Raw genomic sequence first — 139,773 nt, forward strand, 5'->3', positions numbered from 1 at the left:
ATTGATGAAGCAACCGGGCTAGTTGATTAGCTATTGGAAATTAAATACACTAAGAATAATTTTTTGGGGTCTAGGAGTTTGATTAATTGAGCAATTGATTTAATTGGTTAGAACAATCTTTTGAAAGTTAAGTGCACAAAACTGCTTTCCCAATCAATCAAGCTTAAATGACTTACTCGATTTCTCCATACCTTAGTCTATTGCTTTGAAAGACTAATTTTATGATTGAATCAAGGTTAAGAAACCTTAAGAAGACTTCCAACATTCCTGACAAACCCCTTAAACATGTGTTTGAAATAATTTAAGTATGGGTTTAGAGAAAAATAAGAAATCATCAAATTTTGAAAAAAAAAAAAAAAAAAACTCAAATAAAAGCATGAAAGGATGATTTTTAAAAACTTTAAGGGTACAAAAACCATAAAACACCCAAAGTCCACTAAGAATCCAATCTTACAACAATTCTTAGGTTTTCAACATGATCAAGTCTTCAATAAATAAGATCGTCCATTGACTTATACTCGATCTTGTCTTAATTTATTGAAAACGTGAAATAATGAACTTGATTGAACCATTAGTACTATTAATATTATCTCGACCAAATTTTTTTTTTTATTTTCCCTAAATGATCCAATAGAACTTAAAATTTTGAAAAAAACTAACTCAACATCTTTTTTTTTCTAGATGATTAATTTATAAATTGTTTTCCCACATTTATCATAAATAGATCCAAACATTGTACGATTTTTTTTCCTAGAATAACTAAATGTTAACCATGTCTCAAGTCAATTAAATATGCTTTTTCATTTTTTTTCCCATTTTTTAATTGATGTAGAATTATTGCAAAGCAATGAAAGCACTTTAGAACCAAAGAATTGAGTGGTCTAAGCTCCATCAAGGTGCCTAAAGAAAAGAGATTCTTCAATTATATGCCATGCTTTAGCGTGAAGCTTTCTTCCTTCTCACCGCTCAACTAAAGAAATTGAAAGAATTTTCTATTGGACAATAAAGGTTGCAATTCAAAGATTCCAATTTGGGCCAATTACTTGTTTGATCGAGAGAATAATTAATTAATTTCTCTCATATTTAATTAGGTTTTTTTGTCTCTTGATGGTACTTTGGTTTACTATTGATCTTTGGAGATAACTTGTACGATTATTTTAAAAAATGATACTTTTAAAAAAAAATTATTAAAATGTGATTGTTACAAAAATATTTTCAAATTTACGTTTCTTTTTATCACTTTAAAAGATGCTTATTGAAGAGACGCATTTCATATTTTTCATATCAATCATACATGTTAAAAAAAAAAAAAAAATTTACGCTAAAAGAGATACCTTTTTTGATTTCATAAAATTGAATTTATACTAAATATATCTCTTCAAAAGATATTTTTCTATAATTTTTTTATTAGTTGTATACGAGAAAAAAAATTGAATTTACACTAAAAAAATATATATTTTTCACAATACCATAAAATCAAATTTATATTAAAGGTGTCTCTTCAAAAGACATCTTCGATAATTTTCATGTCAGTCACACAGTGAAAATCAAATTTATATTAAAGGTGTCTCTTCAAAAGACATCTTCGATAATTTTCATGTCAATCACACAGTGAAAAAAATTTGAATTTACATTGAAGGCGTCTCTACGATTCCACAAAATTGAATTTATACTAAATGTGTCTTTTGAATAAATACTTTTCACAATTTTTATATTAGTCACCTGTCGAAAAAATTAAATTCATACTAAAAGTGTCTCTTGAAGGAAAATATTTCAATATAAATTTAATTTTATGGAATTATGAAATATGTCTTTTGAAAATACACTTTTATATAAATTCAATTATTTTCAATTGATGACTGATATAAGAATTGTTGAAGGTGTTTCTCCAAGAAGTAAATTTAATTTTGTGAAATTGTAGAAAATGTGTTTTAAGAAGATATCTTTAATATAAATTCAATTTCTTTACTATGCAACTAATATGAAAATTGAAGTCTCTTTAAAAAACACTTTTAATATAAATTCGATTTTGTAGAATTGTAAAAAGTTTATCTTGAATAAACACTTTTAATATAAATTCAAATTTGTTTAACGTGTGTTATTGATATAAAAATTGTGGAAGGTGTCTTTTCAATGTAAATTCAGTTTTTTTAACATGTATTATTGATATAAAAATAATGGAAGGTGTATTTTTAAGAGGCACCTTTTTAAGTGGCAAAAAGTGTTTTGAAAATATTTTTGACTCTATTATATTTTAAAAAATTAATTTTAAATCCACGGTACAATTATAAAAAATCCCACATATGGCCCACATCCCAATTTGTATTTTTCTTTTGGTCACTTTTTATGGTGTTTTTTTTAAATAATTTAATCATGAGTTATTTTAACAAAAATAATAAAAATTATTTAGAATATATCAAATATTGAATCGAAAAAGTTATTAGTTAACGGTTCATTGATATCATAAATATATAATTTATATTTTATTAAAATTAAAAATAATTATAAGAAATTAATATATAATAATAATAATAATAATAATAATTTGTTTAATAATATTTTAATTTTTATATTTGATATGTAAAACTAAATGATAAAGATAAATATGAATGTGTTAATAGTATTTATCGAGTTCCAACAAGTAATTATAATTTTGAGGGCAGTCCAAATAGCCCTCGAAGCTATTTAAACTAACCTTTAATAAATTATAAAAATATTACTTTTCCATACCATATGTTTAGTTATTTCTTTTAATAAAAAATTTATTATATTAAGATAGTTATTTTTACTTAAATTTTATTAAGACTTTGGAAAATCATTCATTTTTTTCCCACAAATTATAAAAACATCAACTATAATTTTTAAAAGAATTTAGTGGGTGTTTGGTAAATCAATTTAACAACTTAAAGTGTCTTAATAACTTATGGTATGACTTTAAAAATAAATTTAATTAATAAGTAAAAATAATTAATTTATTATTAAATTCATTTTACATTTTATCCTTATTTATCATAATTATCTTGATTTATTTTACTATTCCATGATCTTTATTTTACTCAACCTTATTTGTCCTAATTATCATTTATGAGGATAAATATATCAATTTAATATTTTAAAATATATTTTAAATTAATTTTATCAAACAACTTTAATACTTAGAGTAATGATTAAATAGTACGTTTTAAATTAGCAACTTAAATATAATTTAATTTAAAATCAACTTAAGTTATCAAGTAATAAGAAATAAATTTTACCAAACACTCTCTAACCCTCAAGATTAAGAAAATACATTTAGGAAATGTCCGTTCGTATATATTTATCAAACATCTTATATTTTTTTTAAAAATACTTTTTAAATTAAAAACGTTTTCTAAAATTACTATCAAACGAACTCTTACTATACCGAGTGTCAAATTCTTTTTAATTGGATGAACTATCTCTTCTCATCCCACTCTTAATATTTTATTTTCATTTTCCCCTTATTTTCACTAATAAATTAATACATTTTTGATAAATACAATTTAAAATTTTGAGTTATCTTTAATGCAAATAACTAATAATTTAAAAAATAATGACTAATTATAAAGTGCAAATTAACAATACCCTTAAAATAATAAAATTTAAGTTTTATTTAATAAAATATTATCAAACTCTAAAAACCATATTTGAAATTTAAAATAAAATTTAATTAATAATTTTTTTCCTCAATATAAAGTTATAAACATATTTTAATTTAATTAAAATAAATTTTAAAATATATTAATTAATTTATTTATACAACGCGCTTCCATTGATTTGAATTTTTATCATATGTCCTTTTATGTAATTTTTATATAAGGAAGGAAGGAAGGTATTTAATGAATTTTCAAACCCCACTCGAGAGGTAAGCAAAAATTTTCAACATATAGAATGACTGAAACGACGAATGACGAATATACCCTTGGATTGCACATAGGTAGCGCTATTTAGACGCATTGTTATATAGAGGCTTCATGATTCCATCCGTGCTTGCCGATTCCCAGTGTTCTTCCATCTCCCCCAAAGCTTTCTATCTCTAAAATCCCTCTCTCCCTCTTCAAACCCTAGATCTCAACTTTCCAAAATCCCAGGTAATATCAATATGTTTCCAACTGTCAATCTCTGAATTTCATGCTCAATTTGCCTTAGATCTTAGATTTTGTTTTTTGGTTTTTTTGGTGATTATTTTGGATTTGCTTTTTTAGTTAATCGAACCTGCGTTTGATTGCAGAGAAAGTGGGGGAAAGTTTTAATTTTGAATAGATTGAGTTTTTGTTCGTGCAGAAAATTGAGGATTTATTGGTGATGTAATTGATCCAATCCTTGAAGCTTGGTGCTGGTTGTCGTGTAGGTTTTGGATTTATTTTGCTGCTTGGATTTGGATTTTGTTCGTCGCTCTGTTTGGTTGCTGAGAATATTTGAGAAGAGTTGAGATTGCGATAGTAAGGTTTATGCTGTATGAGTGTTAGTTTAGTTCAGGTTTTAGTTCTCAGGAGTTCGAAATAATGAAAGATGGGATTCAAAATTTTGATTTCTTTTCCCTTAAAGTTTTCCCAGCAACCAAAAAGAGGAGAAAGACTCATTTGTTCAGTAACTCATCCAATTCGCTAAGTTTTGTAATTATCTGGGTTTTCATTTTATTCACCTGCCATTTGTTTGCTCAGAAAATTTAGGAACCAAACTGATTGTGAAGTTTCCTGGTCAGATAATCAATACGATAATTTTTTGTTTTCATGCTCATCTTGGTATGCATCCTGTTTAAGTTGTTTTGCTTCTGTTTGGTTGTTGAGAAGAAAAAGAGATGGAAAGAAAAATATAACAGTTCAAATTTGTATTATATGTTTTATTTTTTAAGTTTCCTGCAGTTGAAATCTCAACTCAACCGAGCCAAAATGTTGATTAGATTAGTTGAGTGGAGTTTTTGGTTTTTCTTCACCCCAAATGATAGAAAAATCCAATGTCAATTCTAATTTCTTGTTTGTTACTAGTGTGTTATGAGCTACTAAACGGAGTATATGGAAATTATTGATGCTGTTTTACAGACTAGCTTATTGAAATTCATTTGAAATGGTTGATGACAATAACTCTCCTGGGTCACCTGACAAAAACCGAAGCCCTAACCCTGATGGAAATGCATCTCCTGAGAGTGATGCTGCAATTGATGTATTAGCACGAAAGGTTCAGGAATCTCTTGTTCTTGGGAAGACACACAAGTTTTGGGAAACCCAACCAGTTGGGCAATTCAAGGATATTGGAAACGCGAGCTTGGCTGAAGGCCCTATTGAACAACCAGCACCTTTGTCTGAAGTCAAACAAGAGCCTTACAATCTTCCAAACCTCTATGAATGGATCACTTGTGATATTGACTCCGAAGAGACGTGCATGGAGGTTTATAACCTCCTCACTAACAACTATGTTGAGGATGATGAGAACATGTTCAGGTTCAACTACTCGAAGGAGTTCCTTAGATGGGCCCTTCGCCCACCAGGTTATTTCAAGAGCTGGCACATTGGTGTTTGTGTCAAAAGCTCAAAAAAGTTGGTAGCTTTTATTACTGGTGTTCCAGCTAGAATCCGGGTTCGTGATGACATTGTTACCATGGCGGAGATTAATTTCTTGTGTGTTCATAAGAAGCTCAGATCAAAAAGACTTGCTCCAGTCATGATTAAAGAGGTAACCAGGAGGGTTCACTTGGAGAATATCTGGCAAGCGGCTTATACTGCAGGAGTGGTTCTCCCTACTCCTATATCAACTTGCCAGTATTGGCATAGGTCTTTGAATCCAAAGAAACTTATTGATGTTGGGTTTTCTAGGCTTGGGGCAAGGATGACAATGAGCCGCACCATAAAGCTTTACAAGTTACCAGATTCAACAGTCACACCTGGGTTCAGGCAAATGGAGCTCCATGATGTTCCTGCAGTTACACGACTTCTTCGGAACTATTTAAGCCAGTTTGCTGTTGCCGTTGATCTAGATGAAAATGATGTAGAGCACTGGCTTCTCCCCACTGAGAATGTTGTGGACAGTTATCTGGTTGAGAGCCCTGAGACTCATGAGATCACTGATTTCTGCAGTTTTTATACTCTTCCTTCAACTATCCTTGGCAATCAGAATTATTCGACTTTGAAGGCAGCTTATTCTTACTATAATGTGTCCACAAAGACCCCATTGCTTCAGCTGATGAATGATGCGCTTATTGTTGCCAAACGGAAGGACTATGATGTTTTCAATGCATTGGATGTCATGCAGAACGAGACTTTCCTAAAGGAACTGAAGTTTGGACCTGGTGATGGAAAACTTCACTACTATCTTTACAACTATCGCTTAAGAAATCCATTGAAACCATCAGAGCTTGGGCTTGTACTCTTATAGTTTTGAGCTCCAAATTTACATTGCGGCGCGGACCGTTTGGTAGCATTTTTGGTACTGTTTCTCTGATTATTTCAATGATAAGGTTGCGTTAATTATCTTGTTATACTTCGTTCGGCAATCTTTATTAGGTTTATATTATGTTTTTCTTTTGAAAGAACAGATCTTGTTAACTTTTTTAGACTGAGATTGATCGGCAATCATTCAAAGTTAAGCTTGTCCGGTGTCAGTAGAACTGAAAGATGATTGGAACATCAAAACCCTTGTTGTGTTCATCCTTTTATGTGTCTTTAACATCTTATTTGCACAACTCTATATCTCATGCTCTCAATATATATGCCTCAAGCTTATGTGATTGTTTGAGTTGAAGAAATTCACACGAGTAGCATGGAATTTGAAATTTCATGGTTTGATTGGGAATGATGCTTTTCTAACATTTCAGTTTGTTTTCCTGTTCATTGCAGTTATTTTCTGTGATTTACTTCTAGTTGTATGTTCTATGCTCATAATGTGACTCCAATCACTAGAACTACTAATTGTTGCTTGGTATTGTGACTGTTATTGTAAACTATAGAAAGCTATTTACTCATTTTTGTGCTGATTGTTTCAAATATAGGAGTCCTCTATCTGGAATGGTGCTTATGAGAATGTTTAAGTCATGCCAGAAATTGATTGACATTAGCATGATGACTTTTGAAATTTCATGCTTCTACTGGGAAGTAGGGCTTCTAGCATGTTGGTTTGCATTTCCTAGTTGCTTCTAGTTGTGTTTTGTTGCTTGTGATGCTAAATGGTAGCTTGTAATGCAGACTCTTATAGTAAACACCACTCAATCGTATCCTAGAGATGAAACCATAACATCACAACTTTCATAGAAGAGCCTATCAAATGAGTTTATTTCCTTGCATATGCTACTTATGTATTCAGGTACATGTTTGGTATGTGGGAATGGACATTTCATTCATTTCGCATCCATTCTTATATTTGGTTATACTAAATGATAATAAGAATGAAATAAAAAATGGTTCCAATAGAAATCAAGTCTCATTCATAAGTGGGATTTCAATTGATTTTCAATGGGTATTTTGTATTTGGATTCCCTATGTGTAAGGGTATTGTTGTTAACTTGTTTCTTTTCATTTCTCATTCCAATTATTACCAAACATTGAAATGCAAACAAAAAACTCATTCTTATTCCCATTGTTACAAACATTGAAATGAAAAAATAAAATAAAAAATCATTTTAACCTTACATTCCTAGGTGCTTCCTACACAAGAATTGGAATTACCAAATTCACTAAACTAAAACCGAAATATTCATTCCCATTTTCCACTCTAATAATCAAACATGGCCCCAAGGTTGTGTATAATAAACAGAAGGGTGAAATATCATTGCATTGCATGTTCTTGTATGGTAATGGAGGGGCAAACTATCATTGTATTGCATGGAATCAAGTTTAACACATGTTGCATGAGATTATTAAATACCAATAGGCCATGTTTGGAACACTGGAATAAAGAATAAGAATGAAAAATCATTTTTCATTCCTATTCATTAACATGTTTGGATTGTTTTTTAAAATAGGAATAAGAATAATAAAAAAAAAAAATCATCATTATGGAAATCAAATCCCACTCTTACTAGGATTTTGATTCCTCACGTCTATATGGTATTATGATTCGCCTCCATTCCCATATATTTCCATCCCGTACCAAATACATCTATGAGGTCCCCCAACTATCAATTAATGTAAAGAAGTAGTATTTCTGAAATGACCATTTCCTAGTTACTGTCATTAATGCAGTCAAGCTTATACTTAGTAACAGAAGGTCAGGGTATCAACTATCAATTAGGGTAATAGATATTTATGAACCTAAAATGCTACCATATTAAAGGTAAGTTCCTTAGAAAGCACAATCCTAAAGTCTTAAGCTTTGTTAGAAAGAGCTTAAACTCTGAAAGCAATCGAAGGTTGAAAGAATGTGTGTGTTTGTATAGAACTTTGAAACATGGGTGTCTTACTAGTAATAGCAATTACTTCTACTTCTCTATACCAAAGAGGCCCTTGGTTCATGTCATGGTAGCCAGAACTGCTCGTCTCTAAACACCCACTCATCCGTTCTCAGAGCAATCAACATTCTTATTTGGTCTTAAGAGTTAAAGAAGAGCCTGTAGTGGAGTAAACCAAGAGGGAGGAGAAGGGATGCTTTAAGATATGTCATTATTCCAGAAAAAAAACAAGTAGTTAAGAAATCTTTTTTCTTTGGATCTTACTTTGTTCATGGATTTCCTTCGCCAGCTCCAGCATTGCGCATTAGGTCCTCTGTCATCTTCAGAATTGCCTCACTTTCTTCTACCATCCTTTCGACTCTCTCTAACTCCTCAACCGCCTCAGCTGCCAGAATTTCCTTGTGTTCTGCTTCAGCAATTAACCTGGCCGCCTCCGCCGCAGCTTCTTCCAATGTCTGATTATGTGACTCTGACTGACTTGAACCCAAAACCTTCTTTATCTTGAAGCAGTTTTGGTCCTGTAATTCGCGATGATGATAGAGAAAGTAAGGTAGCGTTTGTTTTTAAATAGGTCTAAATTCGTCTGAAATCCAAATAGAAGCAATGTTTGGCTTTAAACAGGTCTAAGTTTGTCTCAAATCTAAATAGAAATATATCATTGTAAGTAAGGTGGCGTTTGTTTTTTGAATATGTCTAAATTTGTCTGAAATCTGAATAGAAATGAAAAATCATTAAGGGATAAGGAGAATTAGGAGACTCACTCACCATGTCAAGCTTCTCCATCGAAACAAGGTCTGTCAATTTTGAGTTCAACGACTCCCTGAAATTCTCAGGCACCATATGCCTTTTCTGCAGAATGCGAACAAGAAAAAATTATTATGGAATAAGTAAAGAATCATAGACCCTGACTTCAATCAACCAAGCATTGATGCTTGTTTGAAATTTGAGGTGTTTTCAAGAAACCAATGAAAATATGCATCATACCATTTTGAAAATCAAAGTCTAAAAAATTGTTTTTGATATTAGAGTCCTGAACAAAATTTGTTTCTCAAAATAATTGTTTTGGAGAAAGTTGTCACGGCTAAGTAAAGGATTTTGAAAGTTTCTGTACGTGTTTTTGAGATTAGGAATCAAGAAATCAAGAAAACTGTTTTCGTTCTTAAAAACAACTGTGTTTGAAAATGTTGCAAATCCAAGGAAGGGTTTTCGAAGTTTCTCTCTTATGACTCAAATACCGACTCGTCCATGGTAAATTCCCGATAGAAGTAGAGAGGAAACTCCATCTGACCTCGATAGAATTCGCGATTTCACTGATACTGCATCCCGCCGAATTGTTCATGGTCGATAGAGCTTCAAAAATCATGGTAGTGTACCTGGTAAATGAATCAGAAGATCAAGCACCTGAAAGAAACTCCATGTACAAGTTTCAGAAACTGAAGGAAAGACGAACCAGGCTTTCTCATTTACGGAGCCATCGGGATCATCAACGTCCATGATGATTGCCGGTGATGCAGTACTGGCATGTGGCGTCACAGAAGCTGAAGCTTGAGGATTAAGGAGCGCAGGAGGAGGAGGAGAAGGATTAGGGAGCGTAGGAGGAGCTGCGGTAGAAGGGTCGGCACTAGTCGTAGCGTGAGCTATTTTTTAGTAATTGTTGCTGTTTAATCTCTTAAGTTGTTGAGTCTGTTAAGTTATAAATTTCCTTGTTCTTAGGGGGAGAGGGAGGGGACGGGATCGTGCCATTAACTTAGAACGTGACAGAGTGGTATCAGAGCCGGTTATGGCTGACGATCAACGACTCCAAAGGCTTGAAAATCAGGTTGAGAAGCTGAGTTCAGGTTAAGAAAGGCTCCTTAAGCAGATGGAAGAACTAGTGGGGGCAATGAACTCCCGATTAGACTTGCCGGAAGAAGGGTCCGTCAATAGGAATCGGGGACCACATGGACAGGGTGGTGCTGGGTACGCAGGTGGACTAGAGGCTCCTAAGCTTGCAAAGCTTGATTTTCCTTGCTATGATGGCTCGGAAGATCCAACTCTGGATTTGCCGCGACATCATTGGGCGACGCAAAAATCAAGGTCACTTGGTTACTTGGGATGGAATGAAGGCGGGATTGCTAGAGAGATTTCCTGCAACTGAATATGAAGATTTCTTTGGAGACTTATGCAAGCTTAAGCAGACGGGAACTGTTTCCGACTATCAAACTCGGTTTGAAAGGCTTCTAGCACCGGCCGACACTTTGACAGATAAACAAGAAGCTGAGTGTTTTATTAGTGGATTGAAGGATGGGCTAAGGGCTGATGTAAGAGTCCAAAACCCTCAAAATCTGTCTGCTGCAATTGGGTTAGCACGTACCTATGAACTCAAAGCCCTGAGGCGCACAACCAATCCAACATTCTCCTCTTCAGATCGCAACTCCAACAACCAATGGAACACCTCAACCCCTAGTGGTGCGAAAGGCACCAATCCAGAAAGGATTTTACCAATTCGTAAATTAAAATTGCTGCACATGACATCGTCCGGGATCTTTTTCCGGAGGCTTGCGAATCTGCGCCGACGTCGATGTTCCGCCGTTTTTCCTGGGCATTTGAAAGATGATGACGAGAGGAGTATACAGATGGTAGAAATTAGAAAAAACTTGACACAAACTCGTGCTTTCTTTTTTCTTTTCCTCTTCATCTCTCATTTTCTTCTCTGGCTGAGGTAGCTCGTCTTCCTCTTCTTCTTTGGATCAAAGATCAAAGAAAACAAAAAGAGAAAGAAGACGAAGGGAAAGAGAAGAATGAAAAAAAGGAAACGTGAATAGGGTGTTACCATTAGGGTAGCTTCTTGTGACCGACTTTTTTTTGGAGAGAAGAAGAAGAAGAAGAAAAGAAACGAAACAAGAAAATGAAGGCAAGAAGAGAGAGAAAACAAGGGGAGATTTTTAGATGGATGAGAGTAGGGATTATGAAGAAGTGAAAACATATTATCATTTTATATTTAAATTTTATTTACAAAAAATTAAAATAAGAAGTGGAGGGTGGAAAGAGTTTAAGAGTGGTCTTTGATATTTCTATGTTATATTTCACCCTAGGGCTACGACATACATTAAGAGTACGTTTGAAAGTGATTATAGAAAATATTTCTAACATTTTTAATATTTGAATGATAAAAATTTTCAAGTATTAAAAATATTAAAAACGCTTCATAGAATCATTGTATAATAGGTTTTTAAAGTGCGTTTGAGAGTGATTTTAAAAAACGTTTATAGTATTTCTAACATTTGAATGATAAAAATTTTCAAGTATTAAAAATATTAAAAGCATTTTCTAAAATTACTACCAAACGGGTTCTAAATTTATAATATTTCTAGCATGTTGATTTTTGCTTCCTAGTTGCTTCTAGTTACGTTTTGTTGCTTGTGATGCTAAATGGTAGCTTGTAATATTCTCTTATAGTAAACACCACTTGATTGAATTCTAAATATGAAACCAACATCACAACATTTATAGAAGAGTCTATCGAATGAGTCCATTTCCTTGCATATGTTATTTATGCATTTAAGTACATGTTTGGCATGGAAAAATGAACATTTATTCATTTTCTCATCTATTCTTACGTCTCGATAACTAGGGCTATGTTTGGTTCTCGAAAAATTTGAGGGAAAATGCAAAGAAAAGAAAATAGACAGGAAAAGTAAAAAGAAAGAAAAAGTGAATAAAAATAAAAAATAGAGTTAAAGATGATAAATTATTTTTATTTGCTACTTCAAACTCATTTTATTTATTTTAACTCATCAATATAAAAATTAAATAATTTTAAAATGCATAAGTCATTTTCCTTAGCATTTTTTTTTCTTTCCTTTATACTTTCCGGGAACCAAACATAAAATGAGAATAAAAAAAAAAAAAATAGTTCCAATAAAAATGAAGTCTTATTCATAGTAGGATTTCAATTGATTTCCAATGGGTATTTTGTATTTGAATTCCCTTAAAGAAAAATTTTAAACTATATGTAAGGGTATTGTTGTTAACTTGCTTCCTTTTCTATTCTCATTTCAATTATTACCAAATATTGAAATGCAAACAAAAAATAATTCTTATTCCCATTGTCACAAACATTGAAATGAAAACAATCATTCCCACCTTATATTCCTAGGTGCTTCCAACATAAAGAATTGGAATAAAAAAATTCATTAAACGAAAACAAAAATATTCATTCCTATTCTCCACTCTCATGACCAAACATGGCCCTAAGGTTGTGTATAATGATGGAAATGCCAAAAATCGTTGCATTGCATGTTTGTGTATGGTTATGGAAGGGCGAACTATCATTGCATTGCATGGAATCAAGTTCCTTAGAAAGCACAATCCTGAAATCTTAAGCTTTGTTAGAAAGAGCTTAAACTCTGAAAGCAATCGAAGGTTGAAAGAATACGTGTGTTTGTATAGAACTTTGAAACATGGGTGTCATACTTTCGAATTTTCTAGAAAGTTCTGAAACAAAAAACTCAATTGACCAGTAACAGCAATTAGTTCTACTTCTCCATCCCAAACAGGCCCTTAGTTCATGTCGTCGTAGCCAAAACTGCTCGTCTCTAAACTGCTACTACTTCATCCATTTTCAGTGCAATCAACACTCTTATTTGGTCTTCAGAGTTAAAGAAGAACCTGTAGGGGAGTAAACCAAGAGGGAGGAGAAGAGAGATGCTTTAAGATATGTCATCATTCCAGAAAAAAAAACCTAGTAATTAAGAAAGAATTTTTCTTTGGATCTTACTTTGTTCATCGATGTCCTCTGGCTGCTTCGGAATTGCCTCATTTTCTTCTGCCATCCTTTCGACTCTCTCTAACTCAACCGCCACAGCTGCTAGAATTTCCTTGTGTTTTGCTTCGACAATTATCCTGGCAGCATCCACAGCAGCTTCTTCCAATGTCTGATTATACGACTCTGACTGACTCGGACCCGAAACCTTCTTTATCTTGAAGCAGTTTTGGTCCTGTAATTCGCCATGATGATAGAGAAAGTAAGGTAGCGTTTGTTTTTAAATAGGTCTAAATTTGTCTGAAATCCAAATAGAAGCGATGTTTGGTTTTAAATAGGTCTAAGTTTGTCTCAAATCTAAATAGAAACAGATTATTGTAAGTAACGTGGTGTTTGTTTTTTTGAATATGTCTAAATTTGTCTGAAATCTGAATAGAAATGAAAAATCATAAAAGGATAAGGAGAATAAGGAGACTCACTCGCCATTTCAAGCTTCTCCATCGAAACAAGGTTTGTCAATTTTGAGCTCAGCGACTCCCTGAAATTCTCAGGCACCACATGCCTTTTCTGCAGAAAGCAAACAAGGAAAATTATTATGGAATAATTAAAGAATTATAGACCCTGACCTCAATCAACCAAACGTTGACGCTTGTTTGGAAAGGGTTCCTATTAACTGTTTCGTTATAAATTTATTCTGAAAATAGATTGTATTTTAATGAAAATTTGAGGTGTTTTCAAGAAACCATTGAAAATATGCCTAATACCATTTTGAAAATCAAAGTCTGAAAAAATTGTTTTTGATATTTGATTCCCTGAAGAAAATTTGTTTCTCAAAATAATTGTTTTGGAGAAATATGTCACGGCTAAGTAAAGGATTTTCAAAGTTTCTCTGTACGTGTTTATGAGAGTCTTTTGAAAATCAAGAAATCAAGAAAAGAACTGTGTTGGAAAATGTCGCAAATCCAAGGAAGGATTTTCGAAGTTTCTCTCTTATAACTCAAATAACGACTCGTCCATGGTAAATTCCTGATAAAAGTAGAGAGGAAACTCCATCTGACCTCGATAGAGTTAGCGATTTCACTGATACTACATCCCGCCGAATTGTTCATGGTCGATAGAGCTTCAAAAATCATGGTAGTGTACCTGGTAAATGAATCAGAAGATCAAGCACCTGAAACTCCATGTACAAGTTTCAGAACTGAAGGAAGCAGGAGGAAGACGAACCAGATAGCATCTTTCTCATTTTCGGAGCCATCGGGATTATCATCGTCGGTGATGATTGTCGGTGATGCAGTACTGGCACGTGGCGCCACAGAAGATGAAGCTTGAGGATTAAGGAGCGGAGGGGGAGGAGGATCGAAATCATCATCGTCATTGATGATTGCCGGTGATGCAGTCCTGGCATGTGGCGTCACAGAAGCTGAAGCTTGAGGATTAAGTAGATGCGAAGGAGGAGGAGAATCAGAATCATCATCATCATTGATGATTGCCGATGATGCAGTCCTGGCATGTGGCGTCACAGAAGCTGAAGCTTGAGGATTAAGGAGTGGAGGAGGAGAATCGGAATCATCATCGTCGATGATGATTGCCGGTGATGCAGTCCTGGCATGTGGCCTCGCAGAAGCTGAAGCTTGAGGATTAAGTAGCGGCGAAGGAGGAGGAGAATCAGAATCATCATCGTCGATGATGATTGCCGGTGATGAAGTCTTGGCATGTGGCGTCACAGAAGCTGAAGCTTGAGGATTAAGGAGTGGAGGAGGAGGAGGAGAATCGGAATCATCATCATCGATGATGATTGCCGATGATGCAGTCCTGGCATGTGGCATCACAGAACCTGAAGCTTGAGGATTAAGGAGCGGAGGAGGAGGAGGAGAATCGGAATCATCATCATCGATGATGATTGCCGGTGATGCAGTCCTGGGATGTGGCGTCACAGAAGGTGAAGCTTGAGGATTAAGTAGCGGCGAAGGAGGAGGAGAATCGGAATCATCATCGTCAATGATGATTGCCGGTGATGCAGTCCTGGCATGTGGCATCACAGAAGCAGAATCTCTAGGATTAAGGAGCGGAGGAGGAGGAGGAGAAGGAGGAGCTGCGGTAGAAGGCTCGGGACTGGCCGTCCTGACTCTTTTTGGGGAGGCTTGCGGATTTGCGTTGACGTTGATGATATAAAAAAATTTGGATACAATGGAGAAAATAAACATTCTCAAACACTCTCTTGATACAATAAAATTCTCAAAGATACAAAATAAGAACAAGAAGAAGAAGAACACAATAAAGACTCAAACAAGTTCTTGGAACTTTGTCCAAAGACTCTATTTCCTCCCACCACTAGAAATCTTTAGGGAACTAATGGAAATAGTCTTGGGATTGATCAAGCCTTTTCACTTTTCTGCATAAGATTTCAAAAAGAAGAAAAGTCATATATAACACTCTTAGGGTTGAAAAATGGTTACAAGGATGAGAAAAAACTCATTGTCTTCCTCAATCTCTTCATCTTTGTAACATTAAAAAATTAAATCATATGTTTAATTCACACATTAAACATGATTTAATCTCAAATGTGTAACTCTCTTACACTTAACCTCTTAAGTTTTATAAAGTTACAAAGATGAGAAGACTCATTGTCTTCCTTAACCTTTCAAGTTTTGTAACATTTCAAAACTTAATCATGTGTATAATTCACACATTAAAAGTGTAACCCTTCTTACACTTTATTTTCAAAAGTTATTTTTCAAAAGTGTAACTCTTCTTACACTTTATTTTTAACCAACAATATATATATATTTATATAAATATAACAATCCCCCACTTGGTTAAAAATAAACATCAACCCTTATAACCTCAACAGTGAAAATGCATAAAATAAAATATCTTTCGATTTGAATTTTACCTTAGTGTAATTGTCACAAAGCTCCGTTGAAATCCCAAGTTGCTTGTATCATTGAACCAGTTATTCCTTGTAACAAAACCGGTAACAACACACATACTTCCACTAACCACACGAGTGCCCATTATTTTCTTGCTTAGCACTTTTATGGCCATGTGCTCAATCCATTCATGAACTTTCTTGAAAGAAAACTCCAACTCTCATGAGAGGCGGCACCACCCCTAAGTTCACATAGGTGAAATTCTTCCAGCATCCTTGTTACCTTTAAGATGCTTGTCACACATAGACTGAATTTCATTAAAAGCTTTAAGCTTAACCCTCTAATGGTAACAACCAGCATTAATCATCATAGATGGAACTCACATGTTCTGATGCTGCCACAACCCACTTATCAATGACTTGTTTTTACCTATTGAACTTAAGACTAGTCATTTCGTAGTATTAAGTTGGGTTACCATCATTGGTGAATTTTATTTAAGGAGTTTTAGTCCCATCCCTCTAGATGTTATCCTTACTAAATCTCTTGTAAGAGGTTTAGTAAAAGGATCCGCCAAGTTTCCACTTGACCTCACAAATGAGATTGAGATGATTCCATATTGAATCAATTATCTCACATACTCATGTCTAATGCTTATATGTCTAGACTTCCCATTGTACACTCCACTGTACGCACGAGCTAGAGTGGCTTGACTGTCACAATGTATCAACACTGTTGACACATTATTTGCAGTAAAAGGGATATCCATCATGAGATCCCTAAGCCACTCAGCTTCTTTTCCAGTTGCAGCTAGAGCTATTAACTCTGCCTCCATGGTTGAGTGTGATATACAAGTCTGTTTCTTGGATCCCCAAGAGACAGCCCCACCACCAAGTGTAAACACCCAACCTGTGGTAGATAAATTATCTCCCACACTCGATATCCAGCTTGCATCTGAATATCCTTCAAGTATAGCAGGAAACTTTGAATATTGGAGGCTTAGTTCTTTGGTATTCTTTAGGTAACCAAGAACTCTACCAATAGCTTTCCAATGTTCCACGCTTGGATTGCTAATAAACCTACTTAGTTTACTAACTGCAAATGAAATGTCAACCTAGTACACTGAGCAACATACATAAGACTTCCAATTGCACTTGCATACTCAAGTTGAGCCACCGATCTACCATCATTCTTTTCAAGTTTTATACTTGAATCAAATGGAGTATTAACATCTTTAATCTTGAGATGACTAAATTTGCTAACTACTTTCTCAATATAGTGGGTTTGGTTTAAATCATAACCCCCACTATTTCTTTTCACTTTGATACCCAATATAGTATCAACTTCTCCAAGATCTTTCATCTTGAAGGTTGAGGATAGAAACCTTTTCGTTTCTATTATTCCTTTCATGTCATCACTCAAGATTAACATGTCATCCACATATAGACACACTATGACCATATAGTCATCACAAGTCTTAGAATATAAGCACTTGTCCACATTGTTGTGTCTAAATCCATCCGAAAGAATAGCATGATCAAATTTTTTGTGCCATTGTTTGGGAGTTTGTTTTAAACCATATAATGATTTGACGAGCTTACACACTTTGTTTTCATTCCTCAGTAGAATAAAACCTTCCGGTTGTTTTCCATGTAGACCTCCTCATTGAGATCCCCATTCAAGAATGCCGTTTTGACATCCATTTGATGAACAAATAGATTATGAATTGATGCCAAAGCAAACAATATCCTAATCGATGTTGTTCTAGCCACCGACGCATAAGTATCAAAATAATCAATACCTTCTCTTTGTTTAAACCCCTTAGCTACTAATCTAGCCTTAAAGGTTTGAATCATGTCATCGGTGTGATATTTCCTTCGAAATACCCACTTGCACCCTATTGGTTTAGATCCTGGTGGAAGGTCTACCAATTCCCATGTTTGGTTGGACATAATTGAATCCATTTCATCATTGATAGCCTCTTTCCAAAAAGCAACATCTCTAGAAGCCATAACTTCTTTGTATGTTTTGGGATCCTCCTCTATTTGAAGTACTATAGGAATTTTTCTTATAATATCTTCTCAATTTTCTTCTACTAAGTAAAAGGAAATTCTTTGAGAGTCAATCTCATCCGATCCCAACACTTTCTCTTTTCTAGCTCTTTGGCTTTTCCGAGGCACAATGGGTTGCTCAACAACCTTTGAAGGTGTTTCCTCTAGAGACTCTCCAACACTAGTAGGTACTTGAGAATTGCTATCACTCAACAAATTCTCAAAGAACTCTACCTCTCTTGATTCAATTATCACATTAGACTCCAAGTCTAATAGCCTATAAGCTTTGCTATTTGAGGCATAGCCTACAAATGCACATTTAATGGCTCTTGGACCCAATTTTGTTTCATGTGGATCCGTTTTCTTGCAATAAGCAAGACACCCCCACACTTTGAAGTAACCTATATTAGGCTTCCTTCCTTTCCATAACTCATATGGAGATATCTCATTTTTCTTCATAGGAATTCTATTCAAAATATGGCAAGCAGTCAACAAAGCTTCACCCCACAAATTGAAATTCAATTTAGTATGCAATAACATAACATTCACCATTTCCAAGAATGTTCTATTCTTTCTCTCCGCTATGCCATTGTGTTAAGGTGTATAGGGTGCGATGCACTCATGTATTATGCCATATTCTTCACAAAAAGAATTGAATTCACTAGAGAAATATTCACCACCTCTATCACTTCTAAGCACCTTAATATTTTTTTCTAGTTGATTTTCAACTTCGGCTTTGTAAACTTTAAAGGCATTGAAAGTTTCACTTTTGTTTTTCAACAAAAACACATAGGTAAATCTAGAACAATCATCTATGAATGTAAGAAAATACCTATTTCCACCTCTTGTTAACATGCCATTAAGTTCACAAAGATCACTATGTATTAAATCAAGCAAATTAGATGATCTCTCAACACTATGAAAAGGTTTTTTAATCATCTTTGATTTAACACATATTTCACACTTTTCAAATTTCTTGGTATCACAAGCAATCAAACCACATTTCACAATCCTTTTAATAGTGCTTAAACCAACATGTGCAAGCCTATTATGCCACAAAAATAAAGAATTTGAATCACACATATAAGCGGAAGTAGACGCCATTTTATTGATATTGTCATTGGTACAATGAACTGTGGCACAAGTATCATACCACCATCCTTGCACCTTTCCTTGGACAACTCACACATCGCTTAGTGTTGCAATGATCTCCTCATCAATTGCATTCACCACAACCCCTTTTAGGTCCTTTCGGTACCTACACTCCCTAGCATAATGCCCGGGTTTTCCACACACAAAATAAGGACCTTTCTTGCCCTTAAATTGCTCTTGATTTTTCTTGGGGCTCATATAATTTCCGGAATTCCTTTTGTCGTTGTTATTTTTACCTCTAGGATGATTGGCCTTTGAAACCGCATTGGTTTTGTTAGTCCCACCATTGGACTCTTCCACCATTTTGTCTCTTGATCTCGATTCTTCTTCAATGCGAAGATGTTTTTAAATCTCTTCCAAGGAGTAATCTTCACTCTTGTGGAGAATCCTCTTCCGGTAACCTTTCCAACTTGATGGTAATTTAGCCACAATAGCACCAACTTGGAAGGCCTCCGGAAGTTCAATTTTGAGAACTTTCAACTTATTTACAATTACTTGCAACTCATGAATTTGTGGTAAGAGAAGCTTTTCATCAAAAAATTTGAAATCTATGTATTGAGAAATGAGAAACTTTTTGGTACCTTCTTCCTCGGCTTTGTACTTGTTTTCAAGAGCCTCCCAAATCTTCCTCGTGGAATAGGTGTTGGTGTAGAGATCATATAGCCTATCAGATAAGGCGTTCAAAATATGACCCCTACATATGAGCTCATCCTCTTCCATCTTCTTCTTTGCCGCCACCACTTGAGGTGTGTCATTTTCCTTTGGTTCCGATAACGGTGCCAAGGTAGGATCAAGGATGTAGAAAATCTTGAGTGCTGTGAGAAGGAATCTCACCTTGTCTTGTCACCTACTGAAGTTGGAACCATCAAAACGATCCAACCTCACAAGGTCTTGGTTCATAATCTTGATAGTCTCTCTTTCCATTGAAGAATAGAGTCTTTGATTGATATCAAAAAATTTGGATACAATGGAGAAAAGAAACATTCTCAAACACTCTCTTGATACAATTAAATTCTCAAAGATACAAAATAAGAACAAGAAAAAGAAGAACACAAGAAAAGCTCAAACAAATTCTTGGAACTTTGTCCAAAGACTCTATTTCCTCCCACCACTAGAAATCTTTAGGGAACTAATGGAAATAGTCTTGGGATTGATCAAGCCTTTTCACTTTTCTGCATAAGATTTCAAAAAGAAAAAAAGTCATATATAGCACTCTTAGGGTTGAAAAATGGTTACAAGGATGAGAAAAAACTCATTGTCTTCCTCAATCTCTTCATCTTTGTAACATTAAAAAATTAAATCATATGTTTAATTCACACATTAAACATGATTTAATCTCAAATGTGTAACTCTCTTACACTTAACCTCTTAAGTTTTATAAAGTTACAAAGATGAGAAGACTCATTGTCTTCCTTAACCTTTCAAGTTTTGTAACATTTCAAAACTTAATCATGTGTATAATTCACACATTAAAAGTGTAACCCTTCTTACACTTTATTTTCAAAAGTTATTTTTCAAAAGTGTAACTCTTCTTACACTTTATTTTTAACCAATAATATATATATATATATATATATATATATATTTATATAAATATAACAGTTGATGTCCCGTTGGGCGGGCATTCGAAGGATGATGATGAGAGGCGTATAAATATGGTAGAAATTAGAGAAAACTTCAACACCAGTCTCATGCTTTCTTTTTTCTTTTTCATTTTTTTTTTTCCTCTTCCATTCTCATTTTCTTCCCCAAAACTATTTTTTTTTCCAACTAGAAAAACTGGAAAAAGAAAAAGAAAGAAAGAAAGAAAATGTGCAATGACTTATTAGCTCGTTTCACTCTTTTGTTTAGATCAAAGATTAAAGAAAATAAAAAAAGAAAGAAGATAAAAGAAACATTCGAAAAAACTTAACACGAGTCATGCTTTCTTTTTTCTTTTTCATAGTCTTTCTTCTCTCATTTTCTCCTCTTCGACTTTCATTTTCTTCCTTAAAATAATTTTTTTTGAAGTAAAAAGCTTGAAAGAAAGAAAAAAAAAGAAAAAAATAGAAGGAAACAAAAAAGAGTATAACCATTAGAGTAGTTTCTTGTGACCAACAAGACAATGTCCGACTATATAGTAGTATGATTATTGCTTCCTTTTTTTGGATTAAAAAAAACAAAGAGAAGGAAGAAGGGAAAGAAAGGAAACAAGAAAAGAGAGAGAAATGAGAGATCTTTAGATGAATGGAAGCAGGGATTATGAAAAAGTGAAAACACATTCTCTTTTTATAATTAAGTTTTATTTGAAAAAAGAAAAAGTTTTAAAGGGGGTGTTTAATATTTGTATGTTATATTTTTCATCCTAAGAAATGATTAAAATACATGTAATTATATATTGTCATAAATTATATAATTCAATACAAAAATTTTATCGACTTCAAAATAAAAGTTACAACATATACTACCATGCCATATTTGATTTTATAAAACTTAATGCATAAATACCTCTAATTTTACTAAAAAAATACAAGAAAAATTGCTATATCTTTCATATAAACCTCCTATATATCCTATAAATGCCGTTGATTTTGTAAAATTATCTCATGTAAAATAACTTCTGATTTTGCCGTGGAATTTATGAAGTGTAAATAAAAACTCAATTATTAACAAATACAAAAAATGAAACTTTATTTCAAAATAAATTATATGTAAGTTACAAGTTTCATGACCTTTAATCGTTGGAACTTTTTAAAAAAATTAAATTTTACTCTAGCAATCTTATCGAGAAAAATTTGTTTTCATATACTCGTGAAAAAAATGAACTCAAGTTTATAAAATATAAAATTTAAGCAGTAATTTAAAAATAAATAATATTTCATGTACTTTTTAATCAAATGTATTGTATTTGACAATTCAAATACTACTTTTTAATGATGTAAATATTACTTTTAGCTATAAAGCACATGAAACTTAAATTATTTTTGTAAAATCTCTTATATATACCAAGTACCTACCTCATGTTTTCTATATATATATATAATAATATTTAACTTATCTCTTAGTGCATGTTTAAATGCTTTAAATGTCTCAAAATATCACTATCTTCTAAAAATATCAAGAAGACTCCCATTTGAGTGAAAGCAATGTCATATGCATGCAAATGACTACTTCAATATTGTCACCAAATAAAAGGCTTAGGAGGTTAGATATGGATTTTATGCACCTTAAAAGGAATGACCCCTAGTTGGCAAATACATTATGACTAATTTGAAAGTGCTGGTTTGTTTGCTTGAGTGAGGAGCAATTAAAAGTGATTGGATTGTGTCACCATTGTAATCATCCACGTGATTACAATATTGAAAATAGTTTCTCTTCCAAAATATTTATAAAAAAGTAGTATTTTCTACCTTGTAATCATCCACGTGATTTTATTTTATTTTTTAAATTCATTTTTAAGTGTAAAAGGCTATCGTTGGTGATTATGATTTAAAATTTTTTTAAAATATCCTTAAAATTATAATTATTTACTATGGTTTTACAATTTTCTTTATAATTACAGTTACTAACTGTGGTTTAAAAAAAAAAATTTAAACCATGCACCGTTTCAATCTTCAATGGTTAGTATTGTGATTTTAAAATTATTTTAAAAATCTTCTTTATCATAATAACCATAAAATCATAATTAATACTACAGTTTTCTTTAGAATCATAATTAGTAACTGTGGTTTCACAAATATTTTTAAATCACACCCATTACAATTTTTAATAGTTAATATTGTGATTTTAAAATCTTCTTTAAAATAAATTGATTGGGAGTGCCTCATTTGGTGATGGGTTAAAGTTAGGTGGTGTTTGTTTTTTGGTTGAATAGAAAAAGTCAAAATATTTGGCTTTTTTTATTCAGTTAAAAGTAACCTGTTAACATCATCCAATATAATTAAATTAAATTTATTGATAACAAGTTCACATCATCCAATATAATTAAATTAAATTTATTGATAACAAGTTCATTTTAGTTATGTTGGATAATGTCAACGTGTTACTTTTAGCTGAATAGAAAAAACTAAAATATTTGGTTTTTTCTATTCAGCCAAAAAACAAACACCACCTTAATCTCAAGTTATAGTGTGTTGACTTAACTATTGAAAATTGCAATGGGGTGTGGTTTATGGATATTTGTGAAACCATATTTAATAACTGTGATTCTAAAGAAAATTATAAAACCATAGTTTGTGATTGCGGTTTTCAAGATACTTTTGAAAACTACAGATACTAACTATGATTTTATGGTTATTATCATAAATAAGATTTTAAAAATAAATTTAAAATCATATTACTAATAATTGAAAATTGAAACGAGGTATGGTTTAAAAATATTTTTGAAACCACAATTAATAACTATGATTCAAAAAAAAAAAAATTATAGATATTTTTGAAACTTTTAAACCATAGTCATTAATAGTGATTTTTTACATTAAAAAAAAAAACCATGTGAATGATCACATGGATAGAAAAGTCAAATAAAAGGCTGAAAATGTAGACTCAAAGACTACTTGGGTAATTTATTTCAAATATACACTATTTTGATTCCCTTTTTCAAAATAAGAATTGGTTTGGCTGCCAACACTTTGTAAGAACTATAAAAAACAATTCAGGAACCATTTTAAATCCTCGAGATCCTTTTTGAATTTAGGATTCTCTCATGTATGGATGTCTCATAGGATGCATCATCACTTTCTCTTACCTCTACGTCTCACGTAAAACATAAAAGTCATTGATTCATGTGATAAACTTTCCTTAACTTAGACATTTTTGTAATATGAGTTTTTTTTTTAAATATTATTTAAAAAATTCCATGTACTAACAATTAAACCTATTTTTTTTATATTATTTTGACTCTTTCTATTTCGAAAAATATGATATTTTCATTATCAAACTTAAAAATCATGTGAAAAAAATGATAAAAGTTCATTTCAAATATTATTATAAATCCACAAGATGAAACCCAAGCTGCCACGTCACACATTGGACTTCAACGTGTCCAATACGACGTCGTGGCGAGCTGAGACTAGTGTACTGAGCCTGCGGTCCTGCGGAGGAATTGTATATAAGTAGCTGCCACGCCACGCGCACGCACCAACCACATTTTTCTCGCTTTCACCTCTGTTTGGTTCGCTAGAAAAATAGAGAAAGCAAAAATTAAAAAGCGAAGGGAGGAAAAGAAAACCGATCTACTGGTCCTCTTCGACTCATTCCAAACCCTAAACCTCACGAATCGATCTGTTGTCCGTACAATCTTAATCTCTCCTCAGCCGATTTTTCTTCTATTTTTTTCTCTCCAAATTTTTATTTGTGTTTTTTGTTCTTGATTAGAGCTTCGCACCATGACCTACACATCTCGCGTGTTCAATCATTCCAAAAAGGTACTCACATATATAAAAATATATATGCAGATGAAAATATGTGTTTTGCAGTCTCTGATTTTTAGGTAATTGTGTTCTTGCTGTGGCAATGTTTTTGTTTTTGGTTTGAAATAATCTGAAATTAGGTTTGTATTGTGGAACACTGTTGAAGCTGTGTTGAGATTGAATTTGATCGAAACCGAATCATTTCATTTTCAAGGTTTATTTTGTTTGAATTTGACCTTTTATTTGGGCTTCTTTTTTTTTTTTTGTGCTTTTTTGTATTGTGAATTGTGTGATTAAAAGAACTAGTGATTTAAATTTCAATTTAGAGCTTCTAGTGAAGGGTGTTATGAAATAGCCATCAGTTTTCCTCGTTGTGGCTTTATCTTTGAAACAAAATGTGTTTTGAGGTTTACAAGTGAGAACAATGTTGAATGCTAACATTCATTATCAAATAATGGGAACTTCACCGATTTATAGGCATCTGATAATATTCATGTACTAATCATGTGAGATACAAAAACCTCTCCAACAATAGGAACTTGAGCGATTTAGAGGCATTTGATAATCTTCACAGAGTAACCATGTGAAATTGGAATTTCATAAATGATAGCCTCTAAAATGAAAACCCAATAGCTATGCCTAAAATATGTTGTTCTGGCAATGGGTTCTCAGGAAAGACAGTACATGCAATCGTTTCATACAGATATAATGACATGGATGAATGCACTATATAGACATATTAATCAACAACTAACTGCATGTTAGAAATGTTAGAAGTGAAGCTTTTGTATAAATCAGGAAAACTTTAGTTAGATACTATTAGTCAAGCTGTCTAATAGAACACCGTGCATGAGATGATGATTTAGGGGTTAAAAGCCAAGATTATGGTTTATGGTCGCACCTGATTTGGAGTTTTGTCTAGGGTCTGAATTAAAACCAAAGTTAGATTTAGTACGTAATCATGGTGAAATTAAAAGTTAGTGTATTTTAGTTAACAAAGCACCATATAGAATCTAATGTTTTCTCTTGAAAATAAACAAAGAACTTTATGGAGGATTTACACTTAAAACACATTGAATGTCAATGCACTCTAAATGAGATGAAATATCAGAAGGCAGATGGTTTGTAGCCAAGAAAGGAGAGAAGAAACAGGACTACAAAAGAAGAAAGGAAGGAAAACCAGAAAGCAATGCTTCTGAAGTTTAGATCTCAAGTCTATTCTTTCTCCCGCTCTTGGTTTTTGAAGTTTTTGGGGATGCTTACTTGGGGAAACAGATACATATTCAAGGAGCACCTCTTTTAAATTATTTGACATAAGATTTGCAATTTGTTGTCTTAATTGGATGAAGCTCTGCACCACTTCCTGCCAAACTGAGAATATGTGTTTTCACTCTCTTTTGTATGCCAACCACTGAAAATGGAAGCTCCTCTTATGATACTTGTGCTCTTTTACAGCTAAGAAATGCTCCCAACTTACTACGGCAGGAGCATTCCACTTTGGTCCGTTGGTTTTCTAACAAGGCTCGTCCCTTCAGCAGCAAAGGAGATGGTATGTTGCTGATCATGGTGAACAAGGGTCTAATTTATCTTTCATTTAGTAATTAAAATGTCAGTTACTGCTGTCTATGGCTCCAAGTTCAATTAGCCTGCCTAGAGGTTTACGAGTTTATTTTACATTGCCAATCAGATAAATTAGGGTCTATTTTTGCTTCTACTTTCTTGTGTACTGCATTTTTCTGAATATTATCGAAGATTCTGCATATGTAGTCAATCAAAGAAAGCAGATTTTTTTTTATATTATATATGTCCACCCTTGCTTGCATCTGTGATCATGTTTTTGTGGGTTTCCAAATGTCCTTGTTTACACCTCAAAGGTGTCTGTGTGCACACAACATATGCATGTAGACATCCATGGAATCAGGTTTGGCCGGCTTATGTGCATCTAAATGCATGTGGTGCTGAAGAGTTCCAATTGTACTATCATATGTGAGTTCTGGATTCATGACACATATCAAGCATGTGACCCAAAATTGTCTTAACAAAGCATTAACCACGTGTGATGTATAATTTTGTAATATTCATATATGGTTTCTGTTATACACATATACACCTTGAATTTTTAATTATTGCCACTAATTCAATATAGATTCCTTGCCTCTTAGGATTTCTATTTCCATAGTCTATTTTCTTTTCATTTTGTGTATGCTCTTTTATTTTGTGAATGGAAAACTGCAAGGTAGGTGATTCATAGGCAACTAAACACTTCTTATATCTTCACTACAAGGTGAGTTTTGGATTGAACGTAGGATCTACCCCCAACAACCAGCTGATGACCAAGATATGCAAATTTATGTTGCCACCAGCCATCCTATAGGGGTACCAAAAAACTGTTGATAAGCTTCATTGATTCTCCTTAATAAATTTTTTTAATAGGTAAATGTTTATCCTCACCAAGACTTGAACTTGGAACCTCCTATAAGTTCTCCCCAACCCTTTTCCACTTGAATTGGGCCTCAAGGGTTTCATTGATGCTCATTAATAGTGTCAAAAAGGTTCCATGAAAATCAAGTTGGTGCCAGTTTGTTGTTACCTATTGTCCACCAAGACTAGTAAAAGGCTCTATGCACATATTATGCATGATGTACATTGTTTTAAAAAAATTAGATCCATATAGGGAATCCAACAGAAGGTTAAAAGGTAAAAATTATTGATTGGAGGTAATGACAAATCCTTTTATTTTATTTTATTTGATCAGAGTAATATGAAATCTTTTGGTTGGGTAAAATGTTTTTAGTTATCCCTTTGTCATATAAGTGGCAGGCAAGATTCAATCTCCTGATTACCTATAACAGTTAGAGAACAGACAATCAACTGGGGGTATGTTAGGGACAACCTCTATGATATCATGTTAGGAGGAGATTTACAACATTTAAGTATCTTAGCACCCAAGTCTGTCCTAATATGGTACTTATAGAGTTATGGCACTGGAGTATATGGGAGCATTTAGCATGAAAACTCAAAAGTTTCACCCCCTTTGCCCTAGGGTTGATAATGTTGATAAGCTCACTGCATCAGGTTCCCTAATTCACATAGCAAGTTGGCTTCAGTAACTGCAGCACCAGGCTGCTCTTTGGTTTTGTATTTGTTGTTGTAAGAAAAGTTTGTAATTCCCAGATATTCTGAAGATACCTGGAGAAAGATATCGGGATTGTAACTCTCCGAGCACTGCCAGCTTCAGTCACACTTATAGAGCAATAAATACTGATACGGTAAGTTGGAGCTTCTCAGTTTTATCCGTTACATCTCTTCTTCTTCATCACCATCATCTTTTTCTTTTGTCTTTGCTAGACTCATTATTTTTAATAAATATGTGTTCATTGTCCAAACTAAGAATTCATGAGCCAACTATCATACGCTTCTGTAGATAACATCGTTAGGAATATTCGAGGGCAATGTTTCAAGGACAGCAATGAAAATGGGAATTCCAGTGACTGGTTCTCTGTTGAGCAAAGGTTTTTCAGGGTATGTCTTGTGCCATTTGTCAAACTATTTCTTAATGATTACATGTAACGTTATGGAACTTTGTTAATTATTCTTTAATCTGATTTCAGTTCATGCATGCATCTAAGAAGAGGTTTTTCATCAGATTCAGGTGAAGTGTGATTTCTTTTCTACTTTGACTTCAATAATACTATTCCCTTTGTAGCATTCTATGATGCCATTTTTTTATAACTAAAATATACACTTAATGACAAGCTGCCCTTTAATCATGCTTTTAGGAGAATCTTGCATTGTTTCATCTCCATGCAACAAATGTTTTGTTGCCGCTCTGCTCATGTTTTTTCTCAAGTTATAATATTATTGCTAACTAACTCTCATATGAATGATTTAGTCATTAATCTACTGCTGCTCCTACCTAATTTATGTTGGAATGGTTTATGATATATGGACGATTCTGTGCAATAAATGACAGGTCTTCCTGCACATCAAAAGATTGGAATGCCTTCTCTTTCTCCTACAATGACTGAGGCATGTGCCTTTCTGAAGCTATGAGAATACAAACCATGCTCAATTTACTGTTTTATGATTGAATGTTTTGTTTATCAAATGCAGGGTAACATTGCGAGGTGGTTGAAGAAAGAGGGTGATAAAATCTCTCCTGGTGAAGTGCTCTGTGAAGTTGAGACTGTAGGGCCCTTGTACTCTGAGTCTGTTGGTTAAATTCTCTCAATTAATGGAGCACTCCGGTTAGGTGCTTTACTCATCTGGAAAACTGACGTTTACCTTTCATTGAATTGATATTTGTAGGATAAAGCAACAGTTGAGATGGAATGCATGGAAGAAGGATACCTTGCTAAGATAATTCAAGGAGATGGGGCAAAAGAAATTAAAGTTGGTGAGGTATTGCTTTTATTTGTCACTAAGGTCACTTGGTTGCTATTGTCTAACTCTTTCTTTCAAAGCTAGCTGCTTTCTATCTCATGTGTTTGCCAGCCATCAAATTATAGCATTTTCATAAATTGCATCTAGCTCACTTTTGAGCTTCAAACTTTTAATATATTTTTCCCTGCCAGGCTCTGCATGCTTATTTCTGATGCCATCTCTTCTTTGACTGAAGTTAAAACCTTCCAAAACATTAAAATTGGCTGCAGACCCTAGATTATCTTTGCCTCAATGGTCTGTCTATGTAACTAACTATGTCGCAAATATGATATGATGCTATAAGTAAAATGCCTTTTGGTTAAGTTTGTTGTTTGGCCAAGTAAGGCACTTCTTAAATATGAATTTCATTTCTCTACCACATTTACTGCTTGCCATTCCAATTAAGAAAATTCATGGTATTATTAGGAAAAAGCATGAAGATAGAAATTTTCAATGGATTTGCAATTCCCAAATTGTGCTTAGGCTTAAATATGCTAAATGTCATGTGAACTAATGGCTCAAGATTCCATAGCTTAATGTAAAACTTTTTTGTCTAATTTGATCTTTCCGAGCATCAAGATATGTTGCAGGCATAATCCAGTTGATGTGATCATGGGTGTACTATAGTTCCAATACTCTGGGAGAATCATCAAAAGATAGAGTTAGCTTTCATTCCTTGTTGGTTCATTCATTGGTTTGTTGCAAGTAACCAAATCATCTAAGTGGACCTCTCTCATATTATTATCAATTGTTAATATTCTCACTAATGCATTAACTTTCATTCTACATTACTTTTCTTGCCAACCATACATTTAAATATCATATTTCATTTTCACGGTCATGTTATTTCTTGACTGCCTAGCAATCAATGAAATAAACTTGGATGACAGTAGCTTTGTCTTAAAGATTTTCCTGCCTTTCCTGTAGAAACCAGGCATGTTTACGATAGTTGGATCTTCTGTCTTCAGTATTGAAACAAAACCATTGTTTTTTTTTTTGGTTAAATTATCTTAACCTGTGGCAATTTGGTTAGTAAATAAAGAATAAAATCACTCTGGAATTTGTTTATTAACATAGGGAATCTGTATTATGTTTTGAAATAGGTGATTGCTATAACTGTGGAGGAAGAGGAAGACATTGCAAAATTCAAGGATTATAAACCTTCCCCATCAGATGCTGCAGCGGAAAGCAAAGGATCATCTGATTCTACCCCACCAAAAAAAGAAGAGGTAAAAGAGGAACCTACCAGTTCTCCAGAGCCAAAGAGTTCTAAGGCTAGTGCAGCTCCTTCAACAGAAGGTCGCATTTTTGCTAGTCCTCTTGCAAGAAAACTGGCTGAAGAACACAATGTATGTTAAATACGATACTGAGACTAAAACTTTGTTATTCATCCATTAATTTCATATTGACTAATGGTGAGTTGATTCTCGTGCATCATTCGATTCTTTTCCATGAAAGTAGGTACCTCTTTCAAGCATCAAAGGAACGGGTACTGGTGGAAGCATTGTGAAGGCTGATATTGAAGATTACTTGGGTATATTTTATTTTTATACACTATTCTTCAATGGTAATTTAAGCTGATTATTGGAAATTTTATTTATATTTTCCACTATAATGTAGCTTCTCGTGGGAAGGAAGGTTCACTAACAGCTCCTAAGGTCACCGATACAATGGCATTAGATTACACGGACCTCCCTCATTCTCAGATAAGAAAGGTAATACTTATTCCGAACTCTTGTTCTAGCATCTTTTGGGGTTCCAATGCATATTATAGAAATCCATTCTATTTAGCCATGTTTCTTCTGTTTGTTTGCAAGCTTTCAGATCTATGCTTAATCTTTCCTATTGTTAATATTTAGCACATTGAAGCTTCATCTTCTGAAGTCAACTTTTTGGTATTACCTTGACAGATCACAGCTTCACGCCTATTATTATCGAAGCAGACTATTCCCCATTATTATTTGACAGTGGATACATGTGTTGACAAACTTATGGAGTGAGCATTAGTTCCTTCCATCTTTTAAAAAATAACCCACGTTTCAATCTTCTGTGATGATCTAAGCTGTTGCTCTCTCTCTCTCTCTCTCTCTCTCTCTGCAGTTTGCGAAGCCAACTCAATTCAATACAAGAAGCTTCTGGTGGCAAGCGGATATCCATCAATGATCTTGTAATTAAGGTACTAAATTTTCCTAGCAAAATAACTCTTCATGGTTGAGACATGCAAATTGTTTTCTATTCTCGTCCATGTTAAAACCCCAAGGGGATAGTGAAGATGCTGGGAGCAAGTTCAGAGTAGAACCAGTTCTAGCGACACCACCACAATAACAGTGACATCTGTTATCTGAGGTTTTTCAGTTTGCTCTTTGAAAAAGAAAAAGGTTAAATTGAAAATGTGATGAGCATGCTGCATCAAAAAATTATAAGCAGGTTTGGGAACTGTTTTTGAATACACCTTTTTATTCTTAAAAACAGAACACTGTTCTGTTTTTTAGATTTGAAAATACGATTGATAATTGTTTGACAAAAAACAATCTTTTGAGAACTTGTTTTGAAAATAGGGTATTTTTTTGAGAATATATTTTAATTATTTTTAGTTGTTTTCACTTGATTTTTTGGGGCTTGGTATAAAATATAATTATACAAATATGAAGAATGATTAAAAATTACAAATAAAAGTTATTTTTAAGAAATATTTGGAAACACAAAAAATAGGTTGAGAACATTCTAATTCCAAACATTAGAAAATATAAAAGAACTATTTTTTAAAAATATTTTTAAAAAATGTTTTCAAAAATATTGCCAAAGGACATTTCTTTATCACCATAAAACCAGCCCTTTCAGCCTTGAGAAATGGATGCTACTACCTTACTTTAGGAATAGCTACTTGGGAGGAACGGTGACATGATTTAGAAAATTTCATAATAATTTCTTATTGCAGGCTGCTGCTTTGGCTCTTCGAAAAGTTCCTCAATGCAATAGTTCATGGACCAATGACTATATTCGTCAGTAAGTAATAGATCTTAGATGTTAACATTGCTATTTAATTACCATATCACATACACTCTTAACATTTTTCTTTTTGGGACTAATCCAGGTACCACAATGTGAATATCAATGTTGCTGTGCAGACGGATAATGGACTCTTTGTCCCCGTCATCAAGGTGGGTTATTTCTCAGTTTGTTTATAATTGAAACAGTTTATGCTTTTAGTTCCAATAAAAGTTTATTTAACACAAAATCATACCATGAAATTTGCAGGACGCAGACAAGAAAGGTCTGTCCAAGATTTCTGAAGAGGTCAAGCAGTTGGCCCAGAAAGCCAAGGAGAACAACTTGAAGCCCGTAGATTATGAGGTAAAAATTATGTTTCAATGTTATTAGTTGTTGGCAAGTGATCGCTAGGGTTTAACATATGAAAACTGGCTTCGTCCTCCTTGCAGGGAGGGACATTTACTGTGTCTAATCTGGGAGGACCCTTTGGTATCAAGCAATTCTGTGCCATCATCAATCCTCCTCAGTCAGGCATTCTAGCCATTGGGTCTGGTAAGATAAAGACGCTTAATATTAATGCCCTTTTGTACATTCATCATCATCATCATCCCCATCCTCATTGATGAACTCTGTTCTTTTGCAGCCGACAAGAGGGTTGTACCTGGCACAGGCCCTGATGAATTCAAGTTTGCCTCCTTCATGTCAGTGACACTAAGCTGTGATCATCGTGTCATTGATGGTAAGTAGCTCTTAACGAGTATGTATATTAAGATGTGAGTAGGCGCCTTCATTCCAGGCCAGCTTTTACATTTAACACAAACACTCTCGGCCTTTGCTTGCAGGTGCAATTGGTGCAGAATGGCTGAAGGCGTTCAAATCCTATATCGAGAACCCAGAATCAATGTTGCTGTAGGTCAAACAACAGCTTCCCATCACACGTCAAAACATATGTTAACTTTTAATGTTATGAATCCAGATGAGGGACATTCTGAGTTCGAGTGAAGTATTCATTTCTTGAGTTGTGAGATTTGGTCGCAGATGGGAAAGGCTGCATGCATGGATTTTTTAGAAGAATAAGACGACGGGGATTGAGGCAATCGAACTCTCAATTTTGGTCAAGTAGAGTGTAAAGCTTCCTTCTATCCAGAAGATGTTTCCCTTGAAATGTATCATCATCTTTTTGGCAGGCTTTCGTCGGCGTCGGATGTTTGTTAGACTTGCCATGCTAATAATCCAACCCCAAAATGGTTTATCCAAAAACAACCCAGAGACGTCAATCACAGTATCATGCCCAACCCTCACGCTTGGGCGGGGCCAATAAGGCGTGACCAATTTGCCTTCCATCCAAGATATTATAGTCTGTTTGGAAATTGATTTTTTTTAATATTAGTTATAAAAATAGATTTTTTTTTTTAAATGCTATGATAAATAATTAAAAATATGAACAATATTTTGAAAATTTTTGTATTACAAATAAATGCACACCACCTTCATAAAAAATAAGTCAAAAAATTTTGAATGCTTAAATTTTCAAATAACTTTTTCTAAAGACAATGACTTTCAAAAACAGCTTTTAAAAATAGAAAAGCAGCTTTTTTGAAATTTTTTTCTAAAAACATTTTCCCCTAAAAACTTTAATAATATAAATTCATTCCTTTTATTTTCCATTTTATACAAACAATGCAGAATCTAAAATATACAAACTTTTTTTTCTTAAAAATTTTCATTTTATTTACTTTTTCTTGTAAAGGCCTTCCTAGATTTTTAACTTGTTCTTTACTAAAAAAACACCTATGAGGAAAGAAAAAAATCTTTTTAATTTATGATTTTTTCCTTTTAATTTAAAATTTTTTAAAATTTTAAATAATTATTATTTCATCTATTTTCCGATATACCAAGAGTAACACTTATTTCTTCTTTCTTTTTTTCCTTTTTGTGATACGAAGGAAGCCTTCTATTGAGCTCCTGAAATGGGCAACATAAAACTCATTTTTACCCTTTCGTTTGTGTAGGATTTGCTCAAGACAAACAGCATACCATTTGAAAATTTCCCCAGAAAATTCAAGACAAGTTCTATTCATTGGATTCTCCAACTAGAGAAGAGAGCAACTCAGCTCAAAATACCTACCCAACTGTGCCTTTCTTTGGCTAATGCATGGCAACACCACACCCTCAAATCTCCAGGCTGCTCAATCTTGGGGTGGTTGAACCTGCATCAAACCCAAACTTGGCCGGAGCTCAACAATCCCCAGATCAAGAATGGTTCAGAAAATCAGGTAAAAGACAGGCTTGTTCACCCCTTCATTCACCTATGCAACTAATAAAAGCCTGCACTTGCAGGGCTATCGATACAGCAAACAGTTCTATGAGTAGAACAGAACCACACATAAGACCGAGGACACACATAAATCAGCAAACTTTCAGGTATCCTTGCCATTGGTGCATTCTTTTAGATATGTTCTTGTTTCAGCCATAGATCAAGCCAAGCATCACAGCCACTACCAATTGGTGCACATTGCTCAAATGTACACCCAACTATGCCAATCACGGGATCGTAGACATCAATTACACTAAAGGTACAAACCCTCCACTACATCCAGAGTCCACCGGGTGTGATTCAGGATTCTTCATAAAAACCAAACCAGACTTTAATCTTCACTCTAAATGTAAAATCCACTTTGACATCCATATCAGAACAATGACATACACATCAATCACACTGTTTTCAGTGCCCTCAGCCCAAGTGAGACAATGCCATGACTCATCATTCCCCAAGAACAATGAAAATGTCGCACTGAACTTGCATCTGGAGAAGTTTGACAATCTACTATTGCAGTGACCGAGCGAGGCATTAACATCGCTCATTGTTCCCTAAGAACTATAAACAATTAAAACCCTTCTCTTAAAAGGTCATTGGCATGTTAAAACAATCTACACAGACAGGTGGAGAGACAAAGATTACCATCCCGAGAATTTGAACAGTGAGACACTGCTATTACTCATGATTCACTGGGAGCAATGAGAATGTCAATGTGAACTTGTACCCATAAAAGTTTCACAATCTAATTTTGCAAAGACCAAGTGAGGTATTGCCATCACTCACTTTCCCAAGAACAATGAGAATGCTAATCTGAACTTTTACCGAGAAAGGTTTCACAATCTAGTGCTGCAGAATACCAAGTGAGGCATTGCCATTACTCATTGTTTCCCAAAAACCACACACACATTACAACCCTACATGTTAAAACAGTGAACACAAGAAATTGGTGAGATAAACCAAGAATTTGAACTCTGAAGACATACACCAGTTCACATCAAACCACATAACCCCAACACAACAGTTTCAAAATATACAAAACAACAGAATGACACTGAAAATTATGAGTTTGATAAGAAAACAATCTATACAGAGCATTGGAGAGCCCATACGAACAACCTGAAAATTCGAACTTTATAAAGAGCTATACTAGTTCACCTCAAACCATCACCAGATAAAGATGAACACAAAGACACCGAAAATTATGAGTTCCATTGAGAATGCAGAACACAATACATTGATGCAGATTATGAAGCTAAGTGTTTGGTTCAAATCTCATATCAACATAGATGTTGGTGCCATCCCATTTCAGGTTTTTATTATTCATCATCATGGATCAATACAACATTACAGAGGGAAATCAAAGTAACCATCAGAGCATGTATATATCATCTCAAGCTGGAAAATTCGACGAATTTCAAGACGATTAGAGAATATAATTCTTTCATATGGTTAACTAATCAAAATTGGATTTGAATGGTGGTGCAAACCCTAGATCGGCACGTATCGCTTCAACACCTGCTTCGCCGTCACCGCTGCCCCAACCACCACCCCACCGATCGCCCCCGCTACCGCCGCCGACCTCACCCCAGCCGCCGCCCGATACAGCGCGCCGGTGCCCAGACCCGCCACCACGCTGTTAACCACATCGTCGGTGTCCCTCACCGCCACAATCCCGCTCTCCAAACCCGCGTACATCAACCCGATCACGCCGGCCCGGTTCCCGAATTTTCTTCCCGCGTGGCCGGAGGCGTTGAGGATCCGGTTGATCCGCAGTTTCACAGTGTCCCCGGGCTCCGACGCTTTGACACCGTCGACTAGGCCCTTGGCGGCGCCGGAGAGTGCGCCGGAAAGGTAGCCGATGCCTGTGTAGTAGGTGAGGTTTTCACCCCAGGAACGGCGTTGGGCAACGGACTCTTCCTGGAAGAGGAACTCCGGCGACGTGGGAAGTTTGTAGATATTTTGGATTGGGATTTGGAGGTCTTGATAGGGGTTGTACAAACGACGATTGTCGTTGTCGTTTTGAGAGGTTCGTTGATCCATGTGAATGAAGCTCTCTAGGGTTAGGGTTTGGTCTTCTTCTTCTCCTTGCGTACAGGAGAGAGAGAGAGAGAGAGAGAGAGAGAGAGAGTTTGGCGAATCGACGACGATTTTGTGTGGAATCGGGCTGGTAGGGTTCGGTGTAGGTCGCTGGGTTAGACGCATTGGACCGGTTCAATTTTAATCGCCATCAGCAATAGAATTCCCAACGACGTCGTTTGAAATAAGCCAATAAAATTTTGTTCATGATTTTCTGACTTTTTTTTTTTTTTTTAGGTCCCTCCACCACCTTCTCCTTTTTTTTCTTCTTTAATTAATGTATTTATTTGATAAAATTTTATCAATTTTAACAAAAATAAATACGTTTTTATAATTATAAAATCAAAATTTCTTTTTAAAGTTACAAGAAAAAAAAATCAACTAGAATTAAGAAAAAATAGATATTATGTTATGGATTAAGAAAAAGAGTTTTAAACTTTATAAAACAATTTAAAATAATTCAATAATTTTCTATTCATTTTTTATTTTTCAAATAATTAATATAAATGAGTTAGGTGATACAACTTTTTAGTCAATAATTATATATAATTTAATAATTAAGTGTCACTATTTTATTAAAATATCACAAAATTATGAGAAGTTGTTATTAAAAATTATTTAATAAAATATTAAATATAACATTATAAAACTTTCAATAAATACAAAATCATAAAACTTTCAACTTATTAAAATAAAATTCTATAATATGAATAAATAAAAAGTAAAATAATTAAATTTAATTACCAGTCAAGGTAGATTAGTTGATTAGGGAAATATCGTCCTGTTCGATTCCTTTGATTCGTTTTTATCATTAATGATATTCTAAATTTATTCGATATTGATTGTTATATCAAGGATTCCAACTCGGTTATACAAGTTGAAATAAATATATATATATATATATTCGAAACACGACCCAAGTCGCAGAGACAGCAAAGAGATGAGAGCCAGTCCAACGCCATTATCTTCTTCTCACCTCCACCCACTCCTCGGCTCATTCGCCGCCGCCCGGCGGCTCCATCGTCGATATCCGCCACAGGGGAATCTGGGTTCTGACGACCATTACCAGAACAACGCCACCAAGTACTGGGACAAGTTCTACAAGCGCCACCAAAACAAGGTCACCGATCGCCCATAACCCATATCATTACTCCATTTTTGAATGCATTTCAAGTGTTGATTCTTCGTTTTTCTTTGTTTCAGTTCTTCAAGGACAGGCATTACTTGGAGAAGGACTGGGGAGCGTACTTCTCTGATGATCATTGTGGTACCTCATCAACCAATGGGAAGGTCCTTTTGGAGGTCTGGGTTTTTCTGATTAGGCTCTACCCATTAACGAATTTTTGAATTATTTAGAGTTTTATTGTGTGATGATGTGTTTGGGGCTGGGTTTTGACTTGATGGAGCTAAATTTATGTGACCCACATGATTGTTAATGTGGGTTTGCCTTGATCAGATGTATTGTACGGGTTTTGGTCCTTGAAAGTTTGCCCCTTTTTCTTGCTGAGGGAAGATGAGTATATTGATGGAAGTGAACCATTTTGGAAATGAAAATAGGGAGCTGTTGGGGATGGAGACTAATGAGGTTTAGTGATATGTGTTGTTCTTTTTCAGGGTGTGTATTGATTTTGTATTTGGGTTGTGGAAGGTGAGTTTTGTATGAGCTGAGAGTATGTGAATATGTTTGATCAAACACTTGACTGTTTAAGCATAGGGATTTTGTTAGATCAATAAAAAAGAAGAGTCAAGGGGCCTTGTTATATTTTTCTAAAATCTTGAATCTTATGCATTCTTCTTTTTCATATGTTTTCAACTTAGTTTTCTTCTATCCTCAATGAGAAAAATGATATTTTCTTTATAATATGGTGTTTGTAGCTCATAATTTGATGAACTTCTAGTTGTGGCATTAATTGGAACACATTTTTCTAAAAGCAATTTGGCATTTCCTCGGGGCAGGTTGGCTGTGGAGCTGGCAATACTATCTTTCCACTTGTGGCTGCTTATCCCAAACTTTATGTTCATGCTTGTGATTTCTCGCCCCTTGCAATTGAACTTGTTAAGGTTTGTCACTCTTTTTCCTTGTTAATTTAATGCATCCTTGAGTTCTGCTCCCTTCTCTAAATTGTATTTACTGTTTAGATGAAAAAGAGGAAATCCTGCTAAAATTTTCTCCTGTGTCTAGTTTAACTCACTGTCATCAATTATTTTTTGGTAGTTCAAGATTATTTATGATGCCACTGAATGCATGTTTTAATGGCTTTATTCACTTATTAGGCTGAACAGGGCACTGGTGAAATGGTGTCATAATGCTTGTGAATCAACTTGCATTTACACAACAGTCAATCTAGTTTGGCAACATTGTAAACATAACTCTACACCAGTAGTAAATCAATTTTTTGCCTAGTTGCTTTATTTCTAGATACCCATTTAATGCTTTGAATTAGGCTGAGAAATTTGTGAATTTTACATGTACCTCAACTGGCCCACATTAAGTGGACATTGATTACGGCTTTTACATACCTTTTTCATTAGATGTTGTAGGGGAACTTTTATCGGCTATGAAATATTCATTTATTCATGCCCATGATACCTGTTAGTCCATTTTCGAATTTTAAGATTTGTTCCCTAATGTTCATGCCTTATGTGTAAGTTCTTTTTGAATTTAATTCCGTGCCTGGGTGTCTCCTTATCCAATTTCATTTTTTGCGTTTTTTTTATTGTTCGGTTTCTGTTAGAGGTGCCAAAAGGCCACAGAGCAGTCTGAATAACTTAGCGTTGTTTTACTAAATGCAGTCTAATGTAGATTTCAGAGGAGATCGTGTAAATGCATTTGTCTATGATGTTGCAAGTGATGACCTTAGTGATAAAATTAAACCTTCATCTGTTGATGTCATTACCTTGGTAAGTGGAGAAATTATTTGAGATAGATGTTCTTGCCTCTGTGTTTGTGTTACTTGCATCCATCTTTAAACCATAGTTTTTTATCATCTTTGTATGAGCTCTAACTTGCTTTCAGATAACTCCCCTGTTCATATGAACAACTAACATGTTAAACAGATTTTCATGTTATCTGCAGTTTCTCCAAACAAGATGCCCCTGATTCTACAGAACCTGAAGAAAGTACTAAAGGTGGCTGTGGCATTGTATTGGTAGAGATACTTTTTTTCGTTTCTTATGTGTTCTTTGTTACACTAAAATGACATGAATGGTTTTACTTTCAATTTGCAGCCACATGGTGTTGTTCTTGTACGGGATTATGCTATTGGAGATTTCGCCCAAGTGAGTATACTAGTTCCCATTCCATATCCTCCTCTTCGATCTTATATATACATACACATATCTTTTCTGTTATTACAGATAGAGTGTAATTTGTGAATGCTCTCTCTCTGTATTTGAGGGAGGAGGAAGGGTATGAAATTATTCATCCATGTGGTATAAATACCCTTCTCTATCATTTGTCTGAGATTTGATGTCATTTCATTATCTTTTCTTTTCTCTGAATTAACTGAATCCTTCCCGTTTGATATATTAAATACTTGTCAACTTTTTAGGTGAAGCTCCGAGATAGGAATCAGAAAATCAGTGAGAACTTTTATGTCCGAAGGGATGGTACTGTAAGTATGCTGTAGATTATGTGTAGGAGTTCCTAGTACAGTGAGCAACATGCTCTGTGTGACCTAGTTTCTGATGGTTCTTCACTCGGGTACTCCAGTGCTCGTTTTACTTCTCTGAAGATTTCTTGTCAAACTTGTTTTCAAGAGCTGGCTTCACTACTGTAGATGTCAACATATATTGCAAACAGATAGAGAATCGTTCTCAGAATGTAACTATGAATAGGTATGTTTATTGTTCATCACCATTCCAACAATTTTCCTTTCTTGTTAATAGTCCATGAATATGTATGTCCAAATTTGCAGTATACTTGTAGTAGTAACACAGGTTAAAGTGCAAATTTTAGAGTCATGTCTTTGGCTCTTATATGATTACATTATTTTCTTCTCTTCTTTTAGTCAGGAAACCAGCATCTTATAGCCTCTAAAAGTTAAATGTCATTAATAAATTGTATGGGAATACAGAACCAAAGGAGGAATTTGCCTCCACAAATATATATTTAATAAAGAAATAGATAAAACACCCATGATCACAAGCAACAAACAGAAAGTAGATCCGAAAGAGAATCAACCGAGAGCAAGGACAAAGGAAAAAGGTTGAAAATTTAGAAGACACCGTCAAAGATAATGCATGTAATATATTGGCATCTAATTCGCTAGCAAATCTCTCTAGGTGAACATTTAGAAGTTGTTTCACTTCAAGAAATGATTTGACTTGCTTCTTTTCTAACACTGCTTTTTGGTTTGTTGTTTTCAACTTTTGACCTCTAATTTTAGGCGATGGATACGTGCCATATTCAGCAACTTTGGTTGCAATGTTCCTGATGCTGGTCCGATTTGAGGACTTTGACTGGTGACAGTTTTGGTGAAACATGGACTCAATGATCGCCCAAGTATGCTGGTGGAACTGTGGAGAAGTTCTTAACTAAAAGGCTTATACGCTTTCTATCTTGTGGCCTTAACTAAAAGGCTTGTTTGTTTCCTATCCTGCCAAAGAGAACTAAAGATGGAAGTTTCTGGTAAGACAGAAAGCTTTTGCGGCTGAAGTGATGAATTGAAGAAGCTTGTCCAACCCAACTCAAATTCAAAGAATTAATTGTAAAGAAGATCCTACTCTCCTACAAGCTCAGTTGAACCTGAATAAATATTTGAAAGAAGGCGGTATATCTGCAAGGACTTGGTGTCTTGCCCCATTCAGTCCTACAGTGTTTTTTAACAATCATGATTTATTCAAGTATGTGATATATAATTCCAATGATTCAGGTGTATGGGTGTTGTATTCCCTGAGGAGAACTGACTCCTTTCTACCTAATGAAAGATGGCCTGGTTTATAATTCAGACGAGTGTATAAGATTTGCAGAACATCAAAAGTTTCTTTGCTGAATGTCTTATACGAACTATAAATTAAGGTATTTTATTCAACTAGTTGACAAGACGAGAGCATTCCAGACAACTTACAAATGGACAAAAACAAAACCGATAACCTTCCATATGCCCTTTTTTCCCCTCCTTTTCTGACTTGTTTTTGGCTAGGTGGATGGAATCTGGCCTTTTCAGAATGAGTCTTCAAACTCCCTTTTCCAGTTTTGAACTGAACAGTTGCTACCCTCTTCTAAAAGTGATCTGCATTGGATTTACATTTCCATGTTAGGATTGTCTCATCCATCCTTGATTGTACATAACAGAGATTACAGGCATTCTAGATAGCATTTGATTGCCCAGAAGGTGAAGGAAAAAGCAAGAGAATGTAGAATTTTGCAGCCACTTCTTGTGGGGCTGAATATTTCATTTCTTTTCCTCCATTTTCTTGGTTACCAAACAGAATTCATGATAGTGCAAATCAGCTGTTATGGGTGATGATGGGGTCTGGAGGAGGTAACTGCACTCTAGTAGTATATGCAAATGGATTTTATAGTGCAGTGGTTGCAACTTTCAAATGGTACTGACCTGACTGACATCTTATCTCAATTAAAGAACTGAATTATAAGATGCCCCTAGTTAATCCTGCAAGCTGCCTTCATGATCCAACCCGAGATCTCTTAGCCGGTTCAGCTCTGGCAAAACCACTGAACCAAGATCAGGCCGGTCCTTCTTCCTTAGCTCACAACAATTCAAAGCCATTTTTGCAAATGATAAAGCCTCCTCAACTGGCCAATCTTCCACTGTTGGATCAAGCATCTCTGCAAATGTTCCTCTCTCAATGGACCTAGCAACTTGGTGGGTCAGTCCCATTGGAGGCTTTGCTGTAATAATTTGTAGTAACAATACACCTAACGAATACACGTCTGATTTCACACCTAGCATTCCTGTTTGTTGATACTCAGGATCAATGTAACAAAATGTCCCAGCAGCTGCTGTCATATGATATTGAGTCACACTATCAGCCACAGAAGCTGGAACCAGCCGTGCTAAGCCAACATCACTGATCTTGCTCACATAATTTCTGCCCAGGAGAATGTTGGCAGGCTTGAGATCACGATGAACTAGGGGAGCTGGTTTTGTTTGGTGAAGGAAAAGAAGGGCAGAGGCGATCTCAGATGCTATCTTGAAACGGGTTGCCCATGGGAGTGGGAGAGTGTTGTTTCTTCTGAAAAGCCTGTCATCTAAACTGCCATTTTCCATGTATTCATACACAAGGCATCCATACTCAGGGCAGGCACCTACAAGGAGAACCATATTTGGATGTCTCATGCAGCTCAGTACCTCAACCTGAAAGTCACAACAGAAAAATGAAGTTAGTTGTTTAACTCAATAAATAAGCACACATGTGAGACAAGTGGCTCAAAAGTTCCACAGATCAAGTTTGGTCATGGATGTGAAGCATCATGTCAAGAACTAGATATCCCCATGACCATGTTCTTTCTCCTATCAATCCTATACTTTGTGTTTTAACAGAAAAGGGCTTTATGATGAACATGAAGGGTTTGCTCCTTAGCTTTGAGGTAGAAAAGTTTCACCAATTTGGCCTTGTTGGATTGAGTTTGTTAGGATTTGAATTCCACTGGTCCAGCGCATATGAAAATCCATGGAGATGGTCTCTCATGCAAACTATATTCCCCCGTTTGTTTGTGTGGAAAAAATATGCATGAAAAGATTTACCATAGATCTTGATCGAGATGGGAAAATAATTCACTCACCCAAAAAAAAAAAAAAAAGAATCCAAAATTTCTTCTCTCAGGTATCTACTTTTGCCTAAACAAACAGAGTAAAGAACACGGTATACCTCTTGTTTAAATTGTTTCAGCCCCTGTGACACGTCTGGTCTCAAAACCTTAATGGCAACAGGTGTATGATCAAGTGAGCCTTTATAAACAGGCCCATATCCACCTTCACCAATCTTCAGTGAATTTGAGAAGTAATCAGTTGCAACTTCAATATCTTCAATGGTGTATTTCCTATACCGGATGTCATTATGCGACAGTTTATCCATTGCTCTTCCACTCGCTTCTGCCTCACGCTTGGCCTTCAGTTCAGTATTCTTTCTCTTATGCGCTTCCAGTTCAGCTAGTCTTTGAGCCATTTGTGCTGCTTGCATAGCTTTCCTGCTCTTCTGCTTCTCCAACTCCACTATAGCTAAAGCTGTCTCTTCACCAATTCTGGCTTCTGGGAACCTACGTGCTTCCTCTGTCTTCCTCTGATGAATATCTCTTGCCTGGAAACAATATACAAGTCTTTGAGGTTTGCTTTGGAAAGGACTCAGATTATCTGTGTTTAGATCACTGTAAGCATATGATATGATACCCTGTGTCTCTGTGTGGCTGTCATTGCTTCTTTGGAAGCTGAGTTGTACGCATCCATGGATTGCTTTAGTTCAAGCTTTAATCTATTCATCTCAGCATCCATCTCATTCTGTAGAGCAACTCATCCAAAAAATGATATGCATTTCAAATTTTCAACCATGTATTGTTTTACTACTGAAAGGGGCAATTTTGGAGTATAACTAGTCCAAAACCATACTTGAAATGTGCTTAATGAGGTTCCAATGAAGTGTTTATTGCAATAATTCATCAGAAACCCTAATGAAAATAAAGTTTTTTATTTTTTTTTCCCTAACAAAAAGGGAATTCTCATGTCTGCGTGTCATATCGTTGGAAAATATGAGAAAAATTTGTGTTTTCCAGTGAAATCAACTAATAGGGGAACTTGAAAGGGGTGCTGATCAGACAGTCTATAATCATGGAATACAAAATCAATCTTCTGGTTCGTCTGGTCAATGATCCCACTGTTTGGTAAAAGATTAGATATAATTCCTCTGGGTTTTATTGTATTGAACTCACCTGAGTTTGTGATGAGAGAGAACTCCCAGAGCTCCCGGAGAATTCTAAATTCTCAGAGGATGAATTACTTGATCGCAAGCTGGAGGGCCCTGAATAATTACTGGAGCCTGATACAGAACCTTGATGGGATGAATTCTCTGATATGCGGAGACGATGGTGAAGGTTCACCCTCGATTGAGGGGGTGAAAACAGCTTACTGCTGGACATTATCTTGTCACGTGGAGTCGTCTGCACGGAATCAGTGCTCCTATCAAAAAAGCCATTGTCTGGCTCTACACTTCTCCAGCTCCCCCTAAAAGCAGATCTGCATTGGATGCCAAAAAATCAAATGCGATAAAAACTAAACTTGTTACAGCAAGCAATTGCTTAGATCTTCTGATAAAAGAGAAGAAAGTCAAATGTGTCCTGTAACACCATGATCCTTGTATTAGGTCCAGTCCATGTGACATTGTAAGTACATCAATATCAAACTTCGTCACAAGCCAAGACCTACCATACGGCACTCTTTTGCTTCTGGGAAAGGAGAAGAAAAGAGGAAAAAAAAAGAAAGAAGTAAAAACCAAAGCAGTATTTTCTGTAGTTTATCTTCTATAGTATGGTACAAGGTTTTTAATCCTTTTCCTTGGCATCTTTGGTTGATATCGACAGGCAAAATAAGAAACACAGTTTTGAACATTACACAATGGATATACCAATTTACCTATCGGATTTTCAGCACTGCTTTCTCTTCAAGCCAATCTATAAAATGCTTTTAATATGATATCAGACTTTTATTAACGAAACCCAGTGAGATTCCACACTGTCCTGCAATATCTAAAACTACAGTGGAGTTTCATTCAATCTAACACCAAAATATTATCAATAGCTCTATGATCCAACAATATACATGGCCCACCAGCTGGTCCAATCTAGAACCCCAGTTGATCAAAGCCAATACAACCATGAAAGGGTTCGTGTCTTCATTCTGCTATTTCCATTGATTTTATCAATGAATGGGGAGTTGCATATCTGAGAATGGGAAGTTACTTACAACACCTACCAAAAAGAAGGAAATAGTTTTGCCATTTTCTATTTACCTGCCCATATCTTCAGTGGTTGGGCTTTCGGTGGGAAGTTGAGGAGGGCGTCCCAGATTAGAAGGTCCCCTCGGGGACATACCTTTAGGTGTTTGAAATTGGGTTACACCACTAGATACACTGCTAGTAGGCGTTTGAAAACGAATTGCTGATCGGACACTCTGAATCTTGCCCTTTGATATAACATATACTGCACAGGATTCCGGTGCAGACTTGGCTAAGCAAGTTGGGACATCTGGATTTCTAAATTTCCTGCATAGAGAAAATCATCGAGAAGATTAAATATCAATGTTAATTCCCATTCCCCACTTCTCTTAGATTTCAATGACAGATAATTCATATGTGGGGCAACTGCATCCCTGTTGCAACAGTATCAATAAAACACTAACTGCAAAAGATTTAGCCAAAAAATTTACCGATGCCACCTATCTCTGCATGGTAGACATTTTCTTCAGAAGGTTTGGAAATACTATGACTAGACAGATAGAGAGAGGGAGGGGGAGGAGGAGAGAGAGATAGAGGGAGACCTTGTAAGAACACTCCGGTTTGAAGCCCCGACAACAATATTGCCGATTGAGTTGTTGCTGATATAATCAACAAGTGCACTTGCAATATCAAGGTCATGGAGGACCACCTCCTTGGCTTCAATCTGAACAAATTTCCATAAAAAATCAGCCCCACTTTACCTAAATTGCAATGCTAAAAGCCAAAAATAGTTTTTGAAATGCTCTACTTATATCTCATGCCTGGGTACCATGACCTCTCACTTTTATCTTGTTTCTTCCCTTTAAAACACACAGAACCCAAATTTCAAGAAACCAGACATGGATCTTAGTGCCAAAATCTCATCTTCAAATAGTATAAAAAATTGCTACACAAGCATGCCCAACTTTGAATAGTTGAGATTTTTCAACTTTTCCAGAAGAGAAAGTTGAAAATTGAGCTGTATGCAGTTCCAAATACATTTTTTATGCTGAAATTTTGTTAGTGTCATCATATGACCCCAAAAAGTTCAGCCAGTATAGCATGCAAGCTAAAAACCAAGCCAAGCATAGAAGAATTCAAGTGACAGTTTACTGAAGACCATAGGAGAAGTCTGCAACTTGTTGATGGATAAACCATAAGTTGGGTGAAAGGTCTTGCATATATGATATATAGACTAAGCATTTAAGAGCACAAAACAAAACATATGCTTAATTACTTACCCCTTTTCGAGCACAGAATCCACGGAAAGGAAGGAATAGCTGCTGCATCTCAGTTTCAGTTGGTGGGCGACCTCCTTTAGGTGCCATGTTCACATCTTCTGAAAGGTTTAAAAAAAAATCCATCAGAAACAATAAAACTGGTAACAAGTAGTAGCTGTGAAAATGTCAATAACACTAGCTTGATTTTCATATAAACACATAAAATAAACAAACAATACTATTGGAGTGTAACAATGTCGCTCTTTAGCCCGGAGGATAGGTCACCCAAATGATGGTGGTTGAATGCCATAAAAGTCTTAGCCTACACTCACTAGACACCAATTGGTTTTTGGATGAGATGGTCAGAGCCCGATCTAAGAATTGGTATCAAAGCCAAAGTCATAGGTTCAACCATGGGGAGCATCATGTTAGGGGAAGGATTGTTGGCGGTGGATGGGTCACCCAAATGATGGTGGTCAAATGCCATAAAAGGCTTAGCCTACCCTCATTGGACACCAATTAGCTTTCAAATAAGATGGTCAAAGCCTGATCCAAGAAATATAGATTACACCCAAATCATATCGAAGAGGAAATGGCAAAAGCATCTCATCTATATCCTTCAAATTGCACATTCAGTACTTCTTACTTTTCAAACTCCATAACAATCCCAAGGTCATTAAATCTAATAGAATTTGCCTCAGTTCTAAAAACTAGCATTGTTCCTAAACAGCCCAATTGCATAGGAAAATGAATCAGTACACACACCTCTCTACATCTTTCCAAATTTCACTTTTTGCTTTCATGTTAAATGCAGTAACCATCCTAAGTTCATTAAATCTAAGAGCACATGCCTTGGATCTAAAGACTAGCATTGTTCCTAAAACACCCAAATTGCGTAGAAGAGAAATCAACAGAGACACCTCATCTACATCTTTCCAAATTGCACATTCATCACTTTTCTCTTTCATTTCAAAATGAGTGACCATTCTAAGGTCACTAATTCTAAAAGCACACGCCCCGAGTCTAAAGACTAGCATTGTTCCTAAAACACCCAAATTCTATAAAAGAGAAATTAGCACATACACCTCATCTACATCTTTCCAAATTGCAAATTCATCACCTTTCTCTTTCATTCCAAACCCAGTAACATCCTCCGGTCATTAACTCTAAAATCCTGTCCCTCAGGTCAAAACATTTCCAATCCTTAAGTATTACGCCAAACACCCAAATTGCATAAAAAAAGAGAGGGAATTTGCACAAACACTTCATCTACATATTTCCAACCCACTCATTCATCACCTTTTTCCTTTCATTTCAAACGCAGTAACGATCTTAAGGCCATTAAATCTAAAAGTATGAACCTCAGGCCTGAAAACTAGCATTGTTCCTAGCTATACAACAGAGTAATACAATTTCCAAAAAAGGCCCGTGGGGTACCTACGGGTTTGAGAGTTGACGCTCCGGACATGAATGAGGGTGGTAATTGATGTCTTGCTCAGGAGGTTATCGACGGCCCATTTGACGGCGTATTGGCTGCTCTTGTCCTTGTCAATGGCGATGATTGTGGTGAAAAGGCTATCCTCCAATGGTGGGTTCTGCTGGGAAGCCATGCCCAACAACCACCACCGCCGCCGCCACCACCGCCACGGGCCCAACCGAGAGGGGCTGAGCTCCGACAAGGGAGGAAGACAGAGGAAAGGGAGAGGGAAGGGGCTGCCTTCATTGGGGGATGTTTCCTCTTGTAACCGTTTCTTGCTAAATTTGGCGGGAATGAAGACACCACCCTAACTACCTCAACCAATGCCATCCCCTCTTTTTTCTACTTTCTTGTTAGATTTTGACTTGGTTTCTCTTCATAAAATTTATATAATTTTTTTTTTCTATTTTCACAATAAATTGAAAATATTTTTATTTCTCAAAAATATAAATAAGTTGAAATTCAATCTCAGTAAAATCGTTGACCAAAATTCTTAAATATATAATACCTCAAAATTTCTTAAATTTTTTTCTTTCAATTTAAAAATAAATTAATTATTCAAAAATAAATAATGATTTAAAATAAAAAATTATAAATAAAATTTATTTTTAAAAAATATTTTAACAAATAAAAAATCAGGTTGAGAATATAGCAAGTAACTAAGGTTTTGTTCGTTAATTATTTTTTAAAATAATTTTTATTATTAAAAAAACACATTTATTGATTAAAAAAAATAGAAAACAATTTTTTTTAAATAGTTAATATGATGTTTTCAAATAACATATTTACATTTGTTTTCAATTGTTTTATAAGAATTATTTTGAAAAATAATCATATAAATATAAATAATAATTAAAAATAAAGTATTACGTGTAAAAATATATTTAAAATAATAAAAAATAAAGTTAAATGTTGTAAAATGAAAATAAATATAACTCAAATAAAAGTAGAGATGACTATGTATTACTTTAATAATATGTATATAAAAGGGAGAAAGAAATTAAAGAAAAGAAGTGTTGAGAGAATGAGAGAAAGAAAGAGAGAATGAAAGGAAGAGAATATCTTTCTTTTGCTTGGGATGCTTCTTACATGGGGTGTAAGAAGCCTTTTATAGGCTTCACAATATGAACTCCTATTACTCATCTTAAAGATGAGTAAATGACGTTCATAAATAACCATCAATGTGGTCATTCACCACTTTATTTACAATATTCCCCCTTGGATGACCACCATATTAAAAGAATATGTCTCATTAAAACCTTGCTAGTAAAAAAAAAACCCTATAGGAAAAATCTAGTGAAGGAAAAAGAGTACAATATTATTTTTTTGGTATGTTAGGATTGTCTCGTTAAAAACCTTGCCAGTAAAACCCAGTAGGACAAAACCTGTACAAAAGAAAAAAAAAAGAGCACAGTACAGTAACACCCTTTTACAAGCATACTCCACCTCATGTCGATATCATTGAGTTGACACATTCCAATCTTGTGTATTAACTTCTTGAATATTGAGGTTAACATCGATTTTGTAAATAAATCTGTTAGATTATCACTTGAGCATATTTGTTGCACATCAATTTTACCACTCTTCTAGAGTTCATGTGTATAAAAGAATTTGGTGAAATGTGTTTAGTTTTATCTCCTTTAATATAACCCCCTATTATTTGTGCAATGCATGCAGCATTATCTTCAAATAATATTGTCACGTCACCTTTGATAGAAGAGAGTCCACATGATTCTCGAATATACTGGATCATAGATCTTAGCCATATACATTCATGACTTGCTTCATGAATTGCCAGTGTTCTTGAATGATTTGATGATGTAGCCACTATTGTTTGTTTGACAGATCTCCATGAAATACCAATACCATTGCAATTAAACACATACCCTGTTTGTGATCTACTTTTATGTGGATCTAAAAGATATCCTGCATCTGCATATCCGAGCAATTTTTGCTTTGATTCCCTTGAGTAAAATAAACTCGTATCAGTAGTTCCGCGAAGATAACGCAATTTATGTTTGATACCATTCCAATGTCTTTGAGTTGGAGCGGAATTGTATCTTGCTAATAAATTGACAAAAAAAAAATAATGTCTAGACGTGTACAATTGGCAAGATACATAAGTGCACCAATAGCACTAAGATATGGTACTTCAGGACCAAGTAATTCTTCATTTTTTTCGCAAGGACGAAATGAGTTTTTTTCACATCAAATGGTCGGACAACCATTGGAGAACTTAAATGATGCACTTTATCCATATAAAAACGCTTCAAAACTTTCTTAATGTGTGTTGATTTATGTACTAAAACTCCATTTGGAAAATGCTCGATCTACAGGCCGAAACAAAATTTTGTTTTCCAAGATCTTTCATTTCAAATTCCTTTTTCAAGTAATTTGTTGTTCTTATGAGCTCTTCAGAAGTTCCAACAAGATTTAAGTCATCAACATACATTGCAATGATTGCAAATCTGGTTTCTGATTTCTTAATGAAGATGTATGGGCATATAGGGTTATTCACATACCCTTCTTTTAGCAAGTATTGGCTAAGGCAATTGTACCACATGCGTTCAGATTGCTTTAATCCATACAAGAATCGTTGTAAATTGATTGAGTACATGATGTGAGGCTTTGTATTATTTACTTCAGACAATTTAAATCTTTCAGGGCTTTTCATGTATATATCATTATCCATGGATCCATATAAATATGTTGAAATAACATTCATGAGACGCATATCCAGTCCTTCTGAGACTGTCAAGCTAATTAAGAAACAAAATGTGATTGCGTCCATGACGGGAGAATATGTTTTCTCATAGTCAATACCAGGTCTTTGCGAGAAACCTTATGCTACTAATTGCGTTTTATATCGCATGATCTCATTATTCTCATTGCGCTTTCGTACAAATACCCATTTGTACCCAACAGGCTTTACATTTTCAGGTGTTTGAACTACAGGTCCAAAAACTTCTTGTTTTGTTAATGAGTTTAACTCACCTATATAGCTTCTTTCCATTTTGGCCAATCATTTCTATGTCGGCATTCTTCTACATTTCGTGGCTCGAGATCTTCATCATATCTTATGATATCGAAGGCCACTTGGAAAGTGAAAATATTGTTAATAACAATATTATTTCAATCTCATTTTTCTCATATGTGTACATAACTTACTGAGAACTCACAATTTTTAGGTACCTTTGTCTCTTCAGGGGCTTTTCATTCAATATGTGCCTCTTTAGGGGCTTCTTGTTCAATATGTGTCTCTTCAAGAGCTTTCTGCATTATTTGTGTCTCTTCTAGAGCTATAGATTTATCAATTTTAAACTGATTAGTCATTTTGATGGCCTCTTCTAGAGTGCCAAGTTTTTCTTGGGTTCTCATCTTTCAAGGAATTACATCCTTTGAGCCAACAGGTTTACCACGTTTTAGGGGCTTCTTGTTCAATATGTGTCTCTTCAAGAGCTTTCTGCATTATTTGTGTCTCTTCTAGAGCTATAGATTTATCAATTTTAAACTGATTAGTCATTTTGATGGCCTCTTCTAGAGTGCCAAGTTTTTCTTGGGTTCTCCTCTTCCAGGGAATTACATCATTTGAGCCGACAGGTTTACCACGTTTTAGGCGTATCTTAGATTCATTTGTTAGTTGTCCTACAGGAACATCAATCCGTGCTAGAGTATTTGCAGTCAGGATATGTGACTTTGTCACTTTCTTTATATCAATGAATGCATCTGATAGTTGATTTGCAAGATTTTGCAAATGAATGATCTTTTGAATTTCTAGTTCACATTGATTTATACGAGGATCAAGATGGGACATAATAGATGTCTTCCAACTAATTTCTCGTCGTTCTTCAGGAATCAACTTTTCTCCCCCTAATGACGAGAAAACACTCTCATTAAAATGACAATCCACGAAGCGGGTTGTAAAAACATCGTTTGTCAAAGGTTCAAGATATCTTATGATAGATGGAGAATCAAAACCTACATAAATCCTAAGTCTTCGTTGGGGACCCATTTTAGTGCGTTGTGTAGGTGCAATTAGTACAAATACTGCACAACCAAAGATTCGTAAGTGAGAGATATTTGATTGTTTTTCAAGCACAAGTTGTGAAGGAGAGTATTCATGGTAAGTTGTAGGTCGAATACGAACTAAAGTTGCAGCATGCATAATAGCATGTCCCCAAGCGGAAGTAGGTAATTTGGTTTTCATTGGTTGGAGACATTTGATGAAGGATTCTGCTAAACCATTTTGGGTATGAGTATGAGCAACTGGATGCTCAATATTTAACCCTACTGACATGCAATAGTCAATGAGTTGAGAAGTAAATTCGCCAGCACTATCAAGACTTATTGTCTTAATTGGATAATCTGGAAATTGTGCTCGTAATATGATTGTTTGTGCAAGAAGTCTAGCAAAGGCAACGTTACGTGTAGAAAAGAGACAAACATGTTACCACCTAGTAGAAGCATCTATTAAGATCATAAAATAACGGAATGGTCCACATGGTGAATGGATAGGCCCACATATGTCCCCATGTATTCTTTCTAAAAAAACTGAGGACTCATATATGACTTTAGTAAAAGATGGTCTGACTATCAATTTACCTGTGAGCAAGCAGCATATGAGTATTCATTGGGAGAAAGAATCTTCTGGCTCTTTAATGGATGTCCATGTGAGTGTTCGATTATTCGACGCATCATTGAAGACCTTGGGTGACCTAGCCTATCATGCCAAATGACAAAAAATTTTGGGTCATTGAACTTCTGGTTCAACGACAACATATGATTTAATAGGCTTTATAGTTGTATGATACAACTCAGAAAAGAAAGCCGAGAGTTTTTCCATTATAAGCTTCTGACCAAATATAATGGAAGTAATGTAAAGATATTCTATATTATCTTCATTCATAGTTTCAATATGATATCCATTTCTGCGGATATCTTTAAAACTGAGCAAATTTCTTCTGGATTTGTTAGAATATAAAGCGCCATTTATATGAAATCTAGTTCCATTTGACAACGTTATGTTTGCTCTTCTAGAGCCTTCAACTAAGTTTCTAGTACCAGATATGATACTTACATTAGCTTTTATTAATGTCAATTCAAGGAAATATCTTTTATCTCAAAGAATTGTGTGTGTGGTCGCATAGTCTGCGAGACATACATCATACCCATTCATTTTGAGACCAAATAAAACATGGATTTTAGATATAACTAAAAAAAAAAAGGCATAATGTAAATAACAAAAGAAAATCAAATGTAAATATAAGACATAATAATATATTATTTCATATATAAAGTAACATCAATCAATGTTAATTTTCTCATCATTTATCAAATGGTCTGTTTTTTCATTGGGACCTTCAAAGAAATCAATGTCATAGTAGGTTAGGTCCAATCCATCATCATCGGTAAAATTCATCTCTATCTCTTTTCCTTTTGCTTTTATTAATGTTCGGTAAAGGTTGACCAAATGTTTGGGTGTACGACAGGTACGCGACCAATGTCTCTTCATACCACATTTATAACAATTATTTTCATGGTTCTTAGGAGGTTTATCTTATTAATGCTTCCCATTTTCTTGTTTTGCCTCAGTATTGTTCCACTTCAGGTGGTGCAATGAGATTTTCATTTTTTGAGAATTATTACCATAAGAACCATGTGGTATCGAAGATTTCTTCCATGACCACTTCCTCGTCCTCATCCACATCCACAAGTTTGGGACGATATTGCATTCACTTCAAGGAATGGTTCAGATCCAATTGGACGAGACTGGTGATTTCTCATCAAACAGCAACAACAAAACATGATATTAATTCAGAATATTTTGTAAATCTACGTTCTCAATATTACTGCTGTAGGAGCACATTTAAGGCATGAAATGTAGTAAAACTTTTCTCTAACATGTCTTCTTCTGTGATTTTTTCTCCACACAGCTTTAATTGAAAGTTGATTTTGAAAAGTGTGGAATTTTATTCACTAACAGTTTTAAAATCTTGGAACCTTAGGTACATCCAATCATATCGAGTTTTTAGGAGAATCACAGTTTTTTGGTAGTTATATCTTTCATTCAAATTACTTCATAGAGTAAAAGAGTCATTTACCGTAAGATACTCATTTTTTAAACCTTCATAGAGGTGATGGCGAAGGAAAATCAATGCTTTTGCACGATCCTGCAGAGATGCTTGATTTCCTTTTTTGATTGTAGCTCCAAGGTTCATTGCATCAAGATGTATTTCAGCATCAAGGATCCAAGATAGATAGTTCTTTCCCGAAATGTCAAGTGCCACAAATTCGAGTTTTGTGAGATTCAGCATTATCAAATAACTTCATATATATGACAAAACAATATTATTAGAATCAATTATAATAAATTGATAGCATTGGTATAACTTTGATTATAAACAAAATCAAATAATTTGTTTATAACTTTTAACAAAACAAATCAATAATAATATAAATATGTAAAATTTTATTCTATATAAATAACTTCAAATTTAAGATACAAAAATTACCTTCAAAGCAATTCGTGTTGTAAAATGAGAATAAATGTGAGTCAAATAAAGATAGAGATGGTTATATATTACTTTAATAATATATATATATATATATATATATATATATATATATAAAGGGGATAAAGAAGAAAAATGTTGAGAAAATGAAATAAAGAGATAGAGAATATCTTTCTTTTGCTCTGGATGCTTCTTACATGGGGTGTAAGAAGCCTTTTAGGTTTCACAATATGAACTTCCATTACTCATCTTAAAAATGAGTAAATGAAGTTCATAAATAACCATCAAGATCATTCACCACTTTATTTACAACATTAAAAATATTTTAACTTCTAAAGAGACTTTTGTCCTATGAAATATTTGAAAACATTTTTAAAAAACTAATTTTGAAAACACTTTTCAAACAAAGCATTTGTTTTAAAAAAACAACTTTTAGAAACTATTTTCAGAAAATGTTTTATTTCATGACCCTAAATTTTGGTTTTATTAAAATTTCATTTAATTTTTCATGATAAGGTGATTCATCTCCATTCCATACTAATTATAGCTACACTGTTGTCCTAAAATGAAATGAAACTTCCATTTGTTAGAAAAAGGATACTTTGCCTTTTCTTCTGAAGTTGATGAATTAATTTCGTAAGAGAAGAAGACAAAGATGGAAAAGGAAAGATATTATGTGAAGCAAAAGGGAGAAAAGTAGCAGAGGAGGGTGTGTGGCATTTCAGAGGATGGACACGCGTCTGTTATCAAAGCATTTGCATCATGAGGAATCCATGGGGGAGTTTTGTCTTCATGCAATCATGTAAATGTAAGCAAAAACCTAAGCAGTTTGTGTCTGTAAACATTAAATGAAGTCAGATAATTTAGCTATACTATACACCTGTCACCAAAAGGAGTGCATGGTAAAGGTCGTTCCACATATATCTCTCTCTTTTTCTCTCTCCTTCTCTCTCTCTCTCTATGTGGCTGGTCTCCAATCCAGAGCCAAACCTCATATAAATATCTACCAAAAGGAGGTTGGCCGACCTTGTTTTCAGGCTCAAACCCTTGAAGTTTCAAGTGGGTAAGTGCTCTTTGATCTGTTTTCTGGGTTGTTTGTGTATTTCTTCAGCAGGATTGTGCCTATTCTCATGTAGGTTTTTTCTGTGTAATGTGGGAATTTTGTTGTTGATTGTGTTTGGAGGTGTTTGTTGGTGGAAAACGGGAAGTGAAGGAGACCCATTTTTCAAGAGAGGGTGAGATGGGTTGCCTCAGATCCAGGGAACCCAAGTTTTGTGGGAAAAAGTTCTGACCTTTTTAGGGTTTCCTTGTGATTCTTGGGTCGGTTTCCCTTTTCTTTCCCATGAACCCTTTTGCTTTCCTTCTTGGGTTTATAGATAAGGGTCTAATTTGGGTTTTGCTTTTTCACTGTATGTGAGGGCTTCTTGGTGGGAATAGGGTATAGGCCATTAGTGGTTGGTTCGGGAAATAATTTGATGAACTGTAGGGTCTTGAGGGCTCAAACTGCCTGTAAAAAGCTGGAAATATCTCTATGTGGAAGGCTAAATCCATTGTTCATCACCAGATCTGATGACTCATTTGCGTTCTTCTGATATTTGGCTCGTCTCTGCTTTTGATTTGTTATCGGGGCTGTAATATTGTGTTTTCCCTGTATTCATTATTATAAAAAGAAATTGATGAGCCATTGAGATTCTCTCTTATGGAATAGGAGTATTTGAAACTTGAAACTTCCAAGTTTTATACCAAGTCCATTGGTAGAAGGAGATGTTGGGAATGAGAATTGGCAGTTAGATAAACTCTGTTGCTAGAGAAGATAATTGTCAATAGTACAGTGGGGAATTGATGGAAGAGATGTCTCCTGCAGTTTCTGTGACACTTAGTTTAGGTAGTACTTTATGTGATAATTCGGGAATTGCAACCCATGTGGAAATCACACAGCTCAAACTGGTAACAGATACTGTGAGCTTGTTATCAAGCCCTGCAACTGTACTCTCTTCAGAGTCTGTTTGTAGTGGTGATGGAATTCGAAATGATGTTAAGAGTGAGCCCAATGGGGTAAGTGAATCCGAAGCAGAAGAAGACAGTGGTGGGCGAAGAGTGACTTTGTTGGAGATGGTACCTGAAAAGGGGAATGGTTGGATTGATAGCGGTGACATGATTCAGCATAGCGAGGAAGATGAGATCTTAGCTGTAGTGGACAACACCAGTAGAATTAGTCATGAGGACTTGTTGGCTTTGGTTGCTGGGTCCGAAATAAGCTTGCCAAATTCTATGGAAATTGAAAATGTTGAACATGGTCAAATTGTTGCTAAGGCGATTATATTGCGGGAATCTTCTGAGAAGGTGCCTGCTGGTGAACTCCTTGCCGTGGCAGTGAACCCGGATGCAGTGTTGTCTGGTGGGTCTGATTTGAAGGCATCTGCAGTGGTTTTTCAGTTGTCTACAGACAAGAATCTCAGCAAAGGAAGTGTGCGAAGTGTTTTCGAGCTGGATTGTATACCCCTTTGGGGTTCTGTGTCAATCCAAGGGCAAAGACCAGAAATGGAGGATGCGGTTGCCGCTGTTCCTCGGTTTATGGAAACTCCCATCAAAATGCTTATTGGCAATCGGGCAATCGATGGAATGAGCCAAAGATTCACCCACCTAACCACTCATTTTTTTGGGGTTTATGATGGCCATGGAGGCTCTCAGGTACATTTTTATTCTCATTTGTTTGTTTGCACTTTGAATGATTATGTTGTGTTTAGACTAGTGAGTACACTGCAATGGAATTTTGAATATCTTGAATTGTAGGCAGTGTTATCTATCGAGCATATGTAGCCCATTTTATAATATATATAACTCGGTCCATGTTGGACTTTGTGAATTGGTTAGGCTCTAGGTAGGGTGCAGTTGCTTTTTTATGTGTTTTTGCAACTTTTTTTTTTTTTTTTTGCCTTTTGGCTTCCTTTGTATAGATCATGTTTACTTACCCGTGTTTTCTATCGTTGATAATACAATCATTATTTTGCCTATCAAAAAACAAAAAAGTATGTAACTTGGTCATTTTCCAATTATTCATAATCATATTTTTAATGAGAACGGAACTTATACTTCCTAGTTTCGATTTGCATTGCTTTTCCAATACTAAAACCCAGTCATGAATTTCTTTTCACATATTCAGAACGTTCTGAATTCAAAGTATTCCTTATGGTGAATATTCTTGGATTCTTAATTTGTCAGCATGGTTGAGAGTGCAGGTTGCTAACTATTGTCGTGATCGAATCCATTTGGCTTTGGCTGAAGAAATAGGAAGTATCAAGGACGATGTGGAGGATAACAGGCATGGGCTGTGGGAGAATGCCTTCACTAGTTGCTTTCAAAAGGTTGATGATGAGATTGGGGGGGAAGTTAGCAGAGGCATCATTGAAGGAAATGCAGATGTTTCAGATGTTTCTGATGCTAGTTTAGAGCCTATTGCTCCAGAAACTGTTGGGTCTACAGCTGTGGTTGCCTTAATCTGTTCATCCCATATCATCATCGCCAACTGTGGTGATTCAAGAGCAGTTCTATGTCGTGGCAAGGAGCCCATTGCACTATCAATTGATCATAGAGTAGGCCTTCTTTTTTATAATCTCATATCATTAGATTGTCAAGAATCAACTGTCTTGGAAAGCCAATCCCTGTTTTTTTTTGTCACCCTTTTCAGCCAAACAGAGAAGATGAATATGCAAGGATTGAGGCATCTGGAGGCAAGGTCATACAATGGAATGGCCATCGTGTTTTCGGCGTTCTTGCAATGTCGAGATCTATTGGTAGGTGTGGTCTTCATTGTGATCTTGGCCACTAATGGTGAATTGTGAAATGGGAATATTATCAACTTCCTTTTCTTTGTATTCAACAGGTGATAGGTATCTGAAACCATGGATCATCCCAGAGCCAGAAGTCATGATGGTGCCTCGGGCTAGAGAAGACGACTGTCTCATCTTAGCCAGTGACGGGTTATGGGATGTCATGACAAACGAGGAAGTATGTGAAGTAGCTCGAAGGCGGATTCTGCTGTGGCACAAAAAGAATGGAGTCGCATCCCTTGTAGAAAGGGGCAAAGGAATCGACCCTGCAGCTCAGGCAGCAGCAGAGTACCTCTCAATGCTTGCTATCCAAAAGGGAAGCAAGGACAACATATCTGTGATTGTGGTGGACTTGAAAGCTCAAAGGAAGTTCAAGAGTAAACCCTCATAAAACCTCACCCCTAATCTGGCTCTAATCCATATCCCTATATATGATAGAAAAATTACATATCCTTAATACCTAGCTTGGTCCATTCATTTTTCACATGGGCTTTACGTAGTTTGTACAAGAATAGCAATTAGTATGTACTATATAGCAAGCGCATCCGAAAATTCCATATCCTCTCTGCTTTTGGTATCATGGTATGTATGCATAATGCTGTGTTCTGGGTGTGTAAATTTGATCTGTTGCAGGGATCAGGAATAGTTTTTCGGTTTCCTTAGGGTCTATTTGACAACCGTTTTTTAAAACAGTTTCTTGGAAAACGCATTAAACATTTAAAAAGCTGTTTTCCCAAACAGTCTTCTGTTTTACAAAATCTCATAAAATAATTTATAAAAAAACAGTTGCCAATTATTTTAAAAATTGTCTTTGAAAACAATTACCAAATAAAATTTTATTTTTTGATTTTTTTTTTTAGAAAATAGAAATTCTTTTTTAAAACACCTACCAAAATTGCATGAATTTCATGCCATCATCCTTTCCGGTCACATATAAAAGCAAACGCAGAGGCTGATATCATGGATTCCTCTTTATCCAAAGAAGATTGAAGAGAGAATAAAAAAAGAAACTTGTGATTGCCACTGAACAGAATATCTGGGGTATAATGCCTCATCATATAGAATGTGCAGTCAAAAGAATATCTGCAGTTTGATTTATATGTGAATCAGTCTAGTTTGACAGGAGCTGATGCTCTGTCAAAATTGTTCCAAAACAACCATAATAACAAATCTTTTCACCTTCTCTCTTCAACTCAGACAGGCATTACACAAGAATGCTTTAAATGTACCAGACATTCTTCAAAACCCAGCACAAGCCCACCCAAACAGGTCCTTGAGCCTTTATAAATGGAGAGGGGACTGAAAATTCGACAAAAAATCCATCTACCTTCGCCTCTTCTGCCTCAGCCTGGGGAAAGTGAGGGGAACAGGAAGCGTAGCCATCGTCACTTTATTCTGAGACACGAGCTTGCAACCCAGATGCTCGAAATGTGCTCTCAACTTTACTGCACTCATCCTCAAATCCCTAGCTATATCTGATGGGTCAGTTCTGAATTCATCAGCATATAGAGTGAGCACCAAGACATAACTGATGAGAAGATCTTTCTTCTCTTCAGTGAGTCTTCTCGAATCTGAATCAAGAGCAAACATGGAAGAAAACTTCTGGTTCAGGATGCCTGGGATTTTATGGTGCTTGGCAGATGAAGCATCCATAGAATTCCGATCTTTGTACTTCAATAGATGATTAATATATGAGAATATGCAGGCAAGCGTTGTTTTCTCCCCTTCATCCTATGAAAACAGAAATTATGAAACCAACGTCAATCTAATGAAGACATTAAAATGAGGAGAACAAGGGCCATGATTATTATCGGCAACATCCCAAATCTGACAAGGATATGAGAATTAGAATCACACTCATCAGCAATAACATATGTCATACAATATCAGAACATAGTAATGTGATTGGAATAAAAATTAAGGAAAGAATCATTCCAGTTTCACTCTCATGATAAGTATCTGAAACCTTTTACAAAATCCCTGATGATGTTTATATATATTCAAACAGGTTTGTAAGGATGCAGTTTTATGTAAACTCAAATCGGGCATATTAGAGGTAGGAAGACAATGATTCCTTTTGAATTAGCTAAGCATTCCTAATCTGTCACTTGAAACAGGTACCAAAAATTATTTTAAATGAGCATTATAGATCATTCTGCTTTTAAGATGTCTCTAAACAGACAATCAAACCTTCTTAAACCTCAGGATTCTGTCGCAAACAAAACTCACACCCACCAACCCAGAGGACTCACTAAATCCTTACCTCAAGCTCCTTCAATTTTTGGATTCTGTTGCAAACAAAACTTGAGTAAGCACTGGATTCTACCTCTACTCCTGCTTGCAGAAGGTCGAGAATATCTAAAAGGTAATCCCATTCCCCTTTGAAAATAATCTTGTCCAGACGATAGGCCTCCTGGGGTGTAGTGGCCGTATCATCATATGGTGGGATATTACGAGCACTATGAGCAGAAGTACTTTCAAGCGCCTCCTTGTTTATAACAACTTCCTTGAGTTTCCTGTCCAAATCCTTCTGAGACCTAGGATCATCTTTTTGGTTCAGAGCCTGCAATTTCTTAGCCTGCAATGTAAAATAAAAAATGTCATATGTAAATACCAGAATGAGGCTTACATGATTGATGACAGTACACCCCCCCATCCTTACCGCAATATCAATATATATAATAGCAAGCTAGAGGTGGCACCAATCAAGGACAAAGTGAGTTGATTTTAGTTGAATGTGTTACAAGGATAAATGAAAGGCAAAAAAAGAACAAGTGATGCCCTTTGGCAATCTCTGGATGCATCATTGTACTTGGCCTGGGCCCGCATTTTGTTGGCCCTTTTATAATATATTCTATTTGTCTATACACACACAAAAGAAGCTTGGTTAAGATGATCACAAAAGATACGATGGATGATTCAACACGGGCCATTGCAATGGAAGAAGTATCCTTGCTAGTCCCGAGCCATCATCTGATGAATGGAATTTCCAGGTCATACTCTGCCTCCGAAGGCTGTAGCTATTCAATCTACAAAATTTCTCACATAATGACAGTAGTGCACTTTCTAATCATGCAAGACAACAGGAGGATTGAATGGGAATTTTACAATATGGTCAATACATAGGGAAAATTTTAACCATTCCAGATTGCCCCTAATATTTTGCATACATACCCATGATGTAGTAGACTGACCCAGAAGCATACCCATGATGTAGTAGGAAGTGGAATAATCACTTGATAGCATCCAGTTAGAATATTAATTAAGATCTTATAATCAAAAAGAAAAAAAAAAAAGAATATTAATTAAGATCTGAAGATGACTGTAATAGACTGTTTCAGTAACTTCTAGCCAAGTAGGTATTCTCCCAAAATAGGAGTATGCCATCATTGTGATCTCACATATCAGTTTAAGCAGCTTGTTTGGGTTTTGAAAATCCTATTGTAACCATAGCATGGTAACTTGCAACAGGTGAGTTGTCATCGTTCTCATCCAATCCATGAAAACCTAAGTTACTCTATTCGTACTTTAAAAAAAAATCAATTACTTCTCTAATATGCACAAAACGTATGCACGAACTCGGTTGTAGACATTCCTTTTAGAGTTCATAGGAATTAACCCATTATACAGTACACAATGCATGTCTACAACTCATGGAAATTGAAATTGGCAACTAGAACAATTTTGCCAACCAACTACGAGTTAAGGAACATACCTGGGTAATTGACTTCTTTGTTCCATATAAGTTAGTTAGATCTCTCATTCTGCCTGCCTTCTCTTCTGCAGTTTGTTCTCCCTTTAATAAACTTGAAGGTTCATCAACAGAGGCATCTGACCCTCCAACTCTTGGTTCCAACCTAAATATCTAGAATCACATTCCAAGCCAGTTTGAAGTCTAAAAATCATCGCAAAATTATATACTGCAAATGAAAAATGAAACCTTACACAGAAAAGAAAATGAAATGACAGTTCACCATGTTCAACATAAATGCAAGCTATGATGACAAAAATATGGCTAAATGTGTAATGTATGTACAAGTATGTGCATGCTTGTGCTTGTCTGCAACCAAACAGAGAACTCCTTGACAAATTGAAACTTGACTCCAGTTGCGGAATAAGTTGCACCTACTGTGGGTAGAAAATTTTTCTTCTTTTCAAACTACTCCCTAGCAAGCAAACAGAAGTTTAAGTAAACCTACTAAGAGAAACCTTGCACTAGAGGCAATGAACCAATCTTTTGCAAAACCTAAATCAACACAAAACATGTTAAGAATTTTGCTCCCCCTTTTTTCCTCAATTTTCTGCACAACCATCCTTGAGTGCATGAATTTACCACAACTACCTTATTCAAGACAATTGAAACATCCCTTAACAAACAGAAAATCAATAGCAAACATAAAATATCTATTACTTCTCTTCTTTCTATTCTCTACGTTTTCTCATCCCGGAAACCGCAAAATAAGCAAATTTACTTTGGCAGCAATCAAAACAACATAAAACAGATAATTTGAAATTTTCTATTCTCTTTCCTGCGTTTCCTCAGTAACCAAACAGAGCGACGCAGTTCACTCAAAACACTTTCTTCCTTTTTCTCTTCCCGCACATCCTCAGCAAGTAAATAGCATCAACAGAAAAATTAAAAATCACCTCATTGGACTAAACAGGAACAACCATCAAGGTCTGAGTCTCCTAATAAAAAACCCTCACAGCATAATCTATAACAATAAAACATTTGAAAATAAGGGGGAAGAGGAAGGAGTCTTTCTTTCTTTTCATTCAGTATCCTTTCCTGCACTTTCCCAGCAACCAAACAGACAAAAACATCAAAAACACAATACTGGACGCAAAAGGAACAACCTTATCTAGAACCCCACTATCATAAGCCATAAAACTGTAACTTTTTTTCTTTTATTCCCTGCACTTTCCCAGCAACCAAACAGACGACAATATTAAAAATACCTTATTAGACGCAATAGGAACGATCTTCAACGTCTGGGTCTCCTTATCAAGAACCCCAAGAGCATAGGTGCAGACCTGAGCCGACGCGGCTTCGCCGGAGTAGCTGGTGCCAACGAAGTTGACCTTGGAATCATTTGGGCTCACAACAAGCTGTAATCGGTTGGCTCTAGCCTTGTTTCTGAAAACCTTAACAGCGGGTGGTGGGTCGGATTCATGGTCTTGGGGTTTGTGGGGATCGAACCCAGATGGGAAATAGCCCACTAGAGGTGGGATCTTTTCTGGGTGTTCATGGACGACCTCCATTTTGACGTTGACATGCTTCTTTTTCTTCCTCTTCTTAGTTGGGGTTAGAGTTAGGGTTTGTGATGAGATCTCTGGCTCTTCTTCTTCCATTGTGCGAGAAGCTTAGACTGAGAGCTTGCTCCGCCGGAGAGGGGTATAAACCCTAGGGTTTTATTTCAATCACTTGAAAATGTGATTAAATTAAAAATAATAATAATTTATTAAAACAACCTATAAAATTATATATATATATATTCCAATATCATAAAAATTAAAAAGAAAAATGACTTAATTAAAAAATAATTTATTAAAATAACCTATAAAATACATTATAAAATAACAAAATATGAAAATTATTTTTTAGGGTTTATTACACTTCACCCCCAATTTATACCATTTTTTCACATTGTCCTCTCACATTTAAAATTGAGCAATATACCCTTCATATTTTATAAATACATATAATGTATATTTGTTGTGCATGACGTTGCGAAAGGAAGGCAATTGTACAATTTAAGGTTTTAGGACTAAATAATTAAAGGTAATTAGAGGGCTATGTTAGAGTTTTAAAATGAAATGACAATTCTGTCCTCACATAAACATTTCACGTGTTTCAATAGAGGTGTCTTTCTTTCGTTACAACTAACATCGTTGTACAATAAATATACATTGCATATATTTATGAAATATCAATGATATATTGATCAACTTTAAATATAAGGGAGCAATATAAAAAACAAGGTATAGGTTATGGGTAAAGTGTAATAGGTCTTATTTGTTAATATATGGTATGATATGATATTTTGTAACATTTTTTTGAGAAATTATTTTAATCATCTTTTATATATTTTGAAACCTATTATGTTCCAATCATAAAAATGATGTAAAATGAATGAAAAAAGTCTAATTTAAGTATTCTTTCATTTCAATTTTCGTAAATCATAATATACTTCACATTATTTTGCACTCAAAGATAACCAAAACATGTTTTTATTTTTAATATTTTAAAAATTGATTGACAATTAAACATAATTGACACACATCTATAATCTTGTTTTTAGTATTTTTGAAATAATTTCATAAAAACAAATTATTAGCTTAAGATATAATTTTTAAGCATACATTTTCTTTCTTTATATGAATTTTTATATGTAATTAAAATCATTTTTAGACATTTTTGGGAAATAAAAATCATTCATATACATTATGATTAATAGAAGGATTGAGATAATCAACGAGTAATAATATATAATATATAATATATTACACGTTGCATACCTATTCTAAAAGGCATTTTGAATTACCTACAACCCTTAACTTTGATACCAATTTTTAGATCGGTAATTAACAACCTCATCTAAAAACTAATTAGTGTTTGATGAGGATAGCTCAAACCTTTTTATGACCTTCAACATCATACCCTATTAACTTATTATAAGAGTCATTATTTGCATGACTTTCTTTATACTTAAAAGCGACATTGTTGCACTTGACATTAATCATTTGTAGATAATATTTTCAAATAAATATAAATATTAACATTGCATTTCTTCAATTAAAAATCAATTTTAGACATTTTTTTTAATAAATCATTGGTTCACATTTATTATTAGTGATGTGACCAAAATAGGTAATATAATTAATCAATTTAGATATTTTCCTAAATTATGTCAATTAGTAATAATTTCTAATATAATAATCATCAGTAATCAAATAATTTGAATATGGGCATTCGGATTTTTTTTCTTGTATTAATTTTGGACATATCAAAAACAAGTTTAAAATTTTTTCCATTTAGGACAAATTTCATTTATGACTTTTATTTTTTGAATTATTGTGCAATTATTTTTAAATTTTTATTCAAAAACCACATTTTAAATGAGGATAATTCGGATATTTTTGTAATAAATTGATTAATATATCCAAATTTTTATTTAAAGGTCATACCCAAAAAAATTATAATTAGACAAAAAAAAAAGAAAAAGAAAGGTCGCATTGAAATTCCATCTCTTATTCTCCTAAGGAAGCCAAGGGCATATTCCATAGAACACAAGTCATGATTAAGAGAGCATTCGAGATAAAACGACGTCGTTTTATGAGTTTCCTTGTACCGACCAACCTCTCCTTGGCAGTATCAATCTCCCGTTCATAAAACCAGAGAGAAAACAGTGTATTGAAGTCCTCATCGATCGATGAGTCGAGGCAAATCCTACACTTTTTCTGAAGGGCCCAAGAGGGAAAAGGCAGTTCTCAACAGAGGCAGCTTCACTTTCAGCAGAAGCCGCTTCTTCCATCACTGTTACTCAACCAACGAGTTGTCTCCTTTTTCTCTGTTTCTGTTACATGTTTGAATTTCAGTACTCAGTTTGCATAATCTGCTGTTGATTTTTATGCGTTTGATCAATTTTGTTCTTCATCTTTAATGGGTTTTGGACCTTTGGTTTTAATTCGTTTTCTTTTATCTGGGTTTTGACGAACACATTTGTTTTTGCCTTTTGGATTGCTGGGTTTTGATCAGATGCTTTGTCATATATGTATTTCAGTCGTGTCTTTCTTAGAGATAGAAATTATTCTTGTGATTTTGAGGGGAAAAAGAAGGGTATTTTTTGGGGGGTTATTTTATTTGTATTGAGTGCAAAATTTGCCAATATTCTTTATTGATTTCTTCCTTTGGGTTCTTTGCTTTCTTGAAGGGATGTCATAAAAATATCATTTTTTATTACTTGGATTGTTTCTTAAGTATTTTCTGTCTTTATGGTTGCTATTGAGTATTGATACGTTTTCCATTGAGACAATCGTGGTTTTCTGTTATTGGGTTTTGTTTAAGTTCCTTAAAGTTGAATAAGGTATTCCCATCTTCTACTTTTTATGGAGGTTGAATCAGATTATGAGTATTGATAGTGTTTGGTGATATTCAGATTGCAATTTGGAATAGAGGAAATTGTTAGCAATTGTTAGTGATATGGGTGGCTATTAAATCTGTTCTGCAGTTTGTTGCCTCTATGTTGAGGGTAATTCCCAACCTCATAAGATATGGATAGCTGTTAAATCTATTTGATCGTGTTATGTGTTATGTGTTGTTTGTCGCATTTGATTATATTATAGCCCCTTGTCCGTTATCATGCCTCGACTTTTCCCGTTGAATGAGAATCTTAGTTGAATGATTTATTGTTGTTATGTTGGTGGCTCCAAGTGATCCAGTGAAATTTTTAGTAACGAGTCTTAGACATGACACAAGTTAAAAAAGCAATGGTGATTTTCATATCATCCTTTATTTGGGCCTGTACTGTTTAATTAAACCAAGGAGGTACAGTAGTGGGATTGGATAAGTGCCAATCAGAAAAGGGGTGGGGTTTGATAAGTGAGTAGGGTTAACCAATGTAGACATATAGTTTTCAGAGTCCCTATGGGAAATGTGCTAAAAGGCTGTATCACATGTAAGAGCCTTTTTAGTAGTTATCCAGGATTGATATTTTGGGCAACACTCTTTAGTGCAGAGCCATCTTGAAGAAGGATGGGGTGAGATACTCTGAGAGCTCCATCATTTATTACTGGAAATGATGTCTGGCTTCAATAGTTGTTTGAACCCACCATTCAACTTTTATGATAGCAACAAACCATGAAGTGCTTTACCCTTGTCAAGATGCTAGAGAGACAAAATAGGTTGGCCTTTAATTTAATCGGGAGGAGTGATATTGAACAATTACCACTTTTGAGCCAGAGATGGGACCACAGGAAGAGGAGGAGCAGAGATTTTGGGTTGTGGGGTTTGGTGTGTAGTTGTTTTAAGACACAAGTGATGCTTGGATTAAGAGAATAATTTCCCATATTATACAGGAAATATTTATCCCCATGTCTCAGTTTGGTAACCCTTTCTTCTTATTGATCAGGATTTGGGTCCTGAAAGTAAATGTTGCTTGCCAATGAGAATAAGCATCTCTTTAATTCCAAGTATTGCATTTTTATTATGTAAAAATCATTTGGCTCCTGACTATCTAAGACTCAAAATAAAACCCTTTTTTTGGTTATTAAGAGAGCAATTGAGTTTCCTCATAAGTTTGGTAACGGATTTCACTGTTTAATTAGATATATAATTTAATGTTACAATGTTTGCAAGTATAATAGCTTCTGTGACCAGGATTTCAGTATCTGTGTTTATTTGGCAGAGGCAGTATTTGTCTGGCGTCTCATTTGGGCATAGCCATCAATGAGAGACCTATTATCTTCCCCATTCTATCTCCTTCTCTGTTTATTTCTCCTGTTTTTATGGTGCTATTGTCCCAGCAAGCAAGGACAGGTTTGCTTTAATATGAGATCTGCTTGAGAGATCTAGCACACTAGGAATCAATTGCGAGGAAAGTTAACCACTGACCCTGCTAAATTAGTTTTGGCTTAGCTGACAAGATGAATTGATAAACAACTAGTGAACTAGTGCTAAGTTTCATTGTCCCTCTGCGATCCAAGTTGGATCCCATTAGTGATCTAGCTGAAGTGATTACTGGACAGCTGGGTTCCTGTAAGGTGACATCAACCATGTTTAATTTTGTACTTTTCTCCTCCAACTGGTGGACTATTTACTTATTTATTTTTCATGAATGTGAAAACTTCTCTTTTTGATCTCTCAAGTTTCAATATGAGTCAAAGAAATAGATTAGATGAGCACTGTACTTTGTTTGACATCTATGCATAGTCACATAAAAGGAGTTAATTTTTCGGTAGATTGGATTTCCTCTATTTTTTGAATTATAAATTTCTAACTAAATTTCTTAACTTATGCTTCTCAATTTGCTTGTATTTCATTTAGCAGGCGCATTGAAAGGCAGACTAAGGAGCTGAGGGTATCAACTTGCTAAAGTATCAGTAGGATACATGGATCAGAGTATGAAACTTCTTCTTGGATTTATATTAATATCCGTTTGTGATTGCTTGTACCCTTCACCCAATACTGTTTGTCTGGGGGGAGAATCTGCTATCATGTGATGCCTCTTGAAATTCCTATATCTGATGTTATTTGGTAATGGTTTTGGTGCTGTACTAGTTTGTACATGGTTATCAAGTTTATTGTTGATATTGTTGCTAGAGGTTGTAAGCTGATCAACTACTGGTTTAACTCGTTGGGCACATCAACATTTGAGACATCTATTTTCTATAAGATAAACACTTTTGATGTGTTGTGAGTCAATAATATGAAGCGTGTCCAAATAGCAGAACCTCTTGATTATTGGCTGCTTGGTGAACAATTCAAAGTGAGAGATCCTGGTTTCACCATCATGTATAAGGCCGCTTAGTAAAGATTTGTTTGAAATGTACTTTATCCCAGAAAGCTTAATAGATTATTTGTTGGTTTTGTTTAGATGATTAATTTCTAGGACACTATTGAAACTGGAGTTTTTTCGTTTTGATTTTGAATATATGGTGAATGGAGCATCTAATGTGAAAGCTATTTGCTCAACATGAATGGATGAGTGTTAGAATTTTTCTATGTATTGATTATGGGGCATCCTTTCAATGCCACAACTGGATCTGGATTAACATATTGAACTGGCAAACGGTTATGCTTCTGAATCTTTCAAAACTTAGTAAGTTAACACCAGTTGAACATTTGCAAGGAAACTTAATTCAAAAAGTCTAGAACATATAAGATGTGAGAAATGCTACACCATTTAATGTCTACTCAACTCGAGAAAGCCTTAAATCTCCAATTACTTCGGGTAGTTCTCCTAATGAACGGTGTTTTTGGTGCTTTTCAATCTTGTGAGTTTTGACAATGCCCTTTGGTTGGTGGCTAATTGTCTTTAGTGGGACACTCCTGTCGAGCAGTGGACTGTTTCATTGTGCTTGTATTTTAACTAGAGGTGTTGTGTGCTTAATTTCCAACTTCTACCTTTGTAATTTGAATTTATTTGTGATATGCCTAGTGCATGTAGTAGAGCTTGTCTGATTTGAAAAGCTTTGAGTCTCTCCTGAAATCTTAAAAAGGTTTTGGGGCTGGCCTGTCAAATTTTGTTGAATATTGTTCCATGTCAGGTCCATGTTTTGGTGTTGGAAATGCCTTTTTGGGGATGATCTTGGAAATGCTATAATTCTGTTGTTAGCTTTTTAGATGGAAATCTGAAAGATCATTTTAAATTGTCGTTTTCATGTAATCTAAGCCATTTATGAAAACTGTTCTCCTATGATTAGAAAATGCAGGGCTCTCCACAGATGGAAAGGAATATCAAAATGGTGATTATATCCTTCTTAAAGATGATGAAAACCCCAATTTGGGAGTCTACGACAAACCCCTTCCTTGCTTTGGCTGTGGAATAGGATGGTTTTCGTGAGTTTCCTGCTCCTTTTGTTCTTCTTCCTCCCACCAACCCCTCCATTCCTCTTCCGCCCTTTCATAGGCTTAACTTCCTTTTGCAGTCTTCTGCTTGGATTTGCTTTCCCATTGATGTGGTACTATGCTACAATTCTCTATTTCTGTAACTACTATCAAAAGGATCCTAGGGAACGAGCAGGACTTGCTGCCTCTGCAATTGCTGTAAGTGTTCTACTCAAGGTTTAAATTTATGTTCTCTTTGTTTGCTTTTTTGTTTATATTTGATCCTCATTTTGTTCCTGTACTTTTAATCTTTTGGCTCTGCATAATGTTTATTTTTATTATATTGATTTAATACTGTTTTTGAACGACAAATTTAGAGTGTATTTGATAGTGATTCTAGGAAGTGTTTTTAGCATATTTAATACTTGAAAGATAAAAATTTTCAAATATTAGAAAGACTAGAAACACTTTCTAAAATCACTACCAAACGCACTCTTAATACCATAAAAATGAATACTTTTTCAGAAAAATTGAAATAATAAAATTTAATCTTGGCTGAGCCAAGACACCAAAGCCTTACCGTCCCTTTACAACTGGAAAAGGGTGGGGTTGAGATGATGATAGGACAAGTGATATGTTGAAGCAGGGTCGTGAGTGGGGCAGGAAGGAGCATCTGAACAACCTCATGAACTGTGTTTAAGTGTGCAGGAAAGAAATATGGGGAGAGAGCACCGTGCTTGCTTCTCAATAAACTGAGCTACTTTCCCTTATGTTAACCAATGGGTTAAGCATTTTTTCCCTCTCCTAGGCCTGATTATATATCTGTACTAAAAAGTTTTTTATGGATGGCACTTCACATTTCAGGCAAATATCCCTATTGAAGTTCTAGTTCTGTTCAAGAATGATAACCTCATCTGAACTTTGTTTACATGCATCCTTGAATTATAAGTAACCGAACTATGGCTTTTACAATGGTAACCTCTGTAATGCTGTTAACGATGGAAACTATTTTCCTACCATTATACAAGCCATTATTATTCTTTATAACCTCATTAGAGTGGCTGCTATTGGGCCCATGTTTTCATCTCTCCCTCTCTCTCTCTCTCTCTCTCCCCCCCTCACACACACAAACACACACACACCGTTGTTTTCATCTCTCTTTCTCACACACGCACACTCACAAGAGGTTTCCATGCCGACCCAACTTTTTTCATTTCTTTTCCCATGAATTTCTTTTCATGGAAGAGCAAAATTTATCAGTAAAGAGAAGAAATCCCTTGGTTGTATTCTCTTCCAAACTAGGACATTATATTTTGAACAAAGCAACTAGAAAGACTAAGAAGTCCTAAAACTACTTATTGTAACACAAAACTCTGTTATTTGTAATTACTCCATTTGAATTGAAGAAGTTGCAAACTATTCGTGCCCCTTTGGTCTGCCCTTGATCTCTTATTAATCCCAAATGTTATTATTGCAGGCTTTGATATGTACAATTGCCATGGTGATTACAGTAGCTGTTATGATATTCTAGTTGATCACTACAATTCCATCTTGGTTCCTGCCATTTGTATGGAGCTGCTTCAGATAAAGTCCGAACAAGTGATGTGTATGATAAAGCCCTCCATACGGTAATCTTAGCAAAGCACCAATGCAGAAAAACGGTGTTGCCCAAGGTTTAGCAGTCTGAAACTTATACGATATTTAGGTATCTCTTTAGCTTTGTGCATAATACGAACTGTGTATATTACTCTACCCAACTGTTTGATACCATTTATTGGGATGTTTATGAGCTAGGGACTAGTAAATGAAAATTGTAAAGAATAAGAACTTGCTTTGTTTAGTACTGAAATGGCTGGAACTGTCTCTCATTGTCTGAGATTATCTTGGTAGAAAAGCCATTCCTAATGGGTGATGATTTTGTGGTCTTTTTGAACTGAAATGATTGATGGGTATGGGGTGAATTTTAATGAACTCTCATGAAACTTGACTAAGATTAGCAATTCTTTATTAAGTTTTTTCTACTATATTTTTTTTTATGGAACCTTATCAATAACACCAGAAAAACCCACCACCACCACCACCTTCCTCCACAGCCACCATTGGCCATCTTGCCACCCACTTCATCCAGCCACCAGCACCCACTTCATTCTACTTTGTGTTTCCAGTCTCTTACCCACCAGCCATCATCCCCAAACTCGGTTCTAATTTTGGAAACCTAGAGCCTTGAAAACAGAAAAATATTTTAAAGTTTTTTTAACACTATTTGATCGATGTTGTCTGAAAAGCAAAGTAAAATAGTAAAATAGAGAATAATTTTTTAAAAACAAGTAGAAATTTTTTATACCAATTTTTAAAAACAAAAAGAAAACATGAGTATGTTGGGTTATATTTTTTTAACTTGTTTTTAATTTGAAGAATAAAAAACAGTTTTTAAAAGCAAGTTATAGAAAATATGATTTATATGATAATGTTTTTTAAAAACGATATTCAATTATTTTCTAGAATAAAATTTTATTTAAAAATTTAAATACGGGAAACATTTTTCATGATATGTTCTATATAAAAGTACAGGTCTTTTTTTTTTTTTTTTTTTCAAATTATCATGTAAAAAACAATTAAAAATATATAGACTGTGTTTCTACTGTGTTTAAGAACAAAGGTTTGTTTACTGTTTTTATATTTTATATTTATATAAATATTTTTAAAAAATAATTTTTCGAAAATAATAAAAAATAATTAAAAGATATTTAAAAAAAAAATTATTTTATGATTGATACAAGTATTTTCCTAAACATAAAAAATTGTTTTTAAAATAATTTGCGAAACCGTCATTGATTCTCGAAATCTATACTATTTTCCGTTATAAATAATAGAAATTAATAATCTTCAGATATTTATTTTTTCATGGGAAACTGCAGCCTCACATGAGTATGAATCTCAGTCTGACATAGAAAAAAGTTGCTCTCTGACAGAGAAGCTTTGGAGAGACTCCAATTCCATCATGTGGCTTCTCTCCTGAGTACCACTACAACCCCCATGCTCTGCCTTTTTTATTTCCCAAACCCTCACGTCACAGCGTTCTCTTTGTTTCTCTGCCACTCACCTTCATACGAAGATAAGATGGTGTTTGTTTTTTTTATTAAATAAAAAAATTAAAATATTTAATTTTTTTTTATTTAGATAAAAATAATCTATTAACATTATCCAACATAATTAAATTAAACCTATTGATAACAAGTTTACTTTAATTATATTGGATGATATCAATAAGTTATTTTTAACTGAATAAAAAAAATCAAATATTAACTTGAATATAACATATTTTTTTACGGATTTGGATTAAATATGAATAAGTTTGATTCAAATTTGTGTTAATTTATATATACTATTTAACAAATAGGTCGTTTTTTGGTCAATTTGTATAATACAAATTTGATCTGAATTGACCAATTTAATAATCCTGCATCTCACTAATTAATCTAATTATAATTTTAAATTATTTAACTCATATTTAAGTCATTTAAAATTATTTTTAAATAATTAATCAATTAAGTTATAAACATATTTAATCGAAACATTAATCATATAAATTTATACAAAATCTAACTCAACTCGATTATTATTCATGTCGAGTTTGGATTGATCTATATAATAGAATACCTAAACTTTGACACGACATGAACACGATGCATCAACATGAATTGTCACCCTTAATCATCCTTATCAATAGTAAAATAGTTTCTTGCAACCAAAAATGCAACTAAAAAATAAAAAATAAAAAGATAAAAATAAATCCTTAAAAATGATTTTTCAAATTATGACACTAAAAAAAAAAGTATCACTATCCAAGCCAACCCATTGAAAGTTTACTTTAACAAATGGGGCCTCAACCCACTTGACCATTTGCTTTCACAAGTATGACTTTGAAAAGCCCTAAAAAAAAAACCCTAAAAATCAACACTAACAGCTTTCAAACCACCAACTTCCAGTCTTCCACTCAAAACTACAGTAAGTTTCTTGAAAAAAACTGTTAAAAACCCATTACAGCCATGGCTAGCTAAGTCTAGATTAGGTAAGCAAAGTTTGAAAAGCTTGGGGGAAAAGCTAGGAACAGTTCATACAATTATTAATGATATGATAAAGGTGTTTGGTTTGCAAGAAAAAGAATATGGGTTGATATATATATTAAAAAAATATGGCTTGAAAAAGACTTGTAACAAATCAACACACGCTTTTCCATCCCCATGTTTATAAGTTATACCCACTTTTTTGTGGGTTTTTTTTGTCACTTTCTTTTGCACATGCCTTTATTCAAGGGAGCGCCACACTCCAAGTATTTTTGGATCGACGCGGTTTGTACGACCATGACCGAATTCTTTTTCTTTAATTTTCAAATCTTAGCCTGTTCATTAATTTCACCATAAAGCTTTAAAAATAATTTGTAGGGTAGATTTTTGGAATTAAATAGTGATCTCGCAAGTAATTACTCGATACTAATTATGGCGAGTGCAATTAGCACCCTAATGTTCAAAGAACTCGACTACAAAAGTTTAATATTTATGGAGAAAAATTTTCATATTCTCGTTTAATGATTTAGATTAATTTCTGTTGTAGTATGTGGCTGATATTTTAGCGAAAGACATATGAAAAAAAATGGGTAAATATCGGAGTAAAGCAGAGTGACGATAATTTCATGAAACAATTAGGATTGAGTTTGCTGTGGACATAAGCAATTTGTCGAATCATGTTAAATTTACATGTTCTTTCTTTCTCGTTTTTTCTAATTTTTTTCATAAATCATTGCACATATTCCAACAATTTCTATTGGAATAATTAGGATGGAATTTTTTATTTTTTTGACAAATTCAATTATAATTTTTAATATAATTGATGGCATCGGTGGACTTATCCAAAATTTGCCATGCATGTGATTGTCCCATAGTGGGGTAATGATTTTCTCCAATATAAAATCATGTTTTTCCACAATTTGGAAATAAGAAATTGAATGACCCCACGTCTAATAAAAAAATATTATTATATACAATTTAATAAAAATAAAACATGGTTAATGCTTTGCTTTATATAAGCAATCATCACAAAAGCAAAACCAAAACCAAAACACAAGAAGCAAAAAAAATACTTTGGAAACCATGGAAGAAGAAGGGGCCACAACCCCATTTTGGATGCCAGCCTCCTCCGGCCACCGGCGCCGCCGCAGCAGCAGATCGCCCTCCTCCATCTTCCTCAGCTCGGGCTTTCTCATCATATTCTTGCCTCTCACCGCACTCCTCTTCATAGTCTTTGTTTTGCCTCCTATTCTCTCCTTCACTTCCTACATTTTCAAGCCAAACATGGTGAAGAAGAGCTGGGACTCTCTCAACCTTGTGCTCGTCCTCTTCGCCATCATCTGCGGTTTTCTCAGCCGAGGAGGTGGAGGTGGAAGCTCTGATATGGAAAGCAGTGTTTCGGAGGTGCCGGAAGAGAGTACGCAGAGATCAAACCATGGACATTGTTATGAGGAGAGGATCAGTGGATATGGTGGAATGAGGAGGATGAGGAGCAGCAGCTCCTACCCGGATCTCCGGCAAGAGTCTGCATGGGCCGGCGGGGATGGGCGGTGGCGGTCTTTTGATGACACCCAGTTGGATAATCATCGAGTTTTGGGGTCTCATCGCCAGCTTTATATTCGCCGGAGATATGAAGATCAAGATTATTGCGAGGTAAAAAATATAGATGTCGACAACACTTCTATGATTAGTCCCAAGGAGAAAGTTCTTAGTCATATTCCGCCCCGTCCTCCATCTCCGCCACTGCCTCCATCGCCGCCACCACCACCACCTCCACCGCCGGTGGTTAAGCGGAAAGTGAAGCGATCGTTTCAGGCAGTTGCAAGGGAAGAAAGGAGAGAAACAAGGGAAAATAGCAGTTTTGAGTCCAAGAGAGTTCAGGCTGCGCCGCCGCCGCCGCCGCCACCACCACCACCTCCGCCGCCATTGGCAGTGGAGCGGAGGAGTGAGAAAAGTGATCGGAAGAGAGGAGGTGCAACCAAGGAGTTTTTGACCTCACTTTACTATCAAAGGAACAAGAAAAAGAAGCAAAGACAAAAGAGCATGGAAAACTTGGACACCATTCTTCACAATTCACCTCACTCTGATCAGCCTCTCCGACCGCCGCCATCCCCTCCGCCACCACCTCCTCTGCCCCCACCGCCAAATTCTGTCTTTCACAATCTGTTCTCCTCCAAGAAAGGCAAATCCAAGAGGTTTCTCACAGTTCCCCCGCCACCCCCACCCCCACCGCCGCCACCAGCTTCAAGAGCATATGCTGGTAAAACCAAGACCAAAATTGCCCTATCACGATCACATCCATACGACCATCCTCTCAATGCCAGTAAACCCCCAATACCGGAAAAATCAAGCAGTTTCAACAGTGTAGATGGCAATCCATATGCTGGCAGTGAATCACTATTGATACCAGTACCGCCTCCACCGCCGCCGCCGCCGCCGTTCAAAATGCCGGATTGGAAGTTTGTTGTCCATGGAGATTATGTTAGGATCAAAAGTACGAATAGCTCGCGCAGTGGCTCGCCAGATTTAGACTACATCGGATCCCCATCAAGCAAGGGACCTAGCCGATCAACCAGTCTAAAGTCCGAGACCGAAGGCGGAGACTCGGCCCAGCCATTGTTCTGCCCTAGCCCAGATGTCAACACCAAGGCTGATACCTTCATTGCCAGATTCAGAGCTGGTTTGAAGCTCGAGAAGATCAATTCCATCAAGGAGAAGCAAGAAGTGGGAATGTCAAACCTTGGCCCAGAACCAGGCCAGGCACAAGGCTCAGGGGCCGTTCAGATTTGAAGCTACCGTCCTTTTTCCTTAATTTTTTTTCGTGATTTATTACTTTTTTGAGGAATTTGAGGATATCTGGATTTGAGTTGTTTGTTCTGACCAGTATACAGATTGAGATTAAACTACAGATAGGTACTTGTATAGGATTTGGGCTCTGATTGATTCTTTTTTTTTCGCTTTGCATTAAGACTCCAGTGTGTTCTTATTCTTTGTAAAGGAAGTGGGGTTTATGTGGATCAGGTTTTCCAGATTCTGTATGTAATTACAAGCTGTGGTACAGATTTTTCTATAGAAAATGACAGGGTTGATACATGTTTTGACTGGATGTTAGCTGTCTTTGAACAATTTGAGAGAGATCAGGTGAAAGAGCTGGTAGATCTCTTGGCTATATATGTGACAGATCGATATTTTTAGGCTTGTGAAGTTGCTTTACAGTTAAGTATGAGTTCAAAAAAACAGATGTCACATTGCCATTACATACAATGTTTTTATATTTCTAAAGAAAGCGATAATATAGGGTTTGTGTTACAAGTAATAGTGATACAATTCCTGATTTAGATGAGTGTACGAAAGCGTTGAAGTATTCAGATATAGCATTGAAGGCATATTTTCAGCTGTCATACCCTGCAAGCTAGACCTTTGATCAGCTCTGGAAGGGATTGTTCTTGCTTTATACTTTCCACCCACCTTGCTTTGATCCGGATTTTCTCAATGTTCTGCTTCAGAGTCATGGCAAATGTTGGCTTCATGCGGCTTGCGAAAAATGCCTCTACCTCATCAGCCTCTTCTTGGGTCGAAAGCTGGCAGAAGACAAAATGCAGGAGTGAGAAAAAGTTGAGCATGGACAATGTAGAAACCCCATAGCCCTACTACTTGAGTTATCAGTATTGAACTGAGAATATGGAAAGTATGCGGAAACCCCATTTGCTTACCCGCGAGACAATGTTCTTTATGTACCATGTGAGTTGCATCCCAGAGCCAGACTTGTTGGAAATCAGATCCCAGTTCTCCTGCATTCATTACCAAAATTACATGATCCAGATAACTGTTGCACAGCCAGTAACTGCAGAAAGGTAGATGCTATTTTCTATTCATCAGAAACCCCAGCCCCCATCTTGAAAAAAGCCTAAAAAGGGGAAAGGATCCACATACCTTCAACCAACTCCATGCTGTTTCATGGGCTTCTAAGCTTATCCCAGAAAGTACATAAAGACTATCTTGATCACGAATCTGAATGGCTATCGAGATAAACTCGGTGACTGTAAAACATGGAAGTAGCTTATACAATGATAATGGCCAAGTGTAATACCTCATCAGACAATAAAAGATTCAGAACCTCGAAAACTATACTTGGGTCTGAACAGGATGCAAGGGAACCTGAGGAAGATCAAATCATAAAACCTTATCCCATTAACAAAAACAAATGGGGGATCCAAACATATTTTACTTCAAAGGTAGATGATTCTTAATTTCTTACGCAAAATCGGTTCCTTCTCCTGCACTCCATCAGATTCCCTATAAACCTTTAATAGTGACTCATACCCGGTTCTATTTGTGGAGCTGGTGTTTCTCATTACAGCAATGTAAGCAGCCTGCAGTGCATTTGCAAGCTTTATATATCAACTTTCAAAAGTCCCACAAGAATGAGGGGAATATCTGGGCATGAAAATCGAATTTTACCCGTTTTGTATCAGCTGAAAGGAGTGGAGAGTTTCTATCATCCAAGAATGCCTGAAACCGCCTCATTGCTTCTTTGTGTGTCTCACTGTGGCCAAAAGTAGCCAAGGCCATCAAAACTTCTTTTCTCAACATTGTATTTAAATGTCTCTCTCCAGACACCGGTTCCCAGCCTAGTTTTCTGAATACCATAACAAGTAATTAAGAGTTGGAATAAAGAAGCCTAATATTCTGTTGGTCACATTTAGTAAATGTTCTTACTCTGCAGAAAACAGGAGGAGATTGATGAAAAATTGTTTCAACTCATTCACTGAATTTGGGATGGCATCACTTGAGATGTGTGCAACATTATAACAGACCTGTCTTATAAGTCAAGTAACAAGTCATGTCACAATACATAATTTGTCTAAAGAATTACCAAGAAAAGAATGAAAGTTTTTACATCAATGAGTCTTGATATTAGAATATAATCGAACTCCTTTCTGTACGCATCCATCAAGGAAAGCAATGATGATAATGATAGTTGGCAAGCCTCACAAAGAGCAAATGTATCATCTAGAACACCTGTCAATGAGATCACATGAAGTTGTATTACATTCAATTACAAATTTAGAGTTGATTGAGCCCGAAAACAGGAAAAATAAAGCAAGAAACAAACACATTCAAAACAAGAATTTCAACAGTATTAATCTTATTTCAGTTTTGATCATGTGATGTGCAGGCCACAAATACACGTGAGGTGACCAGTTACCGAAACATGACACAAATAGCATAAAATCATATCAGCTCTTAATTGGGTAGTGGAACATGGTAATTACCAAATTTATCTGTTTCTGACAAGCAATTTTCCTCTATGGCGTTCCTCAGTTGAGCTGCAAGCTTGTCATCATATTTTACCCTATAGAAACCGGTCTGCTCAACGTTAACTTTCACCCATGAGTGTTCCTTGCATTTGCCCTGATCGTTTCCCTTGGATGAACTCAAATTGCTATCAGAAGAATAAAGCAGTTCAGATATATCCACTGTTCTAACTTGTCCTTCCAAAAGGAAATTTTTGTTTGTGTTGTATGAACCAAGACATAAACTTATTGGAACAATCCATTGTCCATCACCAAATGAGCCGGATGACAGAAACTGGGACTGCACAACCCAAGCAATACATCAATTTATCACTTTATAAGTACATATAATGGAAAACCTGTAACACAAGCATGTTTGTCTCTTGATCAAATGTAGACACCTGCTCAAGTTCCAAAATATTATCTTTGGATTTTACAGAAATAAGAGGATATCCTTTTTGCTTTGTCCAGGTGTCCATCATTGAGTTCACTTGAATGCCAGATTCTTCTGAAAGAACACTCCACAAATCATCTGTCTTTGCATTTTTGCCAGCATATCTCTTCATGTAAGTGCTCATGGATCTCTGCTTCAGAAAGCAGCCAAAAGTCAAAAATGAAAAAAGAAAAAACCATATCTAATAAGATTTTCGACCAAAACCCTATGAACTCTCTAGCCTAATCACATACAGGAACAACTTACTTTTGACTTCTAATGCAACTCAGTGAATCTGCAATGCAAAAGGGATACATAGAACAGAAGCCTAAAAAAGGGTCCTAGAAACATCCCAAAGGGGCACACAATCATATCTAGAGGGCTTATATTGGAAACACAAGACTACGTGGCTCCTGCCCTTTGCAAACACATTCCCCACAATACCGCTACTGCCAAACAATCCATAAGTTTGTTCCCAACAGTATCCCCTTTTCAGTTACTACACACGCAACTGCATAGTATGAAAATGAAATTCACATACAATTTTCAGTAGGTTCCTACAAAAAACATCATCTACTTCAACAAGAATGCAAACTTTCTCACCTGAAATACGTCATCACCAAGATAAGATTGCAACATTCGGATGACAGAAGATCCCTTTTCATAGCTTATAGCGTCAAAAATTTCAAGAACTGAACGAGCATGGTGCACCTCCACCTGGGAAACAAGACCATAAACATTTTAAGGACATGACTAGATTGGATAATGTGGTTATACAATAAATAAAAAATTGCCTATAAATCCTTTATGGTTGAAGTGGTTTAGTTGTTCAGGAATTCAGATATTATGATGTTGCATCAATGTCTGGGATGAAACTATAAAACGTAAAAGATACTCTTGCACCTTCACTTCCCCTCCCCTAAACAGGAAGTCTTGAACCTAAACAGAGGGAATAAATCTTCATGGATATAAACTGTATTCATTGATATAAGAGGCTTGGTGAAGTGACTCAAAAGTCTATGATAGGCAAGCATTAGACCAATATTGGAAAAAAAGAAGAAGCTATTTCTAAGGGTTTGCTTCGCCACTGTGAACATTACTAAGTTATATGTGTATGCATCCATATACCTAAAAATTTACCTAAAAACTACTCTTTACCTCAATTGGGTGTGATTGTTCTAGTGCATCAAGACGTAAGCCACCAGTTGTTTCTTGAACAAACTGAGTCCAAATCTTCCATTCTGGAAATAACCAGTCAGTGGCCAAATTACTTATCTGAAAATACAAAAACAGACGAAGACACAAATTAGAACATCATATATGACAGAGTGTTCATCAACCAGATAGCAAAAAAGCTAAAAGATTGAGAATTACCCAGGTTGCAAACCCCTCATTAAGCCACAAATGAGTCCACCATTCCATTGTTACGAGGTTCCCAAACCACTGATGGGCCACTTCGTGTGACACAACAATTGTAAGCTGGGTAGAACACAAACATTTGGTGAAACTGTTGGCAATAATGCCTTTTTACCATTTGTTTTATTGTTTTGCAGTATGAGAGTACTTGGTTGTTCACTTGTTCTCTATCTCAACACAAAAAACCCTAAAACTAACAGATCAAACTGAAACTGCCTCACAGGTTGCAACTTACAAAGTTTTTCAGGCCAAATTGTAAGATTGTGCACTTATCTTTAATATGTTGACATTTATGAAATGCAGAAAATTGAAAATCAAATGAAACCCTGCACACTCTCAAAAGCACTGAAAGATGATCCTAAGGATGGTGGTTTATCACTTACAGGGCATCAAGGAAACGCAAAAGAGAGAAAAGCTGAAAACAAATTTAGGTATGTAACTTGCCCGCTGCTTGCGGTAAGCTCCAGAATGCATTTCATTATAAAGCAGTTCAATTTCACGAAATATGATCAAGCCATAATTCTCCATTGCACCGCCAGAGAAATCTGGGACCGCAACCATATCCATTTTAGGAAGCGGGTAAGGCATTGAGAAGTACCTACATGAATCAAATGAGGATTAACAAATTGACTCAACAGACAAACTGAACCATCCCAGACAAACTGAGAAAAAGGCTACCTACTACCATGCACCAGATAAGAGCCGGGGAAGGGGCTGCCTAGACAACAGCTTCCCACAACAGAATGTATCATTTGGTTCATAAGATCACAAGATTGAAGTAAATAAATATAACACACTTACCCTGTGAACATATCAAGTGTCTTTACAGCAACATCTAAAGCAAACTTCCCTTGATCAGCCTTGCCAACAGGACAGTATGCCCGAACCTTGATCCCTGCACGAATGGTTAAAGAATCTAAAGAATGAAAACTCAATTCAATGGGATGAAACAATACATCCTCAAACTTATATGCATACCATCAGCTGTTGTGTCTTCAATATGATCAAATAAACCAACAACAACAGCCACCAAATAAGTTGACATGGTTGAAGATTCCTCAAAATAAACAGTCTTAAGGTGCCCATTAACCGTTTCTTGAATGGCTGGCATATTAGACAATGCAGTCAACTCTGATGGCACTTCTACGGTTACCTTGAAGGTGGCCTGTTGAGAAGGTAAAAGTGATGCTAAAGCAGCAAAGAACAATCTTTTTACGATAATTAGAAACTAGGAACAGAATAAATTATATGTAAGTAGAAATCAAGCATAATAGCTGGTTACAACAGCAAAACAAGGCCTTCTGTGTGGGATGAGACTGGCGTTGAATAAAGCCTAAATAACTACAATCATAATAAAAATTGCAGGAAGAGTAGTATTTTCCATAATTAGTAAAATCTCGGGACTAAATCTCAAGGAAAACATCGATTACATTAATAAGAAAATTTTCTAATATATATACATGCCTTGAGAGCTGGTTCATCCCAGCATGGAAAACACATCCTTGCATCTGCAGGTTCGAACTGAGTAGCTGCCATATTCTTCTTCACTCCTCCATCCACATATGTACTGTTAAAACCAAAACATTAGTTCGTAACAAGGAAATACCCTTAAAAAAAAAAAAAATCCCTGTTTCTTGAAGTCTTGTTTGGTTGCCTAGAAAACATGAGAAAAGGAAAAATGAAAATCTAGGATTTTGAATTCATGCTGTGGCATATTTTTACTCCCAGCAAGCTTGTGATACCATATTCAACTGGTGTTTGTGCTAAAACCTTAAGTTGTTAACTAATTAACCAACTATAAAAACCAATTCTCAATTTCTCCCAAAATATTTTCTATTGAAACAAACAGAGAAAGGAAAAAGTACCCCCTATAGAATCCAACAAGGTGGTCATTGAGAACCCCAGAAAATGAAATCCACAAAACCCCATCTCCAGTGGGGAGAGCCTCATCAAAAACCAACACCAACACCTCATCATCTGCCTCCAGAACAACATCACAAGGACAATACTTCTGCAGATAAACAAACCCAACCAAAAAAGAGAAAAAAAAAGGTTAAGCTCCCACTGAACCAACAAGTATAAACCCTGACACCATGTTAAACTACCATTCGAAATAATGGGTGGCTAACAATCAAAACAAACCGAAATCATGGGTTGGGAAATTCTACCTTATTCTGGGAGTTGGTGAATGAAGCTTGGTGGATTTGGAGGTCGAGGGCGTTGAGGACGAGGAAGTGGGTGACCTGTGAGATGGAGAGGTCGACCTGGACGGAACCCGAAAAGGTGCAGGCCGAAAGATCAGGTTTGAGGACGAGATCGTACCGTTTCGGAATGGCGAATTTCGGAAGCCTGTATTGACCTTTGAATTGCTGAATATCGGGCTTCTTCTCCATGCTTCTCTCTCTTAGTATCAGTGAAGATGGCAGCTGGTGTGTAGATCTTGGCCTTGGACTTCAACTTCAATCCACTCTCGTTCATCTTAACGGTTGACTTATAGGCCATATAGTCTATAGATACCATTGGAGGGAATATGACTGGGAGATGTCTAAAGGGAATGTCTAAAAGTTGTAACGATTTGTCAAGTCCTGATTTGGCATTGCTCTAGGTTCATATGTTCTATTTACTTGTATTGAATTAAACATCTCTGATCCCTCCCGAAAATATTTCGGTTTATTCCTGCAACACCAACATGTAACGTAGGTCGTCCGAGAATGATTACAAGGCTAGAATGTATCACTCACAAGTTTTTCCCTCGGCTTTATATCATTCAACTTTAGCCTAATTGTTTTTCTAGTAATCTCGTTTTAGGTCACATCAAATCATATCCCGAGGCAACATACTAGAGAAGTATACATCAAATCTATAATATACTAGAGAAGTATACATCAAATCTATAATTCATTACATAGTCGGTCACATAAGACATAAAATGTGATCATAATGATTTATAAGAACTCATGTGGGGTAGAGAAATAGTTCCCTAATTACTTCTTATTTGGTTGCTAAGAACATATAGCATGAAATACATGCTATGGTGGAGCTCGAAAAAGATATGAAGATACATCATATCTCGTACATTGTATGGATCTCAATTTAATTTTATCAAGTGCCTAACTCAAGTTCTTTATATGCTCGAGTTCAAGCATCATATTAAGTTCTCACATTTAGCTTAAATACGGTATAAGTATGGGTTATGTGACTTTTCATGTGTGGTTGCAATCAATATTGTCATCGCCTTATCTTAGACCTATCTAAGATATACATAAAGTAATAATCCAATAAAGCTTTTTAAGTATTTGAGTTTATTTTGTCACATCTTTGATAGCTATACAAAAATCAAACAAGATTGAAGAATGACTCGATATAATATCCCATTAACAAATAAGTATTTGAGTATAATGGTCTATGGGACAACACAATATAAAATCATAATCCATATGGTTGTATACTCTTAGCATGAGCTTAATAAATATCTCTAGATATCGACTTAGTTAAGGAATTTGCTATAATGCAACTTATAAAAATGCGCAAAATACATTAAATTTATTCCAAGGGCATAAATAAAAAACAACACATATCTAACTTGGTGGTTGCTGTATTTTTATTTTTTTTCTAACAAAAGGGAGTGAGCTTAAACTTAGTTCCAACAAATAATTGTTTCAAAATTTTCGACTTTTGTGGAGAACAACTCCTATCAATAATTATTTTAAAATTTTCCAACAAATAATTGTTTCAAAATTTACGACTTTTGTGGAGAACAACTCCTATCAATAATTATTTTAAAATTTTCCAACAAATAATTGTTTCAAAATTTTCGACTTTTGTGGAGAACAACTCCTATCAATAATTATTTTAAAATTTTCAAGTCACATCACTGATTATGAAGGAAGATAGACAAATATTGGCTCAAGACTAGTTCCCATCATAATTATTTTAATTTTGTTTTAGGGAGGTTAGATTCACCAATACTTGTGAAAGAAGATAGTTAAATATCGACTCAAACTCAACTCTCATCATAATTCTTTTAACTTTTTCAAGAGAGTCGCATATGTTAGATCCATCACTACTTATGAAAGAAGATAATCAAATACCAGTGAAATTGTTTTAAGATTCCGAAGGGACATATATGTTGGACCTACTACTATATGTGGAGAAAGATAGTCAAATATCAATGAAATATCGATTCAAACACACCTCATATCATAATTGTTTTAAATTTTTTCAAGAAAGACATGTGCCTTCCTCGTCATATGCTGGTTTTGTTACTATTTATGAAAGAAAATAGCCAAATATCAATAAAATATGGATATCCTCCTTTGAATATGCGTACCCTAAAATTACCGACATTATGATAGAAATATTATCAATATTTCTATCATTTGATTTAGCTCATATTTTAAGGTTTTCAAATTGTGTTTTCCATATTCTAAATTGATGGGTTAACTTGGCGATCAAGATTGTGTTTTGCATCATTTGGTGCAACTAGTAATACTTTATTAGGAGTAAATTGGTTTACCATATGCTAAAAATCATGAGCCATGAGCCAAAAGCCATTCCTATAATAGGATTACATCTCATGGAAGTATCACAATATATGGTTACAAGTTATTCAAGGGAAAATTGATAGAAGTGGTTAGGGTTAGTGGTTGGTGGAGCAACAAGGAGTTAAATTGGAGGATGTGAAGTAGCTATGAAATTAGGTTGTGGATAATGTTGTAGGTAGTTGTTACAATGGTCATCACATTTTCAAGTTCTTCAACAATATTTCTTTTGAAATTGGATTTTTTATTTTTAAATTATTTTTCTTGGGGGTGGATATGGGAGTAGAAACCTTTAAAATTGCAATGCAAACTAAAAAATCCAACAAAATCAAATCAAATTATTAAAATGGAACTAAACTAATTTGGATTTTTAAAATTTAAAATTTTATTAGGTTAATTTTAGAAAAAACTAAATATTTTCAAAATTACGTTTTATGTATCATGATTTCACTTTTTTTTTTTTTAATTGGTGCCAAAAAAAAAATGGATAACAAAATCATATTTTTTTTCCTAGTTGTTGTAATAGAATTATAAAGCATTTTTTATTTATTTTAAAACAAAAAATGAAATCAAAATTAATTTTTTAAATTAAAATTTGTTAATTTTGGTTGTTTTCAAATATAATAAAATTATGTGCTCTTTTTTATCGACATAATGCATGAGAAGGACCATTTACTCTTTTTTGAAGATGTTATGGGATTCATTAATCATAATAAAAAAAAAATGTATCACCTTCATCTTCAATAATGATAACATTGATAGTCTCTCATATGTAACAACTTTAACAATGTCATTTTGAATCCCAAGTCCTATAAAGTTGAGTTTTTCAAAAACTTTTTTCTTTTAAGTAATTGCATTCATTTTCTCATTGTAATCAATGAAAAATGATAAAATTTCAAGAAAGTTTATTTGATTATAATCCAAGACCACATATATTCCCAAAAGTATAAGCTAATGAGAAATAGATGTATTTCTACTTACAAGGTCTAACCAACATCGATAATTGAACTTCCATTCGTCTTATGTTAGACCAATGTGAGACATTGGATATCTGTCCGACTTATATCAGATCATTAGAATATTCCTATTGAATGTGACCATGAAATGTAACTTAAATAAAAAATCAAAGATAAATTAGTAGAATTTTGATATTGAACATGATCGTGAAATAGAATCCTTTATTATAAAAGAAATCAAATACCATCAATAGAAAAATACTATGATGTCCCATATCAGATATAAGAAAATTTTTATGATATTATATAAGTATGAATTTCTTTTAATTTTATAGACATGTTTTAAAATCGTGAAAATCGTTTTAAGCCACAAATTGACAATAGATATGGTTGGGTATGAGAAAAGTGACATTTTTCTAAGTCACATGATAAATTATTTTAACTATACTAAACTTACTAATATAATTAAATCAATCCAATATGAATTTAAAATCCCAAAAATAAAGTCCCAAAATAGTAATTTTTATAAATTAATTTTTCAACATATTTAACTATACGTTACGTGCCCTTTTTTTTATTTGAAATTCAAAAAGTGTACTAGGTCTTAAAAATTCAAAAATGTACCACGTGTTAGGAATTAAAAAAAAAAACATTATTAAAAAAATATATGGCAAGAAGAGACAAAAAGACAGAAATGACCTTGAGATAGAAGGATCAAAAGCCGAGGAAGCGGTAAATTCGAGGCTATTTATGTCCGATGGTCGGGATTCGGAGGCCGACAGCTGCCCCCATGTGCGGAGGCTATCATCATTTCTTCCAATCACAATATTCCTTTTTATTTATTTATTACTAATATTTTTATTTTTAAATATATATATATATATATTTTATTGTTGTGTTTTAAAATATTTAACAAGCCAACAAAGATGGCGGGGATATCCCCTCCATACTCTTTGTCTTGTCCTCGACCTTGACCCCATTTCACCGACTAATTACAAGATTACCCTAATAATAATAATAATAATAATAATAACAATTAATAATTGATTTTAATTTTTTTTTTCAAAATATATTCTACCTAAGCATATAAATAACAATTGGTTTTATAAAATTTTAGAATATACTCAATTATTTATAGGAACAAAATTTCATTTCATCATACCACAATATATAATATAACAATTCTCAAAAAATATTTTTCATATTTTAAATTATTATTTAAAATATTTTATTCTCAAAATTTCATTTCATCATACCACAATATATAATATAAAAATTCTCAAAAAATATTTTTTGTATTTTAAATTATTATTTAAAATATTTTATAAAAATAACTAAAAGCACTTTAAATTTATTCTAAAAAATATTTTAATTTTAAATATTTTTTAAAGTTTGAAAACATTTTTCAATAACAATTTTGTTGATTTTTTTTATTTATGACATAAATATTGATTAATTTTAATATTTATGCAAAATAGGATGATATTCCATATCCATTAATTTTAAAATCATAGTGTTGATAATTTTGGTAATAAAAGCTAAATAATGTTTTATTTTAATTTATTTTTAAATATTAAAAATACTATTTAAATGATTAAATACAAAACATATTCTAAGCATTATTCCTTGTCAAAGGTAGAATTTTTTTTAAATATTATTTATAAATATAAAATTTAATAAATTAAGGGTATTTATAGTAATATTTATATTTATAAATAAAAGTGTTATAATTATTTTTGTGAGTGATTTTTTAAAAAATAAAGGGTATTTTTGAAATTAAAGTAAAAAATAAATCAAACAATTTAAAAATAAGTCCTTGATTTCCTAATGAGTCAATAATGACACACTAATAGCCTCCATTTCCTGGGGGTTTTAGAGAGAAGCTAGAGAGAGAAAGACTCTGAAGAGACCAGCGTTTGTGTTTGTGTGTGGAGACCACGACTGCCCCCACCACCGCTAGCTGACCAGAGAAGCCTAGAGAGAGACTCGTCCTCGAACCCACAATTCTAGAGAGAGAGGGACGCCTCCGAATCCTAGGGAGAGAAGGAAAGAAACCGAGTCGAGTTCTGGTTTTTGGGCTTGGTGTTTTCAAACTGATAGAGGGAGTTCAGGTTGTGAAAAGGGGAAGATTTTCGAATTGTTGGTTGTTGTTGGTTGTGAGTTTTGTGAATTGGTGGGCGTGATTCGGATTCTCGGTCTGATCTGTGGTTGGTGAGTTTCAGGTGGGGTGTAATTTGCTCATCTGTTGCTGTCTTTGGATGAGTTGAAGATCAGGATCGATTTGTTGGAATCCATGGTAATTCAGAGCATCTTTAATCTCATTCATTTTCACCTTTTTGTCTCTAATATATTTATGTGCATGTTTGTGGTTGTTGAAGTTCTGTTCAATCCAATTGCATGGTTAGGCTATTCTCGAATCCAATAGGTGTTGAGTAAGGGGTGTTAATTTGGTTTTGTTTTAATTACACTGTTTTTTCAATTTTGGGGGATTGAGTCTCTTGGATTGGTTTCCATCAGTTTGCTGGTTAAATTTTTATTTTATATTTTTTGGGAAAAACGTTTTTATTGCATCATTAGGTTGCAGGAGGAGTATTATTTGGTATGTGGTTGTATTGTTCTGTGCTATTTAAGTTTTTGAGGAATTGGGAGTTCTTGCTTTTTTGTTGTTTCTTTTTACCAAACCCTTCATTATGAGAGGGTTTTATTGATTCTTTCAATCTTTTAATCTTTATTATTATTATTTTTAACTTTTCATTTCTATGTTTTTGCATGAATGAAGAAGTTTTGGATGAAATTTTCGGGTTTTTACTTAGTGTGATTCCTTTCATGATGGGTATATCATGTATTACATAAAGACATGAATGAAAGTAAGGCCCCAAAGAAAACACTAGAAACGTGAAAAAGAATCCTTCAGAAACAGAGAGCAGAAGCATGGATTTTTTCCAAGTGGGTCCTTTAGTCCTTGAGTTAAAATTTTGGTGTGTGGAAGATTTGGTACCTTTGAAGATAACTAGACTGGTTTTGGTATGTAGAATTGGGCTTCTGTGAGTGAAATGCATGGTGGTTGTTGCCTGGCTCTATGTCTGGTAAGTTATGGAAAATACAGTTTTGTGTGATGATGATCATTTTGTTTGAAATTAATGGGAAGGGTGATTGGCAATTTTGGATATGATGAGAAGTAGTTATATGCAGTGTCGGCACTTGGTTCTAATATATGTTAATTGTAAGTATGATGGATATTTTGTTGGGGGAGCAGGAGGCATTGGTCAGTGAAATGTAGAAGCAGCATAAGAGTTTGTTATTTCTTGGAGGGCCAAGGTTCTGTTCCTTGTTAGCTGTTTAAAACATATGGAGATAGTGTTTCATGAAAACACTTGTTGCCAAGTAATCCTTTTGAAGTGAGAGGCGTTGTTTTTAGGAACACCAGCTCACGCCTTTTGCAGTCTTTCAGAAGGATTCTCTGAGTACTTTAGCCATTCTTTACCACTTTCACACTCTTAAAGAGAATATCTGATAAAAAGTTGCTACATTGCTCTATGTGGAATGTTGACTCGTCAAACTTGTCCGTCATTAATGATCCTTCCCTCAAATTTACAATTTTTCAGTCATTGGCAGTTTTTTAATTTGTTTTTATGTATCTTCTTTTTGGACGTTGATATGATTTTTTTTTTTTTCATTTATTTCATCTATTGGAGATTTGAGTTTTCATGTTTACAATTGATTTCTGTTCCCGAAACACTTGCACTTGGTTCCTAAATTTTGGAACTTAAATGTGCATACCTTGATGGTTCTGATGGTTACTTGCTTTTGCAGGCTGCACCGGTTAATATAGTTGTAGGTTCTCATGTATGGGTTGAAGATCCAGTGGAGGCATGGATTGATGGTGAAGTTTCTAGGATCAATGGTCTTGAGGTTCATGTTCATACCACAAAAGGAAAAACGGTAAGTAATAGAAATTTTATTTTCTGCTAATTTTTACAGTATATGTCAACATACATTACTTGTTTGTTGAAACAATTGCCTTTGTTGCAAGAAAATTCCATTCAGGAAGAGCATGCATTATGTGTGAAAAAATGAAGGGATGGACTGAATTTTTTTGTCTTGTTTCCCAAAGTCCCTAGGGAACTGTAATAGGGTAATACCTAATATTTTGTCTTGCTTCCGGAAGTCCCTGGACAACTGTAATAAGGTGATACCTAAGTTTAGCAGTGGAAGTAGAATGTCAAATATGTGGGAAAAAAGGGAAAGCAAGGGATTAAGTGTAAGATAAACCAGGGAAGAAAGTGATATGATCTTAGACAGTTCTTATACAGCTTATTAAAAGGAAAAAAGATCTTATAGATGATGGAGAACCGAAGTTCTTAGAGTTTCATTTTAGATGGTGGTTCAATGAAGAAAAAAATCACTAGGATGTTAATTGGAGTTGCATCAATCAAGTAAGGAGTTATCATGTTGAATTTTTAATGTTTTGAGTTACAATGTTGGTAGCTTTTCAGCCACATTTTTTATCTTATATTTTATTTTTGATATTTAATATTGAAATACGATATTTGGTTTACAAAGTGTTACCTTGGGCACGAGGTTGAGACATGCATTGGGCTTTTTCGTAGAAACTTTTGGTTGGGAATTTTCTATGTACTTTATGCTAGGGCTTCATGACTCTAGATTCTTGTTGACTAAAATATGGGAGTATTATCTAAAGTATAAACTTTTTCCACGTTCTTTGAAAACTCTGTGTAACCCCCTTCTCCAACCTAGACAACTCTCCATTTATTCATAGGGGCAAAATAAAATATCAATTGCAGAGCATCTTTCTATCAAATAGAGATTGCAAATCAACCCTACTTCTTCACTCATGTTATTTTTAGGTGAATAAGTGCAAGCAACATAGTTGAAGTTCGTAACTTTACGGTTTTTTTTTTTTTTTTGTGGGAATATAGAATGAAAGTTACAGATGCCCTTGAGGCCTATCTCAAGTGATAAAGGGTTGAGGAGGGTTTGTGGGAGGTTCAGGGTTCAAGTCCCAAAGGGACAAAAATTTACCTAACAAAAAAAGGAATGAAAGTTAGATATTTTATTGGCAAATGATAATATCTCTTACAATAAAATAGAACTTCACAAAATAGAAACTTCCTGGGCCCTAACATAATGAAATATTGATCAACTTTTAGAACCTAAGTTAAACTTCAAAAGCTTCTCTAGTACTAATGCTATCCTATACTAATGCAAAAAACTAGTTTCTTCAGTTCATACACAATAAATAAATAAATCAATAAATACATGAATTAGAAATATAAAATAGATTGCCATATGATTTCCTGCCATATACATATAACCTAGGAAATTTGGATATAGTTGTGTCTCAGTTGGTACTTGATGAATTCCTCATTAAATAATCTTCTTAGAATACAAACCATGCATTCTAAATGTACAATGCTCCTCTCATGCTTCACAAACTTCCAATCAACTCCTTGCTAATCTGGAGAGACATGTGCAACCTAAAGCATCAGCCTTTCTGTAGCAGGTTCAATTTGTGCGTAATGTTTGCTGTATGCAACAACTTGTTGTGATCCTTCAATCACCCTTCATCTCTTGTTATTTTATCTTATGAAGGAATTATGTCTTAACATGGTTAATTAATGTGATCTGCTTCTTGAGACGCATGAATGTTTTCTAGATGATTAAATTCACCTCTATAATTCATTAAGTCCTTACTAGGGACTTCAATTTTCACATATGGTGTCAGTCACAGTTGGTTATACAGTTTCATAAATAATTTGTCTCTATGGTTCAAGTTTCTGATTTGTTGGATGCCCTTGGGCAGGTTGTTGCGAATATTTCTAAGGTGTTTCCAAAGGATACTGAAGCTCCACCTGGAGGTGTAGATGACATGACAAAGCTTTCATATTTGCATGAACCTGGGGTTCTGCAAAACTTGGCCGCTAGATATGAACTTAATGAGATTTATGTAAGTTGTCTTTCATCTTTCCCCTTGTCTGCAATGTTTGATGCTCAAGCAAGTGCTAGAAAAAAAAAATCCAATTATAAAGTTCTAATGATGCTAATACTTTGATCCTACCTTTCCAGACGTATACTGGAAACATCTTAATTGCAATAAATCCTTTTCAAAGATTGCCTCATCTGTATGACACCCACATGATGGAACAATATAAGGGAGCAGGTTTTGGGGAGCTCAGTCCTCATGTGTTTGCTGTTGCAGATGTTGCATACAGGTGATTTCAGGTTCATCTCTTGGTTGTCATAAATTTTCTTTTTAGTTGTTGTTCTTACTTATATGCGGTCTTCTATGAAAATAAAATAAAATAGGGCAATGATTAATGAAGGAAAGAGCAACTCGATTTTGGTCAGTGGAGAAAGTGGTGCTGGTAAAACTGAAACAACAAAGATGCTCATGAGATATCTAGCCCACTTGGGAGGGAGATCTGGTGTAGAGGGAAGAACAGTTGAACAGCAGGTCTTGGAGGTAATATAAAGTGTTCACTTGGATCACTGTCTATAACTTCCAGAATATTCTAGTTGGGCACATGCTCATCATGTTGTCTTGAAAATGGACTGGACCTGATTCCATATTGATGCTTATTTGTTAATGAAATTTTACAGTCCAATCCAGTTCTGGAAGCGTTTGGCAATGCCAAAACTGTTAGAAACAACAACTCGAGGTGTGTGTTTTTTATGCCTTCTTTATTGAAACATGTAGTTGTCATGTGATATGTCATCTTATAGTTATGCTATTTCAATATTTTAATGTTCTTGGTTTCAGCTATGGTATAGTTATTTTTCAATCCATGATTTATATTTATCTCACTTGAGGTGCTTATTATATTATATTTTTCGTTCAACCTGGTGACAATGCAGTCGTTTTGGTAAATTTGTTGAAATCCAATTTGACAAGAGTGGAAGGATATCTGGGGCAGCTGTCAGAACTTATCTTCTTGAAAGGTCTCGAGTATGCCAGATTTCAACTCCTGAGAGGAACTACCATTGCTTTTATCTTCTTTGTGCAGCACCACCTGAGGTATTTTGCACTGTTTTGCTTATTTTTCTTTTATTTGGTTGCTCTTTTGATCAAGAAGGTTTGATAATGCTAATGATCATAAACGTATATTTATATGTGCCATTTTGAGAAATTCTCTGTAAATTTCCAGGAAATTGAGAGATATAAGTTGGGGAATCCAAGAACCTTTCATTATCTAAATCAGTCAAATTGTTATGAACTGGATGGTGTAAATGATGGTCATGAATATCTGGCCACCAGAAGGGCTATGGATATAGTTGGAATTAGTGAACAAGAACAGGTTCTTCTTTTTCTGTGGTTTCAAGACATCATTTAGTTTTGTGGTGATTGAGTTAAATTTGTGATCATATACCATTCTCTTCAGGAGGCAATTTTCAGGGTTGTCGCTGCAATTCTTCATCTTGGCAATATTAATTTTGCAAAAGGAAAGGAGATAGATTCCTCAGTCATCAAGGATGAACAGTCGAGATTCCATCTTAACATGACGGCTGAACTTCTCAAGTATGTTTTCTCCTTTTCCCTGTCCAGAGTGCATGTTCTCATCTTGTTATGATGGTTACTTATTCGACACTAATCAAAATTGTTTGTTAGGTGTGATGCCCAGAGCTTGGAAGATGCACTAATTAAACGTGTAATGGTGACACCAGAAGAAATTATTACAAGAACTCTTGATCCTGTTAATGCCATTGGTAGCAGGGACGCATTAGCTAAAACTATATATTCTCGCTTGTTTGATTGGTAATTACCTTCAGAACTCAAAATGTTTTACCATTATCTCTGGTTATGAGGGCCTGAAAGTGTTTATGTAATTTGTATTTCACATTATAATGTTTTTTACTATATTGGTTTCAGGCTTGTGGATAAAATTAACAACTCAATTGGGCAGGACCCAAACTCGAAGTCAATAATTGGAGTTCTTGATATCTATGGTTTTGAAAGTTTTAAGTGTAATAGGTAAGCCATTAATTGGAGAGCTTATAAACATCATGGGTCAAGGTGATCCTTTTTCCTTTGTCTTTATATCGGGAGGGAAATGATTTAACTTAAGATGGGCTTGGACAAATGTTTTTTGTATATAATGCCCTTGGTAATCCATGGAACATGTGGAACCTGCAAATGAACCATCAAAATCATTTCCTTTATGATTCCTGTACATTAAATCAACCTTAAATGTATTCTGACCATTGCATTTGAGGCTGTTCATCAATAAGGTGTTGGTAATGGCTAGAATGTATCTTATGGTGATCAATTAGAATGTGAAATTGAACTGTCACCTTTCAGGATCTTCCTGGGGAGGCTCACCAAGGCATAGGATTCCCCTTTTTTCTTTTTTGTTTCCAGCACTTATACTATGCACAAATATAAATAAAATTGTTGGTCCTATGCTTACCATTTTCATGTAAAACAGTTTTGAGCAGTTCTGCATCAACTATACAAATGAGAAACTACAACAGCATTTCAATCAGGTTAGCTTACTTCGACAATGGTTTTTGCTTGCTATGTTGGAGACTGGTTTATGCTGATCTCAGCTTTTTTGTGCATTTGCAGCATGTCTTCAAAATGGAGCAAGAAGAGTATACAAAAGAAGAGATAAACTGGAGCTATATTGAGTTTGTTGATAATCAAGATGTTTTGGATCTGATTGAGAAGGTTTAACCATTAACCTATGCCCTTACAAATTTTTCAATAACCGTCTTGTGTTTCTCTTTGCTCTATGGAATATTATGTATTGGGATTTGGACTTATTTATGTTTTTTATGCTCTTATATTTAGTACATATTTTGTCATTCGTGTTATTAAACGATGTCATTCTGCCTGGTAACTGAGACATTTAATCTTTTGCAGAAACCTGGAGGAATTATTTCACTTCTAGATGAAGCCTGGTATGCAGCTATTATTTATGTCTGTTTGTTATTCTCTGCTTCAATCTTTGATCATGTAATCATAGAATTTTTACTAGGATTTCTAGATTCATTTCATGTATATGTTCCTTTGCCGTCTGTTGTGGATGAGTTAACCTTCTTAACACTACGACTCATTTTTGCCTTGTTGTTTCATGCAGCATGTTTCCTAAGTCTACACATGAGACGTTTGCACAGAAGTTGTACCAGACTTTTAAAAATAATAAACGTTTTATCAAACCAAAGCTTTCACGTACTGATTTTACTATTAGCCATTATGCAGGGGAGGTAAACACATCACATCTCTGTCAAATGAGATGTTTGCTTTCCTTTTCTTTTTCAAGTAATGGTGTGAGTGGGGCATGGTGATTAATTGCTGAAACATTTTACCTGTGTGTTAAGGTAAATTACCAAGCCAATCTGTTTCTGGACAAAAACAAAGATTATGTGGTGGCAGAACATCAAGCTTTGCTTACTGCATCAAATTGCCCCTTTGTGGTCAGTTTATTTCCTGCACAATCAGAGGAAACATCAAAGTCATCCAAATTTTCTTCCATTGGATCACGTTTTAAGGTAATCTGCATGAATTTCCTTTTCAACTTTTCTTGTTCTGATGGAGTATATGATGGTGTAGAAGTTTAATTTTCAACTTAGTTTTTTGGAGTTCCCTGAATTTTTTTTCTAACCTTATGCTGAAGGTTTGTTCATGAGTGTACACAAACATGCATATGTTATAACCCCTGCCGGTTTCCTTGCTCTTTATTTGTGGTTACAGTTATTTCAGACGATCCAACAATCTAGTTTTCTTGCTTATCAGTTGTCTAGCATTTGCTCTTAACCTTTGTGGAACTGACAAATTCATTGGTTTAATAAGCTCCAGTTATTTTTTTTATGACCGTTGCACTCTTGCATAGATGCACAACATTTACGAGTTTTGCATATGAGTAGTCTGAACATTTGTTTCAAGAATGATGTAATGAATTAACTTTTATGACCCACAGCTACAACTGCAATCTTTGATGGAGACTTTGAGTGCTACTGAACCTCACTACATCAGATGCGTGAAGCCAAATAATGTCTTGAAGCCTGCCATTTTTGAGAATGCCAATATTATCCAACAATTACGCTGTGGTGTGAGTATACTTTGGTCGATGCACATGCTTTATTTCTCAGTTGTTGCTTGTTAATTTCTCTTTGACATTTAGATTTTTTTTAATGAACTTTTTAAAATTCTTATAACTGCAGGGTGTTCTCGAGGCAATCAGGATCAGCTGTGCTGGATATCCTACCAGGCGGACATTCTATGAGTTTCTTCACCGTTTTGGTGTTCTTGCTCCAGAAGTTCTTGAGGGAAAGTAAGTCCTATTCAATCTTGTTACTGCTACAAATTTGGCAATAAAGACAGAACTTTTCTTTTGGAGAATTTTGTTACACTTGCACTTGAATGCTAGAAATATCAAATGGAATTTCATGTGGCCTTTTCTCACTCTTTTTACAGCTATGATGACAAGACTGCATGCATAATGATTCTTGATAAAAAGGGTTTGAAAGGATACCAGGTGATTCAACATCTCCATCTAACTCATCACCCTTAATCATGCTACTACTTAAGGATTTTGACTTTTTTTTTTTTTGATGGATACTGTCAAGGTTTATAACCCTTTTTCTACAGGTTTTCTATTTTTGTGGTAATTTAGTGAGATTGTAGATAAATGAGATTTAATGTGGAAAAAGCCAACCACAAGAAGTTTGGATTAAGTCCTTGTTGAGTTGAATAGATTCAACTTGAGAAAAATCACCCCTTTTTTTTGGTTCTGTCAAGAATTTAACTGTTTTTTATGGTTTATTATGTGATGCAAAAGATTTCTTGCCATACTTGTTTAAAAACAATCATGCCCAAAGTGCATTGATGACATATACCTGGATGTAAGATCTCTATGGTTTTGTTTGAAATAGATTACTAAACTATTCTGCCCTCAGGTGCATTATGTCCTGTGCTGAGAGCCTGAAATGAGAAATCTAATTGTTTGAAAAACCATGGCTGACATTTCATATGAATTTTTTTTGGTACTTAATGTCATTGGCTCCTTTTCGTTTCCCTCTAAAATACACAGTGAGCTGTCAATTCCATTTCAAAGCACTACTGTAATCAATGGGTTTTTTGGCAGCATGTTTTGACATCTTGTTATGTTTCCAATATCTTTTTTTTTGTGTTAGGTAGTACCCCTTGTTATCTTCATTTTTATGTTTTATTAGTGTTACAATTGTTGTTGTGATGTTTACTTGGCAGGTGGGCAAGACAAAGGTTTTTCTGAGAGCAGGTCAGATGGCCGAGTTAGATGCCAGAAGAGCTGAGGTTCTTGGGAATGCAGCTAGAACAATTCAACGACAAATTCGTACTTACATTGCACGCAAGGAGTTCATCTCATTACGCAAAGCTGCTATTCAGATGCAATCCTATTGGCGAGGTATGGTCTCTTGTACTCCTTCAAAACTTACCTGCTCAGTTGATAATACTTTATGTTTTTATTTATTTAATTATAATTTATTTCAAGCCATTGTTAGTGAAAATAAGGATATATAATTATTTAACTAGTTTATTATTGCTTGTGATAAAAATGGTGTATAAGGACTTTGACTTGGTGTCACAGGAAGGTTGCCCTTTATGACTTACAGCAGTCATGCAGAAAGTTAAAACGTGTGTGTGATGAGGATGAATCTTTAAGATATACATCAAGAAAGGGAATTTGTATTACTTGCAATTAAAGTAGGATTAATATTACTTGGAATTAAATTAAAATTAATATTAGTTGGAATTGAAGTAGGATTAGTATTTGTTAGAGTCAAATTACGATTAGCTAGTTAGGTTATAATATAATTAGAATTTGAGTCATGATGGGTTATTAGAGTCCTAATAGACTTCGGATATTATAATAAGAATTAGAGTTAAGACTTTGGATTTCTTAGAGAAGCCTATGAATAGGCTAATAGATGTAAATCAAAGGAATGAATTGATTGATATTAATAATATTATGTTTTTTTCATTGCAAGTGTTGCAATCCTCACCATCGATTTTTCTTCTAGGCGAGACTCCTAGAAGACCTTAGTGAGACTCTAAGGTTTCCATCTTTTCTTCCTCGTTTCTTCTTTCTCTTTATTTTTTATCTTATTTTTTTTCTCTACCATAAACTTTATGTCTTGTTCCTTTCCTTATACTCTAAAATCAAAACCCTAGCCCCACCTACTTTTGAGTGTAGGCAACCATCCTAGGGTTGTTCTACATTATTGTGTGTGCCTTGGCTAACTCAAGAAATCTCTTTTGGTAGTTCCAGAGATTATATTATCTCGGGTGGGACTCTGATGAAATATGTGAGGGCCTCTTTTGTTGGTAGGAGAGGGGCTTTCTTAGAAAGTAATATAAAGTTTAGAGTGCATATCTAATAAATGGTTTAAATTTTGGAGTATCAAAATTTCTGTTTGGCTGATTTATCCCTCGGTCATGCACTTCACAAATGTGTGTTTTTCTATGTAAATACATAGTCATTTTGATACAAAAAATTTATTATTTATTGTTTATTTCACTGAGGCTTCTGAAACACTAAAGCATTGCATTCTCTTTTTTTTTTTTTTTTTGTAGGTAGAATGGCCTGCAAACTGTATGAGCAATTGAGGCGAGAAGCTGCAGCTCTGAAGATCCAGAAGAACTTTAGACGATATATCGCCAGGAAATCATACTTAACAGTACGATCATCTGCAATCACATTGCAAACAGGCTTGAGGGCAATGACTGCACGCAATGAATTCAGATTCCGGAAGCAAACTAAAGCTGCCATCATCATCCAGGTACCATTGTTGTTCAGGGACATGACCACTTGCTTATTTTCTTATGCAACTTGTCCTAATTCTAGAATTAATTTCTCTGATGCAGAAGCAAACACTAACATTCCAATTTTGTGAAATTCTTTCTGAAACATAAAAATTGAGTTTTGGTGTGTATGGTTTACAGGCACATTGGCGTTGCCACCAAGCTTACTCTTATTATAAGAGTCTTCAGAAGGCAATAATTGTAACTCAGTGTAGTTGGAGATGCAGAGTTGCCAGAAGAGAGCTTAGAAAGCTCAAAATGGTCTGATCTCATTCCTTAATATTAATTTGTTATTTGAGCAAATTTGTTATGCAACTCCTTGTGAGTAAGGAATGAAGGTTAGTGTTGATTCTTCCTCAATGTTTTTTAGGCTGCAAGAGAAACAGGGGCCCTTAAAGAAGCAAAGGACAAGCTAGAAAAGCGGGTGGAGGAACTTACATGGAGATTGCAGTTGGAGAAGCGATTAAGGGTAGTGTAGATATTTTTTTGCTCTTCGTAAATGTATATATTATACATATATAGTCAATCAATTAGGGTGTTTAGAGTTGTTGTAGATCAGCTAGTCCCTTATGTTAACTAATGGAACTCTTGAAGGGAGGAAGTCCGATACACAGTTTTGAAGCTTATCAATTACATTTGTCCCTCCCAGAGTCCCAAGACATCCCTTTGATTGCCTCCACCTCCCCTTATCTGTCATCTCTTTTAAGATGATCTTTCATTATTTGGGTTGTGTTGAAATAATGCCAAAGTTAGGACTTTAATTTAGGAATAAAAAAGGAGAGATCATTTAGGATATTTCCTTATGATTTAGTTTCCTAATTTTAGGAGAGAATTAAGCTAGATTGATTCTTTCTTATTCAGTCATTTGTGTATATATATGTGTATGGTGTGTACCGATTATTTATCAATAAAGGAGTTCAGAAATTCTTCATGGTATCAGAGCCAGTTTTCTGAAACCCTAATCCCTTCTGGCCACCTCTTATTCAGGCCATCACTCATTCCGGCCAAATCTCTCTGGCCATATCTCAATCCGATCATCTCTCTCTCTCATTCCGGTCATCAGTCCCTGTTCTTAGAGCCAAAGGAGAAAACGCTTTCCGATCAGTCGAATCGTCGTCAGAAAACACTCACCGCCGGCAAAATTTTCCGGCGAACTTTTCCGGCGAACTTTCCGGCGACGGTTTTTTCTACACCGCAAGGAGCGCCTGGAGGAGATCTCCAATTTGTCCCAAAGCACCGGAACCAGAAACCCATCCACGCGCCGCCCACGCGCGTTTTTCCGTCCGGCGACTGCATCTCACGCGCCGGCGCGTGAGGGCGCGTGAGCCACTTTCCGGCGACGCGCTTCCTCCTCCAAGCTCGCCTGACGCCGACCAGCCACGAAAATTTCTTGCTGTTTGGGACTGCAAAGGACATATGGGATGCAGCCAAAGAAACTTACTCAAGTTCTGAAAATACTTCAGAACTGTTTCAGGTTGAATCAGCTCTACATGACTTCCGCCAAGGAGAGCAGTCAGTTACTCAGTATTACAACACACTCACAAGGTATTGGCAGCAACTTGACTTATTTGAGACTCACTCATGGAAATGTTCGGATGATGCAGCAACATACAGGCAAATTGTGGAACAAAAGAGACTGTTCAAGTTCTTCCTAGGACTAAACAGGGAATTGGATGATGTTAGAGGCCGAATCATGGGCATTAAACCCCTGCCAAGTCTCAGGGAGGCTTTTTCAGAGGTTAGGCGTGAAGAAAGTAGAAAGAAAGTGATGATGGGATCAAAAGAGCAACCTGCCCCAACATTGGATGCCTCTGCCCTTGCTGCTCGGTCATTTAATAGTAGTGGTGGAGATCGTCAGAAACGGGATAGACCTTGGTGTGATTATTGTAAGAAACCAGGCCATTATAAGGAGACTTGCTGGAAGCTTCATGGCAAACCGGCTGATTGGAAACCAAAGCCACGGGTTGACAGAGATGGCAGAGCACACGTGGCTGCCAACTCTGAGAGCACATCTGTTCCCGAGCCGAGTCCATTCAACAAAGAGCAAATGGAGATGCTACAGAAATTATTAAGCCAAGTTGGCAGTGGCAGTACTACCGGTGTAGCCTTCACTGCTAATCGAGGAGGAATGAGGCCGTGGATAGTAGACACAGGTGCTTCTGATCACATGACAGGAGATGCTGCCATTCTTCAAAATTACAAGCCAAGTAATGGTCATTCATCCGTCCATATTGCTGATGGTTCAAAGTCAAAAATTGCCGGGACAGGTTCTATAAAACTTACTAAAGACTTATATCTTGACTCTGTCCTCCATGTTCCAAACTTGGATTGTAATCTTTTGTCCATTAGCAAATTGGCTCGTGATCTCCAATGTGTTACTAAATTCTATCCAAACTTGTGTGTTTTTCAGGACTTGAAATCGGGGAAGATGATTGGCAGTGCTGAACTGTGTTCCGGGCTCTACCTCCTTTCATGTGGCCAATTCTCAAACCAAGTCTCTCAAGCAAGTTGCGTACAGTCTCAGAGTATGTCAGAGTCTTTCAATTCTGTGTCAAATTCTAAGGTCAATAAAGATAGTGAGATTATAATGTTACACTATCGCCTTGGTCATCCTAGCTTTGTTTACCTTGCGAAATTGTTTCCCAAACTATTTATCAATAAAAATCCAGCATCTTATCACTGTGAAATTTGTCAGTTTGCAAAGCATACTCGAACAGTATATCCTCAAATTCCATACAAACCTTCAACTGTTTTCTCTCTAGTACATAGTGATGTGTGGGGTCCCTCCCGGATAAAAAATATTTCTGGCACTCGATGGTTTGTGACATTCGTTGATGATCATACTCGGGTAACATGGGTTTTCCTTATGAAAGAAAAGTCAGAGGTCGGGCACATTTTTCAAACCTTCAATCTTATGGTTCAAAATCAATTCAATTCCAAAATACAAGTCCTCAAGTCAGATAATGCAAAGGAATACTTTACTAGTAGTCTCAGTACTTATCTTCAAAATCATGGCATTATCCACATAAGTTCTTGCGTTGACACCCCACAACAAAATGGGGTGGCTGAACGCAAGAATAGACATCTCTTGGAGGTTGCCCGGTGCCTTATGTTTTCCTCTAATGTTCCAAACTATTTCTGGGGGGAAGCTATTCTCACAGCTACCTATTTGATTAACCGTATGCCATCCAGAGTGCTTACCTTTCAATCCCCACGTCAACTTTTCTTAAAACAGTTTCCTCACACCCATGCCGCCTCTTCTGATTTACCACTCAAAGTATTTGGTTGCACAGCATTCGTTCATGTGTATCCTCAAAATCGTAGCAAATTTGCTCCTCGAGCAAATAAGTGCATTTTTCTAGGGTATTCTCCAACCAAAAAAGGGTACAAATGCTATTCTCCAACCAACAAAAGATTTTACACCACCATGGACGTCTCTTTCTTTGAACATGTCTTCTTCTATCCCAAATCTCATGTTCAGGGGGAGAGCATGAATGAACATCAAGTTTGGGAGTCTTTTCTTGAGGGTGTACCTTCTTTTCACTCAGAGTCACCAAATCCTTCCCAATTCGCGCCCACTGAGTTGTCCACACCCATGCCGCCATCAGTTCAGCCAGCCCAGCACACAAATGTTCCTTCTCCCGTGACCATCCAGTCTCCCATGCCTATTCAACCTATAGCCCCACAACTTGCTAATGAGAACTTACAAGTTTACATCAGGAGGAAGAAAAGACAGGAATTAGAGCACGGATCACAGTCAACATGTGGCCAATATATTGACTCCAATTCAAGTCTTCCTGAAGAGAACATAGGTGAGGATAGAGATGGAGAGGTGTTAATTCCCAGCATTGATGATTCTACTTTGCCAATTGCATTGAGGAAGGGTGTTAGGAGATGTACAGATCATCCAATTGGGAATTATGTTACGTATGAAGGGTTATCACCATCTTACAGAGCATTTGCTACTTCTCTTGATGATACTCAGGTTCCCAACACAATACAAGAGGCATTAAAAATTTCAGAATGGAAGAAGGCAGTACAAGATGAGATTGATGCACTTGAGAAGAATGGGACGTGGACTATCACAAATTTGCCGGTTGGGAAGAGGCCTGTGGGGTGCAAGTGGATTTTCACCATAAAATACAAAGCAGATGGATCAGTCGAAAGATTCAAGGCTCGTTTGGTAGCTAGAGGGTTTACACAATCCTATGGGATAGACTATCAGGAAACTTTTGCTCCTGTTGCAAAACTGAACACTATCAGGATCCTTCTCTCATTGGCTGTCAATCAAGATTGGTGCTTGCAACAGCTGGACATAAAAAATGCGTTTCTAAATGGGGACCTGGAAGAGGAAGTCTACATGGAAATACCACCTGGTTTCGAAGAAAGTATGGCAAAGAATCAGGTTTGCAAACTCCAAAAATCCTTGTACGGCCTTAAACAATCTCCTCGAGCCTGGTTTGATAGATTCACAAAAGCAGTCCTGAAGCTGGGCTACAAACAAGGTCAGGCTGATCATACTCTATTTGTCAAGAAGTCTCATGCCGGGAAATTGGCCATATTGATAGTCTATGTCGATGATATTATTCTATCTGGGAATGATATGGGGGAGTTACAGAATTTGAAGAAATATTTGTCAGAAGAGTTTGAAGTTAAAGACCTTGGAAATTTGAAATATTTCCTTGGTATGGAAGTGGCTAGATCAAGGAAGGGAATCGTAGTCTCTCAAAGAAAATACATACTCGATCTTCTTAAGGAGACCGGTATGCTTGGATGCAAACCAATTGATACTCCTATGGATAGTCAGAAGAAACTTGGTATCGAGAAAGAAAGTACACCTGTAGACAGGGGGAGATATCAGCGGCTTGTCGGGCGCTTGATTTATCTCTCACACACTCGGCCAGATATTGGCTTTGCAGTGAGTGCTGTAAGTCAATTCATGCACAGCCCCACTGAGGAACACATGGAAGCAGTCTACAGGATTCTTAGATATTTAAAAATGACACCAGGGAAAGGCCTATTCTTCAGAAAGACAGAGAACCGTGACACTGAAGTATACTCAGATGCGGATTGGGCAGGAAACATCATTGACAGGCGGTCCACTTCCGGATATTGTTCTTTTGTCTGGGGAAATCTTGTTACCTGGAGGAGTAAGAAGCAATCAGTTGTAGCCAGAAGTAGTGCAGAAGCTGAGTACAGAGCTCTTGCACAGGGAATCTGTGAAGGGATTTGGATAAAAAGGGTTCTTAGTGAACTGGGACAAACGAGTTCATCTCCAATTCTGATGATGTGTGATAATCAGGCAGCTATAAGCATAGCAAAGAACCCCGTGCATCATGACAGGACCAAACATGTTGAGATTGACAGACACTTTATCACAGAGAAGGTGACTAGTGAGACGGTCAAATTGAACTATGTTCCTACCAAGCACCAAACCGCAGACATCCTCACCAAAGCTTTACCTAGGCCTAACTTCGAAGACTTAACTTGCAAGCTGGGATTATATGATATATATTCTCCAGCTTGAGGGGGAGTGTTGAAATAATGCCAAAGTTAGGACTTTAATTTAGGAATAAAAAAGGAGAGATCATTTAGGATATTTCCTTATGATTTAGTTTCCTAATTTTAGGAGAGAATTAAGCTAGATTGATTCTTTCTTATTCAGTCATTTGTGTATATATATGTGTATGGTGTGTACCGATTATTTATCAATAAAGGAGTTCAGAAATTCTTCAGGTTGCTTTATCTACATGCATTTGTCCCTCCCAGAGCCCCGGATTTCTGAATACCCTTTATTCATTTATAATAATTGAAAAACACCACTTGGGATCATCCCCCAACAGTTTGAGAATATAGATATATAAACAAAGTATCTTAGTTCAGTTTCAGTGCAGTGATTTGGATGTGGTAGAAATAGTCCTCTGATTGGCCTGCACTGTACTTTTTGTTTATGTTTGAAAAACAGGTTGATCTTGAGGAGGCAAAAGCCCAGGAAACTGCTAAACTGCAAGAAACGTTGCACGCAATGCAATTGCAAATAGAAGAAGCTAATGTCATGGTTATCAGAGAACGAGAGGCAGCTCGGAAAGCAATTGAAGAAGCACCTCCTGTCATTAAGGAGACCCCAGTTATAGTCCAAGATACAGAGAAGGTGGACTCGTTGACAGCTGAAGTTGAAAGGCTGAAGGTAGAGCTACTAACTTTTGTCTATGATACTGTATCTCATACGTTCTATGTGCTTTCTCTTAGTCCTAATCTAGACCATTTGCATTAAGATGCACCTGGGTGATTAAAATATCATGCCACACCCTATAAATAGCGGAAGGTTTATTTGGTTATGGCTCCTTGGTTTGGTAGAGGTAATTTAACTCTAATGTTGAATTCACATTCCCATATTAAAATTGAAAACGGATCTTGCAAATGTATGGGGCTATGATTGCATGTGCTATATGTATGTTATATGTGAGGAACTGGCTGCACTTAGTGTAGTTATGTAATTGTGCATTAATCTGTATTTGGAATCATCATATGATGGGTAGTTTACATATACTACTATTTGTTGATTTAACTTAAGACTTGAAGCTAGCTATGAACGCTTGGTTTATCAGAAAGTGGAAAAGTTGGAAATCAGGGAGTTCCTGTTGCAGTTTAATATACCTCATGTTGATGTTAGCTTAGAACTGTGGATTAGAGTGACAACCATTTGCAAATTTACAGGCTTCTTTACTATCACAAACACAAGCAGCAGAAGAGGCCAAGCAAGCTTGTGCTGCTGCTCAGGCCCAAAATGAGGAACTAACCACAAAGCTTGGTGATGCAGAGAAGAAAGTGGATCAACTCCAAGATTCAGTGCAGAGGTTTGTAACAAAACATACGAAATGGAACCATTTGGAAGTTTTTTATGTCTTATTGGTAATACTGCATTAAATGTCTGGAGAACCTGAGACAACTACACTACCTATTTGTGTTGATTCCACCTGTGCCCTTTACTATCAACTTTTTACTCGTATGTGGATTGATGAGTCCACCACCAAAATTTTGCTCAGATATAATCTGTAATATTTTCTTGATTTTCAAATTTAAGTTTTATTGTTCAGAATTGTCCTCCTTCAGCATGCTTCTTGATTAATCAGGTGCTGAATCGAGATTCAATATCTCTTAATACTTAAAGGTTCCTAGTTTAAACTGTTTTTTGATTTACATTTTCAACCACCTGGCACTTTGGCAGAGTTCCACATGGAAGAAACTGGATATGTGATGCTGACAGAATTCCAGCACGCCCCTCTTGACTATATTATGTTTTTTTATTTCATTTTTTTAACTTTTCTGTCACTAATGATAGGCTTGAAGAGAAGCTTTCTAATTTAGAATCAGAGAATCAAGTACTTCGTCAACAGGCACTGGCCATATCACCAACTGCTAAAGCTCTATCTGCACGACCAAAAACACCGATTCTTCAGGTATCAACAGCATGCAATTTATCCATTGTTGCACCTCAAATGTCCTCATGGAAACAAATGTTGAGTTATTTTTTCTGGATTGCAGAGAACTCCTGAGAATGGAAATGTTCTAAATGGAGAAGCAAAGAAACAATTGGTAAGAGAATCTCGAGTAATTTTATCACTTATGTTATACCCGACACTCCTGATTGAGAGATGAAAAATAAACCATGTATTTTGCGTCCCACCATCTTTAAAATGTCTCAGGATTCAAGTCTTGCCCTTTCTTCTCCACGGGAACCTGAATCTGAGGAAAAGCCCCAGAAATCTCTCAATGAGAAGCAGCAGGTGGATATCCTCTTTCGGTCTTTCCTTTTTTTTAATTCTAGGGCAGTAGTTTGGTGGTCATTTAAAAATAATGAATTTTTACCTGAGGCATGCTCCACATGTACTCAATATTCATATTAGTACTTGTAATTCCCAGATATTTTCTTCATGCTAATCATTTTTTCTGGTGCAGGAAAACCAAGACCTGCTAATCAAGTGTATTTCACAAGATCTAGGATTCTCTGGGGGCAGGCCTATTGCTGCTTGCTTGATTTACAAATCCCTTCTCCAATGGAGGTCATTTGAGGTTGAAAGAACCAGTGTATTTGATCGTATTATTCAGACAATAGGTGCAGCAATAGAGGTATAACCGACCTCTGTTTTACTTGGTTTCTATATCTTGGATGTTTGAAAATAATGACTACTATCAATCCCCTTGTTGGACCTGGTAAACTGAATTCAATTTACTTAATGGCACCAAGATATTTCTCTGGAAGAATGAGTGAAAATTAACTGGAGATCAATTCATGCTTGAATTCTGATGTTATAAGCCAGATGCTAACATTTCATAAAATTCACTATCTGAAGGTCCAGGATAACAACGATGTTTTGTCCTATTGGTTATGTAATTCGTCTACACTGCTGTTGCTTCTTCAACGCACACTCAAAGCAAGTGGAGCAGCTAGCTTAACTCCACAAAGGCGGAGATCAACATCAGCTTCTTTATTTGGGAGGATGTCTCAAGTAAGAAATGGGATTTGTTTTATCTTTGGCAACAACCAGGACATTTGATATAGCTTCCTTTTTTTTGTTTCTGTTTCTATTATCTCATTTGCTGCCTTACATTTTTAGGGGCTTCGTGCATCTCCACAAAGTGCTGGGTTCTCATTTCTTAATGGTCGGGTGCTTGGTGGACTGGATGACTTGAGACAAGTTGAAGCCAAATATCCAGCTTTGCTTTTCAAACAGCAACTCACAGCCTTCCTTGAGAAGATATATGGAATGATAAGAGACAATTTAAAGAAAGAGATTTCCCCATTGCTTGGATTGTGTATTCAGGTATTCTTCTTAGCAATAGTTAATTTGAAAGAAAATATGAATGGTATGACTAGTTCCATTTAATATCAAAAGCAACTCATTTTTTGAAGAACCCTTTTTTATGTAAGTCCTTCCCTAACTACCGAACACATCAGTATTGAATCTATTGATATTCTTATGAGTCAGCCTGCAATTCACTTATTAAGGTCAAGAAATGACAAACTTTTGTTGCTAATTATTTAAAAACAGACACTCAACTTGTTGCTTTACTTTCATGAAAGATTGAAGAACATGTTTGTTTATTTTGTTTTATTTATTTATTTTTGTTTGGTTGCAATTCAATACTTTTAAATACGAACAAAATCCTTTGACTATCTTTTCACAATGGGTTTATAAGACTCTTTTTGTACTTTTTCTTCAACAATATGGTTTGATTTTTTACTTATGAGGGGAGAAAAGGGAAAGGTATGACAGATTATGTTAGGACATATAGATGGTAAGTAAATATTTCCTATATTTTTTACATCGTGTTGCTGCCTGTAACTCAACTTGTAAGTCAACCTATTAATTCACATTTTCTATTGTTCACCCAAAACCTAGTATGCCTCCCCTTGAATTTATTTAGTTATTTACATGTAAATAAACTTCCTTGAATAAGTACCTGTTGTTAGAATTTAGGGATCAATCAATTCCTTTGCACCTAGAAAGAATGTTTCTATTGGGCAAATTGACCACTTGGCATGCACCATCTCAGTAACTCATTTACTACTTCTATCTAAAGCAGCTCATTCTCTTTTTCAATGAAACTTTTAAGTTGCCCAATATATTCTTGATCTCCATTCAAGCATCTTTTCATTATACAGGCACCTAGAACATCCCGGGCAAGTTTAGTGAAGGGACGTTCTCAAGCTAATGCTGTTGCACAACAAGCATTGATTGCTCATTGGCAAAGCATTGTGAAAAGCCTGAATTATTACTTGAAGATAATGAAAGCAAACCATGTAAGTGTCACAGTCCAAAATATAATGTCAAAAACTGATTGTTTTTCTTCTTACAGTAGTGCCTCATTCTGTTGGATATTGTGACTGTACAGGTTCCACCATTCCTAGTCCGCAAGGTGTTCACTCAGATATTTTCGTTCATCAATGTTCAGTTATTCAACAGGTAAGTGCACTCAAACATGGCTTTTTTCTTATGATCCCAATTGCTTTGATTATGTAATATGCATAAGTGGCATTTTTAAATTCATTTTTGCAGTCTCCTTTTGAGGCGTGAATGTTGCTCATTCAGCAATGGGGAGTTTGTTAAGACAGGATTGGCCGAGTTAGAAAACTGGTGCCATGAAGCAACCGAAGAGGTGAGATTAATTACTCCTTTGTAACCTTTACACGTTGGTGTCTTTAGAATGTGGCCTAATATCTGCTTTATATTCAGTATGCTGGCTCAGCTTGGGATGAACTGAGGCATATCAGACAAGCAGTTGGATTCCTGGTTTGACTCATTAATCTGGCCTCCCACTCCTAATACTATCATTGTTTTCACATATTTTCCTTGCTTGCTTGACCGTTTCCTTCTCTCTGTTTTTCTCTATTTTGCTGAATCAGGTTATACATCAAAAGCCTAAAAAAACTTTGAAAGAAATAACAAATGATCTTTGCCCGGTAAGTAACTTACCCTTCAATCTCTTCCTCTCAACCCAAAACCACACCTCTCTCTCTCTCTCTAAATTGTTAAATTTTGGGTTTTTCAGGTACTTAGCATACAACAATTATACAGGATCAGTACCATGTACTGGGATGACAAATATGGTACACACAGCGTATCATCAGATGTGAGTCTTCATTAGTTTCAACATACACAAATCTTTGTTTCTTTCCATTCCATTTGCAGGGTGTTTGATAACTGTAAAGATGATTCAAAGCCATATTTCAACATTGTGTTTCATCACTTCATGTGGACACTCCTGATTTTCTTTTCAATTCTTTTTTATTTTTGGGAAAGCCAGCTTTTGAATGAAGTATTGGACCCACTTTGGGCCCCTTGCTGTACCCTACACTATCTCAATGGTTCCTTCTGAACTAAACACTGCCAACCTGATTTTTTGGTTTTCAAACAGTCCTTAACTACCCGTTTTTAATCCTTGTCATGCTAAGCAAACTTCCCCCCCTCGCTTATGGAGTTATATTTATTTCCAGTTGTTTCAGATCCATTTGTCAAAATTCTGTCTAAAACCTCTTCTCTAATGGCAGGTTATTTCGAGCATGAGAGTAATGATGACTGAAGATTCGAACAATGCTGTCAGTAGTTCGTTCTTATTGGATGATGACTCAAGGTAATGATTTCCAATCCATTGCTTGAATTTACTGGCATTCGTGATCTCATTGCTCTGCGGCAATAAACCAACCTTTCGCGTATTTTTTTTTTATTATTGCAGTATTCCATTCACTGTGGATGATATTTCCAAGACAATGCAACAAATAGAAGTTTCTGATATTGATCCTCCACCACTGATTCGTGAAAACTCAGGCTTCTCATTCTTATTACCAAGGGCCGAATGATTTCCAGTGGTTGCCTTTTCCTTCCAATCCTTCTCTCTTCCCACAGCCCTTCTTCACAATCTACCTGCTGCAAAACCTGTGCATACGTTCCATTTTCCATCTGCCTGATTCATATTTATATAAGTTTCATTTTCCCAGGCTAGTATTTGCTTTCTATGTCTGGGTTGATTCTTTTTCCCCCCTTTCCTGTTGCCATTTTGTTCTTTACAGTGTGGGGTATTTGATTAGTAGAAACTACAGTTCTAGTGCCAAAACACTGAGCAACAAATAGAAACATGCCCTGGCGTCCAGGAAGTTGCTCCAGCAAAGGCTTTTTCATTTGTTTGTGGGGCTTCTCGGTATTGTATTTCTTCTTTTGGGTCGGTTTTTTAGTACCTAGACTGTAATTTATGATGGTAGCCACATTTTTTTGGCCATTTTTTATTGTATATGGAAGACGGTTTTGTGTTAGTGATGTAAGGTTCTATTATTCATTTCAAAATGGGAGGGTCATGACAAGTGTTTTCTGCTGTCGATGACGAAAAAAACATGTACGATATATACAAAGTTGTAAAAATGGTAGAACAGCCTATGGAACCTGAAATTCATGGCAAGGAGCTGAAACTGTTGAATGAAATCTGTGTGATATCTTAGTATTCTATACAATTTATATAGTTTGAAGCAACAAATTATAAAGACGATTGGGCTTTTGCTTAAACTTTAGCAACACGGCTTTGTGTTGAAAACAACTCTCTCTCTCTTTCTCTCTCAGAGTCCCATGTCCCATTAATCCGATTCTCCTCATAACTCAATTGCAAGGATTAATGGTTTGTTGAATTGTTCTTTTTTGGTTCCTCGCATTGATCACTTGCCTTTTTATTTGGCTGAAAAGTTCGGGTTTGAAGGGACGTTTCAAAGGCCCATAAAGCTAAGACTGTTATCCATAGAAGGGGTAGAAGGGACTGAATTTGTTCATCATCAAGCACCCAACCAAGGGTGGAACAAGCTTTTAGGATAAGTGGATATGTGAAATTACTTGGTTTAGCACTGTTCTAAAGCTTTTAGAGATAGAGAAACAGGGAATGTTGTGGAGAGTCGTGGAGGGTGTAACCTCTGATCAAGAAGAAAGGGTTTGATCAAGGATGAAACAAGTATAATCAATTGAATTGACGCTGATCAGCTAGGACATAAGGCGGGTTTGAAGTGAGAGGCCATGGATGAGGATTTGGGTGAGAGAGGTAACGGACATTTGAAAAATAATAGCTTTTAGTATGAACTGGATTTGGGTGAGAGAGGTAACGGACATTTGAAAAATAATAGCTTTTAGTATGAACCGGATGAAACGTTTTGTAGCTTTGAAACAGTGTCGTTTCATAGAAGTCGAATGTGATGTTAAGGATATGCCTTTTTTTTTTTTTTCTTACCAAAATATGCAAAAGTAATAACTATCATATTTTTATTTAAAAAAAATACTTATATAAAAATTAGTTTGATAATATTTTTGAAAATAATTCTCAAACAAATAAAATTTAAAAATTATTCTTAAATGCTTTTAACATCAAAATCCTATTTTAGAAGTTAAATATAAAAGATAGTTTATTATATAGTTATATATAATAAATTAAAGTATTATAGTCCTCTTTCTTGATTAATCAGTTAATGAATATAATAATTGTATTTTTTTTTTTCATTCAAATATGATAATCGTATCTCTCATATGATTTTTGTGTAATAGTCTATAACACAATAATTTTTTTTCTTTATTGGAATATTTGATTTATTAACTATATAATAAATTAAAGTATTATAGTCCTATTTTTTGATTAATTGGTTAATGAATATATGATAATTGTATCTTTTCCCATTCGAATATATCTCTCATGTGGTTTTTATGTGATAGTCTATATCACAATATTTTTTTTTCCTTACTATAGTGTTTGATTTATTATTTTAATATTTTTATAATCAAACAAGTCACTAAATCGAAAAAATTATCATTTTATGGTTTATTGGTTAGATCAATGGTTGAATCGATGATGTCATCATAAATATATAATTTATATATTATTATAATTTAAAACATTTATTAAATATTTTAAGTACGTAAAGAAATTAAAAATTAATAATATTTTTTTTGTATTTTTAATATTATCATATTAAGATATAGATACATTAATATTTTAACATTTTATTAAATAATATATATATAATATTCAAATGTGAAGTTATTTGTTGAAAGTTATTTAATTCATATATATATATATATATATATATATATATATATCTTATTATTTTATAAGTTTAAAAAAAATTATATTATTTTACTTTAAATTATTTGCATTTTTATTGTTATAAAAATTTTGGGAGAAGTTTTTTTTAGCTAACATGGAAATGTTTGCATAAGAAATAAATAACATAATAGTGGTATCATGATAGTTTAACCTTAGGGGGTGTTTGGTACGTCGGAATAGGGAATGAAAATAATATTTTGTTTCCTTTCCTATTTCTTAGTGGAATGGAATGAATTTGATGATTCCATTTCTAGCATTTGGATGAACTTAGGAATGCTTGGATGAACTTAGGAATGCAAGATTGAAATGATTATTTGTTTCCATTCCAATGTTTGATAATAATAGGAATGGAAATGAAAAAGAAATAAATTTACAATAATATCCTTACATATAATTTAAAATATTTTTTTATTTTTACTTTTATTTAAAAAAAATAAAATTTGAGAGGTTTTTTGTTATTAAATAATAAGACTAAAAAATATATATATACTCAATAAATAAAAAATTAACCATAAAAAATCGTATAACTCTAATGCACAAATATTAAATTATTATTTTTATTAAAAATTTGAATAATTTGTCATGCTCAAGTAGTTATAAAATTATATTTTTTCAAAAAAAAATTATTTATTATAATATTTAAATTCTCAAAGCTAGCAAATGTTTTTCCTATTTTCAACTAGGAAAGGAAGGCGCCGATAATAATAAACAAAGGGGAAAAAAAACCAAAAGTTTTGTTTTTGTTTGTTTTTTTCTTTTTATTTTTTTCCTAACCATTAAAAATTTTCAATATTGTAAACACGTGAAATCGAAAAATCTTTTTCCAACCATTTCAATTTTTCTCTCCAGTTTCCATTAATACAAGATAAAGAAACATCAAAGATTCCAAACATAAATTAATAAAAAAAAATTAATCGATTTATAAAGAAGAAGAAACACATATAAAGAAGTAGAAGAAGAAAGAGAAAATAAGGTAAACCTGATCGAAGATGTAGAAGGGAGTTTTCAGAACCTAGTTGCAGCAAACAATGACGAATCCTAGATCCAACAATCAAAATGAACATCCAAAACCCTATAAATTAGAAAATGATTTTTTTTTTTTAAATATCTTGGAAGGTTTAATTGATTCAATTTGGAAGAATCACTTGTTGCAGAGAATTGGATGATGAGTGAGTCTCTAACTTTGCAAAAAAGATAAGAAGTGGATGATGAATGGATCTCTACCTTTGCAAAGAAGATAAACATCAGGTTTGAAGAACAAGACAAGAGGGTAAAATAGTAATTTAGGTTATTTTATATTATCAAATAGATTTAATGAATCAGAATACCACCTACTTTTAATGAATGCAAATCCGACTCATAAGTTAATTTGATTTCTGCCGGAATAATTTTTTATTTCATTTCCGCCTTCTTAACATTTATCCAAACATAGGAATAAGGGAGAAAATGAATGAGATGTCTATTCCCACTCCCTATTCCCGTGTACCAAACACCCCCTTAAGGTTATGGGATTCCATGTTGTATTTTATTCTCTCTCTGGTTGATCCCACATCGGAATACCAGGAATAAAATATCTATATATTGTTGGTTTGCCCACACAACAGATGAGGGTGATTGGTGATTATATTAGTTATCATTATTTTTATTTTTTAAAACATTTAAAATTAAATTTATATTTTTTTAGTGGGTTACCATTTTGGTTTTTATTTTACAATCCACTGTAGCTCTCTTGCATCGGAGTCTTGAGCTTCTACTATACCCAAACCAAACGTTTCATACTGATTATGTAAAAACTGTTGTAAGAAACCAAACTTTTGATATTGATGATACTAATGGATTACAAATGGAGCCGAAATGGGAAGTAAACAGAAAGAAAAACATAAAAGGAGAAACAATATGCTTGGTTTTTTGTTTAGGCGTTTCCACTAGGGCTCTCTTGCAGAGTCTCGAGCTTCTGCTATACCCAAACCAAACGTTTCATACTGATTATATAAAAACTGTTGTAAGAAACCAAACTTTTGATATTGATGATGCTGAAGGGATTACAAATGGAGCCGAAATGGGAAGTAAACAGAAAGAAAAACATATAAAAGGAGAAACAAAAACAACCTAAACCAACGGAAACGCCTAAACAAAAAACCAAGCATCCTGTCACCCGTTATAGGGTTCAAACTTGGTTTTCAGCTCGTTGATTTCAATGTACTCCCCATCAACGACAACATTGTATTGTCCCTCAACAAGATTGAGGGCAATACTTCTGCCAGATTTTTGAAATTTAAATCCAATGGCACAAAAGCAAAGCGACCCCTAGAACAGATCCAAAAAACACAGGAAGAAAAAAAAAAAAAAAAAAGCAATCTTTCTGGTTTTCCTTGGGGGTTTTGCATGGATTTTCTCGGAAATCAAACGAGGATGAATTTTCCCGGAAATCGAATGGGGGATGGATTTTCCTGGGAATCAAACGGGGTTGCAAAAACTAAAAAATAAAATTAGAACCTACGAGGATTGAGAATGGAAGAGGAAAGTAGGGCCTTTTTTTAGGGATTTTGTCGTCTGGAGGGCATCTTCAGAAAAGGGCTTCTTGATGCCCGAGTGAGAGAAGTGAGTGTGGCCCTTTTGATTTTTAGATTCAGTAGATTAAAAAAAAAAAAGAAACAAATCATGACCCTGAACATCTGATGGTCCAAATTAAAGCTGGATGTTATACAACGGTCAGAATTGAACCTCAAGCTATGTAATAATATGTACAAATTATTGATATTTACTAAAATAAGTTTTTCATGAAGCTTCATAATGAGTGTACAAGTACAACCGACATAATATAATTATGTCTAATATCGCAAATCATATTATATATATATATATATATATGCCAAATTCTTTTTTGCCTTTTTTATTTTTTATTTTTAAAAAACCTTTATAAGAAAAAGACTTTAAATCTATGACTAAAAAGCTAAGTATTTCTTGGAAAATAGAAAAATATGATTTTTTTTAGAAATTTAATAAGGAGAAATTTTTTTATAATCCAATTATGCCATAATATATAGAAGAGAAGGAGTGTATAGAAACAAATTTAATATTAAAAGGATACCAAAAAATAGCAAAAAAATAAGAAATAAAAAAATCACGTGAAAGTGATATGAAACTATTTTTAATAATATGTTTACCAAAAAGTTATTATATTATTGAACTATTTATTCCATATATATATATATATATATATATATATATATATATATATTTACTAAGATTATCAATTTCATAGCAAAAGAAATAAATAAGTTACATTTTTAGTGTCATTAAAAAATTTTCAAAATACTATCAACCTTAATTTCAATTTTTTTTAATCTTTTTAAATGAATCTTTTAATAAAAATATCTAAAACCTATGGTCCATCTGGCCATGTTTTTTGAAATTTGTTTTTGAAAACAGTTTTTTATTCTTTAACTTAAAAAACGGTTTTTAAAAATAAGTTTTAAAAAATATGATTAAATGGGTTCACGTTTTCATTTTATTTCTAAAAAACAAAGGAAAACGACTCTTACTTGTTCTCTAAAAATTATTATCTATTTTACTTTATTTTTAAAAATTATTTTTAGAGAACAATGGTCAAACAAAGTTAAAAAAAATTAAAATTAATTTTCTATTTTTAAAAATAGAAAATTGTTTTTAAATCACACGAGAAAACAAACTCTTATATTTTGATGAAAATGTACAAAAACAACTATTATAAAATGTATATTTTTTAAAATACTTAGATAAAAATTAGTTTGATAATATTTTTTAAAATAATCCTTAAAAAATTTATTCTTAAATATTTTTAACAACAAAATCTTATTTAAGAACTTGAATATAAAAGATAGGTTATTATACAGTTACATATAATAATGAAAAATAACTTTTTGATTTTCAAATTAAAATATTATGGGCTAGTGCCGAATTTGAGAAGTTGATTTATTTATTTTTCTATAGCTTTTATATGTAAATACATACGCAGTTGTTTGAGATCCATTGGTCAAAATTCAATGTAAAAACAAACTCATGTGTAATGACATGTTACTTAGATGAAGATTGAGGATGGGATAAATAATTTCCAAACCACTTGTTGCCTTGAGGGTTAATTCTTGATTCTCTCATGTGGACTGTGTGGAAATAAACTGATTGTTCACTTGTTTTTGCTTTAACAGTCAATTCTTGATCTCTCATATGGTCTCTGTGTGGGAATAAACCAATGGTTTATGTGTTTTTTTTTCCTTAAATATAAATAATATATATGAAAATTAAAACTTCTGTAAATATGGATACACCCAATACACCGAAACTCATTACATGAATAAAGATTTTTTTTTAAATTAAAAAAAAAATTATTTTTAAAAATAAATTTCAAAGTTCATAATGCATAATTTTCGTAACAAAAAAAAAAAAAAAAGAGTTGCTAGTCTTCCCAAAATCACTTCTAGACTTATAGATTTAGAATTTTTTTTCCTTTTGTACAAATACAAAATTTGTTTGGCAATGTTCTCCAAAATAATTTTTAAACCGTTTACCACCTGTCGTTACCGGTGGCCTCTTCGGTCCGATTCACCCTTTTAAACCGTTTACCTATTGAACGAGTTGCTCACTCCTCCTCCGTTGACCAATGGCCTCCTGTGGCCTTCCTGGTCCAGTTCGCCTTATTAAACTGTTTACCTATCGAACGAGTTGCCCACTCCTCCTCCGCTGACCGGTGGCCTCCTATGGCCTTTCTGGTCTGGTTCGTCCTTTTAAACCATTTTACCTATTGAACGCATAGCCCACTTCTCACCATTCTCTCTTTTAAGAAAGGTTGCCCAATTCTAGGCATGGCTATGCAATAGCAAGCCCAGCACCACAAGGCCCAATAGCTAGTTGCCTGTTTTGAGGCGAATGAGGCTTTTAAAGCCTTTGTGTTTCCGATGTAGGATCATAATGACTGATTAAAAATAAAATGAAATTTAAAACAGCAACAGACCATAGACTCAAGGTACACGGTCACACCACTCTACTATACTTCTATTGGTGTTAAGATTGATAAAAAATGAATTATATATGTTATTTCAACAAATAATATATATATACACTTTCATTTTCAACATATTTTCATATCTAATATAAAAGATGAAGAAATAAATATTATTATTATTTAATTATATATATTTTTAATTTGTAAAAATTATTTTAAATTTATAAAAAATATTTTAAATTTTAATAAAATATAAATTATATATTTATGATCTCATCTATCTGATTTTTGAATCGATATCTTTTCTAGTTCAATAATATATCCAGTTTTTTAAACATTGTAAATAACTATAATATTTTGAATTTTTAATAAAATTTAATTTATTTGAAAATGGACATTATATAATAGCATTAACAATAAAAACACAAATCCCATATGGTAAAATTGTAAAATTATTAAAAGATGGGTGATAATTATTAATAGTAATACAAAAGATAAATAATAAGGTTGGAGCTTCTATGCCTAATTTGATTTCCCTTTTCCCTTTTTTCTTTTTATGTAAACTCCTAGTGAAATTAGGGAAAGGGGAGGTCATGATTAAATTTTAAAACGTTTAAATTTAATATCTTATTTCTCTTATTTTAACTTTTTATATAAAAATTTAAATAATTTTAAAATATAAAATTAATTAATTAATTTTAGTTACATTTGTTTCTCGTTACTATTTTGATCATAAAATTAAAAATGAGAAAAAAAATTCTTAATTTTATTTTCTTTAACCAAACATACTATTAAAAATTATAAAATTGTAAAATTATTACTTTATTTAGACTTAGAATTTTTTTCTTTTGTACAAATTCAAATTTTGTTTGAAAAAATTCTCAAAAACAATTTTTTAAAAAAACATAAAAACAATTAGGAATTATTTTCAAAAACGAAATTCTATTTAGAAATTCAAATATAAAAATGAAAGCTCTTTTTTATTTATTTGGCGTGTAATTTATGTTTAAAAAATAATTTTTTATTTTGAAAAATAGTTACCATACCAAGTACCAACTTTAGAATTTCGAAAAAATTATTTTAGTAAATTACTAATTTTGATTTGATGTTTTTAAAGGGGAAAGAGTAATAGTGAATATGCTAAAAAATGAAGTGGATCTTAAAACATCTTTGTACTTGATTATTAAAATTATTATTAGTTTTTCAAAAAGAATGATAACATGTTAAAATATTAATAAGAAATCATCATGTTTTAAATTTTCAAGTAAATTTCAATTTATTTTAAAATTTTGAAGATAGAAGATAATTAAGAAATATAAGGAATTCAATTGAGATTCGCTTCCTGAATATTGATTTCTATAAAAGCAACACTAACCAAACATAACTCAGTTGATTTTTATTTTTATTTTTAAAGTAAAATGGTGAAATTTTCTGTTTTTTAAATAAGAATCAAATTTGAATAATTTTAAAAAAAAATTATGAAAATCTTTCCTTTTCTAAAAAAAAAAAAATGAATAAAAGACATTTTGTTACCAAAGTTAATAGAAATTTGGTTCATAGAAATTTGCAAAAATATCTATAAAAGAAAAAAAAAAGGATAAAAACTAAACAAATAATAATTAAAAGATTTAAATTTAATAAATGATTTGTATATGTTACTTAAAACCCAATCTTTTATAAAAAGATTAAGCAATTTTAAATTGCATGAATTTTTAATTAATTTTAATTATATTCTTTTTTTTTTTTACAATTTTATAATAAAATTAAATAGAAAAAATTAGTTTTTTTAAATATTTTTCCTTGGTATTTTTCTTAAACAAAACATACTATTAAAAATTATGAAATTGTAAAATTATCGTTTTATATAGATAAATAATTTCTTATTTTGTATAAAATCAAAATTTGTTTGAATATATTCTAAGTTTAAAAAAAAAAAAATTTTCAATTATTTTTAAGAATAAAATTCTATTTAGGAATGAAATATAAAAACAAAATTCTTGGAGCATACGTACCATTTACTACTTTGGAATTGCAATAAAATTATTTTAGTAAATTAGAAATTTTGATTTGATGTTTTTAAAGAGGAAAGAGTAATCTAGGATGGAACAGAAATCATTGATTATGAGTGTCCCAAAAAGTAAAGTCTGATTTACTTACATTAAAATTATTATTATTATTTAAAAAAATGATAATATTTTAAACTATTAATAAGAAATAATATTATTTAAAAAAGGGATATTATATTAAAATAATTATAGAAAGGATTACAACCATATCGATTCTATCGCATTTTAACCATAATATTTTGGGACAATTGTGTTTTGGACCCAAAAATTAAGATTTGGCCCATAAGAATTACATAATTGATAAGAAAGATATAAAATATGAAGAGACCAATATACCATTCAAAATTATTTTGAATATTTTCTACCACAATGTTTAAAAAACTTTTTAATCTTAATTTTTTTATAATGATTATTTTGAAAAATTATTATTTTTAGAAAATTATTTTTTTTAAATATCATTTTAAAAAATAATTTTGATATATTTTTAGTTATTTTTTACATACACAATTTTAAAAATGAGAATAAAAAAAATTTCTTATTTTTTTTTCTTTCCTTGAGCCAAACATACTATTAAAAATTATAAAATTGTAAAATTATTACTTTATGTAGACTTAGAATTTTTTTCTTTTGTACAAATTCAAATTTTGTTTGAAAAAAAATTCTCAAAAACAATTTTTTTTAAAAACATAAAAACAATTCTGAATTATTTTCAAAAACCAAATTTTGTTTAGAAATTCAAATATAAAAACTAAAGATTTTTTTTTTTATTTGGCGTGTAATTTATGTTTAAAAAATATTTTTTTTTATTTTAAAAAATAGTTACCATACCAAGTATCAACTTTAGAATTTTGACAAAATTATTTTAGTAAATTACTAATTTTGATTTGATGTTTTTAAAGAGGAAAGAGTAACCGTGAATATGCTAAAAAAGGAAGTGGATCTTAAAACACATTTGTACTTGATTATTAAAATTATTATTAGTTTTTCAAAAAGAATGATAACATGTTAAAATATTAATAAGGAATTATCATGTTTTAAATTTTCAAATACATTTCAATTTATTTTAAAATTTTGAAGGTAGAAGATAATTAAGGTATATAAGGAATACAACTGAGATTCGCTTCCTTTTGTTTTTTACACACCTAGTGGAATTAGGAATAGTGATTTCTATAAAAACAACACTAACCAAACATAACTCAGTTGAATTTTTTTTTTTTAAGCAAAACGGTGAAATTTTGTGTTTTTTAAATAAGAATCAAATTTGAATATTTAAAAAAAATAAAATAAAATTATGAAAATCTTTCCTTTTCTAAAAAAATGAATAAAAGACATTTTGTTACCAAAGTTAATAGAAATTTGAAAAAATATCTATAAAAGAAAAAAGAGAGGATAAAAACTAAAAAATAATAATTAAAAGATTTTAATTTAATAAATGATTTGTATATGTAACTTAAAACTCAATCTTTTATAAAAATATTAAATAATTTTAAATTGCATGAATTTTTAATTAATTTTAATTATATTTGATTTTTTTTACAATTTTATAATAAAATTAAATAGAAAAAAATTATTATTTTTAATATTTTTCCTTGGTGTTTTTCTTAAACAAAACATACTATTAAAAATTATGAAATTGTAAAATTATCGTTTTATATAGATAAATAATTTCTTATTTTGTATAAAATCAAAATTTGTTTGAATATATTCTAAGTTTTTTAAAAAATAATTTTTAATTATTTTTAAGAATAAAATTCTATTTAGGAATGAAATATAAAAACAACATTCTTGGAGCATAAACACCATTTACTACTATAAAATTATTTTAGTAAATTAGAAATTTTGATTTTATGTTTTTAAAGAGGAAAGAGTAATCTGGGATGGAACAAAAATCATTGATTATGAGTGCCTGTAGACCCCCCCAAGGAGCTGGAGGAGGACTTTTTCTTTTATTATTTTCTTTACTGTTCTTCCGGACGGCTCTCGAGTGGGCCGCCTTCAGGCAGCTGATGGGAGGTTGGCTCGGGCAGAGAGGGGACTGAAGTGGGCGGCTCTCGGTGCGGCGGATGGCAGGTATACGGCTGGCTTGCTGAGGAAGGGAGGAACAGAAGGAAAACAGAAGAGAAAAGGAAAAGAGGAGGAAGGAAAAGGCTTTTGCTTGAAAGGATTCACGCAGGTTAGCATGCTGATACCTGAAGTTTTTTTTATTCTTACCGTTTTGCTATGCTCCTTGTGGATATGAGTACTTGCTTGGATCATCCAGCATGTGGAACACGTTTTTCGAGTCTCTGTTTTTCTTCTGTGTGTATTGCGTAATGGTTGTGCTAAATATTTATCTATTGGGACCCTCCATCTGTTTCTTTTTGGAAGGCTTCTTAATCTTCATTAAAATGGATTTTGGAGTTAAAGGCATCATCTTTCCTTACGCATGTCCTGTTCTCTTTTCTTGTTTCATTCTCTTTCCTCTGTGTTTGTTCTCTTCTTTTGAGTGTTGAGCATCTTGTGTAAGTTTGGCCGTCCGGATTGAAGTGTTCTGTGAGGAGTCCCAACATCAGAATCTTTGAGATATTATCATGTTCCCCGTTAGACAAGCTGAAAGCCAGAACTGACGAGAACCACCCTTCTTGTACCTATTTTCTCTCACTAGCTTCTGCTTTTCATCTCGCCATCCACAATCCTGGCTTTCATGTCCATCTTTCAAGCCAAACACCTTCCACATCCTCATCCCATGTTCCCCCATGCGTGTTACCACTCTCACATACCCACCACCATTTCTCTCTCTATATCCCCATGCATTACGTCACCCTTCTCACTCACTCATCCTACCCACTGATCAACCTTCCTGCTTACAAGATGCGGGCCACAAAACCGTCTTTAACCCAACCAGACCCACGGGACTCAATCCGGAATCTCCTCGCTTTCGCAAGCTCTGACCCTAAACTCTAGATTTGCTGTGATAATGATGGTCAGCGATACCCTGGATTCTAAACGCGAGCACCGAAGGTCCTCTGATAATGATGCCGAAGACTCCTCCAAGCGCCGTAAGCACCGTCGCCACCGCCACCATCACTGCCCCCGTCATAGCAGCTGGAAACACGAAGCTGAGGGAGGAGGAAAACATGAAGTCGAAGGCGACGAGGAACATGCGGCTGAAGATTTTGTGGCACTTCCATCCCCACAGCCCGCTGTTATTGTCGTCGCTGTTGTATCAAGTTCCAATTGGAAACCCGAGTATGATGTGGAAGAAGGTGAGATTGTCGAAGAAGAGGGTTTGGAGCTGGTGGTGATGCAATTGAGAAGGAGAAATCTGATTCTGATGTTGAGTCTGGCGAGATCAAAGCGCTGGAAGTTCGTGATGTATCTGATGTTCAAAATCTGGATGGCAGTATGGCAAATGGTGATCAACAGGAATTTTGTGCAATGGCCAATAGTAGAGGGGAAGTTGCTAGAAATTCGAATACAATGCAAGAGGATAGGAAGGATAATGGCTTGGAGACTGGTTCAGATTTAGTAAATGAGACAGGCCAATCAGACTATGAAGCTAGAGATATAACCTTGTGGGACAGTAGTTGGGCTTCCCATCATGCACCACCGAGATGCCCAAGGCCCACCATCTTTCTTTGAGACTCAATTTTCCCACTCTAGGCCCATTAAAGGGCTCAATTTGAGGAGCCTTTGTCTTAAGCCCATTTCTATTATTATTATTGTTATTATTATTATTATTAAATAATTATTATCATTGCTATTATTATTATTACTATTATTATTATTATTAGTTATTATTATCTTTATTATTATTATTATTATTAACCATTATTATCATTGTCATTATCATTATTATTAATTGTTACCATCATGGTTATTATTATTATTATTATTATTGCCATTATAATTGTTACCATTATTATTAATCATTGTTATCATTATATTTATTAGTATTATTATTAATCATTATTATCATTATAATTATTATTATTATTATCATTAATTATTATTGTCATTGCTATCATTATTATTATTATTATTATTATCATTATGATTGTTACAATTATTATTAATCATTGTTACCATTATATTTATTATTGTTATTATTAATCATTATTACCCTTGTTATGGTTATTATTATTATTATTATCATTAATTATTGTTATCATTATTATTAACTCAACTTCCAAAATCTCATCATTATCATTATTATCAATTCACATTTTCAACACCTATTTATTTATTATTATTATCATTAATCCAAACTTTCAACATCTATTCATTATTATTTATTATTACCATTAAACCCAACTTTCAAAATCTCATTATTATCATTATTATTATTATTATCATTGATTAAAATTTTCAAAACCCTATTATTAATATTATTATTGTTAATTCAAACTTTCAAGACCTTATTATTATTATTAATTCAAGCTTTCTAACTTCCAATTTCCAAGCCCAATTTATAAAAATTTAACCTTCAAATAATACTTCAAAATTCCGATCTTTAAAACTCAATTTCGATTTCCGAAAATTCTCATACTCACTTTAATCTATTTAATTATTATTATTTTGATTATTTATTTCAAAACTTCATTTTAAATCAAATTCTCTAAAACTTCTGATTTTCCGAATCGAATTCCTAATCCCAAAAATTCTCATGTTCCCACTAAATTATTTGATCATTGGTATCTTATTTATTTATTTATCTCAAAACTCCGCTTTAAATCAAATTCTTTAAAATCGTTGACTCCCGAATTAAACTCCTGATCCCGAAAATTCTCATGTTCTCATTAATTTATTTAATCATTAGTATTTTATCTCCATTTTAAATCAATTCTTTAAAACTTCAGATTTACAAATCAAATTTCTAATCTTGAAAATTCTCATATTCACATTAATTTAATCACTAATAGTTTGTCTATTTATCTTAAAATTCTATTTTAAACAATTCTTTAAACTTTCTGACTCCTAAATCTAATTCCCAATTTCAAAAATTCCAGCATTCCCATTCGTTTATTTAATCATTATTTTCGTCCTTATTATTGTTAGTTCATTTATTTATTTCAAAATTCCATTTTTAAACATTTTTTTTTTTAGAATCCCAACTTTCGCACTTAATTTCTGATTTCTAAAATTCTAATTTCCTTCAAGTTTGACATCCTAAAGTTCCAACTCTTAAATTTAATTCTCAAGACTCCAATCTTCAAATAATTTTCGAGACTCCAATTTCCAAATAAATTTCAAGAATTCAATTTTCTCTCTAACTAATTCTCTTCGGGTTTCAAATAATCTTCGATTTCTCTTGATTTTATATAAACATGAATGCTATTTTCATAATTCCGAAATAATATATTAATTCCTGCAAAAATGAATGGGCTTTGGTGGGGCCCAACATACGTGCTTTCTTCATGAATGATTGATTGTTTGTTTGATAAAATTGCCATGCATGATCGATTTTATTTTGCTCTATGACATGTTCGAAATTATTCCTTAATTGTGCGCTAGCCTCACTTCTTGATAGCGCTTTTTGGATCACTGTCCAGGTACGCATCCACACCCGCTCGGGTCATTTTTCTGCATGCATGTTTAGATTCCCACATGTGCATGATCACTCTGGGTATTCATTGATCTCTTAATTAATTGCCATGACTGTTTCGTTTTATTAGTAGAGACCCATTTAGGGACTTAGAGGGGTGCTACGGTTTATACCGTACCTTCCTGATAAGTAACCTGACCCCCGAACCCGATCTGGTTTTTCACAGACCACCTTTTCCAAAGATAAGGAGTCGCACTTAGGGTTTTTCTTTCTTATTTTGTTTACCCTTTTAAAAATAAAACAAAAATAAGTGGCGACTCCAAGTCATTTTTAATCAACAAATCATTCTTTCAAATAAAAATTGAGTTCGCCATCGAGGGGGAAACGCATTGAGGTTGAGCCGAAATGCGGGGTCCACAAAATGGCGACTCCGCTGGGGATTTTTAGAGGGTCAAGCTTGAACTTAGGATGAAGCAAATGTGGCTTTTGATGAGTCGATTAGTGGATACTCACTTCTTGATTGCACATTGAGGGTTCCCGAGTTTTCACTTGGGACATTGACATGATTGATTGTATTGGTCGATTATCTTGATTGGAGATTCTGACACCGTGATTTTCTTTGTGCTTCATCGATATATTTGTTTGAGATATTTGACATGCTGATTATATTGATTGATCATTTCATATTGCTTAGCGCATTGATCCTGATTTTGCCATGATTATTCTGATCACTTCACATGCATACACTCACCACTGTATATCACTCAGTTTGACAGGTTGATTCTCTGACTTGTATATCCTCTCGGTCGTCTTTGAGCATGATGTTCATATCATTATTCATCTTGATTGTCACGACTTGTATGTATACATGAGTGATATATCCTGTACTCTGCCTGACTGCATGTCGCATGACTGTCTTTCTTCTACTTGATTGCATGTTGCTTGTTCATGTGGGCCGCATATATATCCTCTTACCTCCAACTCTCTTGGTTTCGGTCATCCCTTTCATCCCGGTTCTCACTATTGCAAGTGTGAGACCTTTTGTGTGCTTGCTCTCTGACCGAGCCAGAGATTAGGAGTAGGGTCTAGCGACGGGCTATATCGATGCACGGGAGCATTCTGGAGGAGAGCGACACTTTGATGTCAATTGGAGTCCGATCATTGAAGACCTGTATAGCCCGGAGCTAGGTTTCATGGATATTTGTGTGGCCAGTGTGTTTCATATCCTGCTTTAGCTTCTTAGGGTTTCGGATGCACCCACACCATCACTGTGCACGCTAGTAGACTATTGAGTGTTGAGAGTTTGAGAGGTTTCACCATAGGAAACCCCCTGGGATGTCGAGGTAGTGCATGTGTGGAGGTGATGACCACCTTGCATGGAAGCACCCCGTCTCTTTTTGAGGCGTGCAGATGGTTGCGTACCGCCGGAGGGTATGATCGCTTCTGCTAGGGATATTTTAAAGTCCACCCTTGTCCATTTAGAGCCACCTTGACCTTGTAGGCTGAGCCGTAGATCATTCGATTAGGATTCCCTCCCTACACGTGGGTGCATCTGAGGGCTTTCCGTGCCTCTGTAGCCGCAGTTTTGGATCCGATTTTTCCCTCTGTTTAGTCTCCAGTTGAGAGTGCACTGAGATCAGGACGAGTTTGAGTACGGTCGGACCGCTCATCTTCACTTGGATGCTTTGCTTGTTCCCGTTCAGATTATCTTATCTTCTATGCATTCCCCGAGCCATGTCCTTATTCCGTTCTTCGTGCTTTGTAGGATCGGACCTTTGTTCCTTGTCTTGATATACCTTTGTGGATCAGAGCAGAGGAGGAGTACTTTCAGGATCAGGATTTTTACTCTCAGTCTGGGTATAGTTTTGTGGATCAGAGTAGAGGGCAGATTAGTTCGGGTTTCAGATACACCAGATATGGATCAGCAGGTTGTCACGGTCGATCAGTTCACGGCTGCCATGGCTTCTATCCAGGAGGCTTTGGCTAGCCTCAGGCAGGAGATCGGTGGTCAGCAGGGTAGACCATCGACAGTTCAGGATGAGACGCCATATGACTCACACCCACCTCCACCACCCCCACCCGTTCCTTCAGTGCATCGGGCATCACCATATGTATTACACGGGCATTCTGAGATCGCTCCACCCGCAGTCGCCCAGGCCGTTGTCGCTGATGACACGCATGCGCGCATGGACCGCATCGAGCAGTGTATGAGACAGATGAGAGTGTCAGATGGATCCGTCGTTTGGGATGATTTTGGGGGTATGCCGGTAGCCAGTTTACCGGCTAAGTTCAGGATGCCAGATATTGAGAGGTACACTGGTATTGGTTGTCCGCGCCTCCACCTCAGACTTTATAGCACCGTGATGAGGGCTCATGGACTAGACGAGCCTCAGATGATCACCCTTTTCCCCCTATCTCTGAGTGGGGCGGCTCAGCGCTGGTTTGCGTCTCTGGAGTCCTCGAGACGCCGTACATGGGATGACTTGGCCCAGGAGTTCCTACGACAGTTTTCGTTTAACACTGTTGTAGACGTATCGAGGAGAGAGCTCGAGGCTCTGAGGCAGAGGACAGAGGAGTCCGTTTCTTCTTTCATTTCCCGATGGCGCGGGAAGATAGCTGAGATAGTGGATAGACCATCAGAGAGAGACCAGATTCAGATGGTTTTGAGGAGCCTACAGCCGAGGATCGCCAGACATGTGGTCGGGGTCCCGTTCACAGATTTTGGGTCTCTGGTTATGGCTTTGTATGATGTCGAGGACGGCATCACGAGAGGTTTATGGGCAGATTCTTCCCCTAGTGATGTTAAGGGGAAGAAACCATTCATAGGACCGAGACCGACAGAGGTTGGCGCTATCAGTTCATCCAGTCAGAGGCCTCTCAGACGCCATCAGCCGATCCCACAGTTTTCCGAGCCCCATTCTTCCTATGCATCTCATCAGTACAGGCCACGGGCACCTCGTCCGACTCTTGATCAGACGTATCAGACTCAGACATTGGTTTTACCTTCTTATGCCACTCAGGGCATTGAGAGACCCGCGGTCTCCTACACAGCCACAGGGCAGCCATGCTACGCTGCTCAGTTCGCCGCGAGACCTGCGGCGCCTTATCCCCGACCTGGAGCCCAGCAGACTTCTGCTCCGTTTGCTTTGAGGACGCAGAGGCAGTTCTCGCAGATAGGCATGCCGTTGAGCCAGGCTCTTCGGAAGCTTACGGAGGCTGGTTTATTGACTGCTCTCACCCCTCGGCCACTACCTCAGCCGATTCCAGCTCAGTTCAGGATGGATTTACACTGTGCTTATCATCAGGGGCCTGGACATGAGACCGATCGATGCACCGCTCTGAGGCACGCTATTCAGGATCTGATAGACCAGGGTTTGGTACACTTGGGCCAGCCGAGTGTGACCACAAACCCGTTGCCGACCCACACCACACATGCAGTTCCTCCACCAACTGGTGGTATTCATTTCTTGGACTTTGATGAGACTGATGATCATGTCCATATGTTGAGTTGGGATGATCCAGACCCAGAGCCTATCATGCCAGCTGGGATTTATGAGACGAGTGGGGTGACTCTAGAGCCACAGATGCCTGCTCCATTCCGATTATTTCATGAGGCAGCGTCTGTACAGACTACCACTTCCGAGCCTTTGACATTCACACGCTATAGCGTTCAGGCGCCGTACATTCTGATCCCAGATATTGAGGAGGTTCGAGCTCCGCATGTTGATATTTCTCAGACTCCGGATATCCAGTACATCCTCCGAGGGGGTAGGGTGATGCGACAGCCACCTCCCGCGGCAGCTAGGCCAGTTGAGGGTACATCTGCTTCCCAGGAGGAGGTCAGAGCAGAGGATGACGAGATTTTGAGGCAGTTGCAGAGCACTCAGGCTCGTATTTCTATCTGGAGCCTTTTAGCGTCCTCCAGTACTCATCGGGATGCACTGACTCGAGCTCTGAGCCAGATCAGAGTTGATACCACGACCACTCCCGAGGGACTCATTCATATGATGACGGCTGGCAGAGCCACTTGTATTGTCTTTTCCGATGATGACTTGCCACCGGAGGGCTCAGACCACACTCGCCCGCTCTACATATCTGTCGGTTGTTCAGGCCGCCGAGTTCCATCTGTCCTTTTGGACAATGGCTCGGCCCTGAACGTATGTCCTCTTGCCACTGCCATCGCCCTTGGATACGCTCCTTCTGATTTCGGCCCCTCTACTCAGACCGTTCGCGCATATGACAGTACTCGGAGGGAGGTCATGGGTACATTGGAGATCGAGTTACTGATCGGTTCGGCCACTTTTGTCGCTATATTCCAGGTTTTAAGGATTCCTACATCCTTTAACCTGCTTTTGGGCCGACCATGGATCCACCGAGCCGGGGCCATTCCTTCTTCCCTTCATCAGAAGGTGAAGTTTATTCACGATGGTCAGGTCGTCGTGGTGCAGTCTGTGGGAGACATGTTCATTGCTGCCGAGCCTGTGCTCGAGATTAGTCACACTGATGATGATCTTTTTCTGACTGGATTCACCTTCGATGAGGTGCAGACCGTAGAGATAGAGGATTTCTGCCGAGATTTTGTGGCCATGTCCTTTGACCAGCATGGGAGCACAGTGGTGCTCGATATTATGCGGAGCATGTCCTATCTACCCGGCATGGGGTTGGGCCGACGTCAGCATGGACCGAGCGAGTTCATAGCCATCCCTGATCATGACGTACCGTTCGGACTCGGGTTCATCCCCACTGAGGCCGATTATCTCTATATGGCGCGCTTGCGCAAGGAGAGAGTGAGTTCTCGGCTGACTCATACACCTTTCGACTATCCTCTTCGCCCATACACCATGAGCTTATCTGATTACTTTGTGAGGGCATCAGAGCCATTGACCCGCGCAGACGTGATCATTGGCGGACTTAGTACCACCCAGGAGGTTGAGCTTCAGCGCCTTGTCCAGCAGTTACGATTGGGAGACGGAGCCCCTGGTCCTTCGACTTCTGTGTTGATTGCTCCCTTTTCTCCAGATCGCACTAGCCTTATGACGCTTTGCTTCCCGGACGAGACCGATGAGCATGGGACCTTTGATGAGGTCGGGGACATAGTGGACGGAGCCGCCCCACACGACGAGTACATCGACGAGATGCTCGCCCTGAGCATGAGCCAGATTGAGGAGACTGTTCATCCTGGGCTTGCTTCATCATTCGATCTTTTCGGGGTATCCGCCATCGAGCTTGCCGAGGAGAGCCTGACTGCCCCTGCTCTGGAGATTGCTGAGGATGCTATAGTTTTTGATGATTTGATTGATAGCCATGTTGGCATTGTTGAGGGAGCGTCCGACTTTGTGGGCCCACCTCTTTCATTTGACGTTCTGTCGGGGTTCGTCTCCCGTTCTGACATCGTTTCCGATGTTCCATCTATGGATTTGAGCATTTTTGAGTATTTGCCTGTCTCTTGTGATATTGATTTATCTGCACCATCTTCACCCACATCACAGATTTTTGATATTGATGATGAGATTGCACAGCATGACTCAGATGATGACTCATCTTCTGTTCCCGATTCGGATCCCGTTGATCAGAGGGTTTCACCTGCTGTAGGAGACACGAAGATTGTTGATTTTGGCCCTACAGATCAGCCTAGGGAGTTGAGGGTCGGGTCAGATCTATCTACAGGTGAGAGGGACAGCCTCATCCAGTTGCTCAGAGCATACTTGGACGTTTTCGCATGGTCCTATGAGGACATGCCAGGCCTTGATCCATCTATCGTCCAGCATCGTTTGCCACTTCTGCCCCGGGCCCGACCGGTTAAGCAGAAGTTGAGACGATTGCACCCTCGTTGGAGCTTGCAGGTGAAAGAAGAGATCCAGAAGCAGCTTAGCGTAGGATTCTTATCGGTGGTTGAGTACCCGGAGTGGCTGGCCAATGTCGTCCCTGTTCCCAAGAAGGACGGCAAGGTGAGAGTCTGTGTTGATTTCCGAGATCTCAACAAGGCCAGTCCTAAGGATGATTTTCCTCTTCCACACATCGACATGCTAGTTGACAGTACGGCAGGTCATTCGATGTTGTCCTTTATGGACGGATTTTCCGGGTACAGTCAGATCTTGATGGCTCCAGAGGACATGGAGAAGACGTCCTTCATTACCGAGTGGGGCACTTATTGCTATAGAGTCATGCCATTCGGATTGAAGAACGCAGGAGCCACATATCAGAGAGCAGCGACCACCCTCTTCCATGACATGATGCATCGGGATGTCGAGGTTTATGTAGACGACATGATAGTGAAATCCCGAGGTAGATCAGATCACTTAACAGCCTTGGAGAGGTTCTTTGAGAGGATCAGACAGTTCAGATTGAGACTGAATCCCAAGAAGTGCACTTTCGGAGTGACTTCTGGGAAACTCTTGGGATACATGGTCAGTGAGCGAGGCATAGAGGTAGATCCGGACAAGATTAGAGCCATCCTTGACATGCCTGCACCGAGGACCGAGAGGGAGGTCAGAGGCTTCCTGGGCAGACTTCAGTACATCAGCAGATTCATTGCCAGATTGACAGACATTTGTGAGCCCATTTTCCGACTCTTGAGGAAGAGTCAACCTACTGTTTGGGATGATCAGTGTCAGCGCGCATTTGAGAGGATCAGAGAGTACTTGTTGTCGCCTCCAGTGTTGGCGCCTCCTACACCAGGCCGTCCTCTACTCCTATACTTGTCTGTCTCAGACGTGGCTTTGGGATGCATGTTAGCTCAGCTCGATGATTCGGGCAAGGATCGAGCCATTTATTATCTGAGTAAGAGGATGTTAGACTACGAGACGAGATATGTCATGATTGAGCGTTATTGTTTGGCATTGGTTTGGGCCACTCGCCGATTGAGACATTACATGACCGAGTATTCCGTGCATTTGGTATCTCGCTTGGATCCTCTGAGATATTTGTTTGACAGACCCGCTCTGGTTGGTCGCCTTATGAGATGGCTGGTACTTCTTACTGAGTTTGACATCCATTATGTCACTCAGAAGTCCATCAGAGGGAGCATTGTAGCAGATCATCTAGCCTCATTACCAGTTTCTGATGCCAGAGCTATTGACGATGATTTTCCAGACGAGGATGTCGCTGCTGTGACTAGTCTGTCAGGTTGGCGCATGTACTTTGATGGCGCGGCCAACCATTCCGGATATGGGATAGGCGTCTTGTTGATATCCCCTCACGGTGATCACATTCCCAGATCAGTTCGTTTGGCATTCTCGGATCGACACCCTGCCACGAACAACATTGTTGAGTATGAGGCTTGTATCTTGGGATTAGAGACAGCTCTCGAGCTTGGGATTAGACAGATGGAGGTGTTTGGTGACTCCAATCTGGTATTGAGACAGATTCAAGGCGAGTGGAAGACTAGAGATGTGAAGCTTATGCCTTACCACGCGTATTTGGAGCTACTGGTTGCGAGATTTGAGGGTTTGAGATATACACATCTGCCTAGAGCGCAAAACCAGTTTGCTGATGCTTTAGCTACTCTAGCTTCCATGATCGATATTCCCGTTGATGCCACTGTTCGCCCTTTGTTGATTGAGTCGAGATCTGCTCCTGCGTATTGTTGTTTGATTGATGATATGGAGATAGACGATGGTTTGCCATGGTATCACGACATATATCACTTTTTGAGACTCGGCATATATCCTGAGGCCGCCACGGCCAAGGATAAGAGAGCATTGAGACAGTTGGCCACTCGATTCGTGATTTGCGGCGAGACACTGTACAGGCGATCACCTGACGGGATGCTATTATTGTGTTTGGACCGTGCCTCTGCCGATCGGGTGATGAGAGAGGTTCATGCGGGAGTCTGCGGACCACATATGGGAGGACATATGTTGGCTCGTAAGATCATGAGGACAGGATACTTCTGGTTGACCATGGAGACAGATTGCTGCCAGTTTGTTCAGAGGTGTCCCGAGTGTCAGATACACGGAGATCTCATTCACGTGCCGCCCTCCGAGCTGCACGCACTGACTTCACCATGGCCATTTTCCGTCTGGGGTATTGATATCATCGGGAAGATTTCACCGAAATCTTCCAGTGGTCATGAGTTTATCCTGGTCGCCATCGATTACTTCACCAAGTGGGTGGAGGCCGCTTCGTATGCGAGATTGACATCGTCTGGAGTTGCTAGTTTCATCAGATCACACATTATCTGTCGCTATGGAGTCCCTCATGAGTTGATTTCAGACAGAGGAGTACATTTCAGAGCAGAGGTTGACGCCTTAGTACAGAGATACGGCATCCGACATCATAGATCGTCTGCGTACAGGCCGCAGACGAATGGGGCGGTAGAGGCCGCGAATAAGAATATCAAGAGGATATTACGGAGGATGGTCGAGACTTCTCGGGATTGGTCAGAGAAGCTCCCATTTGCATTGTGGGCTTATCGGACTTCTTTTCGCACCTCTACAGGCGCCACACCCTACTCCTTGGTATATGGCATGGAGGCGATGCTACCCGTTGAGATTGAGATGAGTTCGTTGAGAGTAGCGCTAGAGCAGCAAATTCCCGAGGCAGATTGGGCTCAGGCTCGATTTGATCAGCTCAATCTCCTAGATGAGAGGAGATTGAGAGCAGCAGACCATGTTCGTGCGTATCAGAGGAAGATGGCCCGCGCTTTCAAAAAGCGGGTCAAGCCCAGACCACTGCATGTAGGTGACTTAGTCTTGAAAGTCATCAGGGGATTGATCAGAGATCCTAGAGGGAAGTTCAGACCCAACTGGAGCGGACCTTATTTCATCAGGGAGTTGACCCCAGAGGGCGCTGCATGGTTGATGGATTTAGATGGAAACCGATTCTCAGAGCCAACCAATGTGGATCAACTAAAGAGGTACTATGTTTGAGACCATGGTCGCAGGATGGGTGGCCATCATTTCGGTTAGCCATTACCTTGTTATTCCTTTGAGATACATAGTCCGTTGCTAGCCCATTGAGCCTCACATGCGTATTATAGCCTTTCTTTCTTATCGCCTTGCTCACATTTTCACACCGGGATAGGGGCCCTTTAATGTATGCATGCATTGTTTGGTAGTTTCATGAGCTTTGGACCTAGAGGCATGTTTTTTCTCATCATCTTTTCCTATCACTGCACCTCTGCATTTTCATCTCATCTTATTGGTTGTGTTATTCATCTCTTCTTTTTATCCTATCTACTATTTGTTTGTCTCATATTCTCTCCACCCTGAGTGGTGAGCCTCCTCAGTTCATCACATGGAGGATAGTCACATCATTTCCACCATCTATCTCACGGACACTGGTTTAGAGATCCTTAGTTTGAGAAGGTCATCTTGTCAGAGAGAGTTTGTTTGTTACCTTAGCATTTGGGGGTGTGTCTATTTGTTATCGATATCATCTTTGGGGTTCATTTGTTCATGTTCAGGGTACGCGTATTTGTATATATGTAAAAAAAAAAAAAAAAAAAAAAAAAAAAAAAAAAAAAAAAAAAGAAAAAGGAAAAGGAAATTATTATTGTTATTATTATTAGCACATGTGTGTATGTGCATAGTGTTCTCGATCATTGGGTATGTATATTGATGTCTGGGGGTCATTTTTATTGAGTATGTTCGTTATTGGGAGTTCGTATGAGAGCTCTCTAAGATCCCATGTTATTTGTATTGCTTCGTCACACCTATTTGTGAGAGAGATGAGTGACCTTCTCCTAAGGACTCCGAGTCATTGTCCTTTCCATCATTACATTCATTATCGATGTGACTTCGCTTCATGTTTGATCTGAGTCGATCACCACCTTTCTTCACATATTCATTGTTTCGCTGTCGCTTTTTCATCGTTTCTGGTGATTCATCTCATTCCCTTCACGTCTTATTCTCTCCTTACAGCGACCCATCTCGGGTTCGATGCTCACTTCGCATCATCATTACACATATCACTATCAGTTCATTTTGCTTCATTTGTCTCCTTATCGATATCATATTCACGTTAGGCATCCTCAGGTCCATGGCTCATGGGGTTCACTATACATGTCGCATTTCATATATGAGGGCATGAGTTTTGATCATTGGGTATTTGGGCCTAGTTTCCCTTCGTTTCTATCACCTTATCACCTTGACCTACGTTACGTCCCGTGTCTTAAGACCACCCTGAGGCCATGGGATCAGATGTCGTCTTCAGCAGCCTCTACTTGGATAGGTGATTGAGATCCGGTTGATATTTAGATATTGTCATGCTTCTTCTTCTGGAGAGTCGTCTCTTTGATGTGTAGGTCTGATTCAGTTGTGTTCGGATTACCAGGATCGTGAGTCTGATGATGATTGATTTGGTGTCACCTGATTTTTGACTTATCATACCTCTAGTGCCACACTGGGTCATATCCCATTTCATTTGGAGGTTCATGGATCCTCACGGGCTTGCGCGATCATCACTTACTGGATGCTCATTGAGACGTGGACATGATCGTTACCTTACGGAGCCTCTGAGACCCATCCAGCCAGATGATTTCTTGTCGCTTGATTTCTGGCCTATCGTGCGCCTGATGCCATACTGGGGCATATTTCCATTTCGGATCAGATATACGGATCTTCACGGAGGTCACGTGCTCGACGATAGATGATTTCATGTCATTTGTTCTTCAGACCTATCGTGCGCCCGATGCCATACTGGGGCATATTTCCATTTCGGATGAGATATACGGATCTTCACGGAGGTCACGTGCTCGACGATAGATGATTTCATGTCATTTGTTCTTCCGACTTATCATACATTTCGATGCCATACAGGGGCATATTTCGGTTCGGATGAGATTTACAGATCATGAGGGAGTCACGTGCTTATCCTTATTTGGCGAGATGTATGCAGAGATGATGATATATTCGCTATCCTCACGATGATTCCTTAGTGGAGCCTATCGAGAGCCCCCTAGCCAGGTCCGCGCTTTTAGATGCTTGGATGTCGTCATGCTTCCTTTCGAGGAACGCCCCTTTGATATGTAGGTTTGACTCTGTTGCAGGCATGGATGACCTGAGCTCATCTGATTTTTCGATGTATTACATTCTCGATGCCACACTGGGGCATATTCCCCATTTTGATCGAGGTTTATAGATCCCCACTGGTTTACATGATCATCCACGGTTATGAGATACACGCCAGGTCGATGTTTGATTTCATTTTGTCCGGCTACTCCGAGGAGCCTCTCTTGAGTCATTCAGCTAGATTCATACCCTTCGATATAGTCGTGATCCCTGGACAGAGTTGTCTTTGGTGCCTGGATTCCCCGCGTCATCATTCCAGAGGGGTACATATCAGATCCGTTATGCGTCCCATTGGTGTTATTCTCGGGTTATCAGGACAGATCGGGTACATCTGACTCCATACTGGGGCATATTTCCCTCATTTAGCCATGGAGGCGATCGCTCTCTCACATATCCGTTACAGTTTCCATCACTCGGCTGAGATATATTGTATTCGCCTCACTGACCATTATTCCTGAGCTTTTCATCGATATGAGCTCTCAGCGGAGCGTCGTTCGAGACTCGTAGAATCCCTTTCAGCCATTTCCAGCGGATTGAGATTTGCAGTGGCATGCCACACTGGGGTATACCCCCGTCTTTGAGTACATCGGCTGTTTTGCACATCTTTCTCACTACTCAGTCCATTTCTTGATCTTTGCGGGTCATCATATTGGGGCATACCCCCTTTAGCATTTTTCTATTAGGGTATCCCCCCACTGTCATTTTGTTTAGGGCATCTCCCTACTGTTATTTACGTTTAGGGCATCCCCCTATTTTCAGTTTGTTTAGGGCATTCCCCTACCGTCAGTTCGCTTAGGGCATCTCCCTTTGTTTCGGATTCATCACCACCGTAGGTCTTCACCTATGGGCCTTATAGTTTAGTGTTTAGAGTTAGCCTTTTGATTTGGCTTCCAGAGCTATTATTGTTTTTTCTCAGTTTGACGTTCAGAGTCATCATCATCACTTCTCAGTTTGACGTTCAGAGTCATCATCATCACTTCTCTTAGTTTCGGCATTTAGAGCCATCATCGATTTTCAGATTGACATTCAGAGTCGCATCCTCGGTTTCGGCGTTCAGAGTCGTTATCACTTCTCAGTTTGACGTTCGGAGTCATCATCATCACTTCCCAGTTTCGGCGTTCAGAGCTATCATCAGTTTTCAGATCGACATTCAGAGTCGCATCCTCGGTTTCGGCGTTCAGAGTCGTTATCACTTCTCAGTTTGACGTTCAGGGTCATCCTCATCACTTCTCAGTTTCGGCGTTCAGAGCTATCATCGGTTTTCAGATCGACATTCAGAGTCGCATCCTCGGTTTTGGCGTTCAGAGCCATCACTATTTTCAGTTTTGGCGTTCAGAGCCATCATCGCTTTTCAGTTTGGCGTTCAAAGCCATCATCGCTTTTCAGTTTGGCGTTCAAAGCCATCATCGCTTTTCAGTTTTGGCGTTCAGAGTCATCATCGCTTTTCAGTTTGGCGTTCAAAGCCATCATCGCTTTTCAGTTTTGGCGTTCAGAGTCATCATCGCTTTTCAGTTTGGCGTTCAAAGCCATCATCGCTTTTCAGTTTTGGCGTTCAGAGTCATCATCGCTTTTCAGTTTTGGTGTTCAGAGCCGTCACTATTTTCAGTTTGGCGTTCAGAGCCATCACTATTTTTAGTTTTGGCGTTCAGAGCCATCATTGCTTCTCAATTTTGGCATTCATAGCCATCACTATTTTCGGTTTAGGCTTCCAGAGCCATCATTGTCATCTTGTTTAGGCTTCCAGAGCCATTATTGTCGTCTTGCTTAGGCTTCCAGAGCCATTACCGTCATTTTGTTTTGGCTTCCAGAGCCATTACTGTCATCTTGTTTAGGCTTCCAGAGCCATTTCTATCATCTCATTTGGGCTTCCAGAGTCGTCACTGTCATCTCGTTTAGGCTTCTAGAGCCATCATTATCTCGTTTTGGCTTCCAGGGCCATTACCGTCATCTTGTTTAGGCTTCCAGAGCCATTACTGTCATCTTGTTTAGGCTTCCAGAGCCATTTCCGTCATCTTGCTTAGGCTTCCAGAGCCATTTCCGTCCATTATCGTCATCTTGCTTAGGCTTCCAGAGCCACTACTGTCATCTTGTTTAGGCTTCCAAAGTCATTACCGTCATCTTGTTTAGGCTTCCAGAGCCACCACCGTCATCTTGTTTAGGCTTTCAGAGCCATTGCTATCATCCTGTTTAGGATTTTAGAGCCATCACTGTCGTCTTGTTTAGGCTTCCAAAGCCATCACCGTCATCTTGTTCTGGCTTCCAGAGCCATTACCGTCATCTTGTTTAAGCTTCTAGGGCTATTACCTTCTAGTTCAGTGTTTAGGGTTAGTTTTTTTGGTTTGGCTTCCAGAGCTGTTATTTTCTAGTTTAGCTTTTAGAGTTAGTTTTTGGTGTGCTTCCAGAGCTGTTATTCTCTAATTTAGCTTTTAGAGTTAGGTTTTTTTGGTTCGGCTTCCAGAGCTATTATTTTCTTGGTTTAGTGTTTAGAGTTAGCTTTTTGGTTTGGCTTCCAGAGCTTTTATTTTCTCAGTTTAGTGCTTAGGGTTGGCCTTGTCATCCTGAGTCGCAATTCTTGGCGTTCATGTCCACTGGCATTGCGCGTCTTACCTTCAGGGTTTGGCATTTGTCCTCGGCTTTCCTCACTTCGTTATCCTGTGCTTATCGCCTATTCATCTCGTAGTCCACATAGGATAGTCCCCTTTGGGCGCATTCTTGCTCATACTCCAGGGTGGTTCGACCGTTACTCATCTTTGACATTGATCTCTTGGGTCACTTTTGGAGACATCTTAGAGAGAGTGTGGATCCTTGGTGCAACCTTAGAGGCGTTTTGAGATGTGCTTTTCTTTTAGGGTTAGAGCCTTTGTGTGCATCTGTTGGCTTGAGTGAGTTCTTATTTTACTAGTGTCCTTTTGGGGGTCTCCTTCGTTCTTCGATAGAGTTCACTTCATTACACTCATTATTCACACTTTCTTTTCATTTCAGTATTCATATTCCTTGCACTCGTGAACTCTACCGAAGAGGGGCATATTTGTAGACCCCCCCAAGGAGCTGGAGGAGGACTTTTTCTTTTATTATTTTCTTTACTGTTCTTCCGGACGGCTCTCGAGTGGGCCGCCTTCA

The 139,773-nt window shown here is 35.7% G+C and overlaps 14 protein-coding genes across 35 annotated transcripts; 7 read left to right on the forward strand and 7 right to left on the reverse strand.

Annotated features, from left to right (window-relative positions):
• Positions 1-3,885: 3,885 nt before the first annotated feature.
• LOC100256549 (glycylpeptide N-tetradecanoyltransferase 1) lies at positions 3,886-6,662 on the forward strand. Of its 5 annotated transcripts, none has more exons than XM_010656189.3 (3): positions 3,886-4,109; positions 4,303-4,365; positions 5,061-6,662. In XM_010656189.3, the coding sequence occupies exon 3, from the start codon at positions 5,086-5,088 to the stop codon at positions 6,388-6,390; it is 1,305 nt and encodes a 434-aa protein (XP_010654491.1). In that variant the 5' UTR covers positions 3,886-4,109; positions 4,303-4,365; positions 5,061-5,085; the 3' UTR covers positions 6,391-6,662. The 5 variants fall into 5 exon arrangements, with proteins under 5 accessions (XP_010654491.1, XP_002277829.1, XP_010654492.1 ...); XM_010656190.3 differs by having other exon boundaries at positions 3,975-4,109; positions 4,250-4,460; XM_059739437.1 differs by having other exon boundaries at positions 3,975-4,109; positions 4,250-4,365.
• Positions 6,663-8,358: 1,696 nt separating this feature from the next.
• On the reverse strand, positions 8,359-11,336 carry LOC104880206 (telomere repeat-binding factor 5). 2 transcript variants are annotated; one of them, XM_010656192.3, is made up of 5 exons: positions 9,849-11,336; positions 9,687-9,771; positions 9,164-9,247; positions 8,663-8,916; positions 8,359-8,557 (listed from the first exon to the last, which is right to left on the reverse strand). In XM_010656192.3, exons 1-4 carry the CDS (start codon positions 9,890-9,892, stop codon positions 8,668-8,670), a joined length of 462 nt encoding a protein of 153 aa, XP_010654494.1. In that variant the 5' UTR covers positions 9,893-11,336; the 3' UTR covers positions 8,359-8,557; positions 8,663-8,667. The 2 variants fall into 2 exon arrangements, with proteins under 2 accessions (XP_010654494.1, XP_059595421.1); XM_059739438.1 differs by having other exon boundaries at positions 8,359-8,916.
• A 1,465-nt stretch (positions 11,337-12,801) lies between these two features.
• LOC104880293 (proline-rich receptor-like protein kinase PERK10) lies at positions 12,802-15,302 on the reverse strand. The gene is made up of 5 exons (XM_010656584.3): positions 14,367-15,302; positions 14,201-14,285; positions 13,626-13,709; positions 13,158-13,377; positions 12,802-13,048 (listed from the first exon to the last, which is right to left on the reverse strand). The coding sequence occupies exons 1-5, from the start codon at positions 15,176-15,178 to the stop codon at positions 13,020-13,022; spliced, it is 1,230 nt and encodes a 409-aa protein (XP_010654886.3). The 5' UTR covers positions 15,179-15,302; the 3' UTR covers positions 12,802-13,019.
• Positions 15,303-16,637: 1,335 nt separating this feature from the next.
• Positions 16,638-19,932, reverse strand: LOC132254351 (secreted RxLR effector protein 161-like). The gene is made up of 2 exons (XM_059739820.1): positions 19,794-19,932; positions 16,638-17,104 (listed from the first exon to the last, which is right to left on the reverse strand). The coding sequence occupies exons 1-2, from the start codon at positions 19,930-19,932 to the stop codon at positions 16,638-16,640; spliced, it is 606 nt and encodes a 201-aa protein (XP_059595803.1).
• A 4,361-nt stretch (positions 19,933-24,293) lies between these two features.
• On the forward strand, positions 24,294-33,204 carry LOC100251405 (dihydrolipoyllysine-residue acetyltransferase component 2 of pyruvate dehydrogenase complex, mitochondrial). 3 transcript variants are annotated; one of them, XM_059739439.1, is made up of 20 exons: positions 24,294-24,431; positions 24,568-24,617; positions 26,058-26,151; positions 27,777-27,871; positions 28,027-28,124; positions 28,214-28,254; positions 28,576-28,631; positions 28,716-28,790; positions 28,911-29,003; positions 30,128-30,373; positions 30,486-30,558; positions 30,645-30,739; positions 30,935-31,020; positions 31,125-31,200; positions 31,963-32,030; positions 32,119-32,185; positions 32,283-32,378; positions 32,465-32,567; positions 32,659-32,754; positions 32,858-33,204. In XM_059739439.1, exons 2-20 carry the CDS (start codon positions 24,579-24,581, stop codon positions 32,926-32,928), a joined length of 1,668 nt encoding a protein of 555 aa, XP_059595422.1. In that variant the 5' UTR covers positions 24,294-24,431; positions 24,568-24,578; the 3' UTR covers positions 32,929-33,204. The 3 variants fall into 3 exon arrangements, with proteins under 3 accessions (XP_059595422.1, XP_010654495.1, XP_010654497.1); XM_010656193.3 differs by having other exon boundaries at positions 24,308-24,479; XM_010656195.3 differs by having other exon boundaries at positions 24,328-24,483.
• A 2,309-nt stretch (positions 33,205-35,513) lies between these two features.
• Positions 35,514-36,639, reverse strand: LOC100246267 (mitochondrial import inner membrane translocase subunit TIM23-1). The gene has a single exon (XM_002277974.5). The coding sequence runs from the start codon at positions 36,535-36,537 to the stop codon at positions 35,824-35,826; it is 714 nt and encodes a 237-aa protein (XP_002278010.2). The 5' UTR covers positions 36,538-36,639; the 3' UTR covers positions 35,514-35,823.
• Positions 36,640-37,319: 680 nt separating this feature from the next.
• Positions 37,320-41,360, forward strand: LOC100852734 (uncharacterized). Its single transcript, XM_010656198.2, has 9 exons — positions 37,320-37,531; positions 37,615-37,713; positions 38,368-38,472; positions 39,205-39,312; positions 39,469-39,540; positions 39,640-39,690; positions 39,963-40,025; positions 40,124-40,248; positions 40,800-41,360. Exons 1-9 carry the CDS (start codon positions 37,352-37,354, stop codon positions 40,861-40,863), a joined length of 867 nt encoding a protein of 288 aa, XP_010654500.1. The 5' UTR covers positions 37,320-37,351; the 3' UTR covers positions 40,864-41,360.
• Positions 41,361-41,370: 10 nt separating this feature from the next.
• On the reverse strand, positions 41,371-48,370 carry LOC100254842 (U-box domain-containing protein 52). Of its 4 annotated transcripts, none has more exons than XR_786538.3 (9): positions 48,001-48,370; positions 46,581-46,678; positions 45,903-46,024; positions 45,376-45,627; positions 44,300-44,603; positions 43,764-43,871; positions 43,246-43,674; positions 41,970-42,731; positions 41,371-41,645 (listed from the first exon to the last, which is right to left on the reverse strand). XR_786538.3 is itself a non-coding variant. In XM_010656196.3 (8 exons), the coding sequence occupies exons 1-8, from the start codon at positions 48,167-48,169 to the stop codon at positions 42,021-42,023; spliced, it is 2,193 nt and encodes a 730-aa protein (XP_010654498.1). In that variant the 5' UTR covers positions 48,170-48,370; the 3' UTR covers positions 41,371-42,020. The 4 variants fall into 4 exon arrangements, 2 of the variants coding, with proteins under 2 accessions (XP_010654498.1, XP_010654499.1); XR_009466524.1 differs by having other exon boundaries at positions 47,997-48,370; XM_010656196.3 differs by having other exon boundaries at positions 41,371-42,731.
• A 7,016-nt stretch (positions 48,371-55,386) lies between these two features.
• Positions 55,387-58,937, forward strand: LOC100241147 (protein phosphatase 2C 16). Of its 2 annotated transcripts, XM_010656199.3 has the most exons (5): positions 55,402-55,611; positions 55,732-57,239; positions 57,788-58,141; positions 58,237-58,342; positions 58,432-58,937. In XM_010656199.3, exons 2-5 carry the CDS (start codon positions 56,391-56,393, stop codon positions 58,767-58,769), a joined length of 1,647 nt encoding a protein of 548 aa, XP_010654501.1. In that variant the 5' UTR covers positions 55,402-55,611; positions 55,732-56,390; the 3' UTR covers positions 58,770-58,937. The 2 variants fall into 2 exon arrangements, with proteins under 2 accessions (XP_059595423.1, XP_010654501.1); XM_059739440.1 differs by having other exon boundaries at positions 55,387-57,239.
• A 507-nt stretch (positions 58,938-59,444) lies between these two features.
• Positions 59,445-63,868, reverse strand: LOC100263424 (uncharacterized). Its single transcript, XM_002278192.5, has 4 exons — positions 63,338-63,868; positions 62,094-62,243; positions 60,642-60,956; positions 59,445-60,109 (listed from the first exon to the last, which is right to left on the reverse strand). Exons 1-4 carry the CDS (start codon positions 63,728-63,730, stop codon positions 59,702-59,704), a joined length of 1,266 nt encoding a protein of 421 aa, XP_002278228.1. The 5' UTR covers positions 63,731-63,868; the 3' UTR covers positions 59,445-59,701.
• Positions 63,869-65,643: 1,775 nt separating this feature from the next.
• Positions 65,644-71,897, forward strand: LOC100258284 (large ribosomal subunit protein eL20z). 8 transcript variants are annotated; one of them, XM_019222415.2, is made up of 6 exons: positions 65,644-65,933; positions 66,538-66,630; positions 68,424-68,498; positions 69,812-69,938; positions 70,028-70,145; positions 71,404-71,897. In XM_019222415.2, exons 3-6 carry the CDS (start codon positions 68,489-68,491, stop codon positions 71,455-71,457), a joined length of 309 nt encoding a protein of 102 aa, XP_019077960.1. In that variant the 5' UTR covers positions 65,644-65,933; positions 66,538-66,630; positions 68,424-68,488; the 3' UTR covers positions 71,458-71,897. The 8 variants fall into 8 exon arrangements, with proteins under 8 accessions (XP_019077960.1, XP_010654507.1, XP_010654506.1 ...); XM_010656205.3 differs by having other exon boundaries at positions 68,427-68,498; XM_010656202.3 differs by having other exon boundaries at positions 65,654-65,933; positions 69,803-69,938.
• A 3,050-nt stretch (positions 71,898-74,947) lies between these two features.
• Positions 74,948-77,086, forward strand: LOC104880208 (formin-like protein 7). The gene has a single exon (XM_010656206.3). The coding sequence runs from the start codon at positions 75,077-75,079 to the stop codon at positions 76,781-76,783; it is 1,707 nt and encodes a 568-aa protein (XP_010654508.1). The 5' UTR covers positions 74,948-75,076; the 3' UTR covers positions 76,784-77,086.
• Positions 77,087-77,216: 130 nt separating this feature from the next.
• On the reverse strand, positions 77,217-83,843 carry LOC100244572 (aminopeptidase M1). 2 transcript variants are annotated; one of them, XM_010656207.3, is made up of 19 exons: positions 83,308-83,843; positions 83,005-83,150; positions 82,604-82,706; positions 82,118-82,304; positions 81,941-82,034; positions 81,584-81,737; positions 81,098-81,202; positions 80,882-80,998; positions 80,327-80,440; positions 79,692-79,874; positions 79,270-79,591; positions 78,894-79,015; positions 78,713-78,810; positions 78,455-78,632; positions 78,252-78,366; positions 78,084-78,151; positions 77,927-78,004; positions 77,707-77,784; positions 77,217-77,574 (listed from the first exon to the last, which is right to left on the reverse strand). In XM_010656207.3, the coding sequence occupies exons 1-19, from the start codon at positions 83,530-83,532 to the stop codon at positions 77,392-77,394; spliced, it is 2,670 nt and encodes an 889-aa protein (XP_010654509.1). In that variant the 5' UTR covers positions 83,533-83,843; the 3' UTR covers positions 77,217-77,391. The 2 variants fall into 2 exon arrangements, with proteins under 2 accessions (XP_010654509.1, XP_019077718.1); XM_019222173.2 differs by lacking the exon at positions 77,217-77,574 and having other exon boundaries at positions 77,927-78,012.
• A 4,627-nt stretch (positions 83,844-88,470) lies between these two features.
• On the forward strand, positions 88,471-111,416 carry LOC100266890 (myosin-17). Of its 3 annotated transcripts, XM_010656209.3 has the most exons (40): positions 88,485-88,747; positions 88,859-88,932; positions 90,450-90,578; positions 92,461-92,604; positions 92,724-92,869; positions 92,964-93,120; positions 93,258-93,316; positions 93,513-93,672; positions 93,803-93,952; positions 94,037-94,173; positions 94,264-94,410; positions 94,525-94,626; positions 95,081-95,138; positions 95,221-95,322; positions 95,518-95,555; positions 95,735-95,861; positions 95,976-96,146; positions 96,575-96,706; positions 96,819-96,928; positions 97,072-97,132; positions 97,864-98,041; positions 99,211-99,416; positions 99,580-99,699; positions 99,809-99,907; positions 105,404-105,625; positions 106,156-106,295; positions 106,781-106,898; positions 106,984-107,034; positions 107,145-107,225; positions 107,398-107,568; positions 107,793-107,948; positions 108,057-108,263; positions 109,106-109,243; positions 109,336-109,406; positions 109,500-109,599; positions 109,677-109,733; positions 109,847-109,903; positions 109,993-110,073; positions 110,492-110,574; positions 110,677-111,416. In XM_010656209.3, the coding sequence occupies exons 2-40, from the start codon at positions 88,930-88,932 to the stop codon at positions 110,798-110,800; spliced, it is 4,593 nt and encodes a 1,530-aa protein (XP_010654511.1). In that variant the 5' UTR covers positions 88,485-88,747; positions 88,859-88,929; the 3' UTR covers positions 110,801-111,416. The 3 variants fall into 3 exon arrangements, with proteins under 3 accessions (XP_010654510.1, XP_010654511.1, XP_010654512.1); XM_010656208.3 differs by having other exon boundaries at positions 88,471-88,932; XM_010656210.3 differs by lacking the exon at positions 107,793-107,948 and having other exon boundaries at positions 88,499-88,932.
• The last annotated feature ends 28,357 nt before the right edge of the window (positions 111,417-139,773 follow it).

This window comes from Vitis vinifera, chromosome 9 (genome assembly GCF_030704535.1).
Source record: "Vitis vinifera cultivar Pinot Noir 40024 chromosome 9, ASM3070453v1".
In the NCBI taxonomy this organism is placed as follows: domain Eukaryota; kingdom Viridiplantae; phylum Streptophyta; class Magnoliopsida; order Vitales; family Vitaceae; genus Vitis; species Vitis vinifera.

What these genes read in the sequence shown, in the direction of transcription:
- LOC100256549 (XM_010656189.3), top strand. Translation starts at nt 5,086, where the DNA reads ATGGTTGATGACAATAACTCTCCTGGGTCACCTGACAAAAACCGAAGC.
- LOC104880206 (XM_010656192.3), bottom strand. Translation starts at nt 9,892, where the DNA reads ATGGACGTTGATGATCCCGATGGCTCCGTAAATGAGAAAGCCTG. An exon ending in TCCGTAAATGAGAAAGCCTG is followed by an intron (nt 9,772 to 9,848) that starts GTTCGTCTTTCC and finishes TTCATTTACCAG; the next exon opens with GTACACTACCATGATTTTTG. An exon ending in CGATGGAGAAGCTTGACATG is followed by an intron (nt 8,917 to 9,163) that starts GTGAGTGAGTCT and finishes CGCGAATTACAG; the next exon opens with GACCAAAACTGCTTCAAGAT.
- LOC104880293 (XM_010656584.3), bottom strand. Translation starts at nt 15,178, where the DNA reads ATGCCACATGCCAGGACTGCATCACCGGCAATCATCATTGACGATGAT. An exon ending in AAATCGCTAACTCTATCGAG is followed by an intron (nt 13,710 to 14,200) that starts GTCAGATGGAGT and finishes TGCTTTCTGCAG; the next exon opens with AAAAGGCATGTGGTGCCTGA. An exon ending in CGATGGAGAAGCTTGAAATG is followed by an intron (nt 13,378 to 13,625) that starts GCGAGTGAGTCT and finishes GGCGAATTACAG; the next exon opens with GACCAAAACTGCTTCAAGAT.
- LOC132254351 (XM_059739820.1), bottom strand. Translation starts at nt 19,932, where the DNA reads ATGGAAGAGGATGAGCTCATATGTAGGGGTCATATTTTGAACGCCTTA. An exon ending in GTACAAAGCCGAGGAAGAAG is followed by an intron (nt 17,105 to 19,793) that starts GTACCAAAAAGT and finishes TTTCATTTGCAG; the next exon opens with TTAGTAAACTAAGTAGGTTT.
- LOC100251405 (XM_059739439.1), top strand. Translation starts at nt 24,579, where the DNA reads ATGACCTACACATCTCGCGTGTTCAATCATTCCAAAAAG. An exon ending in CTTCAGCAGCAAAGGAGATG is followed by an intron (nt 26,152 to 27,776) that starts GTATGTTGCTGA and finishes TGTAATTCCCAG; the next exon opens with ATATTCTGAAGATACCTGGA. An exon ending in AAGAAATTAAAGTTGGTGAG is followed by an intron (nt 29,004 to 30,127) that starts GTATTGCTTTTA and finishes GTTTTGAAATAG; the next exon opens with GTGATTGCTATAACTGTGGA.
- LOC100246267 (XM_002277974.5), bottom strand. Translation starts at nt 36,537, where the DNA reads ATGCGTCTAACCCAGCGACCTACACCGAACCCTACCAGCCCGATTCCA.
- LOC100852734 (XM_010656198.2), top strand. Translation starts at nt 37,352, where the DNA reads ATGAGAGCCAGTCCAACGCCATTATCTTCTTCTCACCTCCACCCACTC. An exon ending in CTGTTGATGTCATTACCTTG is followed by an intron (nt 39,313 to 39,468) that starts GTAAGTGGAGAA and finishes CATGTTAAACAG; the next exon opens with ATTTTCATGTTATCTGCAGT. An exon ending in CAGAATGTAACTATGAATAG is followed by an intron (nt 40,249 to 40,799) that starts GTATGTTTATTG and finishes CTCTAATTTTAG; the next exon opens with GCGATGGATACGTGCCATAT.
- LOC100254842 (XM_010656196.3), bottom strand. Translation starts at nt 48,169, where the DNA reads ATGGCTTCCCAGCAGAACCCACCATTGGAGGATAGCCTTTTCACCACA. An exon ending in GATTCTGTGCTCGAAAAGGG is followed by an intron (nt 46,025 to 46,580) that starts GTAAGTAATTAA and finishes AAATTTGTTCAG; the next exon opens with ATTGAAGCCAAGGAGGTGGT. An exon ending in TGAAACAATTTAAACAAGAG is followed by an intron (nt 42,732 to 43,245) that starts GTATACCGTGTT and finishes TGTGACTTTCAG; the next exon opens with GTTGAGGTACTGAGCTGCAT.
- LOC100241147 (XM_059739440.1), top strand. Translation starts at nt 56,391, where the DNA reads ATGGAAGAGATGTCTCCTGCAGTTTCTGTGACACTTAGTTTAGGTAGT. An exon ending in ATGGCCATGGAGGCTCTCAG is followed by an intron (nt 57,240 to 57,787) that starts GTACATTTTTAT and finishes TTGAGAGTGCAG; the next exon opens with GTTGCTAACTATTGTCGTGA. An exon ending in TGCAATGTCGAGATCTATTG is followed by an intron (nt 58,343 to 58,431) that starts GTAGGTGTGGTC and finishes TGTATTCAACAG; the next exon opens with GTGATAGGTATCTGAAACCA.
- LOC100263424 (XM_002278192.5), bottom strand. Translation starts at nt 63,730, where the DNA reads ATGGAAGAAGAAGAGCCAGAGATCTCATCACAAACCCTAACTCTAACC. An exon ending in CAAAGAAGTCAATTACCCAG is followed by an intron (nt 60,957 to 62,093) that starts GTATGTTCCTTA and finishes TTTACATTGCAG; the next exon opens with GCTAAGAAATTGCAGGCTCT. An exon ending in AAAAATTGAAGGAGCTTGAG is followed by an intron (nt 60,110 to 60,641) that starts GTAAGGATTTAG and finishes CTGTTTTCATAG; the next exon opens with GATGAAGGGGAGAAAACAAC.
- LOC100258284 (XM_010656202.3), top strand. An exon ending in TGTGGAATAGGATGGTTTTC is followed by an intron (nt 69,939 to 70,027) that starts GTGAGTTTCCTG and finishes TTCCTTTTGCAG; the next exon opens with TCTTCTGCTTGGATTTGCTT. An exon ending in TTGCTGCCTCTGCAATTGCT is followed by an intron (nt 70,146 to 71,403) that starts GTAAGTGTTCTA and finishes TTATTATTGCAG; the next exon opens with GCTTTGATATGTACAATTGC.
- LOC104880208 (XM_010656206.3), top strand. Translation starts at nt 75,077, where the DNA reads ATGGAAGAAGAAGGGGCCACAACCCCATTTTGGATGCCAGCCTCCTCC.
- LOC100244572 (XM_010656207.3), bottom strand. Translation starts at nt 83,532, where the DNA reads ATGGAGAAGAAGCCCGATATTCAGCAATTCAAAGGTCAATACAGGCTT. An exon ending in GGGATGAACCAGCTCTCAAG is followed by an intron (nt 82,305 to 82,603) that starts GCATGTATATAT and finishes CCTTCTCAACAG; the next exon opens with GCCACCTTCAAGGTAACCGT. An exon ending in ACACTTGATATGTTCACAGG is followed by an intron (nt 81,738 to 81,940) that starts GTAAGTGTGTTA and finishes TGATTCATGTAG; the next exon opens with GTACTTCTCAATGCCTTACC.
- LOC100266890 (XM_010656208.3), top strand. An exon ending in ATACCACAAAAGGAAAAACG is followed by an intron (nt 90,579 to 92,460) that starts GTAAGTAATAGA and finishes GCCCTTGGGCAG; the next exon opens with GTTGTTGCGAATATTTCTAA. An exon ending in TTTGTGCAGCACCACCTGAG is followed by an intron (nt 93,673 to 93,802) that starts GTATTTTGCACT and finishes GTAAATTTCCAG; the next exon opens with GAAATTGAGAGATATAAGTT.